At 42.7% G+C, this 115,961-nt stretch overlaps 7 protein-coding genes and 1 long non-coding RNA gene across 13 annotated transcripts; 6 read left to right on the forward strand and 2 right to left on the reverse strand.

The window, feature by feature from the left end:
- The first annotated feature begins 19,192 nt into the window (after positions 1–19,192).
- On the forward strand, positions 19,193–26,808 carry syf2 (SYF2 pre-mRNA-splicing factor). Its single transcript, XM_030117451.1, has 7 exons — positions 19,193–19,256; positions 19,559–19,657; positions 19,935–20,060; positions 20,429–20,546; positions 23,763–23,853; positions 24,429–24,527; positions 26,419–26,808. The coding sequence occupies exons 1-7, from the start codon at positions 19,197–19,199 to the stop codon at positions 26,582–26,584; spliced, it is 759 nt and encodes a 252-aa protein (XP_029973311.1). The 5' UTR covers positions 19,193–19,196; the 3' UTR covers positions 26,585–26,808.
- Positions 26,809–29,430: 2,622 nt separating this feature from the next.
- Positions 29,431–32,775, reverse strand: rsrp1 (arginine/serine-rich protein 1). Its single transcript, XM_030117579.1, has 5 exons — positions 32,565–32,775; positions 31,386–31,959; positions 31,104–31,282; positions 29,863–29,940; positions 29,431–29,777 (listed from the first exon to the last, which is right to left on the reverse strand). Exons 2-5 carry the CDS (start codon positions 31,939–31,941, stop codon positions 29,625–29,627), a joined length of 966 nt encoding a protein of 321 aa, XP_029973439.1. The 5' UTR covers positions 31,942–31,959; positions 32,565–32,775; the 3' UTR covers positions 29,431–29,624.
- Positions 32,776–33,562: 787 nt separating this feature from the next.
- Positions 33,563–35,238, forward strand: mgst3b (microsomal glutathione S-transferase 3b). The gene is made up of 4 exons (XM_030117587.1): positions 33,563–33,791; positions 33,869–33,991; positions 34,225–34,297; positions 34,920–35,238. Exons 1-4 carry the CDS (start codon positions 33,666–33,668, stop codon positions 35,018–35,020), a joined length of 423 nt encoding a protein of 140 aa, XP_029973447.1. The 5' UTR covers positions 33,563–33,665; the 3' UTR covers positions 35,021–35,238.
- Positions 35,239–36,087: 849 nt separating this feature from the next.
- tmem50a (transmembrane protein 50A) lies at positions 36,088–39,734 on the forward strand. 2 transcript variants are annotated; one of them, XM_030117585.1, is made up of 7 exons: positions 36,094–36,177; positions 36,657–36,762; positions 36,922–37,034; positions 37,552–37,619; positions 38,535–38,627; positions 38,844–38,904; positions 39,002–39,734. In XM_030117585.1, the coding sequence occupies exons 2-7, from the start codon at positions 36,661–36,663 to the stop codon at positions 39,045–39,047; spliced, it is 483 nt and encodes a 160-aa protein (XP_029973445.1). In that variant the 5' UTR covers positions 36,094–36,177; positions 36,657–36,660; the 3' UTR covers positions 39,048–39,734. The 2 variants fall into 2 exon arrangements, with proteins under 2 accessions (XP_029973446.1, XP_029973445.1); XM_030117586.1 differs by lacking the exon at positions 39,002–39,734 and having other exon boundaries at positions 36,088–36,177; positions 36,659–36,762; positions 38,844–38,908.
- Positions 39,623–43,120, reverse strand: rhd (Rh blood group, D antigen). Its single transcript, XM_030117578.1, has 10 exons — positions 42,898–43,120; positions 42,482–42,668; positions 41,759–41,909; positions 41,488–41,635; positions 41,225–41,391; positions 40,932–41,069; positions 40,719–40,846; positions 40,557–40,636; positions 40,308–40,381; positions 39,623–39,964 (listed from the first exon to the last, which is right to left on the reverse strand). Exons 1-10 carry the CDS (start codon positions 43,046–43,048, stop codon positions 39,938–39,940), a joined length of 1,251 nt encoding a protein of 416 aa, XP_029973438.1. The 5' UTR covers positions 43,049–43,120; the 3' UTR covers positions 39,623–39,937.
- Positions 43,121–43,917: 797 nt separating this feature from the next.
- maco1b (macoilin 1b) lies at positions 43,918–56,900 on the forward strand. Of its 2 annotated transcripts, none has more exons than XM_030117576.1 (11): positions 43,918–44,192; positions 45,294–45,435; positions 47,060–47,186; positions 48,522–48,645; positions 49,309–49,487; positions 50,123–50,681; positions 52,439–52,597; positions 52,796–52,978; positions 53,110–53,230; positions 54,391–54,565; positions 54,640–56,900. In XM_030117576.1, the coding sequence occupies exons 1-11, from the start codon at positions 44,113–44,115 to the stop codon at positions 54,840–54,842; spliced, it is 2,052 nt and encodes a 683-aa protein (XP_029973436.1). In that variant the 5' UTR covers positions 43,918–44,112; the 3' UTR covers positions 54,843–56,900. The 2 variants fall into 2 exon arrangements, with proteins under 2 accessions (XP_029973436.1, XP_029973437.1); XM_030117577.1 differs by having other exon boundaries at positions 50,126–50,681.
- Positions 56,901–61,943: 5,043 nt separating this feature from the next.
- ldlrap1b (low density lipoprotein receptor adaptor protein 1b) lies at positions 61,944–99,374 on the forward strand. 4 transcript variants are annotated; one of them, XM_030117583.1, is made up of 10 exons: positions 61,944–62,244; positions 78,346–78,488; positions 80,018–80,130; positions 83,500–83,614; positions 84,845–84,917; positions 90,519–90,614; positions 93,525–93,619; positions 94,042–94,076; positions 97,394–97,425; positions 98,031–99,374. In XM_030117583.1, exons 1-10 carry the CDS (start codon positions 62,160–62,162, stop codon positions 98,075–98,077), a joined length of 834 nt encoding a protein of 277 aa, XP_029973443.1. In that variant the 5' UTR covers positions 61,944–62,159; the 3' UTR covers positions 98,078–99,374. The 4 variants fall into 4 exon arrangements, with proteins under 4 accessions (XP_029973443.1, XP_029973442.1, XP_029973441.1 ...); XM_030117582.1 differs by having other exon boundaries at positions 61,949–62,244; positions 93,525–93,658; XM_030117581.1 differs by lacking the exon at positions 97,394–97,425 and having other exon boundaries at positions 61,949–62,244.
- A 2,263-nt stretch (positions 99,375–101,637) lies between these two features.
- LOC115406896 (uncharacterized) lies at positions 101,638–105,267 on the forward strand. The gene is made up of 7 exons (XR_003933577.1): positions 101,638–101,679; positions 102,624–102,769; positions 102,932–103,051; positions 103,177–103,204; positions 104,009–104,047; positions 104,168–104,291; positions 104,383–105,267. It is a non-coding gene; the product is annotated as an uncharacterized LOC115406896 (long non-coding RNA).
- The last annotated feature ends 10,694 nt before the right edge of the window (positions 105,268–115,961 follow it).

The following is a 115,961-nucleotide window of genomic DNA, read 5'->3' on the forward strand; positions in this document are numbered from 1 at the left end:
GTGCCGTTCCAGGCATCGGTACCGCTACACAACTGCACCAATTTTCGGTACTTTTGTGTGTATTTGTGGTAACAAACGTTAATTTGCTAATGAAGGCTAGCGTGCTACTGAATGCTAGCATGCTAACGGTGCCGAATGCAGGAGTTGTAGCCGTAGATCTGAGGCTGTTGAAAATACACTTGAGAAGAATCTTGTGCTCAACCAGGCGCTTCCTAGGATTAGAAGTATTCCTGCTGAAGAGATCGTAATCTGCATCGCATTTGAAACATGCTAAATTGTGCCTGTTTGTTGACATGCTAGCTATTGACGTCATTATGCTCCAGTGCATGCAATGCTGTGTTAAGGTCTGGCATGGAAAACTACCTACTCTTCTAGTCCCCCACACTCACAAAGATGCTTTCGGGTACCAAAATGTGGTACCGTTACTATACGGTGCCTTGAACTGACTTGGCTTTGATTTTCAGGTCCAGCTGGCACTACTATAACCATTTCTTTTTGGTTCTGGCCTGTTGTAATGCAAAATGGAGGCTTCAGCATAAGATTACCAAACTTTCTCAGCCTTATTTCCACGAAGAATCGAAAAGCATGTCATTTATTCAGTCCAGTAGTGATTTTAGCAGACATAACATGTTATCTATTAATTGCATTGCTTCTAAACTGAGATAAGTGTTGCTTCTTTCTGCATCATATTCAGAAGTTCGATTTCACCTTCTCACCTGATTCTGAGCAACAATATTCCTAGAAAGCTGTGTCATGACTTGTCACCAATTATTAGATAAAACTGTAATTCGCTGGAGGACAAGCTCTTTGACTGAACTTATAAATATAACTGCACTGATCTATAAACCTCATTCAGCCTGGCCTATTGATAGACTGAACTCGCTCCGCAACTAATTTCACAAATCATGAGCAGATTACGAAATCCTATTCTCAGAGAATGAATGACATAGACTACATTTTAAAAAATGTGTTATCCAATTTGTCATTATTTAGTACTGAGGCATTATGAAATAGTTACGTTATTACATAATTTAAATGAGAATTTATTACTGCTCTTTTAAGTAGTAAATCACAATTTCATATTTCTTTCTTCTGGTGAAATCCTGAAAAATTACAATAACTTCTTCAGTTGTTTTAAGGAAAGCTGAAAGCATGACTTTCCAAGAATTATTATTTTGCAGTAGGGGTGATAAAGCATTTTATGTAATTTTTCTGTTCTGGTTCATGAGAATTCATAATAACGCAGCACCCAGAAACCAAATCATAACCCCTGTTAGCTGCATCCGTGCGCTGCACCAATCTGCATCAAAACACAGTCACTGAGGCAGCAGCACAGCTCTGAGCTCCCCGGGCCTCCAGCCATCTCGTTACACCAATAAATACAGCAAAATAGCATTAGCAATAACTTCAACTATATGACCAGGCTCTAATATGATAGAATTAGTATCAGTGTTTTAAGGTTTGGCCATTTAGGTGAAATTCTAAGCCGGGCAGGGAGTAATTTGGACACAGGGAAAATTGATTTTGACCATCAGCACTTTCTCATTTTCAAACAGCGCCTGCGGCTAACTGGGTTAGCCTGTTAAGCACATTACACAGGTAGCTTCTCCTTTCCTCCCCAATGATTATGTGTCCGCCTTGAGCAATTGATATTTCTTGCAAATAAGAAAATTATCATATTCCATGACTGGAAAGAGAAATTAGGACTCGTTTTTATGGAGTGCAGTCTCTGGATGGAGAGAGGGAGGCCCGGGAACATTTTTCCTTTCTCTCTTTTTTTTTTAAGTTTTTAAGGGTGGGGTGTGTGTATCAAATGTCCTAAGCTATATTGGAATCGGGGCCCTGTCAGGCCTCATCAATAAAAATATACAGTGATAGACTGTAAGTGGTGGAGGGGGCACGGGGGGGAGGTGGGGGGACGTGGAGCGGTGCCGAGCGACTGCCTTTGACTGTGCGCTGAGGCAGAAAAACCTGGGAACATATACAGTCGGGTGTGTCTTAAGAAAGCTGTAATTTTACAGCCAAACTGTAGATTGGCTTCATAAATCATAACTCAAACAAAGTGTCTCTGGAATTCTTATTTTTACACTGTGTGGCTGGTTTCCTTCTTTTCATCTGTTCTCATGTTCGTCCCTTAGATCACACATTAATCCTAAAACGACCAGATTGGCTTTTTCTTTGCCGTTCTCCCTCGATCCTGACCCGTCTTATCACTCGCAGTACGCGGAGAAGGTCACTGATGATCAGGAGACAGCAACACTTTCGCTCCCGGGCAGTCAGGCACCAAAGAGACCATGACACATGGGGCTGCTGGCAATGAGGTGTGTGCTGTGATGTGGCTGCATATCCCGCCACCGGGGCCTTCCTGTGCGCTGCTCCCGCCCTGTGGCCCGAGAGGCCGTCTGCAGACTGGAGCTGGAGCCCACGGCGGTCTAAGTGGAACCACATGGGGGAACTTGATAGTGGCGCTTGGCCAAAGGAGAAATTAACCTGGGCAGTGCAGCAAGCGGCTCCTCACTTTGAGATGAACGGCACTGCCGGGTCTGACCCTCAGCGTGCGCGTTCAGCAGAAATAAGGTGCCATTTCACCACTTTGGGTTCTTAACACGGGGGCTGTGGTAAGCAAAGCCATCCTAACTATCCCAGCATTAAAACAGATTCACCCTTTCACACACATTTACACCCAATAACATGCACGTGCTTGTGAAATCCCACAGGAAAAACTTGCCAACCCCTCAAACAGAGGCTTCGTCCTGTAATAAACTCTTTTGTTTTCACACTATGTAGCGAGAATGCTAACCACTGAACCACTCTTCCACTCTAAATTTAAATTCTATGTTATCTATATCTGTTATCCTTGAAGTAGAGCCACAAGCTCTGCAGTGGATAAAGCAAACATGGAGGACGGAGAGATGAATGCCATGAGTTTATTGCATATTATGTCTTTAACTTCCAGTTCAAGGGTGTCAAACATACAGCTCCGGGGCCAAAACTGTCCCGCGTAATGACATGCTGAGTCAAAAAAAATTACAAAGTACACAATAACTGCATGTTATTATTCAGAGTAATTTCCTTTTTCTAAATTTAGACTCTTTGACTGTGACGCTGTTTTTGTAAGATCAAAAGACATGACTTCACATGACTTCATGAGACGATACGGGGAGGTTTATTGACTAAAAAGCGCTGAATTATTAAAAAAGACAGCATCAAAACGCAAAGGCTTTCTGTTTGAGGATGACGCTACGCTATGCGATACGTCACATGCGTACATCCGTTCACAGGTTTACCTGAGCGGACACACACTCTCCCTCACCTCGTCCATCCTACACCCTGTTTGGGGTTTCTGCGGCCGCGGTGCCCTCAAGAGCGGCCGGCCGATAAGGAGCATTTACCGGAGGGCCGTTCTGCATGCGAACAACACCGAACACACTAATGGGAGGGAGACAAAGCCACAGGCCACAGACATCCAGTAAACAGTAAACCGACCACAGTGCTCCCTCCTCCATTTGGCCGCTCAGGTGAACTGACAGGAGCTGGGACTTCCTCAAGTCTTCTGTGTGTTTTACCACTTGCTTGGTGGCCAGGGCGAAGTGAGCAACTGCACGGAAAAGGTGCGAGCTACTGGTGAATAACAGCCTCGTCGTCTTTTTTTTTTTTTTCCTTTGAACCGAGAAGCGGTTTTAGTTACTGGGTCGGTTAGTAAAAGTAATCAGTCTCTTTGAGTCTCTTCGTGCTATCTAGTGCGCTCGGCAGCCATGTGCTTCCAGTTAAGTCGGCGCTCAGCCCCGAGCAGAGGTTAAGTGAAACTACCTGCTCCTCTGTGTCTGGCGATTATTTGCTTTGTCCGCGGCGCTGCCAGATCATAAAACACTTGCGTCCACTTTCCGTCAAACCCTCAGAGTCCCCGAGGTTCATTACTGTTGCGCCTGGACGTGTGGCGGTACGAGCCCGCCTTTTTAATGTCACGGCGCGACAGGCGGCAGAGGGCTCCATGAACGATATTTCAACAGCAAACTATTATGTTCTGTCCAAAAAGATTTTCTTCTCCCTCCCTGCTTCATTTACACAATATTGATGGTCTTCGGTCTGGAAGTGATACAGTAAATAATGAAAAATTAGGTTTCTGCTCGCAAATGGGATGAGACATGAAAGCGGGCTGGAGTGCTGGCTCTGGTTTCCTGTCTGAACGGCTGTTAATTAATGGAGCAGACGAAGGCCATAATTCTTGGCCGACCCGGGGGCTGCCGCGGTGCCAGGCAGTTCAGCGATCACAGTCAAACACACACGCTGCCGCTCTGATGCCTGCATTGTTCGAGTGCAGCGCAGCCTTTGTTCAGCCTGAATCTATGTGTATTAGTTGTCAGAGAAACTCAACCCAATCCCTCTTATTTTATTTTTTTCTTCCCCCCCCCCCCACGCACTTGTAAAAATGGGACGATAGTGAATCTGAAGCGGTGCAGTTGTAACAGAGATCAAGCCTTTTTCACCCCCTATCAGTATGGGAAGCCGCTCCGTTGTAAATGATTTCCAAAACCGCAGGTGATTTGTCTCTGTCTCTCCCCTTGACTTCATTTGCAGGATTGGAAGATCAAAAGGACCTGCGTGCTCCTCCAAGATGAGCCCTGAGCGCTTGAACTCCAAGCGCGGTCATTAAATACAGTAGTATGGATGTCTCTGCCCTGGGTGCCAGCTGAAAACGCTCCGCTCTAAAGTTCGGCTTCTCTTCAGCAGACGCCACTCACGGGGAATCGCTGGTGCCTCCTGTAGACTGTGATTAAAGTAAACGAACGAAACGAGATACGAGGAAATTGAAGTGATTAGTTTTAGAGCAGGGAACGACCAAGCCAATAAAGCGATTGCATTCAGCTGTAAACGAGCGCGAGCAGACAGGAAGGCTGCACAAGCAACACAGCAGAGTAAGACAAAGATTACATTGATTATGTATTCAGACGTATGGATTTCTCTATGAAATATGGCTGGCTTTCAAACACGCTTGAATTTCAGGCGTGTACTCGAAAAATCAACTGAACAATGTCTGGTTTCGATCACCGTCTTACACCAACATGTCTGTCATGCAACAGCTTAATTCCTACCAGAACACTGCATCAACACGGAGTTCACCCTGGATGTTTGTGGAAGGTGCACATTATAAATTGTTTGCTTTTCAGGTCAACAGATACAAACTTTGTAGATATTTAGAGCTTACCTTTCAGACAGGCGTTTTGTTTGCTCACAGTTGCACATGTGGCAGTTGCTGGATGCAAACATTAGGATTCATTTGTAGCTGGAGCCACGTGGTGAATGTGTCAGCTTGGCTTTAAAGCTTCTCATTCTGCAAACAGTTTAATTGGAAGAGCAAAACTGGGTAACACTTTACTTGAAGCCCCCCTGCATAACACATTAGAAATACATTCATAAAGTATTATAATGCCATTATAACATGTGTAGCTATAGTTATAAACATTCATAGATGATCACAATGCCAGGACCTAACCCTAACCCTAACCCTAACCCTAACCCTAACCCTAACCCTAACCTTAATCCTATGCTGTATACTGCTGTATAGTGAGTTATAAAGCATTGTGATCATGTATTAGTGTTTATAACTACTTATAATGTGTTATAAAGAGGGGCTTCAAGTAAAGTGTTACCCAAAACTGTGATTGGAAGCAAAATGCATGGATGTAAATGTTAAAAAGCAGTTGTTTGAAAAGTATTACGAGTCTTAAAAAGCCAGCATACGTAGCACCACAGTGCAAACACACAACCAAAGATTTTGAACCCCAAGGAACTGCCCTGTGGAACAGCACTTCCAGTGAGGACAGGACAGTTAAGACCCTAAATGAGGAGAAGAAATCAAACCCAAAACCTCCTAACGATGCGTGTCGTCCTCTTTCCGTTCCCCGTCCGTCCAGAACCAGTGAGTGGCGGCTGGTTTGTCCCAGCTTCACCACTTCACTGTCGGGTTCTGCGCTGAGAACCCGCAGCCCACGGCCCGGATAATGAGATGCTACAGAGACAACAAAGGCATCTGCCTCTGCTCTGAGTCACATAGCGGGAATGTATGTGAAATTCCCAACCACAAATACAGTATGCGGAATCAGCGTTTGGACAGTGATGCCGTCGACTGGCAAATTACAGGCGTGGGTCACAATGTGAAAGAAGAGATAGATTTCAGTGACTACATATAGAGCTGTGATTCCAGATATGAAGTCCCTATTTAGGTTCATTCATTGAAAAGCATGTTCTAAATATTGACAGTGAAATTCAAGAAATGTCAGTCTGGTCGTCACCCAGGTGGGGGTCTTCATCCAGCAGCTTCTTTTCAGGGCTCCATGCCTCACGGAAAAAAATGGTTGCTGAACTGGGGAGAGACCCTGTATTTATATGGTCAGTAAATCTCCATAGTTTAGCATGATTGCCGTGTAGCCGTCCGTTGTGGCTCTGTGGAACAATGAGTTGGACTTCTGATTGAACGCTCATGGGTTCATGTCCCACCAGAGTTATGGTGGCTGTGGTGGTTGGCTCAGACTTCCATGTCCCGCTGTGTGTGAGTGTGTGTGTGTGTCCTTGCCAAAAGCATTGAACCCAAAATTCAAGAGGTCAAGCACCTTGCATGACGGCTGTCCCCATTATTGTGAATGGGTGAACTGAGACTTCTGATGCACTGAAAATGTGCTTTATATGTGAAGTCCATGAAATTCGGGACTTTGATCTGGTGAATCTCAAATGTGCAAAAGTCATAAAAATGCAAGGAAACGCTCAGTAGATTTTGATCCTAACTGTTGCATTCTGTCTTTCTGTCACCAACCAGCTGCAAGAGACCAGAAGTTGCAAAACATCGCTTCAGTTGAAAGCTGTGTGTCATTTTCAAGAGAAAAAAAACTGAAACACACCCTCAAAGATTGACTGAGCTGCTCATGAATCGCCTCGGTAATATTCTGGAACACAGCGGAGCCTCATTAACACTCTCTGCTCCGCTTGAATGATGTGTGCAAATATTAACCACATATGAATTAAAAACATCCAGCCAAGTCACCATTCCTCACTCCGCCGCCAGCTCGCGTCGTCACCGCCCTCCGCTGCCTCCCCTGCCGTTTCATCCGGCTCCAGCGTCCAAACCCCCACCCCTCAGTGCCCCTCTTTCATCCCCCCGCCAAGAAGAAACACAGGCCCTAAACACAGCGCCGAGCGGGCCGGGCCGGGCTGGCAGGGCGCCCCCGCCTGTGTTTCCACGTTCCCTCATGCCCTGCTCGCCGCCTCACAGCATGACAGGAAAGAAAACGAGGAGTGCAACGCTTTGTTTTTTTTTTTTTATATGACAGTAGCAACGCGATCAAGGGGTGAAGCGAAATATTTAAACATCCAGCTGCATCAGGATGGCGTGGAAGCCGTGGCCGGTTGCCAAAGCTGGAAGCTCCAGGTCTTCCTAGTAGGGCACAAATTGTCACATGTGCCGGTGGCCAAACCCAAACCGCCGTGACCGAGGGTGGAAGTGACATCATCCTGCACGGCTTGGCAGGCGAGGCATGATGGCGTTATAATAGCGATGGCGTCGCGCTGGAGGGACCGGCCAAGAGTCGGTTAACCGCCGAGGAAGAGACATGGGGGTGCAGTGAATGACATGAAAGGAAAAGTACTTGTTTTTCAGGTGGAGGAAACAGGATAGACACTGAATGAAAAAAAAGAAAAACCACCACAAAAATAGATCGACAAAACTTTGGAAATATGATGGGGATTTTCTTCTAATTACCAGAGTTTTATTGCATTTACACATTTGTGTAATGAGGCTTGTGAAGAACAAAAAAAAATCAGCCAGTGGAACAACTGCTGAAAATGAATATCCAGATATTTGAAGGTGAAGTCACATAAAGGATGTGAAAAATAAACTGTTATAGTGCAAAATTTGAATGTTGAGTTAATTTTTGCTGTGTAGTTTTGAATTAATTGAAATATGTAGATTAATTGGTGTTCGAATAATATTTCAAGCTCTTATGTGAAGACTTGATTATAAAAACATCTGCTGGTAAAAAAAATATTTTTGGGAAAAAGGTATTTCAGGCTGAATATTGTTTCTATGAAGACATGAATTTTATTTGAAAACTTATTTGAAACACATGGATTTAAACAATTTGTGGGTAAAATTTTGAAATACTTTTAATAAGATACAGGTTTTCTGAACCCCTCAGGTGTTTTATAAACAATCTTCAGCCTGTTTCTCACACGCATCTCCAGCCTCACTGACTTGGCTCCATGTATCCTCGCTCTCATGCTCTGGTTCCACCTGCTCCTCCCACACGTGCGGCATTTGAAAGCCTGCGATCGATAATGTCAACAACAACACCCAGCAGCGTTAGCCGGCCCCTGGTGCCCTCACCGAGCTCCGTCCTGAGTGTTGAAAAGTTGCACACCTGCAGGATAAACGATGTTCTCAGTCCAGCACAGCCGGACAGCAGCCTCATCGGATGGCACCGTTTCACAGCCGTCCCCGGCTCTGCTCTCCGGGCGCTCAAACGGATGATACTCCCGCAGCATCCCGAATGTGTGTTTATAAACAAGACTCAATATTATTGTGATGTCTGAGCTGAATTCGATAGTTCCCTCCTCTGTCAGTCGCGCTTCCGCTGCAACACGATCCGAAATTACATTCAGCGGCAACGGGAGACGGACGCGGCTCGTTCTGGCCTGCTCTGCCCTCTCTAACTTCATCACCAGGGGCTCAGCGGGGGCCGGCGAGGGGCCTGGGGAGTCTGCAAACACCCTGGTCCATTACTCAGAGCGAGCGTCTAACCTGGAGTTAGAGTGTCTTGGCTATCTCCATCAGAGTCGCAGCCTTCCCTCTGAGACTTTTGGCTGTAATGGACTCTGCTAAACACATTCTCTCTGTGTATTACCTTTAGCATCGGCCCCTATCTGGTTTCTATACGGTCTGTTTACGCACAGCTCAGCCTTGTGCTGCCTAATGCTTCCTTTTTTCTTCTTTTTTTTTTTTTTTTTGACCTATCTGCATTCCTGAGTTTTTGTTTGCTCTCGGTCGACCACGGTCCTTTTGCATGTACAAGATTTGCAAAGGGGACCTCCAGTCTAGAATTTGCTCTGGATATTTTTCCACAGCCTCTCTCTCCTCCTCCTCCTCCTCCTCCTCCTCCTCCTCCCAGGAGGGTCAGATTATAGCCTGCATTAAGGGAAACACCTCATTCATTCACACACGCAGCCCCGCATCACTGGACATCGTCTGGCTCAGACAGTTCATTGACGCTGGAATATCTGTCATTGTTTTCTCTCTCCTGTCCACAGCTACCACGTGCGCATCTGGATTTAATGACCGCGAGTCGCCCACAGACCCCGTCGATAAGCAGATCCAGCGAGCGGTGCCAATACCACACTGGAAATTTTTACACTTTCAAAATTGCATCTCCTCAGCCCGTTAAAACGGCGGCAATTGCTTCTGTCATTAATTGTGTTTGGTTGTCACGCTTTGGTTGCGTGCCACGGTTCTGTCCCACTCTCTTTATTTTCATGCTTTTGCCTCCCATTCACAGCTTTATTTCAGACTATATTTAATAATCCTGTGACCTCGGCTCCTCCGGTTCCCGCTGACAGTCACCACTGAGTGTAGTTACATTACAAACTCACATTATTGTAATGATGTGTTTTTGGTGTCATTTCTCTAATATGTACAATTTACAACCTTTAAAATCATGCATCGCTTTTCCACATTTCTAGTTGTTTTTTTTTGTTTTGTTTATATTTTCCTGACATGTAACATACAGAATACTTGATCATATCTAATCTGTACATGCAATCATTGAAGGGGGTCTGCTGTTTGCTGTTTGGGAGGGATTCCATTTGGTTTCTGCAGCCTCCAGAATTTATGGCCGCATATTTTTCAGAGCGTGTTTGGTCGTCCCGCCTCATTCTTTGTGGTGTATGGCCTTCCACAGGTTGTTTGCACTCTAAAAAAAATGGTTGGTAAATCTACAGTAGTACACTCTGCTTCAGTATTTACTGTAAAATTGCTCAGTAGCCAAAAGATTATAGTGTAAAATTAACACTCACAACTTTGATACTATAAAAATAATATATTATAAACCACCATACTTATTTGGAAAATCACTGCAGCATAAATTGTCAGGATTAGCAGCGCCTGTTTATCTGGTTAACCTTCAGCAGAGATTCTCTAATACAATAAACAGTTTGTGCCTTGTGGCATTTTGACAAATGTCCCGACTTGTGGTCCCTGAAAGTAGCATGAAGTAACATTTGTCATCGTGATGAGAGGAAAGATTTTGTTTCCTTCTCTAATAAAAACACTTTAGCAGAAAGAGGAGGACAGAGAGCAGGAGGGGGGAAATCCCCGCCGTGGTTTGCACATCCTGACATCACCTCATCATCACAAAAGGTTTCTCCGTATGATCGTCTGGGTAAGACAATGAGCCTGGTGTCAAATTACAGGTACTGGCATGTACATCAGCAGATGCCACTCCGCCGAAAAAAGACTTCCTGGAACTTCAGTGGAAAATGTTTTTAAAGCAGTATGAGGAAACGCAGACGATGCAATAGCAGCATCAGACAGACTGGACGGGCGAATTGGATATCAATCTGCATGAAATAAATAAATTTGCATAAAAATCTTTTGAAATGGAGTCCAAGAAAATGAAAATAATACTTCTAAATAACATAACAGCATAAACAAAATATTGGTATTTATTTATAGATTTTTTTTTTTTTTTTAATAGAAAGTTCCTTTACCGACTGCCATGTCTCGATATATTTAAGCTTTTTTTCTGTACTTCAGGTTGAGGGAAAACAACCCCTGAAGTTCTAATCATGCTAGATGTTTGTTGAAGATGGTTAAATGCTTGGCTAACTTCCTGTCTCCATTATTTTTCACAGTTAATCTTAAAGAGAAGAAAAGAAGCGAGTACCTTCAGAGACACAAAATATGACCTTTTAGTACCATTTTAAGAGCCGAACCCTGCATAATAGCAGATTTTGTTCCATTAATTTGAATGGTTTTTCTACCACCCACAACTATCGCTGATAAGTTTCTCTATAACTTGTATAACGCGTTTTTCTAAAAATATGAAGCATCTCGCTTTGGACACACAACTCGCACACTGTTCCCAGGGGAAAACATTCTTCACCTTGAAAATGACTAAATTTAAATTTTCTGCTGGACAAAATAAGTTTGTTCTCCAGTATAAAAGATCCCTTGAAAGTGCCAAATACTTCAGAGAACGTCCAAATGAAAGGACTCATTTATCAGTCAGTGTAGCTCACAGTGGCGGTGTTGTTGTTGACACTAGTTTTAGCGATCTGGCCCTGCTTGTTCATCATCAGATTTGGAATTAGATCATCGGCGTCTTGAACCTCAAGATGAAAGAAGCCACTGCAGCTCTTTGTTTCTTCCCCCCCCCCCCCCCCCCCCCCCCCTTGTACTTAAACAGATTGTTAGTTCTCAGAGAAAACCAAATTAAGCTGAGATGTGTTTCTCTGGTTGTTGTTTTTTTTTTTTTTTTTGTTTCTTTGTGTGCGGGTGTTTGTGCGGCCGCATGCGATCTGACACGTGCGTGTGCGTCTGTGTGAAGTTATTTGATCTGGCTTGTGATTTTGCGTGTCACACCGGGGACAGACAGGGGAGACTGTCTCCCCCTCGCAGCTGCATGTCCAGAGGCTGTCGGCCGGCCAGCGCTTATCGGCGGCGCTCCACAACAGAGTATTGTTTCGGCGCAAGTGAGAACTCCACTCTTTTATCAAGGTCACTGGGTAAAGACGATGGGAACGCAGAAGCGGAAACCCATGATGCTTCTGGACGGCCCTCAAGGGAAGACACTTGCGTTGAACTTGCGTGCGGGTACGGCTTGTGAATGGATGCTTCACAGCAGGAATGGAGCCCGCCGCTTCAGTCCGGGGTGAGAACTCAAGCTGCAGCGGTGATTCCAGCTGTGGGAAAACAGGGACACAATGGCCCGAGTGAGAAGAAGCCTCGGTTTCTTCTTTGCTTGATGTTACCACTCAGACTCAAAATGAATGCCACTTCTTGTGAAACATCAGGGAAATGGCGCCCTCATGTGGACAGAGGCAGTTTTTCCACAGCAGAAGGAAAATGTTCTCATTCTACTGATTGCCATCACTTTGGTAATAATCTCCTCACCCCCGTGAACATCTCACAAACACTGATAGTCCCACTTGGCCCCACTTACTGGAATCACTCTAACTTTTTTTTAATTTTTTTTTTTATTACCGTCCTCTGATTTTATAATGTTGTTGCACTTTAATTTTGATCAGTAATTATGATCATAAAGTTTGCGGATCAGTCTGAGTTCCTTTGGATGACAGCATAGGAGACATCTGCGCGCCCACAATGTGCGGGCCGCGGAGCTGCTCTCCCTGTGGTCGCTGCTAGTGGAAAACCCATAATGGGCTTTAATTGGGACTTTAATTGTGTGTGGTGGAGCAAAAGCATCCACTACAAAACTGGTGGTATTTGAGTGCATACATGCAGCTTTTGTGTAAGTATATGTGCTTCTCACCAGATCCTCTTCCACTCTCGGCCTCAGAGACAGAACAGCTACGGCGGCGTGTCCAATCCTTCTGCATTTTGACCTACCTATTATTAGCATCCTCTTGCCTGCAGGGGAGGAAGGTAATTGGTGCGTCGAGCTCAGTGAAGGCGCTCATACACTGTCATTTGTGCTGACACAAAGATGCATTCGGTGAGAAAGATTTTCCAAACACTCTGCTCCAAACGGCTCCTGATTCGCTCCATTCACATGTTGCCCCTCGGTTGTATGTCTAATGGTGCCCAAAGCCGTGCTGTCAATGGGATCCATTTGACTGCGGTGTATGGCTCGTCATAATGTGCTGGAGGAATGTCTCGGCTGTAAATTTGCTTGACGACATATGACCTTGTGTGAAATAGCAGACTCTCTCTTACTAAATGTGTGGAAGTGTACAAATATACCCATTGAAACAAATAGTTCCATATTCGAAAATAATAAAAACAAGTGGAAGAAATCACATTTCTTGCAACATACAGTAAGAAAATGGAATAGAGATTTATTATAGTTTTTTCGAAAAGGAAATCTGATCATCACTCTAAATTTTGATAATCTCCACGGTAAAAATTTTCAATCTCTCACAGTCAAAAAGTTAAAGCTATATTTGTTAATGTGCCACTGTGCTGTGACAGACTGGCGTCCTGGAATCCCGTTTGTCCACAGTCAGCTGGGATCTGCTTCAGCCCCACATGACCCAGATGTGGCAGATATGTTGATAATTTCACAAAACATGGCGGTTGTTGGGGGTAATCCGTGGCCCTCGCTGAAATACCCTGGGGTGAGGTCGGAGGTGGGTGGGGGCATTGCTTGGTCTGCTCCGTCACATCAGTCTGGGGACCTTCACTGGTCTCGGGGTCGTCTCCCATGCAAATCTATCCACTTTGAACGCTCACGTGAGGAAATTGCAACTATTTGAATCGCTGGTACTGCAGAAGTGTGAGGTTCATCACTATTTGGAGGCAAACTCTGAGCACCAGTAGAAAACCCTGAAAAGCCTGTACGGGATTTGTTCAACTGCTTCTCAACAAGCTGCAGCGCTTCGGGGAGATTGTCCTTCAATAACAGAGATAAATTTGAGGTTTTGGGCACATCAGCACTTGGTTCATCGAAAGCAAAAGAACCTCTCACAGATCGGAACGCCACGCTTTCTGTAAAGCATACAGGAAGGAGAGCTTTGTTCGGGCCCTTTTGCTCTGCGCTGGGTAGAGAATTGTTTATGCATGGCACAATCAGATCTCCAGGGCTCCAACAGTGTCATGAATCATGTGCTCAGTGCTGCGTCTTTGGTCTCTTTTTACAGGATAATGAACAAAACACATAAAAGTGATCCTTCTCAAAACTTGGTGGAAAAAGTGTGAACAGCCCGGACAAAGCGCCCTTCACCTTTCCTTGGTGGAGTTGTTTCTGCGCATGCATTCTCTTTCGATATCTAGAATATTGGGTTGTGCTGAAAAAAAAAAAATCTGTTTTCTATGAAATGTCAATAAATCATGATGGATAGTAACTACATGGCGCACTTCCCAGAAAGCGGTGGGTTCTTCGTTTTGTGGGAGAACACAAACAAATGAGTCGACGCAAAGCTGCAGAAAGTGTTTGTAGTTCACGCTGGCGACGCCGAAGAACAACCCAAGATCTTATCTTCATGTTTTATGGTACATTGACAAGGCTGCTGTCCAGCCTACTGCACTGGGAGGTAGGGAGGGGGAGGGGGAGGTGGGCTGCGGAGCGGGGCGGCGGGAACATGTGCGAAACACCCGGCGAAACAAAACCTCGCAGGATGAAAAGAGATGAGCTGCGGCTGTCATGAGCACGCTGGCACCAGCGAGAACCTTTGGCTGGGGCGGAAAATGAGGCGCCATCTTGTGATCCATTCATGTGTGCGGCGCCTTGACGCATGCCCCCCCCCCCCCCCCACCGCCGCCCGCTGCCAGAGCAAGGCAGGAGCTCTGCGGTTCCAGTCCGGTGACAGCGGCCTGTAGTCAGGGTGGCGACGCTTCAGGAGCAGCTCCTCGCTCTGGAGGAGCATGTTTGTGTTGGCCCTGAATTAATAACTTTTCATTTAGTGCGGAAATGACAGGAATAGTAATTAAGGAAATGGAATGATTTTATTGGCCATGATGTTTATATTAAGTTCCAGATGTGAAGCAGCTGCCCGCTCAGCGAGAGGCCCTGCCCCCCCATGAGCTATCTGGAAGAACTCTTATTAAGAGCGAGATACCGGTGCCAGTCAAACGTCCGTCTGTGTACAGAAAAACATATAGCATCTCCTTCACAGCGGGTCGCAAGCTGGAATAAAATCATGTCTGTTTTGATTAACTGGAGGCCGTCATGAAGCACCACGAGCTCCGCTCTGTGTGTATAAAATGTTCCCCCAAAGTGCAATTTCTTCTCAGATATAGTGTTACTCTATTTCAGGCCTGATTTGCCTGACTGGAAAAGTTAATATTAAGGAGTGGCTGTTCAGCATAACTGGGTGGCCCGTGTGAGATCCACGTCGCGCTGCGCTGAACTTCAGGATCCTTTAAAACAGCAGTGACAGCGTTGCGCTGCCTGTCAAACACTCCGCTTGCCGAAAATCCTTTTCCTTTTTCCAGACCTCGCTGTGCCCGCAGTGAGGCAGGCTAATGACTGATTCACTCACCGAGTTCAGCCAAAGTTACATAAATTAGTCCGAGCGCACACGTTGTTTTTGGTCTGTTTAAGTTAATCAGTCATTATTCAAGTCTGATGTTTTTAAATTGCACATGCTGCTGTGTGTGCGGTTTCGTTTCAAGCAGGCATAAAGCCTATTCCAGTAAGAAATGGATTTAAGAAACAATTAGAGAGGAGAGGTAGCAACAAAATAACAGAGATAAACAGCAGCAAACAGCTCCTATAAAGATAAGATCATCTTTATTTAGAAATGTATGACAGTTACAGGCTAATGGAATATTTATTCGCAGTCATCTTTCATGATGCTATCAGAAGATTTGAGTTTGATTAACGAGGTATCACGAGTTACCACCAGGAGATATAATTTAAAAAAAAACCCTAACCATTAATCCAAAGAAGAGAGAGAGCTGCTTCGTTGCATACAAAGATGTGTATTTCCTTTAAATGTGTCACTACTTAAACTGAAAAATAGATAAGCTTTCCAAAACTTTAAATCAGTTTTTTTTGTTGAGATATTGTTGCTACAACAAATAAATATTCCACAGGACTCACATGTTTTTACAGTTTTTGGGGGTTTTTTTTGCATGCTGGGTCAGATTAGGTGAAGAGTAATTCCCCTTGAGTGCCATTTCTCTGACTGTCAACCTCAAAACACAAATAAGTGTGTTTTATGACTTACAGAGTAATATCGTGACAAAAATTACACATTTTTCTGTTTGATTTATTTTGGTAAAAAAAAGAAAGATACAAGTGTAGATTGTAGAATGTGGCAAATTTTATTTTCAGAGGGGATTTCTCAGTCTATTGCAGGATTTTGGAGAATAGTTCAATTGTAGCTTGAAGCATTTTGCATTTAAATGATTTACTCTTTCGAAAACTGTTGGAGAAATTGGTAGTTAAAGGAGTCGAGGCTTAACATGCTTCAATTTTCAACAAGGTTGTTATTCTGTTTTTTTTTTTTCTTTCTTTTTTTTTTTAAATATAGTACAACAGTAAGTTTGATTGTCGAAGTCAACCTCAACTGAATCCGAGGTGACGACCACACGCGTGTACATGCAGGAATAACAGCATCATACTGTTCGTCTCCTTCAAGTCCCGGTGCCTTCAGGAGACGAACAGAAGCAGACACAGAATCACGCCTTTGTCTGAGTAGCAGCCACGTACATGGGAAAAAGCTTGGTATAGGATGAGAGTGAGAATGTGGACATGGTCGTGTAATTTACCTCCATGGGAATCTGCACAGTATTTGGGTGCAACGCCAGTGTCACGTTGCAATATTTTTCCTGCTGCATTTCTATGTTGTAAATCACAGAGAGAGAGAGATGTAGCAAGACAAGGGCCCTGCAATGTCTGACATGGTCAGAAAATGATCCCTGGCCATCTTTGGTCCTAAAACTTTGAGAACAACTAGTGAATCGTCTCAATGTATGAAAAAACAACCGTTCATCTTTCTCTGTGAAAAAAGCAAAAAAAAAAAAAAAAAAATCACACAGTGTATTTCCGCCTTAGGTTGCTCCCTTTAGCTCTTGCTACAAAATGATTTGTCGATTTCTTTCCATGACCGATGCTAATAAAGTACAACATGTTGAAAGTTCCAGCGGAGTGAGTGAACGCACCCCGAGGGGAGCCAAGCTAACGTTTGCAAATACCGTGAATGATTTGCGGATGACATCAACAAAGAGACTGAAGAAAGATAACCCGCCCATGAGACCTATTGTAAGCTCTCACGCTTGTTTTGTAGTCGAGTTAAAGTCATCAATTCAGCCATTCATCCGTCTTCTATACCCGCTTTATCAAAGCAGCCCTCACGTGGGCTGGAGCCTGGTAAAAGTCATATACACCGACAGTAAATTGTTTTCTTCGGTTGTTTTTGCGACTGCTCTGCATGCTGCCGTTAGAAATTTGAATTGAACACAGAAGAAAATGTGCTGCTTTCTTGCGCTAACTGCTCTCTTTCTCTCTCTTACTCATTTGAGGGTCATTCATTTTGAAGATGTTTTCGCTTTTGCATGGCAGTAGTGCGGCCCTGCCCCACTACTGTGGCCAACGATGTTTTGTTCTGTTGTGATGGGCTCCCATCTGGTTTCCAGTGAAAATGCATCACTCCATTAACATTGCCTGTGATCTGGAGGATGCTTTAATCTAGGACTATAAACTCCACTTAATTACATCCTCCAAAAGAGCTCTATTAGTATAATGCAATCAAACAGGGAGCACATCCATTTTGGCAAGTCAAACATGCTCAAATGGCTCCTGAAAGCGTTTACTCCGGTCTTCTGATCAGATCATAGAATCATATTTGGAGGTTCAGTGTTCCAGAGCCTTGGACGATACTCCTGTTTTGTGGGTTTAAAAGAATAAAATGCATTTATAAAACATATGAGACTCTGTTTCCCTGCAGCATAAACTACCATAACAATTGAGTTCGGGAGGGTCCAAGCAGACTCTGTGTGGCACGCTGAAGACTTTATGCATGACCTTTTATGCATCTCGCTTCATGGCCTCCAGTCATATTCATAACCACTGTCTCTGTGTGCGATAGCCGTTTCCATTAGTTTAGCAGTACTTTTCAATCACTTTAAACCTCAAAAGGAAGCAAGAGGGCCTGGTTTAAAATCAAGCACAAAGACACGACTGTAAAGTAGGCAGGACGTCTGGCAATTACTTTACCATGATGCTGTGATAAATGACCTAATGCTAACATGCGCATGAGTGATGAAACTCTGCTGCAAATAATTAATAGTTTTTGTGGTGATAAAACAAATTGTGTTTGCGTTCAAGACCAGTAATTTGACTCTGATGACACAAACTTCAGTGGGAGGTCGATTCATCGTTTTAGAATGAGATGAGGAGCACCTAAAAACACAGTAAGTTAAGAAATCAAAACAAAGCCTCCAGCGTTACGAATCAGGAAGCTTTCAGAAATGCACAGATGAATTTACAATTGCTTTTTTTCTTTGTTTCTTACTGGGCAGACTGTGATTATTATTCAGCTTTGCTGAACCTGGGGTCTGACTATTGACTAACTTTCAGTTATATTGCCTGACTGATAAATGTCTTTGTATATGTATCCCTGTGATTGGATTTTTGTGTGTGTGTGTGTGTGTGTGTGTGTGTGTGTGTGTGTGTGTGTGTGTGTGTGTGTGTGTGTGTGTGTGTGTGTGTGTGTGTGTGTGTTGTCTTTGTAGAAAGATTTAACATTGCTAAAATGAAGCAAGAGTGCTTTTTTGTGTGTAAGTAAACCAAATTTGCATATACTCAGAAGTGCACAAAATATCACATGGGTTCGATATTCTTAGCAAGGTTACTAAAAAAAGATTGACATAAAAATATCTTTTCATGCTTGTGTTGGTGCCAGTAAAACTCCTTTTTTAACTGTTTTAATGCTTAAGCAACTAATGTTTTAAGGTTCAGTATGGAATATGGAAATTTGCATCATTTCAGCAGCAAGAGAAGCAAAAGAAAACAATATGAACTCCAAATAAAAGTGTGACTTGCAATAGCACTCTTTCACACACTTAGGGTGATGGAGCTCTCCAGTGCAATCAGGGTGTCTTCTATGGGGTGGGAGGCATAGATAAAGGTAAACAGTTTTGGTGTCATGTATCAATGCTTCATGATTGCTTTAGTCCAACCAAGAGAAGTTCATGTTGAACCTAAATAAATAAATAAATAAATAAATAAATAAACAAATAAATAAATAAAAATCCCAATACACGTGGATGTTTTGGATTTTAAAAAATCGTCTCATTCACACCTCCTGCACCCTATAATAAAGCTCAGTAGAAAACTTCATAAAACTTCATGCATTGCCTGTGGTAACATCCAGCTTGTGACTGTAATCATTTTTAGACCCTTCATTGTAACATTGATGTAGATTAAAACAAATGTATATATGGCATCATGTAACTTATTATTATTATTATTATTATTATTATTATTATTATTATTATTACTACACGGTCTTCGTTCGGTGACGTTATGACGTCGTCACGTCCGGTATTACTCTTCCTCGGAACAACAATGGCGTCTGTGAGCGAGGTATGTGTTTTCAAGTGTTTTAATGACAAATGACTGTTATTTTTAGAATGTTACTTCTTCCAGTCGGTATATATGATCTTTTTTTAAAGTGTCGGTATGTTTTTGGTTCGTATTTTGTATATCTCTGCCCAGCTCATACTTGTTTACATCCTCGTGAGATGCTGCCAAGCTAACCTGTTAGCCTGTGTGCTAACAGACGTTTTTTGCTTGCTGGTGCGTCTTTTCGGGATTCTTTTTCATCACACGCTACTTTGAAGACAAAGCACTGATTCGTAGACGGTCATGATTGTATTCATTTGCAGGAGCCCGCTGCGGTCACTGAGGACGAACCAGCGGAGTCTCTCGCCTCCCAGAAGAGAGAAGCGAGACTACGGAAATTTAGAGAGCTTCATTTCAAACGGGTGAGCAACAGTTTAAGATAGTTCAGGATATAGTTAACATGTGTATTAGAAACCTCAATAGTTTGGCAGCACTTGGTGAGTTTGACTGACAAATCACTGTGATTGAAATAATCCACCCAAGGAATAATTTTAGTTAATGAGGCGTTGCTCTGGTAGCTAGAAACACCAAAGTTTGTGCACACAGAGACAACCTCAGTCAGTAAGTCCTCCCTGGTAGACTGCTTTGAGTGTTTCTAAATGTAAACTTATATTCATCTTATGTTGTTTATCCCTGCAGAATGAAGCTCGTAAGCTGAACCACCAGGAGGTTGTTGAGGAGGACAAGAGGCTGAAACTGCCCACTAACTGGGAGGCTAAGAAAGCCCGACTGGAGTGGGAGCTCGCAGAAAGTGAAAAGAAAAAGGTAGAGTTAATAGTCATATCATCTTGCTTACGGTATATTTTTTGTCATTCCCGTCCCATGTGTATTTGTCATAATGTGACTGAACACCACATCATGGAAATAAGATGGATAAATGTGGAAAAAGGAATTGCCCAAGGGGATTCACCAAGTGCAGACCAAGAGTTTAATTTCAAATGTTAAGCTTTAAATATTTTTAGAATCATATCTTTTACTAAATGTCAGTGTATCCGCAAGGGATTTTCATAGATACTATCTTCATATCAAGGTACATCTGGTTCTTCTGTTGGAGTTGTAGTCACAAGTGACTGAAATTTCTGGTCATTCTGTCCTACTCTGTGCTCACTTTAACTGGACTATGCTGATTGTAGGAATGTGCTGCCCGAGGAGAGGACTATAACAGAGTGAAGCTCCTGGAAATCACGGCTGATGATGCGGAGAGATGGGAGAGAAAGAAGAAGAAGAAGAATCCAGACACGGGATTTGCAGGTTGGTCATTTCCCCAAACAAACCTGAAATGTGTTAGGATCATTCGGGTGTTCCCTACAAAGTGTTTGTTTACGGTAAGTGAGATGTGACAGTGTGCAGAGCCAAACACAAACATTGGAACTGCTGTGGATGTCAGAAAAATGTAAATTAGATGAGAGATTCGGCGTCTCTCAAACAACATTTGACCAGCAACTGAGCATATCTTTCAGTTAACCACTCACCTCACGCCCCATTTATAAGACAGGGCATGGGATACATGCTAAAAGTGTACATATGCCCAAAAGCCAAAAATGGTGTGCTGCTGGGTTTACCTCATATACTGCCCTCGACATGCCCACTTTCTATGATATATGGTCAACGCAAAGTAATTAATTTACCAGCTGATCAATGGACTTTCACACTCAATCATAGCAGAGAAGAGGTGGAAAATCTGACAGAGAGTGAGAGTGAAACTGAAACGCATGTGGGTTAGATGGAGGCAGGAAAAGGATATTCGTTGGTGACAGTGGAGTCAGCAGCCTGTGGTCACCTGATGTGTTGTGTTCTCAGAAGCGGTAGAAGATGAGGATGTGACGGGTGTCCTGCCAGTTTCCTCTGGAGAAAGTATATATTATAGAAATATTATAGGAACAAAATGTGGATTGCTATGATCAGGATTATATTGGTAAAGATGTACATGTGACATTTCTAACTATCTTCAGGTGATGTACTAATGTGGGTTATTCTGCTGATATTTCTGATGAAATAGGTTTAGTTACTCATATGAAAGACTTGAAATGTGTTGTAATATATTGCAAAATATACAAATAATTACCAATTTAAGGATGTTGTTATATATTGGAAAATATAAATATTAATTCTCATATGTGGGAATATATTGCATGATATTTTCGAACATACTGCTATATATTTTTGTTTCATAAGAGTAGTGAGCTGATCGCTGAACATAACACTTTTTTCACAATAAAAAGAAGGAAAATACATTGTCAGATAGCTCCATTAATTCAACTGGGGAGCATGTAATGTACAGAATATCCCAAAAGCATTTATCCAGGTAGAGCAGCATTCCTGCAGCAGGGAAACACTTCGAAACTTCCACGACTCCGGCATGCTGCGTTCTGACACGACGCCTCTCCGCAGCAGTGTGTCCAGAGGCCTCAGAACATGCATGGATTATTTTGGTGTGGTCAATAAATTCTGTGGAGCTGCCATTCGAACAGTTCATTCCACATTGCCAAGCTAATAGAAATTGTAAGATGACTTCAATATTAAGTAACATTTTCTGTAAACTCAACTTGAATAGACATCTGAAACATACACTACTGTAATAAGTCTCAAAATGGTGCTGAACAGGAACTTTTGTGAAAAGAAAACGCAATAAACAGTTTTGGTTCCAGTCAGTCATGTAAATAGAGACACGGAGACCAGAAGCATGTCTCACTTTGTTGTTTGCAGAGGATATGTGATGAAAATGTCTATTTTTACAAAAATGACTACAGTCTCAACATGAAGCCAGTTTTAAGGGGGGGGGGGGGGAAAGTGTTTTAAAAACTGACAGCATGGCTTTGAGGCCATGGTAGCATAGCAGCATTCAACAAAGACATTAGTTTTAAAAAATAACGCTTTCTTTAAATTTTTTTTACAATTTGTTGGTGGTGTGGAGGACTCGATTAGAACTACTTGCGTGCTGGTTTTGGCCCATGGGCCTTATGTTGGATACCCTTGCTCTCGGTTTGAGTGGTTTGTTTTTAGTTATTGAGCCAGGTATTGCTTGTCATTTCTCAGTGTCTGAATCAGCCGTTCCTTTTGATAGATTGTAAACTCTTGAGCAGCCAGCGTGATTCACTGCACCGTCTTGAAACTGACTGGGGCCGCTTGTTTATCCTGTGATAATAAACAGTATTTTATTCAATTAACTAAGCTGTTTTCTGAGTTTCAAGCTAATTTTCATGTCACTCACTACGGTTAGATAATCAATAATAAGGCCAGGTCTTGTTTACTGTTGAGTTAAAAAAAAAAAAAAAAAAAATCAAAGAGAAACATGTTTTTATGACCTTTTGACATTTATCGTGATCTAAAATGATCAGCTGGTGTTTATCTGATTGACTTTGAACTCCTTTAGCTTCAGTCACATAGTGAGAGTGAAAATCTAACCGTTTTTGTTTTCCTCCTGTCACGCCAATGTTTATTCATTTAGTGCAGTAATTCAATACTGTTTGCACTTGAGTAAAGTGGGGCACCATGATAATAAATAGCCTTTTGTTTTTCGTGTAGCATGTGATAAAAAAAAAAAAAGTTTCTCTTTATCGCATCCTGAAAGATTAGCACTGAAAGATATTTATACTTGTCTTCATTTTACATTCACAGCCATACTGTGTCAGGTGTTCATAATTGTGACAAGGCTTCAAACGCTCAAGGCTGAGGCCGGTTTCCACTTCTTAATTCAAGTTCACTTTCAATAAGTTTATTTATCCCTCACGAGTAATTTCTTTGTAGCTTCCAGTTCAATACACAGAATCCTCACAAACAACCTCCAGTCAGTGCAGTTAAGAGAATAAGATGTTAAAATGTCAGGGGACATATTCAAAGCATTAAAATTTTTAATAAATTGACTGTTTAATAGGAAATCATGAGGGAATAAATGGGCAAAAATAAAAAAGGAATAGTTAAGACATAAAAGTGAATTCAAGTTTGTGTCCTGGCTCAGTGCTGCTAAAGGAGCTCAATTTAAAAACTAAAGTTATTGATGATCATTCCTGAACAGGATCAGGAAGGTTCTTTTACTGGACTTTGAAAATACCTTTAAATAGTGATACTCACGACATGCTGGATGCTAATTGTACCAAACTACTCCCAGTTAAATCTGCTGGGAGGGAAAAAAAAAAAAAAAAAACGACTTGCTGTCTCTCCTGAATATGGCTGCCAGCTGTTGCATGAAAATCTCTGCTGAATTTAAACCTCAGGAGAGAAAATTATCACCAGAGGGGCTTCAGGAGGAGGAAGAGGAGAGCGCTGCCTCTTCATCCCTCTTTAACCAGCAGCAGGTTGTGTTGTTGAGCCTCGTGCCTGCTTGCTGTTTGTTCCACTAATTATAACTCCTGTTCTTTTCCCCTCACACACACACACACACACACACACACACACACACACACACACACACACACACACACACACACACACACACACACTCGCACACACACTCACAATGGACTACAGGCTATGCTGAGGCCCAGTTCCGGCAGTACCAGAGACTCACCAAGCAAATCAGACCAGACCTGGAAGGTTATGAGAAACTGAGAGAGGAGAGGTAAGTAGCCAGCATCTTAAGCTTTACTGTAAGTTTATTTTTCAATGCTTAATCCGAATAGATCGACGGCTGAGACCCTAAAAATGTCCTGGAGCGTTGAAAACATTTTGTGCCGAACCCTTCAGTCTGCAATGAAAACTTTGCGTGTGGACTCGTCTACGGTTACACTTAAAGCCGTATCTGTGAAATTTCTAGTCAAGTAAAATGGATTGGAACCGTTAGCTTTGCATTACCGGCCCAGACGTCACTCATCACATGTGCACAAAGCATTTCCTATACATTTCTTTCATGTGCGCCTTGATTTGCCCTCGGGTACAGTAGACGCGCGGCCCATAAATAGCAGGAAGACTTTAAAACTTAAATGCAGCGTTTACATGCCAGGCTTAAAGAAGACTTTGGCGCTCGCACATGCTGGACCATGAAGGATGCACTGTCACGATTTGCCCTGAAACCACATCATCTCTCAGCGGGATGTTCATAATCACAATGATGGAATAGAAAAGCCAGTTAAAGTATGAAAAAATGCTGATTATCTGCGGTTGTGCATCCCTAATGCGTTGGCTCTTGCTCCACAGCGGCGAGGACTTCTACCCCACATCCAACAGTCTGATTCACGGCACCCACGTCCCTACAAAGGAGGGTATTGACCGCATGGTGGAGGACGTTGAGAAACAGTAAGTCCCACTCAGCCCTGCTTAAAGGAGGAGCTGTATCCTCCCCTGACCTTTTAAATAAATTCATGTAAGCCTCAGTCCAACCATTAATGGGGCTCTATCCAGCTCCCAACCAGGTCTTAATAGCTGTGCGCAAATTTGTAAGGAAGTTAAGTTACATTATTTTTTTCAATGCGTTTTGCCCATTATTAGTATGTGAAAGATTTTTTCCAAACAGCTTTTCTTTGCTGTGATCTCTTGTCTGCTGGTTCGGATGACTGAAGTGTGAAGTCAGTCCAGCCGCTACAGTGTGGCACCTCCTCCTCCTCCTCCTCTCACTGCTCACACACTGCTGTGGCGTGGCATCCCGTTTTTCATCCAGCCAAAGCGGCTGTGTTGGTCACTCCGACACGAACAAACTGATCCCACAAGTCTTGTTGGGGTTGAGCTCAGCAGTGCTGGCAGCCCACGAACACCACAGTCTCAATACAGCAGTCCACGAAAAAGAAAAGCTGTTGGACGTGATTTAGCACGTAACCCACATACTCAACTCTGGATTCCAGCTGATTCTTCAACAATACTCATCCTGCTCCATTTGTGACATTGAATGTTTGTAATTTGACACCAGCCTCAATTGTGTAGCTGGCTGTTTAAGGAAGGACAGCTGGTCGCTATGTTTAGAGAAGGAGAAACTACATCAGAATTGTTGTCAGTGCAGAGACCTGTAATCTGCAATCAGAAGGTTGCAGGTTCAATCCCTCCATCTCCTTCAGCAACACGTTAAACCCCAGTTGGGTTTGAGCACTTTGCATGGAAGTCATGTGATCAACAGTGTAAATAAAGCGCAGTGACATGCATTTACCACATGACAGTTTCCTGCTGTTATATTCCTCTGATCATCTTCCGATATAAAATAGACACATTGAGAAATAAGTTCATAAGGAGCTGAGCGCTCTCATTGGTCTAAAACGGGACGATATATGCAGTTAAACATTTTCTTTTTCTCTTTTGTTGATGTTAAACATAAAGGTCCAACACTGTTCCATTAAATATGTCGTGGAAATGACATAAAAAGTAACACATCTCCTCTAAGCGCCAGACTGCAAAGATCAGCTCCTGCGCTGACTGCTGTTCTTCTGCCAGTAACGAACCATAAGAAGCTCTCGGTCGGCCAATGCTGGAAAACCCCGAGGAAATAATGAGGACAATATAAGACACTGGTTTTCATATGTAAAAGGATTTTCAGGAGGATTTCATCCACATACGACCTTCTCCACGTTAAAGCCCGCCCGGTTCTTCACACTGGTGAGGCTCAGCCTCAGTGATTGTGATTACCTTGGACAATCCACCAAACACAAAATGGATTTTTCCCATAGATTGTGGCTTCACTCAGACATTTTTAAACCTCTGGCACAGCAGTGTGGATATGGCTGTTGGACAATTTCAGTGTGCGAACCAGAGCCTTCCTGTCCTCAAGAACTAAACTCCTCGAGTTGTCCAGCTCATTTTCAACTCAAAGAGTCTTAAAGTTTTGTCTTTGCTGCAGAAGTATCTTTCACCTTTGATTAGCCTGTTCTTCCCCTGAGCCGGTCTGTTTTCTGAGGCCTGTGTCAGAGATGCAACTGTGGGGCATTAGGCAAGGACTCAGTTGCCAGGGAATGACGCACAACAATGCTTTGAAGACACACTGAATCAAGACTGGGAGCTCACAAATTGACAGTATTTTCCTTTGAGTTTCTATGAGTGTGTGTGTGTGTGTGCTGGGTTTTCCATTGCCACTCTCTTTGCCAAATTTAGACGCATACCCCCAAATTATTGCCTGCAGCCAATTATTGTTATTGGATATGCCATGGAGAGTGGCCATACTGGTTTATGAAATCCTCCCTAAGCTGCTTTTATTTGCGATTGTCAGGATCGAGAAGCGGGCCAAGTACAGCCGACGCAGGGCGTACAACGACGACGCCGACATCGACTACATTAACGAGAGGAACGCCAAGTTCAACAAGAAGGCGGAGCGTTTCTACGGCAAATACACGGCAGAGATCAAACAGAACTTGGAGAGGGGCACAGCCGTGTAGCGAGTCCCTGCGGTCCGCTGCTTGTGTTGTGTATTTTATTTACAAGCCCAGATAAAGACGTGCATCGTAACCCAGCTTTTCTGATCATTTATTCATCACGCTGAGATATTTTTGTGCTGATGTCAAATCCTGTTACTTGTTAAGATTTGGTGTTTCTATGTACAGCATTTAGAAAATGAAACAACTGTTATTCTTCATTTTGAAATAAACCACTTTCAATTATATAGTTGTCTTCCACACTTGTGGGTTTTTTGCTCGGTTTTTTTTCTGTGTGGTCTCATGACGGGGCCGTCTCGAGCATGAGAATGAAGCGCCACTAACTAGCATCAAGAAGCTCGCGGGCGTGTTTCAGCAGAAGACATGAGCCAGACGAATGTTTGGAGCTTAGGTGCACAAAGAGATAAGTACCAACAATTGACTAATTCAATTTATTGATTTATCATCTGCATCTTGGCGCTGAGCAGCCTGGGGCCGCGACATGAGCAGGGAAACCTTGTGACTGCTGGAGAGGAGACATGCAAACAGGTTCCCATGCACGCCTGGCGTCCCAACCCCTGATGGCTTGACTGCTCCCTCTGCAGGACTCTGGCTCACATTGTATTTGCATGACTAGAATCTTTTGAAACATTCAAAAACTAAATTTATGGGATGTCCTCGGACAGAAGTTTTTATTGAGAGCTTTGATATCCGACCCTGCTTTTGGATCTGTGAGGGGAGTGGATTAAGTCTTCAGGTTTATGATTGGGATATTCTGGGCCTCCTATCTAATGGGCCTGAGGGTGTTGGCTGGCGATGTGCAAGCAACAACACCGCATGAAAATCAGTGTAGTGCCACACAGAGTTTGACACCCTTGACTGTTGCACGGCCAAGTGCCGGTTTAAGAGTTCCCCGCGAAGCAAAGGATGAAGGGATTGATTTTAATCTCCTCAAACATGAAGGAAGACCTGCTTTGTGTGCGAATCGACGCAGCAGATCTGTAACGCACACTCCCTGTCGTGTCATGTATTTGCATGCGAGATCTCCCGTCAGGTAATTAATAAGAATTACGGCTCATTGTGCAGCAGGAGACACAGAGTCTGGCAGGAAGACATTTGAAACTATTGAGTTTAGCTTTTCTTTTTCTTTTATTTCAACACAGTGACATGTAACAGTCTGACAGGAGTGTCACTATTTGAATTGGATTCCAAGGTGCATTCAAGTTTAGAGGAAGTTATTGAAATATCAAGTTCACACTTGACGTCAGAAAATAATTCCTTCTAGCATAAAATCAAATTGAATTTCTAATCATTATTTTAAGCCTTTCTCAAAGGACAGATGGTGTTAACTGCATCACTGATTGCTTTAAGCGTGAGGTGACAGTTGTCATTTTGTTTTAGTTTCCTTTGTAGTTGAATCACAAAAACAAATCAATGATGCAGGAAGAGATTAGAAGAACCCAGTCTTGATAACCGGTGATGTGCAGATGAAGGTTACTACTGACACCGTGCGGCCGTAGAGGGTACTGCTATGCTCATGAGCCAAAAGTACCAGCTTTCACTTCATCTGTTGGATGGGAACACATCAGCCTTTCCTCCATCATTTATCTGTGGCCGCCCTGTCTGCTTCACTTCCTCTGATTATTTCTTGTAGGTACTGACCGCCTCGGAGCAGGAAAATCCCTGCAGAGCTGCAGTTCTGGAAATGTTCTCAGCCATTCGTACTGCCACCTCACTGTTTTAAGCCCTGTCAGACTCACTCACATCTGTTGGCTTGCCCATTTTCCTTTTTCCAGCACATCATCTGAGAACAAAATGTTCACTCGCAGCCAAATATATCCCACCCACTAAACAGGTGTCACAAGGAAGAGATCACTGTTACTGGACTATAAAGGTAAATATCAAGGAGCTACTGACATTAAATTTTAACCAGACGGTAACAATCTACATATGCACAGAAATGAGATTGCAAAGCAATCCTGCTCCTTGTCTATGCAAATTGATGTCAGCTGGTTTGGTTCTGACAAATGGAAATATTAGAAACATCTCATGAAGGGTAAAAGCAATGAGCTTCACAGCTTTATTGTTGTAAAACATACTGGTGGCATTGGTTCCAGAGACATTTCCATTTCCCAATGTTCCAGTGAGCACTTAGGGCCGTAATCAGGAAGTGGAAAGAACATTTTACTCAAAACCCAGCCTCAACCAGGTGGTCTTTCCTGACAGAGTGAAAAGACTCAAGAGCCAAAGAGCACCTGAGGAGAGCCTCACAACAAGGCCAAGACATCTGAAGGATGAATGAGAAAATATAGCAAAATAATCCCAATTTTAGCTTATACAATTATCCCAAAGCACACTACTTAGTTCCAGAGAAGCTGCTAAACTCAAAACACCTGAGACTCAAACTGTAAATATTTAAAGTTACATCTGAGCAACCAGTTTCTCATAAGAGCAAGCTGAAACTGCCAAGGAAGGCATTAATAACCCTCTGTCCTTTGAAAAGCTATTCATGTGTGAATTCCTTTAATTCCACCTACTAAAAATGTCACGTACAACACACCGAATACAATAATATGGAAAATATTTGACATGCTCTGTGGCCCAGGACATATCCTGATTTGGTCACCATGATGGACATTCTGGAGCTAGACAGCTCCCTCATATCAGCATTAAAGCCATCTGCTTCATCTGTTTATTTCTCCATGTCCCACAGCCATAATCTGTGAAAACTATTTGCTAGGTCGTGTATATGCGAGACAGTTCAAGTCCGGTTCATTTGTGCATTTCAGATTTGTAAGTTATCTTGTACACCTGCTTTACTTCATAATTATTCTCTGTGCAGATAGTTATGAAACCAAAGAACAGAAGAATCAGATTTGGATGAAAAATCTTTATTCGGTCTTCACATTGCACAATACAGAAAAAGGGAAAGAAAGGATCCCACCTGAACGATTCCTTCACCTCTTCCCACTAACATCTGGAAAAAAAGTTGACCATGAAAGAACACGTTGCGGTATTTACAACACATTTACAGTATGTACATTGTCCATTTTACTCAGCCACTTCACTGTGACTTGGCGTGTTTGCGAGCCCTGCCGTTTCGGCCTTGTCTGACCGGGATCCAGTGGCCGTAGGGCTTCCTGCTCTCATAGCTGTCCACTCTGGGAGTTACCTTCGCACAAGATGGAGCTGCCGCTGTGGGCTTTGCAACAGAATTCTGAAACGACAACGATTCACAAATGAATTCAACTTTAAACAAAACTCTTGAAACAAATTGTTTGGCTGTAAATGATGATACTTACATTAATGCTGAAAGAGATGATCTTCCTTTTTGGGGACAAGGACGAAGTGGACATGTTATCAGGCTCTTCCTCATCGCTCTATTTGAAAAAGACAAGAACATTGAGGCGCATTAGTCATGAGTGTCAGACTATTGGATGAGTTGGCTTTAACATTTCCTCAAGTTCATATAAATGAATAACAAAAAAAATAATTCTAGTATTATAGACTCTACTGCAAGTATGATAGTCATTATCTTCCAACTGCAGCTTTCATGCATTTCCCCCAAACCCTCTAATTCTTCAAGAAAAGGGCCCAAAACATTAAAACAAAAAAACAAAGTATCAAAAGTAAAGAAAAGATGTCTTCTCTGTCTACAGTGGCAGAATGATGGCGACGCAGGTTTCCCAGCCCCTCAGCACACGCTTCGTTTACCAACTTATCTTTGGCATACGGAGAGGAGTTCTTCATCTGTTTTTAGTTCTCTTGACAGGAATAGTCACTATAACGCAGTCCACACGCCTGCGCTCCATCAGCGAGTGGAAGACTCTGCTAAATAACAACGACCCATTTCAACTGCAAGCATAAATACAGTGGTATTGTCACAATCCTACTTCCTATCAATGTGAAGTTATTAATACAGCATCTGGATGTATGGTGGACAAGTGGGAGAGCTATGTGTGTCATTAGCATCGGTGTGGGCATTGTGTCTTTAATGTGAGATATTCTGCAGCTGTGTTGCTTGGTGCACCTCTAATCCATGAATGAAACATTGTGAACAGTTCAAGAGTACTCTTGTTAACCTTTCACGCAAACACTTATTGTCGTCACCCAAGTCACATGACAGCCCTTTTTTCCCCAGGTGCCGATGAGTGAAGGAGACCACTGTCATGTTATCTATGAAGACAGGAATAAATACAGAGAATGTGTGTTCCCTTCAAGGGTGCAAAGGTTAACACAAGACACAGGAAAATCAACACAACACAGGCCTTCAGAAAATCAGTGCATAATGAGTTTGGTTAAATATTTTCAACATCTAGAACATTAAACAAGACTTTACTGAATTTAAAAGGTCCTACGTGATCAAATAAGAGTGCAGATGTTCTGCACATTTTGACTGAGGAGTTCCATGACTACACGTAAAAATGCTTTCTGCTGTGTTTGAACTCATTTACGTGACGGAAGGATTACTTGTAGTCTCCGTCCTATGTTTCGGAGGGTGCAATGTTCAACGTGAAGCTCATTTTCACAGTTAGACACCCACCTGTGAAGCAATCTTTTCAGGGGTTGGTCTCACCCTCACCACTGGTTCTGGTGACAATCGTGTTGCTTCTGTCAATTCCTCTACGAGGATCGGTTTCACACTCTCAGGAAGCGCCAACTTCTCCACTCCAAGGATCTTCTCGGCATTGTTCTTGGCAGCCATCAGGAGTGCCTTTTTATCTGGGGAGGGGGAGAAGGAAAAAAAAAAAAGTTAATTTCACTGATTCAACAATTTCAATGCTTCTGCTAATCAATACAGATTAAGTAAATTTAGGACACTTACCATGCACACTCAGTCTGACAGATGGTTCAGAAGATCTTGATCTTGAACGGCTCCTGCGGGACACTCTGTATCTATACTGGCTTTCGTGTCTCCTACTCCAGCGGCTGGAAGACCTGGAGCGGGATCTGTTGCGTCTGTATGAGTACCTGTCATAGGAAGGGGAACGGCTATAAGATCTGGAGCGTGCCCTGTAGCGGGGTGGTGAGGGGCGGCGATGACGGCCACGGCCATATCTGCGATGGTTGTCACATCGACAGCGAGAGGATGGTCTGTAGCAGCGAGGGTAAGAGCGTGATCTGGAACGGCGGGAGGATGAGCGGCTTGAGGATGAGGATCTGTTTCGTCGCCTGTCGCGCACACGTCCCCTGTAAACACTGGAGCCTGATGAACGTCGACTGCCTCTGCTGGTGCTCCTGCTACTACTGCTGCTGCTGCTTCTTGACCGGGAGCGGGAGCAGCGCGATGTAGGACTCTTTTGATCGAAGATCACATTGAGGCCATCGCTCTGACGAGCGTGTGCCATGTCTGAATGGAGGCGTGCTTCTTTGGCCATCATTCTTTTTACTGCCACTGGCTGAAAGAAGGGAGAAAAAAAAAGGTTGAGTAAGCAAAATAGTGTCTCAGGAAAATGAAATATTTACAGAAACCTTCTGAAAACGTGGGTGAATGCACTACAGTGACCTTAATTTGTAATTTGTAAAACAGCTGTATTGTAATAGAATACAAGATAAAACTTTCACTCACGTAGTGCAATGTGATTACAATTAAACTGTCCTAATACCTTTACAAAAAAATCTTACTATTGAGATTCGTCACGGGAGTTTACCTTCAGCCAAACAAGAGACATTATGTACCAACCACCAAGTGGTGGTTGCATAACTTGTTTTTTCTTTTTTTTATGCTGCCCCCTATCGAGCAGCGCTGCGTTGCGTAACTGTACCGACCGACTGGAGAGTTCTGGAAATTTCCAGTGTGACGCAAGCTAAACGTGGAGCTAGCGCTAGCTAACGCCCGATATATCACTACACTGAAAAATACAGCGTACAAATTAAACTTATATCTGTAATAAAAGTTGTATATGGCACCATTCCCCACATACAACAATCAAGTAAATGTTAGTATCTGCAAATAATACTGTCTTAACGAAACAAAGGTTATGCTAACTGGGGCGTCACTTACCGTCCGAAGCTTGAATCCTTGTTTCGATACAGTCGAAGAAAACTGAACTAAAGAGTCGAGAAAGCGACTCGAGAATGTATCACTGTCCTTTATTCAACAAATACGAGTATGGAAAACACTCTACTTAGTTGGTTTGTAGCCAAAAGCATTCGATAGGGGGTCTCTGCGGTAATGCTGGTCGTCGTGTCGTCGTCTGCGGAATGAGGTGGAGCTCGAGCGGCGGCTGTTATAAATGGCCGGTGGAAACTTCCAGTCATGTTGCGTTCGCGGCCGCTCGGATGTTTTGAACGAATAACTGTGACTCGAAACTCGCCCTAAAGGAACGATTGTTATTGTTTTTTGTTTTGTTTTTTTGTTTTTTATCAATCTCATCATGCAAGATGGTGTATTCTTACAAATGTCCTCTGCTTGTGAAATTAGTGCAAATAATGTGTGCAAAACAAAACGCAGTATATCACTTTCCTGAAAAAAAAAAGCTTTTGAAATATGAGTCAAAATGTATATAATACACTTCAGCAATGTGCATCCTGCAGCAGATCGATGGGGACTGAGAGTCCAACTTGGACTGACTTCCAAAAAAATGATCAAAAATAACATTACACCAGATATCACGCTTCAAAATTTGGACAAAGTAGAAATTAAAAAAAAAAATCATTTTTATTTCTTCTCCTTTCTTTTTCTACCTGAGTTGATTATTCTCTTTGTAAAGCAGGTGCATATGGTTTCCTTTATTCATTACTGCCAATATTAATATCAGGCTTAATATATTCCTTTGCTACACACCAAGGCTTCAAGAGGCCAAGACCAAGTAATGACCAAGAAGACCTTAGAAAGATTGCTCATGAGTACTACCGTACGATACTGTACTAATTTATATCCTGATCAAAAAGGCGTTGTTCAGAGTAAAACAAACAAACAAACAAACAAAGTAGCAAAAAAGGTGGTATGCCCCTTTAAGAAAAGACACGTGATCTCGCGATATTTCTCGTGGACTTCGCTCTGTTTACTTCGTGATTTCCTGCGTCTCGCTCGACTCTGTCCCACTGTCTTGTGCACAACTGCGTGCTCTGCAAAGCCTCGAGATCAGCGTGAAACCTGAAGATGACCGTGCTCAACTTGCTTCCGTCCGAGTTCGGATATGTCATCTTGACGTACCTGTACAGCTGGATCATGCTGGCCTACTTAGCCATGAAGGTTGGCGGGGCCCGGAAGAAGTTCGACGTTAAGGTGTGCGACCATCAACATTCCTGAAGTGGGTTTGTGTGTTTGGGTTGTTTATGTAATATTGGGTCTTCATTTTGCAGTATCCCACCATGTACAGCGACAAGGAGCAAGTGTTCAACTGCATCCAGAGAGCGCACCAGAACACCCTGGAGGTGTATACTCAGTGGCTGCTCTTCCAGACCATCGCAGGTCTTGTCTACCCGGTAAACAGCACCCCAAATTACTCCCAGTCATTTTTACATGTGTTTTTGAAAATACTGCATTTGTTGCCACACATCTTCAATATGGGAGGAGAAAACACACATCATGATCTTTGCCATGGATTCTCCCGATAAGATCAAAACATGGTGTCACTGTGATCAAGCAGATTTTTATCAGTGTCTTTCATGGATTTTCCCAACCCGTGTATAATCTGTGGGTGTGTTTTCTTTGCCAGTTATCTGCATCAGTGCTGGGAGTTATTTGGGTGACCAGCAGGTTTTCATATGCCTGGGGCTACTACACTGGAGGTGAGATTTGTACATGTGTATGGATCTTGCTGCAGCCTTATCAACAAGTAACCTGCAATACATTGATTTCAAAAATGCATACATTGACTGCTGATGTTCACATATTACAAATACAATGTCATGACTCCTAATACAAGTATGTGATTTTTTTTCTGTTGTTGTTATATTCACTTATGATCATTGACTTTGGTTCTTAATTCACCCATATTCAAATAATCTACTACACCGTCATTGTTAACCCACCATTGTATTTTGAATTGAATTACTGATACCACACTAGTACCCATGCGTGCAATTGAGTAATATAAAAGTGAGCGCACAAAGCTTTATTTGTAAACTTCCTCTATATACTGATAACTCAACTGAAGTGTCAAGGGCACAGTTCAGACACCATGAGATAGTGACTGAGCTTTGGTATCACTCTTCCCCTAGTTTTGTGGTTTATGTAATGATTACCAAACAAAAACTATGAGGTCAAATTATAAATGTAAATTTTAAGTATGCTCCTCAACACAAATTAACTGCCTTGAAATGTGTAATTTAGAAATATATATTTTTATCAATCATAAGTTATACAGTACTTTTTGTTGACTATCTGCATTTTTTGTTTGTTTTATTTCAGATCCGTCAAAGAGAATGAAGGGGGCCTATGGCTACATTGGATATCTCGGAGTCATCGCACTGTCCATTTCTGTTGCTTTGCAGTTGCTTGGAGTTTTTTAAGATGTTTATCATCTTGTGTGTGCCCATGTGACTGGAGAGTTCACATACATAGCATGACTGGCATGGCATTGTTGAATGTAACCCTGAATAATCTATCAATGCTAAATTCTAACAGTACTGTTATGCCTATTTTTATAGACCACTAACTTCATATTCATATATTTTTGTGATTGTGCACTCACTGTAATCCACAATAAAGTAGATGCTGCACCATGCTGAATTCTTTCTTGATCAATTATTTTCAGGGGTTTTAAGCCTTTGCAGACCCCATCATGTGATGAGCACATGATATATCAGGAGCAAATCTCCCATTTCTTCAACCAGAAAGCAAATCACAACTCAGACACTAGAACACATTCAATAAAGTATTTGTCCTTTTTTAATGTTTCCATAAGAAAGTCAAAACAATATATATCTTTGTCGCTGATCTTTGAATAAACCTAACATTAATGGGAGGAATTCACAAAATAGAAAAAGAATGGGGAATTTATCCTGTGTATTTTCTCTATGTTTATGTACTTTTGCAATGAAAATCCATTTTTGGGTTCGATGATTAGTGATCAGATAATACGTTGATATAAGGATCTGAGTGCAATGCAGTGCAAGAACAATGTGGCCTTCACGTACATCACGGAAATCGCTGCAAGACGTCGCTTGTGTCTGAAATTCAGCATTTTGAAAAATACTTTAAAAAAGGTGAAAGGTGACATGAAAAATACTCGAGTAAAGGTGAAAGTCATCAGATTCAGTGGATATGTTAAAATGAAATACCAATCTTATGCACTGAATAAAATTGAGAGAACGTGTTCTCCGCATTTAATATAAACCCTCTAGCTTGAACGTCTCTCAAATAATCTTTCCCCGAGAGGTGTCGATCAAAGGTTTGACAGTTACTTATGAGGTTAGCAACATTTAAAATACTTCACGTGTGCTGTAACTTCAATAAAGTGAAAGAGGGAGAGAGAGAGAGAGAGAGAGAGAGAGAGAGAAATAAAGAAAATGAAAAACATATTAACGCAGAACACGTGAACGCAGCACTATCAGAGGTTCTGGCTTCAAAAGGGTGTGGACCAACTGCGCATGCGCGTGAAGGAGCTCTGTCGGAAGCAAAGTCGGGTTTAACCGAAGGGTCCACATCAAAAAAACAGAATCAAAAGGTATGAATTCCTCTGAAAATGACATTACAAACACGATACGAGGACGGGATGCGTGTGCGTATTTCTTGTCAACCCTGTCCTCCGTGTGCTGGTAGTATTTCCAGCAACTTCGTAGCAAAGACGAAATCTTCAAGGAAATGTTCGCGATGAACAAAAGAATGCGACGACACGCTAGTGCTGTTTTATTTGTGAAAACACACACAGTTTCCACGACTTCTACCGACATGCGATCACTGGGTTGTTGTAGAGCAGATACGCCTGGACTGTCTCTTATTAGGAGTGTAAATGTGGACTTAGAGAAATGTTGCCGCTGAGTGTGTGAGCCAGGATATACAGCATCATCCACGACTGCGCACAAACACATGCATTGTTTCCCATTTTGCCACTTCACTGGGAAATGACTTGTGTATATAATGAACGCTTCTGTGTGAAGTATTTTGGATCTCACGCCGCTGATTCTGACGCTTCTTCTTTTTCCCAGTCATGTCAGGGTTTCTGGACGGGATCCGCTGTGGAGAGTGTGAGTGCAATGTGGACTGGGGAGAGAGAAGAAACGCCATCGCTTCTGTAGCTGCGGGAGTTCTGGTAGGTTTCCCCACTGATCCCCACAACATAGGTTTCCCTTTTCACCTGTAAATCTTCTGGTTTCAGCTTCTTATGGGTAAATGGGTGGACGTCATACCCCCAGATGTCAGTAAATGGCCTCTGACCTCCTGAGACTAACTTTGGATCATGTCTTTGCAGTTCTTCACTGGTTGGTGGATCATCATTGACGCGGCAGTAAAATACCCCGATGAAGGGCAGTTTCATCATGCCTATCACACCTGTGGTGTCATAGCCACACTGGCCTTTCTCATGTAAGTGTATGTCAGAGTAGCTATAACACCATCTGTTCTCCGCCTTGCCTCATTGGGGCACAAAGGTCATGTCCTCATTGTCCTGGAGAAGTTGTCATGTGACCTAAGTGTCATGCAATAGGAGGGTGACGTTTGTGGATGTCATGGATTTTATTGGATTGATCACTATCTGCTTTGATGTATAAATGTGAATAAATCTTGTGGCTGGAAGCTTTCTATTTGGTGCTACTTTATCTTTTCTATACAATCTTACAAGTAGAAAGATGACTTGAGTGTGGCAGTGGAAAGGTTTGTAATAATTGTAACTGTAATGAACGCACAAATATCATCATGCATGCACAAATGGAGATGCACCGGCATGCACAACTCATTTTACTACTTAATATCCTCAAACATTTTCTTTTGCAATACAGTTGAGGCTCTTCACATTCCTCCATGATTTGCACAGTTGTTTATAGACGTAGGTAGATTAGGGAATGTGTGTTGTAATCGTGGCTAAGTTTCTATTATCTTCTAGGATAAATGCTGTTTCAAATGGCCAAGTGCGAGGAGACAGCTACAGCGAAGGCTGCATGGGACAGACTGGTGCGTACGATAAGATTTGACAACCTTCTCTTCACTCACAGCTTTCTTCTCCTTGAACTTTTGCTCTTTTTTTTTTTAGCATAAGGACTGTGTATTGAAGCTTGTTTCCAGTAATGTGATGGCAGTGCTCCAAAGCCAAACAACCCTACCTCTTTTCTCAAAGCAATGACAGGAAGTGATCTGGTGTTTGTCTTTGTAATGTGAAGCAGGTCAGAGTTACTCCTTATTCTCTGGGTTGAGTTACCTCCCCTCATGAAACTGAAATCACACTAACTCAGATTTGGAACATAATTTTCATAAATGTATTTTTTTTTTGGAGGGGGGAGGCTGGCGTTGTTGTTGTTTTTTTGCCCTTCTAAATTCATAATACTTGATGAATCTCCCCTTTGTAAAGTGTACCTCTGATTTTGAGGTAGCCTTAGATGATGAGAAAAGTCAGCTCTTATGTCGACACACTTGTTGATACACTTCTGACTTGCTGTTCTTCTGCTTTAGCTCGATAACTAATTCCTTTAAAATACTGAGTGAAAATCCTGAGTGTGATTCTTTTGACATGCTGTCTTCAATTTTAAGATAGTTTCTGATTTTGAAAGGCTTACACCATAATCCATAATGTTTTTGAAAGTGAAAGATATCGGCTTATTTTTACAAGAGATAATTTTACAATATTGAGTTAATACTCTCACAAGGAAATTCATTATTTTTCAGATGGGTTTTCACTTTATGGGGTAAATTGGCTTCCGTGGTTTCTTCATTACTCTAAATATAATACATTCGTCTCACCTGCTTGTCAGTTTTTCTACCATCGTTTCAAACTGATTTTCCTCAATGCAATTAGAATCTGGCACACATATAGTGAAGAAGCCCTCTGTCACATGAACCACCAACCCGCCCTCCTCTTATCTCCTCCTGCAGGCGCCCGGGTCTGGCTCTTCATCGGCTTCATGCTGGCTTTTGGCTCCCTCATCGCCTCCATGTGGATTCTGTTTGGGGGATTCGTAGTGCCTCGTAAGTCCTGTTTATCTGCTTAGCACAGCGCAACATGCACGGCGCTGCTCAACAGTCACTCGTGGGGTGTGACACTGTGTACGACCGAGCGACTCGGACATGTTTTCACTGTTGAATGGACTCAAAGGCTGAATATGCATGTTTTGTTACTCCACAAAGAGAAAAATGTACTTTTCTCAAACTTTGTAACCCTTGTCATCCTGTTGTCCCCTGCAGAGAAACCAGTTGTGTACCCCGGCATTGCAATCTTCTTCCAAAATGCGTTCATTTTCTTCGGGTAAGTTCGTGTTTCTCAAAACCTTTTTATTCCGTCACATCCGGATGACTCGGCGAATTTAAGCATTTCATTTCTTCTGTCTGTGTTTCTGTTTCAGGGGTCTGGTCTTCAAGTTCGGGCGTACAGAGGACCTCTGGCAGTAACAGACTTTTTTTTTTTTTTTGGTCCGCTCTTATGCATTCTGCTTTCTATACTGTACAAGACTATTTTCTTCAGTGGTTATTCACTTTATATGAACTTTTTTAGCTTTCCAATTAACATGTTTAATTTATCTAGTTTGCTGTATAATAGCTAAATCATAACGAAGCACAAATTTTCATAAAGTTCTTGAGAGTTTCACTATTTTCAAGTGTGGCACATTTTTAAGATGTGCCTGTTCGCCATCAGACTGTGCAGCCATGTTGTAGACGTCGTTTAAAAAGCGAGTATAACGGAGACGTGTTTTTCTTTGGGAGCTTTGCGAACCCCGAGCTGTTTTCATTTTCTCTGGGTGGCATCCTTGAATTTGGTGTTGAAGGTGTGAAAGAACAGAAATGGTTTGGGTTATTGTGGTACAAAGAGTCAGACCAAGTTTTCATAACGGTGCGCACATTGCGTGTTTACTGAATGTGATCATATGGCACTGTTTGTTATTACTTTAATGACACGATAAGATGACTGAACCTTTTCATTAACCACATTCATCGTTGAATATTAATTGGCTGACATTGCTCGCTTGTCACCGGACCTTCGACGACTATCGGGTGTTGTTTTACTACTGGAAATTTGTATTTGAGTGTAACAAGTGTTCATTTGCTTCTGTAACCACCAAACAGCAGGGCAGTTTCTGGAAAAAAAAACCATGGCAACATTAAATATATAATGAAAATACTCAGCAGTCAATGAGTCTTTATTTAATTTTCCACATTTAGGACTTGGCTTATTAATTTATTTGCTCACATAAACCATCTGAAAGCAGTTATTTTGAATTGTAGCAGATTTTACATGCAGGTTCCTCCGGGATCAGACGCGGTTGGGTTACTTCTCCATCTTCTTACTTATACACCGCAAGATTGGGAAACTGCAAAATACGGAACACCGCTGTGAATTTGCTTATATCAGCCATCATGTTGTGACCTTTTTGACGTGTACTGACTGAACTGAGCCGTGCTTTCAGGTATCGTCAGACCACATCAGCCTACTCAGATCCCTAATATTTTTCTGTTTAAGTGCATCAATCACATTGAGAGCCGTAGCTATGAGGCATTGTTTTTAGTGTGGTGCTGTTATACCTCCCACTTGGCTTGTTGGAACTGATTCATAGCTGGCCACGCATTCACCCAATTAGATTGTGGTGGTCAAAAGTCATGGTGTTTTTTTTTTTTTTTTTGAGAATTATAGAGAACTCCTCGATGTTAGTTTACCTCCCAGAAAGATTGATCGTCAAAGCATTTCCTGTTCTGAGGCGGTCTCCAGATCTTCAGGTTGATTAGAGTTCCTGAAAACATGAAATTACTGATCAGAATTTGGTAGATCATTGAAAATACTGTACTTATATAGAAAAGACATTTCTCTGGTTGAGTAAACTTGAATTTATTTAAATAAATACAGCTCTCTGATGTAGTATTGAGAATTTGTCTACTTCCATGATCAAGCCAAGCTGTATGACGTACCTGTGAGGAATCCTGTGGACACGCTGACAGTGATTGTAACCAGGAGAGTGCAAATGTGAAACACAGCGAACCGGATCGCCCTGCAAAAGAAAGAACCAATTATACAGGTTGTCAAGCCTTTCCTGTGCCTTAATAGATGCTATTTGATGGCGGCACTTTTACGTTGTGTGGTCGTCAGAGTCTTTGATCTGCAGGAAGAGATGTGCGAGCCATCCCAGCAGGCCGGGGAGTCCGTGCGTGCTTAAAATAGCACAAGTGTCATGGCACTGAAATGCAAGCAGCATGTGGATCTGGAAAATGAGAGGTGATTGAGAGTTTAGTAACTGTGCAGGTTATCTAACAGAGGGGCTGAAATGTTCATGCAGTGGCGGCAACCTTAAGATACTGGAATCCAATGGTTGATGCGACGGCAGCAGAGAAACCGATTATCATGGCTTCCCAGGGCTGCTGAATTACCGACATGGAAACCCCCACAGCTACACCGCCAGCCAGACCACAGGACTGTATAAGGATCTGAAAGATGGTGAGAAGACACACAATCAACACGAGATCTGCTCAATAATCTGAGTTCTGTGTTCCAAAAATCAAAATACCACCCTTGCATTACACCTTAAAGTTACAATGTGCCAAAAAGATATTGCGGTCACACATCAGGTGTCAGATCATACTGGGTTTAGTTTTCCCTTGGGATTGGAGAGCACCGACACAGCAGCCGCAGTCACAGCACTAACGGCCAGGGCCAGGTAGGTACCACACACAGCAACGGACTTCCTCCCAGGACTCTCCGCCAGGACTGAGTTAAAAGAGGGCCAAAACATCCACAGGAACAGGGTCCCTGGATACACAGGTAACAGATGGAGGAATGTCGAGGTTGAATGTCTCAATATTTATGTAATAACAAACATCTGAAATCACACAGTCTGCTATTCACCCAGCATGGAGAATAATCCTGATTTGCGATCAAACTTCTCTTTTTCAAAGCGCTGCTCCGAGCCTTTCCTGTAATTGATCCATGTTAGCATGAGGCCGAAGAAGGTGCCGAAGACGTGGAGCAGCATGATGCTGCTCAGAGGTTGTATCTACAGAGAGGAAGCGTAAAGATCGACAAATTACGAGCAGTAACAAGGCAGCATTGAGTATAAAGTGAATAAACTTGGTTTACAGGGCTGATGTTGACGTGGAACATAAGGTTAGCTGCTTACATTTAGGAGAGTCTGGAGGAGCCATTTATTCAGAATGAAGGCTGTCACCTCCAACAGGGCGATCAGGATCAGCTGGACAGGGTTGGTCTTCCCCAGCACAGTTCCGATGGAAATGAGAGCAGAAGCTGTGCACATCTCAGCCTCAACCAAGCTGTATCAATCAGTTATAAAGAGACAGACGTCTTTCAGCTTCACTCACGGCTGGTGGAAACCTTTCCTTAAATCTTTGAGTTTTTTAGAGATGACCATGGACAAATTCAAGTGAGGAGTAAGAATTATAGAGATGAATTAAAAATGCGGAATGAGCTTGATTGTATGATCATGAAAGCTGGAGTATGACCATTGCAGATTGCACAGTCAAAGTGAGCTTGACATTGAAATTGAAATTTCATCTTGTTTGCCATCCTAGGGTGTAAACACCACACCCAAAAAAAAAAACAAATAAAAAAAATAGAGAATTTAGACAAAACATATCACCCAAAATAGAATAAAAATAATAAAGAAGAGAAAACTGGCAAGAAAAAAAGTGCAACAAGATTTTGAAATAAAAGTTATAAAACTGGAATGTGCCAATATAACCCTCAAATGTGCAATGTACAACAAGGTGAAGCCCTATGGACTGCAACAGCATTCACGGCATTATTGATGAGTGGAAATTACCAACAATGTCTGATCTGAATGCTTTTCCCCCTGACAAGTGTGAAATAAAACGCGACTGCATACCTTTTCAAGTTTATTCTGATCTTTCCTGAGTAGTGCCAGGACTCGATGCCGTTGAGGATGACAGCCCACTGTGTGGCCATGGCAGCCACAAGGAGGTTGAAGCCAGAGCCACTATAGCCATGTCTCACAAGAAAAGTGCATAGAAAGCCAAAACCAAGAATCACCATAACATTCACATCCTGGAACTCTGCAAAAAGAGAAAAGGCACAGGAAAAAAGATCCAATTCAAACCACTCCACTAGCTTTCGTCAGAACACAGTTACTATTTACACATCAATGCAAACTTCTACATTCATGTTTACTCATTTAGCTTAATAGGAAGCGCACATCGAATTGATTTAACCGAACTTTTCACATCACTTTTCATATCAGTAAATATATTTGAAGTCTTTCCCAAAGTCTCACCAGCAGCTTACCTGGATAGAAGTCTCTGAATTTTTTCCCAACTACTTGTACATTGCTATCAGTTTCAGTGTATAAAGCATAAATGACAATAAAACCTGTCTGCAGAAAAAGCAACGGAGGAGCCAGACGGGAGCGTAAACTCGGTGCGTATTTTGGAGCCATTGGAGATGTTTGCTGCGCACTCTGCGCACTGGCGCACAGTTGCCACTGCGCCCTGTGAATGGGCGCAACCCCTCCAAACCATGACGGTTGCGTTTAATCAGCTCCTGGGCGGACAAGTGTCTGCCACTGCCAGACACTACTGGAGATTGTGTTGATTATGAAAACAAACATTTCAATGCAAATTGGGGTGATTTCAATGGTAATATTGTGTACAGTTGTGTATATAATACGAGCTTTTACAAAGAAGAAAGAAAAATAAATAAATGTGAGTCATTTCTGAAAAAGGAATTAGTTCAATAAGGCCCACAGAGCATAATGAATACTAAATTCAAGGTAATCATATTCTATGCAAAGAAAAAAATGCATGCATGTCTATTGAGTCAAACACGAACATGCGCGTGTACGTCGTGCACTAATTTTAACAAAACATAGACGGCATTCCGTGCCTTTGGGCAAGTTTTCTATACACAAAGGCCCCGATATAAATAACCCCCGTGTGCTGGAATGGGTGTTTTTGTATCGGGCACAAAGCGAATTTTGTCCCAAAGACTGCATATTTTCTTCTCATAATAAACCAAAGGGGGAAAAAAAAACCCCTCTAAGAAAAATACCCGCCTCTGCTATCAGCTGATTGGTCAACGCCCAATGCCCGATTTGTCCACAAAGATCTGATTGGCTGAGCGGTGACATGTTCCAAACAGACCTGCTCCGCTGTCTTCTCGAGTGGAGGCGTGAACCAGAGGGCCACACTGCTCTGTGATTGGTTCATTTACGTGTCAGTCAGAAGGAGAGGCTGCCGCGGTTAGATTGATTGGACGTAACTGCCTTTTGACAACCAAACGTACGTAAACTCCAGCGCGGTGTGAGCTTATTGAGCCTGCGCTAAGAGAAAAAGAGGAGGTTCCCGAATAGACTCCTTTATTTATTTCTTTGTTTCTAGTCGGGGGGAAATGATAACAGCGACATAAACCGCAGGCAGTTCATTTATTATCTTTGTCCGGATACACTGGAAAACTGGATAAGATTACAGTGGGTGCTCGAAGGCCAAAGCCAAGGGGAGGAGGATGAAGCGGCGCAATGCGGACTGCAGCAAACTCCGACGGCCGTTAAAACGGAACCGAATCACCGAGGGTATATACGGCAGGTAACTTCTATGGAGCCCGACGGTGGGGTCTTCTTCGCGGCACGGGAGCAGAAACGTCAGCGCTTCGACAGCCGCAGATGTCCCTCACATTGTTCCAGTTAACCTAGCTGCTAGTGGTAGCTCAGTGTGTGCTAGCTGTATGTTTTCGTTGTACACTAGCAAGTAACGCTAGCCGATAAGCTAACTGTAGCGCTAGGCCCCAGAACAGCGGCTTTTGGACACTTAATGATAATATGCCATTTATGACAGCACTGCCGGTCCACTCACGTTGTTTTGATTACGAATTAAATGGACTCGACCATGTCTCAGTTGTCATCTGACTGCTTGTGTCAAACTTAGCCGCTCCCCTGTTAGCAAAGGTAACTCAGGTCATTTGTATAGCAACTTATTGCCAACATCATCACATGAGACTCAATAATACTACAGCTGTGTTCACTGCCTTAATGTTTACAGTAAGGTTCTCTTCACAACTTGACAGTCAGGGGCAGCTGGATGACTTCTGGAGTAACACTTTAACTTCTTTGATCGTACTTCTGGCAAGTCGCACCTCTGTCAGCCTTATTTTCATATCAGACAAGAGTAACTGTAAAGGCCACTGGTTACACACGTGACACCAAGGGCTGGGGATGTGGGGCAGTCGCTGAATTATTGAACAGGTGCCCCTCTATCGCCAAACAGCCATGCTTTGAGATCAGACAAGACCCCCCACTAACTCACTTTCTGAGTCTCAGTGCTCCTTCTTGAAAGCAAACCAGCTATGGTCAAATATATCCATCCCATGAAACAACCAAAAAGATCATACATTTTGCTTTTCAGAGATTTTAGAGCTCTTCAGACATCTCATTGTGTAGTGTATTATATAAGGGGCTCAGACAAAGTGTTTTTTCAGTGCATACACCTTATCAGTCAAACTCATCTGTAGACTTCTAGTACTACTTCAGGAGACTTTCTCCACACTTATTCTCAGTAAATAGGAATACATCATGCAATGTAATCACACAGTGGTCCTTGCCAATACATTGAAAACACACTCTTAGGGATGTTTGTGTATTTGTGTTGAAGAGAATCCTGTTAATACATTTTTCCCCTTATTTTTTTCAGTACCTTCCTTTATCTGAAGTTTCTTGTGGTGTGGGCATTGGTGCTATTGGCAGACTTTGTACTTGAGTTCAGGTTTGAATACCTCTGGCCGTTCTGGCTCTTCATCCGGAGTGTGTACGACTCCTTTAGATACCAGGGGCTGGTGAGTACTTACAGTTTTATTATACTTTATCATTCTTGCTTAAGGGTGACAACAGAGTGAAACCAGTTTTTTGAGAAACTGAACAGAAAAATGTACTCAGAAGTCACACAGCACCACTACATTTTACCTGTACAGAGGCATGGTGTGCAGCAGCAGGTTGATTGTTTTTTAAACCTGTAGACTTTGGGTCGATTATAATCAAGGTCATAACAAGGTATTAACATTAGCAATCCTTTTCTCAGAAACTTTAGGGCTGACATTCACATTGTGGTGAAATTTCCAGACACACTACTTATAATCTGCATAACCTTTGATCTGTAGATCACTAATACAATAACTGCTATTATCTCCAACTAATATAAATATGTTGCATTCATAGCTTGCTGTTCCTCATTTCCAATATCCGATTGAGATAACGAATGCAGGTCCTTAGTACACATTATTTGCTTGTATAGGACAGCATTACTTAAACATATAGAAATGACGAGAACACAGTTCTACATGTAAAATGCTTGCCATGTTCATGTATGTGTAAAAAGAAATCTATTTTAGATATTTGTGAAAATGTCAACCCTTTCAAATGTATGTAGTTTAAAATCATAAAATATAAAATCAAATGAAAATTGTGAATATTTAACAAGTTCGCACTATTGAAATGTCAAAAGTTTATTTGAGTTGTACACAGTGAAACAAAAGTGCCTGTCACTTTATCGAACCTGTTTTATCTCTCAGAATAATTTGATTTTGAAAAATCAAGCAGTTGTTTCAGCTATTTTGAAAAGTATTAATTTTATAATATGTCAGCATTGATGAGAAGATGTGATCGCGCTTCACGTAATTCATCCCAGTGTTCACATGTTTAGTGTGTGAGCAGATTTTGGTGTGGATATTCAATGGAGTTAGTGTCAGCCTTGATGTTTGAATCGTTGATTCAAAACTGACAAGGGAGTAGAAACTTCATGAGAACCTGGGAGGCGAAGCAGAGCTTATGGACAGGAGTAGCTTCTATAAATATCTCTTGACTGAGAGTGCTGCAGCAGGTGTGCAATGGCCAACAAATTTCACATTAGAGACACACTGCTATCCTTGAGAAATGCTGAGAATGTTAGTTCACATTAAGTTTTTTGACTCAAGCACCAGGCCAAGTTGCATATTATTGTGATCGTGCTTCCTTTGATCACAGTACTCATCTGATGCCCACATTTCAGATTTGATGAAGCCTACAGCTCATTAGTATGCTTGTCTTCACCATTGCTTTATTATCATTTCATTATTGGTGCTTTACAGCTCATTCTTCAATGTAGTGTGTAGGTGTGTGTCAGCGTGTGAGTCGCTCAGAGAAATGAGGAACAGAGTCATGTATTCATATGTTTTTCAAGGTATTATTTTTCATTAGGGAACTGTGGAGTTTATTTAGTCCTTGAAATTAAAACAACTTCTCTGTGAACTTGTTTCAGACAGTTTAAACTGGCTTGTCGCATGACATATTTGTTCTTGGGGTCTGGGTTAATTTTTACAAGGTGCTACACAAAGCATGTCATTTATTATCAGAAAGGCAAACATCCACCTGCTTCTCTCTGGGCCCCTCACAGTGTATCATAACCACCTTTCCTCTTTTCCACAGGCTTTTTCAGTATTCTTTGTGTGTGTGGCGTTTACCTCGGACATCATTTGCCTCCTCTTCATCCCAGTGCAATGGTTATTCTTTGCTGCCAGTACCTATGTGTGGGTGCAGTATGTTTGGCACACAGGTAAGGCCATCCTTTGTTTTGTAATTTTTGATATTTCGTACTTCAAATGTTTTTTGTTTTTTTTTCCACCCTATACATTTGCTGGTATGAATGGTAGCAAACCTTAATGCTGCATATGGCTAGCTGGTGTCCTGTTGAATATCCTTATTTTTTCTTAATAGGTTAAGTATCACAGAGGTATATTTTGTAGTGAAAACACAAAATAATGGAACAATCCCACCGACTGAATCACCTAGCCAGAAATAAAATTGCAATGAAAACCATTTCTTTAATTTTTCCATGGGTCTTCCTGCTTGTTTGATCAAATGTTTCACTAAACGAACCACAAAGTAATGCAACAATATTCAAAGACCAAGTAGGAGTTGCAAGTGGAAAATTGACAGACAGTTTACTGTGTTCTCTAATGTAGCATTAAGTTTCAGCTTAATGTTGAAATTACAAATTTATTTTCTGAAAAGAAATTAACTTGGTCAGATTTGTGAAAACCTGTTAATTACTTGTAGAAATGTAATAATGCATTTGTACATTTTACAGTAATACAATTTGGAGTTGTAGCCATTTGAAAATTATTATGCTATCATTTTACTATCCCCGTCCGGTTATGACACCCTCGAATCAAAACATTTTTTTTGCTGTTGAAGATGTCACCAATTCACAGAACAACTTCCACTTTGTGCTTCAGGGAAAAGCAGGTGTTAAAAGAGTTGTGCCGAGCTCATGCACATTGTGTTGTCTTATTTACAAATAGTTGGCTTGTTTCTTAGAAATTTGCATGATGTGTGTAAGTGAGCCGCGCTGTCCGGATTAGTTGTCAGTCTGATTTAGCGGCATCCCCCGGTGTTGACCAAAGGCCAGGTGTCAGATTGAAATCCTAGTGCCCCGTTGGGGGAGGGAGAACCGGAGTGCCCCCCATTTGCTTTCAGAGCTCTCCCAACTTTACTCAGCAGCAACATTCAGAACCAGAGGGTGTCACAGGAGTATTAATATCTCCTACCGCTCTGCATCCTGGTGGTGAATGTCTGAGCCGTTTACAGCCATGAGACAATAGCTAGTGCACCCCCCCACTGCCCCCGCCCCCATCCCCATCCCCGTGTGTTCAGTGTCTCAAGTTTGTGTAGGAAAAGGGTTTACCCTACCTGACCTGGTGTGAGTTTAAGAAAAGTTAGAATACCTGTTTTGTTTAATAAAACCACACAATTAAACATAATGGTGGATTTTTTTTTTCCGTTTGCACTCAAACCAGAACAGTATTGGATAAAATTCTGGATTTTCCCTATGATGCCGAGTTAACATCTTCATCATGTGGTGCTTCTATGTTCTTCTTTGTTTTTTCAGAGAGAGGGGTCTGTCTACCCACCGTATCTCTGTGGATACTCTTTGTATACATAGAGGCAGCCATCAGATTCAAAGACCTAAAGAACTTCCACGTGGACTTGTGTCGTCCTTTTGCAGCACACTGGTGAGCAGCGTCTCTATGAACCAGGAGCCGTGACACAATTTGTCTCAGAGTTTGGTGCACAGGTGCCATATTTCCTTTTAACATCTAATCCTAAATGTTCACACGATTTATTCTTCCCCAATTCACCAAGTCAGTCACATCACTGCTTAAATTGTACTTTTCTTGGGTTTTCGTTCCATTGGCATTGTGGAGTAAAAGAAATGCACAACATTCAAATGCTCACAGTTGCATCCTCTGGCCTCCGGCCTTTTGTCTTTGACATGTTATCCATCCACCTGTCGTCTAAACCTCTTCAGGATAGCAATCCCAGCTAACTATGGAGGCGTACAGAGAACACACTGGACAGGTCACCAGTCAGTCAGAGCAAACACAGAGACAGTGACACACAGGACAGTGTTTGAGTTCATGACCTTCTGATGCTGATGTGAGAGCGTGAACCACGGTCCCATGTTGCGACTTGGTATTCCCATCATGATTAAAATGAATCCAGACATCACAGTGTCTCTAAGAGGCTGTGATCCAGTTTGAAGACAAATGTGGCAACTTGAATAACAAATGATAAATTATTGAGAGCTTAAGTGCATTTTGACAGAATGTTCCTTCGTTTGAATCGGTGCCGATCAGTGAACTGATGAATGCACATTTTCCGTCTGCATTTTGTAGCATCGGGTACCCCGTGGTCACGTTGGGCTTCGGCTTCAAGAGCTACGTGAGTTATAAAATGCGCCTCCGGAAGCAGAAGGAGGTGCAGAAGGAGAACGAGTTTTACATGCAGCTTCTACAGCAGGCTCTGCCTCCAGAACAACAGATGCTTCAGAGGCAAGAGCGAGAAGCAGAAGAAGGTAGGACTCGAGCCCACAGCACTCTTTATACACTCAGGGAACGGCATTATCAGCCTCTTATAGAACACAGCATTGGAGTCAAACTGCACACCCAAACACACACAGCTTTTTGTTTGTCTTAAATTTTCTGGAATTGATGAATTTGTGTCTAAATATTGTTAATCTTTGCAAGATATTTGATTTATTGCAGGGTAATTTTCTTAAAAACCAAACTATTTATTCATCACAGCCAGCCTGTCGTCAACAACACGATCGCTTGTTTTGAGTCTTTGTCAAACAAGCCATCATGACGCCCACATGCTCGTGCCTTTCCATTTCCATACAAACCATGTGGTTGAAGGTGCACTTGCCAAGCAGCTTAAGCAAACACTATAAGCACAATGATCACCAGAGGCTCTAGTCTTTGGATTTGATTAGGCAAAGCGGTATTTGTTTAGATACTAGCCACCCAGTAAGAATGACAAGGTTTACTTGATCTGCAGCATTGTGTACAGTTATATTAATAATCTTTTTTAATAGAATTCAGACTTACGTCACGTTGCTGATATCAGATGTAAAGGCACCACGTTATATCTAACTTCGAATGCTGTCATTTATTTCATGCTTGACTCTAATCTGATTGCTCATTTGTGCAGCAGCAGCTAAAGGAATATCTGACGTGGACGCACCTCCAGTTTCACAGAATGGCGGCCCAGCCAATAAAAAGACATCGGCGCCACTGCCGGAGCTAGAGTATAGAGAAAAAGGGAAAGAGAGCCGAGGTGGCGGGGACAGTAAAAAGCAACACAACAGCAACAGCATTCTGCCATCATCGGTGGACTCTAAACTCCAGGAGATGGAGTACATGGAGAACCATATGAACAACAAGAGACTGACCACAGAGCTGGGCAGCACAGAGAACCTGTTGCTCAAAGAGGACAACAATTCCTCCTGCTCCTCCTCATCTTCCTCATCCTCCAAAAATTACAAAAACGCAAGCAGCAACGCTGCCATGCTCAACTCCTCACCCCGCGGCCACAGCACCACGAACGGCAGCGTGCCGTCCTCCACGTCCTCGTCCTCCTCTGCCACGGGGAAGAACGAGAAGAAGCACAAGCTCTCGGTGGGGAAGGGGACGTCCGGCGGCTCCCACAGGGATCCCACGGACAACTGCATCCCCAACAACCAGCTGAGCAAACCTGAAGCACTTGTTAGGTAAGAACCACACGTTCAGGCACAATAAGATTGCTTCTGCACAGCGCATTTCTTAAAAAGAGCTCCAGTTGCAATGTTTTCACATATCGAGCAGTGTGATCCATAGGACAACTGATCATGTGTTTATGAGAACTAACTGACTGACTCATTCAATGCTCCTAACAGAATCACTGGCTAACATTCACCTGGCATCAAGGAAAAGTAGAGGAATTAACTTTTAATAGTTTTATTTATCAAACAGCAGGCTAGCAGTAATGAAGAGCTCATTAAAAACGAGTTGAAGGTCTTTTAGGTGATGGTGTGTGTAGAGGGTCCTCACATATTTGTTTTCCTTTCCAGGAAATTGCTCAGCTTTCTCTTTTTAATTGCATTAGTGCATGTGTTGCACAGTTACCTAAAACACAACCTTTTTTTAGTGAACTCACGGGCTTTGGATTGCGCCCATACAGTAATCTGGACAGATCAGAAGTTAACCAAGATTTATCAGCGATCTTTTATTCTACATTGTTTTATATGATGCAAAGAGATCAAACCTTGGCCCACAAAATGCCAGTATGACATTTAATGATAGTAGGTCACTGAGATTTTGGATTTGTGCTATTTAGCTGTGTCAATAGCACAGTTAACACTTGTAGCATTAGTAACACTGAAAAGAGGAGCCTGCATGGAGACATGGATGAGAATGACTTTTCAGGACACTTGAGATCAGATGGACAATTGGCTTGTCAACAACAGATTGAAAGAGTCACATTCTGCCTTAATCGCATAAGACACAGGGTACAAGCAGTTCTAATAAAAATCGCCAGTCAGAAAACTTTGATAATGATTCAGCTCCGGTAAAGGCTCTGCTGATGAGGGAGGTATGTTACTGGTTGACGAGAGTGTCCTGTTGTAGAAGAAGCAGCCAGGTAAGTCGTGAGTGAGAGTTGAAGCAGCATCCAGCCTCGGTTATGTAAACCATACTCACAAAACGAGTCCTTTTCACACACCATCCTGTGAACTTTGAGGATACACTGAAGCGTCTCTCATGCATTTCGTTTGTAAATTGCCAGGATATTTTGTTCATGCAAAACTCGGCAGCACTGCCGAGGTTTAATAGGTCATATTTAAAGCAGATCTGTATCAAATTGATCACGATTCAGTCCAGCTGATCCAGTTTGCTCTGGAACATTTGATGCAACATTAAAGTTTGGACAGGATTCAACCAGCCTCTCAATACCAGCATACTGATTTTTAAATCCTTTCATCTCTCACTTCTCAGTTGAAATTGTTCTTCCAAGAGGAGTCGACAACATTTTGGGTTTTGCGTTTCATGCTGCAAAACAATTTAAGACTATTTTCCTGCCTCTAGTTTGTTTGTTACACATCTTTAAAAACAAAAACAGATTTACCCAGCTTGGATAACCAACCGGTCTGTCAATTTCTGTGTAGATCTCTATCTAGATTTATTCACAATCTATTTGAACGTCTTTTTCCGATTTGCATCTGGATCTGGATCTGTGCCTCTGTTTACTTTTGAAATTTAAAGTGACTTTTGCTTCTGCATCCTCAGTAGTCTGTTACAGCTTCTGTTTGTCTCCACAGTTTGATGAATATCATGTGAAAAAGTAGAATTATGTCTGTTTTGTTAAAGTTCGCCCATCCTGGTTCAGCCAGACTGTGAGGATGGACGTGTTCTTCACCACCTGATCATGTTGCCGTGTTCCAGGCGCACAGCGTGTTGATTTGCTCTCTTTTCACATTCCCATGTGGGCTAGATTGGAGCAGGATGTTAAGAAGCTCAAGGCGGACCTGCAGGCCAGCAGGCAGGTGGAGCAGGACCTGCGCAGCCAGATCGGCTCGCTGGGCAGCTCCGAGCGCTCCCTGCGCACCGAGCTGGGCCAGCTGCGCCAGGAGAACGAGCTGCTGCAGAACAAGTGAGTGGTGCTGGTGGACAGCGCTCCGCTGACGGATCGCTACTACCCAGAGATATTGAATTACGTTATTTTCATGTTGTGAATTATGAATGAAATGTAATTTGTTTTGAAGAATGCTCAGCATAGAGTTTAACTAATGAGATACTAAGTTATGTGTGTTTGCTTATGTACTACTTTGTGTGTTTGTGTGTACGCCAGGCTCCATAATGCCGTGCAGGCGAAGCAAAAGGACAAACAGGCAGCGGGTCAGCTGGAGAAGAGGCTGAAAGCAGAACAGGAGGCCCGAGCGACTGCCGAGAAGCAGCTTGCAGACGAAAAGAAGCGAAAGAAGTTAGAGGAGGCGACAGCAGCCAGAGCAGTAGCAATAGCAGCAGCTTCCAGGTAGGGGCGCCTCTCACCACTGACATTAAAGTCATCGTTATGTTCATTTATTCCCAGCTTTTTGTCTTTTGTGAGTGAGGCTTGTATATGCCGGCCATTCACTTGTCTCTTTTGTTTTTTTTTTTTTCCAGAGGGGAGTGCACAGACACGCTGCGGCGGCGCATCACTGAATTAGAAACAGAATGCAAGAAATTAACAATGGACATCAAGCTCAAAGAGGATCAGATCCGAGAGCTTGAACTAAAAGTGCAGGTAGGACTTCTTTTATTCCATTTCTCTCGGGGTAGTTGTATTACTTTGTGTTGTCAGTTTTTGTGCATTGATGCAAAAACTGCTTTAAACATAAATTGGTTTTGTTTTGGGAGAATTTTCTATTTTATGTATTGTGGTCAACAGAAGTTGATCAAATTAAAGTATTGAATTATTAAAGAGAAAACAAGGCTTTAATTTTCCCTCCTGTGAGGTTAATAAAACCACAGTTGTCGTCTACAACCTGTTAGGCTGCTTTCATTATTTAGAATTTCTTTCCAAACTTCTGCCAATGTTCCCACTTACAAGCATCATTGTGAAAGTACGGTATTACTTTCTGAAATTCTTTGTGTTCATTGAATGATGGTTGCTTTTTATTTTTCTATAACCATTTTAAAGCAGACGACTAAACTCAACAGAATTAACTAAACTGAGTCCCGAACAGCAGCTATTATGTAGCGTCGTTTTTATATTGACACTCAGAAAAATTATTTCAGTTGTTGCCATTTCATTGAATCCAAACGTGTTTATACTTTTCAGAATGTGAGTCTGAAAAGAAGGTATTCTCCTGTGATCTTTAATATTTAGTCCTTGTATGTTGATTTCAGGGTCTCTGAGGTGAGACGTCATACACACATATGTAACCACAGTGTAAATATAACTTAAATAAGAAGACGTTTTGAAGGATGCTGTTGTTCAGATTGGTTTTGTGATTGTATAGATAAGGAGACACGTTTAAATAACACAAATTATGTCACATGTAAGAAACTTAAGTCGCTGTGCTTCTCATGTCGCCCAGCAGGGTAACAGTTAACCGTGTTGTTTTGTGGCTTTTGTGTTGCGGTCTTTGCTTTTCCTGTTAGAGCTACATCAGTCACCTTTAATAACAACACTGTTGCTGCTGTTAGGCCCTGAACCTTTCCCCCAGCTTTGAACTTTCATATTTCATTGGCTCAAGTGCTCTGCAAATTATACGATTGCACAAAGTCCTCAAATTCCACCATGCTTGTCATGTTTTGGTTGAGTCTTTTTTGCATTCCAAGCTTCATGTTAGAATCCAGGTCAAGTTTACATAGTGTATTTTAACATGTAGTGATCATTTGCTTCTTTCTTACAAATTATTCGCCCTTTCAGACTGACTCTGATCTCTTCTCCACCTTTAGGAGCTTCATAAATATAAGGAAAATGAAAAAGACACAGAGGTCCTGATGTCCGCGCTGTCAGCCATGCAAGACAAGACCCAGCATCTGGAGAACAGCCTGAGCGCAGAGACCAGGATCAAACTGGACCTGTTCTCCGCTCTGGGCGACGCCAAGAGACAGCTGGAGATCGCACAAGGTGTGTGCGCGTGTTCCTGCAGCTCCTCCACGTGCCGCGCTGTCCAGCACTCACACGCCAACTTCTCTCCTCAGGTCAGATTCTGCAGAAGGACCAGGAGATCAAAGATCTAAAGCAGAAGATAGCAGAGGTGATGGCGGTCATGCCCAGCATCTCCTACACAGCCGACACCAGCAGCATGACCCCCGTGGCCCCCCACTACTCCTCGAAGTTCATGGACACCAATTCCTCCGGCCTGGACCCCAACGCCTCCGTTTACCAGCCACTCAAGAAGTGAAGGCATCGACCCCGTTCTCCCCTCTCTCTCTCTCTCTCTGTCTCTCTCTGTCTCTCTCTCTCTCTCTCTGTCTTTCTCTCTCTCTCTCGCCTTTCATTCATCCTCCCAACATTCTTTGGTTCATGCAGGCCCACCACGATGCAGCTGAACACCATGGTTTCTTTCTTGGATTTTATTTTAAGTTTTTTTTTTTTTTCTCCTTGCCAGGTCAGAAGGATGTTGTATTGTGTGACTGTATTTGTTGTAGTGAAAAGACAAAAAAAAAAAAAAAGAAAACAAAACAAAAAAAAACTTAAAGCGGACATCTCATGTCAACTAGGAAGCCCGCCCCTCCCGCCCGCCCCTCCCAGTTTTTTCTCTCTTCTCTTCAGTGTCTAGTGAAACCTCACAGAATCGGGTATGTACGTTCATCTCAAGGGTGTTGATCTCCCTTTTCCCCTTCACCACTGCGAACGCCTGCAACCAGTCACCCCCTCCTCAGCGCTGAGGAGGAGCTGCTGCATTTCTTTCTCTTTAAGATCGGCTATTTTCCAACTGGAATACCGGATTCCCAATTTGTTTTGACAGATTGTCAAACTCCCAGAGTAGCATGGCACCATCATGTTTGATTTGTTTTTAATCCACGCTGGAACAGCTGATTGACCTGCTTTTAGTGCGTTCCCAACAACCGTCTGTGTTCACAATTTCCACAAAATGGAAGTGTGGAGTAGAAGTGGTGGGAGGCAGCTCAGAGCGTCAATATGAACAAGCGGAGGCAGTCAGAAACGTGAAGCGCCGACGACGACAGTTCACTTTCGCCCCGCGGCCCAAACCTGATTGTTGTAGAAGCTCGTTGATTCCGGCGGTGCTGCGAACGAAACTTCCCAGCTGCACTCTTTAATCTCTCACTCATGATCTCAGTGCCTTGAGTTTAGGACAGAATTTAAACATGAGATTCCACCTGATCCCCCTGAATTAGTTGAAGAGATCGGAGGCACATCCGCACCACTGACTGTATTTGTTCTGGTGGATTTTTTTTTTTTTTTCTGGTTTCTTCTGGACTTACTTTCAGAAAGCTGATGGTGGTGTGCGCTCAAGGTCAGCCTTGACACGATCTCCAAATCCCCGATGCATTAGACAGCAACCACGCCCGAACTTTTAATTTGTCCGTGCTGACGAAGCGGTCACTAAGTTCACAGCTCATCTCTGCTGAAGCTGCCCAAATCCTTCACACCGGCCCCTCCTCTTTTTAAATTACTTCGTTTCCAGACTAAAGTTGCACTGTAGGGGAAAAAAACACATGTTGTTTAAAAGGGAAAAAAAGAACTGCAAAAGATGGAATGTGCAATGTAAATGAAGGCTTTGTAAAATGCCAACTTTAATGTTGCAGTTTAAAAAAGAAAAAGGAAAAAAAATTAAGGATTCCTCCACCTCAGTTTGTGTGCCAAGACTGGAACGCCCGTTTCATTCCGGGGACGTGATCAACGAATGTACCGCCAATACATTAGCCGACATGTCCGTGGAGAGGCCAGCGAAGTGTCCCCTCGCGGGAGAGTCTGTTGAGCAGGTCGCCTGTCTGTAGTAGACTGTAGTTTCTAAGTAATGGAGTAGAAAGTCAAATCTCTTTTCGTGAATGTTTCAGTATTTGCACAGTCGGGCAAAATGGCTGTTTTTCTCTCGCTTTTCTTTTTTTTTTTAAATCGGTTCTCCTTCCTCCTCCTTCTTGCTCTTAATGTTATTTTTTTTCTGCAAGGAGAAACTTTGCTTGAGTCTGATGTGGATTCATCATCATCTGTTGTGCGTGCGTGGTTTTCCCCCCCACTAAACAGAGAAGCTTTTTTTTGTTTTGTTTTTTTTGTTTTTCTCGCTCAGATTGCTGTCATTGGCTTCTTGACAATGTTGTAAAAAATTTACAGTTTAATCAGTTGGTCAGTCAGCCGATTGTTGGAAGTGTAGAGAAGTGTTTGGTTTTGTTTTCTATGCCCACAGTCACTGTTCTGTTCCCCCACCCCCCAGTCTGACCTTGGCTGCGTTCTCGCTCTGTGAGGTTTACAAGGAATAAACTTTTTTTTTCTTGCACCCTGACGTTTCCTCTGCGTCTTCCTACTCACATAACCACATTTTCTACTGTTGTCTTCTATATTTAGACATTTTACGTTGATCAACTTAAAGATAAAGAACCTCGCACTCTGCAGGCATCAGCTGTTTTCTCTGCTATCTGATGTCTTTCTGTTGCATGTTCTTCCTGAGCGTGCATAGTTGTTTTTTTTTTCTCTCTCTCTCCTTGTACTCGCGAGTTCAGTTCCTGAACTAAGAAGGCCAAAACATGTCAGGTAGAAATATTTAAGAATGTCAGTGAATTCTCAAATTTTGAAAATATACTTACAGTCGTCCATCATGCTGCAGTTATTGCTGCATATAGATTTTTTTGTGGAATTTATGATACAAAATTGAGGTCACATCTGTATCTCGATGTGACCCTCAGTGTCCTCTTTAAAAAGTCAAGATAATGACTTCTTCTGAGACATTTTCCTGCTGCAGCATATAAAGCACATAACACATGAAAGCTCTCCAAATAGGAATATTGTTACACTATTGTGAGTTGAAACAAATCCTAATTAAAAATATTATGTTAGGCATTGCACCAGAAATGAAGCAGAGATAGCAATATAAAAATTATATCTTCAGTTTCTATTGAAAATAATTCCAAAGTAAATTTGTAATATTGACTGACTTTGTTACTCTTCTTCCTTATAATTTATTCCAAAATATCAAAATAGTTAACCTTCTCTCAAGTGAAAATAACATTCTTGGAAGAACGTCAAAGTGTATCACCTTGCTTCTACCAGTAGGAGGCAGTGTCTGAACATCTCAACACTGAACTCTGTCAGGAACTGGAATTCTGTTTTTCACGAGCTATGAACCCATCCCCATGAATATTTTATTCATGATCAGTCCAAACAGTTAACCAAAGCAACATTTATCCCTTGGTATCTTTCATATTAGCTCTGAGAAATCCTCCAGGTTCTCTCGTGTTTTCTGCATTTGAAACCGAGACATGGACCCTCTCAGTCTGCGCTGACCTCCAGGCCTGAGGTCTCACTCTGTGATGAGCACCTCCAGAACATTCCCATCAGACTGATCATCCCTCTTGTGCCAGTTGGACTGTTTCTGTTGAGGAGATTAAGAACAAAAAGAGAAAGAAACTCCCTCTACCAACGATATTGAATCCTGCTGAATGAAAGCAGCCCTGTGCGCAGCGCCGTGTCACACACTGGACCTCCACAAACACGCCTGATTAACCTGTGCAGAGAGACAAATGTAGGGGGAAAGGCTCCTCTCTCGTTTTCTCCGCCTTAATCGGCGCCTAGGTTAGGCATAAATTTGTTTCACTCTCCATCCTGGGTATTATATTTCTCTCCCGGTTCCAATTTGGCTGCCTGCTTCTTGGCAGAGTGAAGCTTGTGGAATTAGCAGATTATAATAGGTCGTTTCCAGCAGTGTTTTTTTGGCAGGGGTTGACTCACGGAGCCAGCAGACCATCCAGTTGTTTGAGGAGGAAATCATGGAGGAATTCCAGGTGGTCTTCTGCTGATTCTCCTCTCTCTCCGTGTTCCACATGACAGCCAGAGTTACTCGAGATGGTGTTTTCGAACTAAATGGGGCTTTCAGCTCTGGATCATGTGCAGGCTTCTGGAATCCCTGCCACTTCCTACAGATCAGATGATCCCAAACTGCCAGACTGTGAAACTCGGATTTCACAAGTACTTTTTGAGTAATTTTCACTAAGAAATTAACTTATTTATACAATGGTAACAAAGTGTTATTATTTGTTATCTGGTTAAAACCAGTCCTCTTCTTTGTTCACCAATAGTCTATTGATTTTTGGAGGGAATAGAGTCGGGCCTTTAGGCTGCCAGTTGCCCATCTCTGTCTTAAATCCCCTGCAAGTGCAGCGTTCGTGGTGTTGCTTTTAGGTTCTGCTTCTCAAGTCGAAGAAATGTGTATTTAATTGATTTGGATCACAGTAACTATTGCCTTCCTGTACAGAAATGCCTCCTGAGTGTGTTTCCCATGCTGCAGGAACGCCCCGCACGCTTCAGTAACTGTCGGGTTTTTACATGAGAGTGCACTCTCTTGTCTCACCCCTCTTCCTTCTGACGCATGGCTATAGGTGCCAGCAGTGCAGCAGTGATTTAAAACCAGTGCCATGCCACAGAGGGATCGTTTGGTTCCCGGTGACTCACTTCTGATCCAGTGATAATTCTCCCTTGGATTTGTTTTTTTTTTTTTTTTCCTGAGCGGAGAAAAGCCAGTATGCTGTCAGTGCAAACTGAGCTGAGATTGAAGATAACGCCGGTGTTGCCTAATATGTCCCCGGGGATGTATGAGCCAGTCCCACTTGTCATTTTCGCTGAAAGCCGGAACGACCAGAGTTTTCACAAGCCGTTCACCTGAGGCGCGTGATCAAAGACTGATGTAAACTCTGTAAAACTCGGCACAGACTCAGAGTTTATCACCTGAAATCTCTGACCAGAGAATCCAGTGCAATAACCTGTCAAATCGCAAAAAAAAAAGTAATGAATTATTGAATTATTACAATATTCATCTTTTGGGCTATAAAAATTTAATCTAAAGCTTAAATACAGTATGAGCTGAAATTAAAGAAGTAGTCTTTTGGCTCAATTTGGCTTCAGCAACACTAAATGAATGTTTATTGTGTTTCTCTTGCATTATCTGAAAAGTCTCAAATTATTGGATTCATTCTCTGAGGTCATAATTTATATTTATTGACTCTTCAGCTTATCAACCGTTTTTTCCTCTAAACTCCAGACTTCCAAACTTTGCCAGGGGTGGCTTTTAATTCTGAACAATGACTCACTGATACAATACATCTTTTTCTAAGAAACAACCCCTCCATCCTTCCTGGCCTGCAGCTGTTTGCTTGAATCTGGAGCGAAGGTTACAAGAAGTGTGCAGGAAGTGCCTCACACTGCATATGATCAACGCAGTCAAGGAACTTTGGTGGAGACAGACCCTAACCCTAACCCTTTGATTGACTTTCAAACTATAAAATGATATTTTCATTGTTTGCTGGGATCAAGAGATCATAACTTACTTTACTAGTTATACGTATGTTTCTAAACTGAATCTGTTTCTGTATAGCCCGTGACTGATATGACTGGAACTCATTCAAGCATACCGTACATCAGGGCTACTCAACCCTGGTCCTCGTGGGCCGCAATCCAGCATGTTTTAGATGTTTCCCTCTTCCAACACAGCTGATTCAAATGATCAGGATCGTTATCTGCCTGATCATTTGAATCAGCTGTGTTGGAAGAGGGAAACATCTAAAACATGCTGGATTGTGGCCCACGAGGACCAGGGTTGAGTAGCCCTGCCGTACATGGTCATTTACATTCATTTCCGTCTCAGTGACAATAAAATGAAAATGTCATGCAGGGCTAAAGCATACCCTTAACCACCAGATTCAGGGGGAGGCCTATCCCAAGCTTTGAAAATATCCCAACTCCCTCCCAGCTCCTTTTCAAAAAAGAAGCTTCACAGTTACACTTATCTGAATCCCTTCAACCTCAAGCAGAGACGACATTAATTTGGCATTCCAATCACAGTTAGAACCAATAAATGTTATTCTAATATGAAAGAAAAACAGCTGAAATCCATGTTTTCCCCCTGTGGATTGTTTAATTACAGATAAGGAATTGCATTTTTCATGCATCAGCAGACTGCTGCTTCAGCTCGACTTTCTTCCAAACTACAAACAGTCAACTGATGACGGTCACAAAAAAACACGATGAAAAACTTGTTCTGAACATTAAGATTGTGTTTTTCCCCAAATGATTCCTTCAATCTGATCTCTCAACCATAAAGAATCCAACCAAATTGACAAACAGTAACCACATAACACCAAGCAATATATTCTCCTCGCCGAGGGTCTGATTAGGTAGAGCATGGAGGATTTTTTGTTACTGATATTTTGAGGCAGAGTTGCATTGTCCACGGATCAGTTCTGCTTTGTCGCTGCTGTTTTTCTGAAAGCACTGTGATATCAGGTAACAGACGTTCTGACAACGAGGAGCATTCTGATGTGACATTTACTTGGACCCTGGCCAGAGCACAAACATAACACCAACGCCTCTAATCCGATTTTTCAATTCAAAATAGAGCCAATCTGATCAGATAGAAGTGTTTATATTATGAAATTTAATCAGACTGGCTTTTAATCGGATTACTTACGGTCTAACTACCTTGACTCAGAGGATTTCAGAGCACACATTTTTTGTAAAGATATTTCAGGTTGTAATAATAGAATGGTTGTCTGTTCTTTGTTATTGGTTGTTGGTTGCTGGGCCTGTCTTTGCAGCGTTTTCATGTTCTCCCTGTGTATGCATTGGTTTTCTCTGAATAGATCCGTTTTCTCTCACTCCCAATTGATGACTCTGAATTGCCAGTGTGGGCTCACACGGGTCTCTTTTGTGATCTCTCCAAGGTGTACCCTGACTCCAATTCAGTGACCCTCAACTGCAACAAGTGGAGATGAATGGATGGATTGCATAGGTTTTGTAAAAGGGCACCGGACGTGAGTTTTTATTTCTAGGGTGTACTCATACATTTCTGTTTTAAAGGAAAAGCACTTGTGAGTTGTCATTATTTTTAGGAAATCTTTTAATAGCTCTGGACCAGTTCATATGAAACCAGGACATATGTGACACCCTTGTCTGCTGTCATAGTAGTAGGCAGCATCAAATCACTGACAGCACGTGTCCAGTAGACGATCTGATTGACATCCACACGCAGAGGTGAGCGGTCGATCGTTCAACAGTAGGAGGCGTTTGTTGCGTGTCAAGTGAAGAGCTGACGGTCAGGAATACAACGCACGGTGACTCAATTAAACACGGTGGCTTTAAAGGCAGGTCGTGATGAGGCTACCAAACCACACGGCACAGGCGGAGGGGAGCGAATCCGTGCTGTGAGCGCGTAGTGAGAGGTAGAGCGACGGCACCGCCCGCCCGGGATGTCAGCGCGGCTACCGCCGCTGCTGCTGCTGCTGCTGCTGCTGCAACAAGCACCTCGCGCGGCGCCTCGCTACACGAGCGGGCGTCACGAGTATTATCCGCTTCATTTACATATATAACACCGCCCAGGGGGACGAACATGATAATCCAGCCTCGGTCGAAAAGCTGCCGTGCGGAGGGGAGGAAAAAAACCACCGAAAAAAGTTTAAACGTGAGAGGGCTGCTTTAAAAGCGAGCGAAGTGTTTCGACAGAGAGGAAGCGGCGCTCATCGGGCTCTTTGCCCCACTTTCGGATTACGATATGGACGCTTTGAAATCCGCTGGAAGGGCAATTATACGCAGCCCCAGTATCGCCAAACAGTCCTGGGGTTCGGGAAGACACAAAAGTAAGTACACGGTCGCTCAAAATATCGTTACTGCGTGCAGACGTTAGCGAGATAATTTGGCTTGAGCACGGCTAACTAAACGAGCTAGTCTCCGCGAGTCGCTGCCATTACCAGCAGCACTTTACAAGTGGCTCCGCGGACGCCGGCGGCTGGTCGGCTGCTGGAGTCAGAATAGCTGACAGGGAGGGAGGGAGGGCGTTTGAAACATTCGGCCACCTGAATTGTAGCAGGCATGTCAAGTAAATGCTTTGCTGTCCCTGTGAAGTTGATCCACAAACTGGCAGCGGCTCGTAAACTGACTCCAGTTGAAGCCTTTCGGGAGAAACAAGTTCAGTCCTCAAACCGGTTCCGCACAGGATTCCTCCCTTCGTGTTGGTTTCCTGCGAAGACGTGTCGGTGCCGACAAAAGTTTTTTTTTGGAGGAGTCCCCGCACATCAGCGGCTCTGAGAGAAGCTGCACCCCGGCAGAGTGTGCACCTGAGGTCAGCCACGGGAGCGGAGAAGGCACCGGTGTTACGCGGAGTTCTGCATGACTGCTCACAGTCTCACCCCTCCTCCGCTTCAGCGTCTCCGGTTGAGCGCCTGTAGTTAAAATACGAGACTTAAATGGCAGCCCATTAACTCTAACATACCCAATTAGAGTGCGCCATTGACTTTAGACTGTTTTTAGTCTTAAAAAAAGAGATGGAGGAATTGTCAGGAGTCGTGCAGAAGTCTGCATACAACACCTGGGAGACGAGCGGTCGTCTTCCAGACAAGGCTGCACGAGCCTAGCAACGTTCTGTTGCTAGGCGATACACTGTGTGAAACAAAAAGAGAGGGAGGCTGTATTTAAGGAGTGGTTGCGGATTCTTTAAATCTCTCAGCGGCGTCCAACCCTTGCTTGAATGAAGGGTTTCACCAACACAGCCAGATCGTTAGGTTTTGCTTGGACGTGATTGCTCTTCATCATCCTCCCAATGTCCTCTCTCATATGACTGATTATGACTACTCCGCTGTCACGTGCAGGCAAGGCTTCCTAATGTTTTATGTTTGCTTACACAAAGAAGAGGAGGGGTGTCCCTTGCTCTTGTGCATTTCTGATGTTTTTTTTTCTCTCTCCCAGTAGACAATAGGGCTGCTGGCAGTGCGTTGATACACGTGCCAGACAGTGCAATCGATGCTTTGTTTTGGTCCCCTCCTCTCTGGTGCACAATCAGCAGGGTCCCTCCACAACCTGACCAGGGGATGGTCACAGCCCCCCCCCCCCCCCCCCCCCCCCCCCCCCCCAATCAATCAACTGCTGCCACTGATGTTGAGCTTCACTGATGGCTCCATATTAGTGGCAGAAGTCACATTCCCCCTTTATCCGTCTGAGCAGAGAGAAGGAACGTTCTGTCAGTCATGTTGCATATGGTATAGTTTCTCCATTTGCATTGTTTATCACAGGTTCCTGTTTTTTTTCTTTCCCACATGTGACTTCCTTTTCTTTTTTCAAATCTTAACGTAATTTCAGGCTTAACTAGAGTTCACTGTCATGAGTGAAAAGGAACTTGTCTGATCTTGTTGCTTGTGTTGGCTTCTGCTTCAAACTGGACCCTATATTTTTCACAAGGTAAAAAGAAATTCATACTCATTACTTGAAAAGGGTACCTTCTCCCTTGCATTATATCAGTGTTAAGCCTTTCCAGGGTTTGACTGTTCCATAATTAGAGGTAAAGTTTTGCCACAAGTCTGTAGTAAGATTGTCTCCCCTGCCTGTGTGTGTGGGCTTGCCTTGTCAAAGCAGCCTATTCACTCCTTTGGCATCACTCAGCACTGCATTCCTTCTCCCCTGTGTCAGCATTGGATTGTAACAGGTTCCATTATTGTTTTAATAAAACTGCTGTGTCTTTTCTCATGATCCCCATGTGTCAATATTTGGAGTAGGATGGCCCTGGCACCTTTCAGCATGGTTTTGAACACACTGAATTGACAAGATGCCTTTTTGCTTTGCCCTCTCATTACATCAACATACTTCTCATTTTTAAATGGAGAAGTGCAGGATGCAGCATTAACTGTCTTTTTAGGTCAAGGAAGTTGTGTTTTTTTTCCCTCCCCAATTTGAAAAGAGTAGGAGGCAGAAAATCCCTGTCTGCATTGAAGAGAGACAGCTCCCTCCCACGTGCTTGGTCAAGAAGCTGTCTTCAGTGGGGTTGTCAATATTGAAGCAGCTAGCTATCAGAAGGACTGTTCAGTGGACCCGCTGTTTGATCCACATTTAGTTTAATGCTGACTTGTTGGTTATGTTTGTTTTTTTTTTTAGTGCAGTTTAGCAGTGTCACCTCATTGTGTTGCGTTGTTCCGGTTGGAGCCGGGCCTTTCTGTGCAGACTTTGCATGTCATCTGGTTTCTTCCCACATTCAAAAAAAAAAATAAACATACATTTGAGTTTCATTGATGAACCTGAACTGATTGTAGATGTCAATGAGAACTTGTTACATGTTAAATATTAAAGTTGCCATTAAGTAGAATTCAGCATCTCAGCTGCCTTATCTGCTCTGACCACCACAGCGCCTCTGGGGTGGGCAGTGCAGTCCGTGTCCCCTGCACAAAGTCAGCTGGAAGGCTGTAATGGAGATTGCTTCCTGTAGGGATCCTTTATGGAGTTGTAAAGTCCTTGCTGATTTACAGCACTGTTAGATCTTCTATATCTTTAAGCTGCTTCTCTGTTGCACAGTCAGTGAGCAGTGTCATGTGTGGACTGAGCTGTGCAATCATGCTTTGTCACCGTTTCTCCTGAAGGGCAATTTTAAAACCCTGTGGAGAAATGGATGTTTAGTTTGGCTCCAGCTGACTGGGCTGGAATGATACGATCACTTCAAACATGGTAATTGTTGTTTTTGTGTTGGCCCACATGAGCGTCTAGTCACAGCAAAATGCATTGGTAAAGAAAGGGTTGATCCTTCGGTATCTTTTAGACCAGGGTGCATATTATATTTTGTTATCTATTCCCATGTGTTCTTGAGTAAACGCTGTTTTTGTGCTAGCTACAAGTTCAGGTCAGAAGGCATTATGCAGCTTTAAAAAGAGGGGGAAAAAACATCTAGGATATAAATGAAATGCAAAAATAAAGTTCCTGCTGGGATTCTCTTTTTAATTAATGGTGTTTTCAATAAATAGGCAGTAGATGTTATTTGCCCCAGTTTTTCAAAGTGGAGACTACTTTTTAAAAAGGAAAAGAGGCCTTTCTATGAAGCTGAGAAGACGGTCAGTGCCTAACCAGTTTGCTTTCCTGGTAAGAAATAATTGATGTAATCTCCTTCAGCCATATGTCTAGACATATGGTCATTGTGGTAGTCCACAGTTCATTTGTCACAAAGGCGGCTCGCTGACTAAATAAACACCACTTGTAAGAGGGAGACCTGTAAATACTAATTACACACCGTATATTTAGATAGTGATCTCTGAATAGAGGCAGTCAGACTCTTGGTTTGAGTGTTCCCAGGAATGACTTCTCTTTCCTTTAGTTTGCTCAAGCAATACAAGGCAGTGGGCCGAACTGTTCCGGCAGGAATGATGCATGGTTGTGCGTCTGGTTTAACCCTCCCTGCTGTAACTTGCCTGTCTAGTTGCGGTTGTGCTTGACCAGCAGGCAGAAATGTTGAAATATGTTGCCCTTGCCACCCTGTTCGGTACTATTGAGCATGTCAACCTAATGCAGGAGAAAAGATATGGTACTAGTGTAACATTTAAGTGTCTGAAAAGCTGTGTGTTCTGTAATGGTTGTTTATTTCTTTATTAGTTTTTTTTAATATCTAATCTGGTTAAATAAATATACAATGATGCTCTGTCAAAAGAAACAGGCTTTTTATTAACCTTGAGCAATTACATATAAGCCTCCAGGATTTGGCATGCTTGCCTCAGGATCTGCTTCCTTTATGGTATGTAGAATATTTGAACGCTACTATAAAGCACACAGAACTTTGCACCCATTTATTAGCCTTAAAGGTGGGTCCCAGGATTTTGACAGCTCAGCCATCCAACCACAGCCACAGTTCATAACTCTGTCACATATTTGCATATTTCGTTTGGATAATTGTACAGCCATAAATTAAAATCAATTAGGCCTGAAAATAGTTATGAGGATTAAACACCCCACCCACTCTAGTGCATTCCTGCAAGATTTTGTCAACTGGTTAAATGAGGCAAGCATTCCAGTCTTACAGGCAATATGTGGCAACAGAGCTTCAAAGAAAACCCAGGTTTATTTATTCATATTTCCCACTCCCGCCATCCTATGGTACCGTCTTTGTGTTTCTGTCCTAGTGAGTCATTTCAGTACCGAGTAGAATTCTGGCCTCGAGCGAGGTCCGTGGTCTTTCATTTTAATTGGGTCCGGAAAAGGCGTCCTCTCTGCTGCTGAAAGTCTGGGATCACTGTGTCGGTATGCCTCACTTCCTGCTGAATTCAGGTGGCGTGTCATTCTCGTCATAATAGAAAATCTATTCAGTCCATGCATCTGCAGCATTTCTCAACCAAAAAGGAAATGATTCACAGTTAAAAAGCTGAAGTTGGACAGGATTTGTAATTCCTGTTCAGATTTCATCGTCTTAATTATTCGTGGCGTGTTTTTTGGACTATTTGTGACTCTCATTAGTTGCGTTAAAATCCAGTTGCTGTTGTTTAGTGTAGCTGAGGGCAGGGTGCTTTAGGGATCAGTTTCATAACCCAGATTGTTGTTGAGAGTACATTCTGACCTCAGCTGGTCATCAGCTGTAATCCCTCACTGGCATGACCACTCGCTCCTCTCCCCTCTCTCGTCACTTTCCTTCTTTGAGTGGATTTAGCCAACGCTGACAGACACATGTCTCAATGTCAGGACTTAACTTATAAGACATTCAGCCTGAACAAATCCTTTCCGCTTCCCAAGTGAAATTGTTTTGGATGGTTTATAAATGAAATGTGGACAGCTTCATCCTCTGTGTCTTTGGAAATGCTGAAACATTGATATTTGAGAATATCTAATGCCCGTTTGTCGAGGAGACAGAAGCATGCTGGTGCCCAAGGAGTTAAAAAAAGATGTCACAGGCTGATGGGTGAAGGGATCGCTCCCGACTGTTCATTTCACCCCCTTTGTATTGATTTGTCCTTTTAGTGAACTTCAATCTACATTATGTCTGAGTGGACACAGGCGTCTAATGCTTTTATTTGTATACTACGTCACACAGAGAGACTTTGACCCGGCTTTCCAATAATATGTAAAACATTTTTCACAGAAGCTGATGTCAAGAGGGGGCTGTGACTGTAGTCCGGGATCAGTCTTTGTACCAGGCAGGAACAGGCAGTGACAATTGTCCCCTGTGGACTAACACACTTTTTCCCTTTCAGCTGAAGCTCAGTCTTTCTCTGTTTAACAATGCTCTGTCTCAGCCTTTCCCCATAATAGCTTTTGTTAGGAATTAGTGATGATTGTGCTCAACTCCCAACTTGCGCTGAAATCACCAGAGTGAACAAAACAGACACTCTACATATAACATGGTTGCATCTGCAGTCCTGCAATAGAAATGCAGAAGTTCACTTTTTGGAGGCAAAGCTGGAAATTGTGTGGATGTCTCTGAACAAACTTTGCGCCCTGTGAAGCCCTTCAGGCATCTTCCCTCATCTGAGTCTGCAGTTTCTAAATGAGCTCCCGGTGTCCTGATTGGAATCTAATAATGCTGGAATATGTCCTTTTATTTTTGGACTTGTTGTGAGGTGAGTGGAAGTCACATCACCATATTCAAGGGTCAGATGAGGCCTTGAATAACTGAGGACACATAGCCACAGCTGACAGATTGCAGCTGGGAAATATTGATCGTTTTTTTTTTTTTTTTTTTAGGTCCTCTTCTTGTTTTCAGAGGATGTTTAAATTTGTTTGATGCCTGTGTTGTGTGTAAAACAGCCCTTAGCTATAGCATGTACAGAGTTCACTTATGTGGTGTGTTTTCACCGACTCGGCAGTAAAAAAAAAAAAAAAAAAAGCAGTCCTATACTAAACATTTTTAGCCATGTTCGCCCTTTCACACACCATGTTAATTGATGCCATGCAGTTTGTGGTTTTTGCATCGACCACAAGTACCCCACCAACATTGGGATTGGAAAAGGAGCTGCTCCACCCAAACTGAGTAATCACGGTTATCTAATAGTATGTTGCTCAAATCACTGCATTGCAGGACATGTTTTGTTCTTCACGATGAGCACACGAGATTTGGTTTATCTGGAGACAATAACATGTACTACGAAAAATCTTTCTGCGTTACTTCTGAAACACAGAAAATATAAATAAAATATGAATAATATGTATCAATCAACTCCCTACAGATTATTTCTTCAAAATATTGTATAGACGATCCTCTCATATCAGTGTTTTTGTTCTTTGTATTCTTGGATGAACGGCACTGACAATGAAAGGCACGAAGACAGAATACAGCTCTACAATGGTTGATTTAGTCTTTAGAGTTGTTGACAAAAAGATAAATGAGGAATTACATCAACTTGAAAAAGCTAAGTTGTTGGGCTACTATCTGTGCTGGAATTTGAGAGGGATTGGCCTGTTTCTTGAAATTCTACTTTGTGTAGATAACCGACGTTGGGTTAAACATTTCGTCCAGTGTGTCTGCACGCAGAGTTGGTAGCGTTACCTTTGACTGAACACAGAGCTCTTCGAGGTCCACCTGAAAAAGATACGTCAATACGTCTTTTCCCAATATCCCTTGCTGACGCATATCTCCAGCCAAAGCAGGAGTGGAGTGCGACCTTATTATTTGCCAGATTTCTGTGCTTGTTCCCTTGCGGTTGAGCAGATGTGTATTAAACCAACAGAAACCCGGGTTGAGATTTTCTCATTTCCGTATCCTCAACGGGAGGGAAAAAAAAGTATGCAGGTGGGCAGGAGTGTGTCCAGCAAAAACAATGAGTTATTCATGGTTTTGAGAACCGGAGCACTCGGATAAACGCACTGGGATTTCTTTCTCTTTCTCCTGTGAAGAGTTCTCAGTGCTCCGAAGCTGCTCTCAAATCCTGATAAAGGGAGAAAGGAACTCTTGATGCAGCAGACTCCACTTGTGGAACCAACTGGAGCTGTGAAGTGCTGTCGACACTTTGACTGTTGACCCCAAAACTTTTCGTCTGTGTTGAACCAGCATGTGTTGGACTGCCACGGCCATCCTTTCTCTGTCTCTAGAATCCAGAAGAACGATGGATTCAATTGACTGTTTAATGGCTGCTACCAGCATACTTGTAGCTTTACTGGCATCCGATACTTCAAGGGTGCCCAGAGCTTCTCAGCTTGCAAGCTGTTTCAAAAAAGTACCACTTCCTAAATGATCCATCCTCTCTATAAAGTAAACAAGTTTAATTACTTATTCAAAGAGATTTACTGAGTTTGTAGCTAGTTTATAGTGTCCTGTTACCTCATGACAAAGTACAACAGATGCAACTGTTAGGTTACTGCATCAAGATTGAATCTCCTAAATGTAGGATTTACAAGAATGTGGTAACAGCTGTGCTTTTTCTGAACTCAAAATACGGAAAATGTCAGTCTTACAAGACAAGAAGTTTATGATAGTTTTTTGCCCTTCCCCCGAATCTTGGATCTTTGTCTTTTCCTGCCGTGAATCATTGTGTAAACTTGCAGAAAGGCTGACTCACCAAACAAGTGACACTTTGCTCTGTTTTGCCACCTCTGAATTGGTTTCAGTTTGATAGAACTGAGTAGCAAACTGTGAGGACGCGTGAGTATTTTAATCCTATTTATCTTCTTTATCCTCTCAACAGTTGTCCAATCATATCCTGTGTTTATGGGAGTGTTTCCATTCATTTACAAGCAGAGAAATACTGTTAATGTTGGCTGGGAGTGAGCGCGATTGCAGTGATAAAGCTCTGGGCTGTCAGGATGGCCCTGGTGATTTGTGTTTTTGTGCCTGTATCTCCCAGCACCAGAGCGTTAACTACATTATTTAGCCTGCACTGGCTGCATAGTGGAGTGCTCCTGCTGTTTCCACGGTGATTAAACTGTTGCATCTCCCTAATTGTCCATTACTTTTGTCGAGCAGAGGGTGTGTGTGTTTGTGTGGATTTATGGTGGGAATTTTTGACTTGTGGCCATCATTTGCATATTTTATCTGGCATTTGACTGCATGTCACTGTTATTTCTTTCTTTGTGTTCAGCAGTTCAGTTTGCTATTTCTGCCTGTCTTTCTTTTCTGCACGGTCCTTCCGTCCCCCCTCCACCCCCCTTCTGTCTGTCTGTTCTCTTCCCATCTCAAAGAAGAGACGAGGCCAGGAAGAGCGGATATTCTTTCCTAATTACGGTCTCTGGTAATGGCTGGTGACTTTGACGGCGATACTGATCCTCTCTGACCCTCCCCGTCCAAACCGCCTGCTTCATTTCCTATTTGTTGAATTGACCGAAGCACCCACCATCACCATTTTTGAAACACTGCACGGGCTCAGTACACAAATCCCTTTGATTATAATTCCACGAGACCTCTGCACTGTCTTGCCTCTTAAAATCTCTGGTTGCATCAAAAGACCCCAACTCTGTCTGTAGCATTAGCTTCATTAAAACTTCATGAAGGTCCGGCTTATGCATAAACTGAAAAGACTGGATCTGAACGTAGAAGCTCTGACATCTCCAGTAAATCCTCCTCTACTACACTCTTGCATAATGAGATGTTGCATCTTGGCCTGACAGTCGGAGCTCACTGACAGCGGAAAGCCTGTCCGTCTAGATTTGAGTTCACAGCTTCATCCCTGCAGGTGCAGTGAGCTGTCCAACTTTACTGTCAGTAGTAGACGGCGGTACCTGCAGTAAAAAAATATTGCCTTCTGTTGCTTTCCTTATCGGGTTGATTCTTGGAAATAGCTGGTCCTTAATAATTCTTTTCATACTGAAGAAGTTTCTTTAAAGCGCAGAGCAGAGTGCTTTCCATGAACAGTGACAAAACTGCAATTCTGTGAACGGTTTCACTTTTCAAAAACCAGAAATGTGCGGTCAACACGATCGGGCGTTCTTGTGCAATAGAAACTGCCACCAGAGACGGCCTGTGTGCTGAAATGTAATTGCTCTAATGACCTGTTATCAGAGCCGTTTAGAAGAATGCTTGATCCTGAAATTTTGACCTTTCTGCACTGTTACACCTGTCTGCCTTTCAGATTCATCCCAGGTTTGATTTAGAAATTTTAAGCTTGTGGCTTCAGCCCAAGGGTGAGAGCAGTGTAAGGAAGTGCTGGATGTTTTTTTTTTTTTTTTTTTTTTTTTTTTTTCCCCTGGTATCCTGTCTTCTCCTGCTTTGCCAGTGGGATGTTGAGACTTGCCTGCAGCAGACAGAGTGGACTTCACAGCTGGCTGTGTGAGCAGACTGCAGCGAGTGTCTCCCTCGGAGCACAATGTACCGCTGCATGACTTTCTCCAACAAAACCGCATGTTGTGGATACAGATAGCTGGAAGCTTAATGGAAATTTGTTCTTTTTCTGAAGGCCGAGGGGGAAAATGTCATTCTTTTCTCTTGGCACTGGTCTGGTATTTCTCGCAGATTGTTCTTGTCGCTTCATTTCAGAAAAAAACCTTTTTTTCTTTCTTTCTGCTATTGTGTTCAACGGCCAATGAAATTTCAAATGGTTGTAGTTGCAGCAGAAAATGCATTCCACCTACTTTCAATTTTTCCTCTGCACTTGAGTTTTTCATGAAACATTAAATGTGCTGTCCAGAAGAAATGTGGTTCTTTTTCTTGTCATCTTCTGAATATGCTGTTTCATTGAGTTATACTACAAATTATGAATCACATAATTTGGCCTTAATAACCTCCTTTTTTCCAGATTTTTATAATGGTTTGTGAGATACTTCGTTAACTCCTAGTTATGAATGTTGCCTTTCTCTAAATGTAATTTAAAATAGCTCAAAAATCAAGGAACATTTACAAAAAGTTAACTGCTTTGTCTCTGACTTTGCTGCCAGTAGGAACTGATGTGCATGTAATGTAGGGGAAAAAAAGTAAACTTTGTCAAAATTGGGTCCAAGAACAGGAAAAACAGAAGTAGACATCCAAAAGCAATTAATATAAACTAGTTTCATGTTTTTTAATGCAATGCTCAAAAACATTGCATGTGCTGACGCTTCTGCACAAGTATTTAGTGTTCAAATAGTTGAATTTTAATAAATAATTTAATGTTCATTTTGCTTATTCATCCATCATCAGCAAGAGAGCAGTCTGCAGTTCTCTAATTAAAAATAGATATTTAAATGGATCATCATGTGGACTTAACTTCAGTCCACAACAAGTAGCTGTCTTTTATTCAAATACCAAGACCGCTTCTTCTTCTTTTCTCTTGTTTTAATGTTCGATAAGCTTATGCACTTTGTCACATAAGACTGTTTTGAATGATTTTGATGGAAATTTTCATTACTTTTGTAGAGTGGAGTAAAATGTTATTTTGTTATTCTGTGTTTGCTGTATTGACCAAAAGCATTTTGCTTCAGCGTAGGTGTTTGTAACAGAGGGCAAGTCAAGCAGTACAACCCTTTAAACTGTATCACGCAGCCCCAGAATCGTAACTTTCTTTAATCGGCTAGAGCCTCAAATTGATTACTGGATTCGGAGCACTTCTAAAACTTGGGTGACCTACACATAACCGTGCACCTGAAAGCCTCTTCTGATAAAGCCATTTCTCCTATGCTGAACTTGCTGCTCACCCTGTCTTAAATGAGACCAAAACCTGGTTTAACTACTAAATATTGCATTTTTCTCCACCTGTGAACGAAGTGCTGATCAAAAATCAACTCGGACCTTCTTCATATCTCGCATCAAAACCCGTGAAAATCCTGCTTCCTACACATCTCCACACATGAATGAACAAGAGTCGTGACTAGAAAAAGCCTACAGTCTTTGATTAAATACTTTTTCGGTCCCTTCAGTTTGAATGTTTTACATTTTCACAAATGCCATAAATCAGAAAGGAGTATTTCTGATCTTACATTCTTCCATTATACAGATTTCTTTCCTCTTGCTTATAGTTATGTATCGCTATGGTTAGTTTTTATGTGATAACTGGTGCTTAGTGTCTACAAAGAAGCTATTAAAAAAACAAACAAAAAAAAACAAGGTGCAGACGTGCAAAGCATGATCCAGAACAGGTCCAAACCTACCACCCGGGTTTATTGTCTGCACCATCCTTTTGAAGATTACCGACTAATCAAACCTTGTGACTTCGGAAGCAGCTGTTCCTCTCGATGCCTTTTTCCCACCAATCCAAACCCTTCCACTGAGCGACCGTCATCACGCTCTGCGGCTCGCTCTCCCCGGCTTATTTACAGGCAAGTGTCGCCCAGGCGAGCAGCTTCCACTGACCATCCGCAGCGCCGGCGTAGCCAAGAAGCCTTTGAAGTTTGCTCTAATCAGCAGCACAGCTGCAGCTAGCTGCCGCAGAGGGGGCCGCTCGCTGCCGGTGGTTATAGTAGGTGGGGGAGGTTGGTTGTGTGAATGCAAATGTGACCAATTTGAAAATGGATTATTATTGGGTACAAAGCGGCACTCTGGGTTTTATGCACCAATCTAAAAATAGCCGTGGTTCATGAGTTGCTCATGAACTGTCCACGTGAATTCTTTTTTTTGGTTAGGAAAGCAGTTGTTTTATTGCTCTCTCAGCAGCTTGGACAAATGCAGAAAGTGTCGATTCTCCTGTGATCTTTCTCCTCTGGTCCCACAATACCATCCTCCATTCCTCTAGGGATGGGGTGTTCCCACATCTCTTCTGATGGTCCCCAGAGACGGCCCACATGCAGTCATTAGTATGGACCAGATCGAGCAGCCTGCTTCGGCGGCTGGCGTTCTGTGACTAATACCTCCTCAAAGCCTCGTGTCACTCAGTGTCTTTCAAAGCAAATCTGACAGTTTGCTGACAGCTCTGCTCTGCTGAATTTGAACAGTGTTTCCTTCTGTAAACATTGGGAACCTCTGGACCGAAGGTTCACTGCTGCATTTGCAAATGCAGGTAAACAGTATATGCTGGGGGTTTCATGTGAGCCAAGGTTGAGTCTGCTCGGTTCCCATCATATTTGTGTAAGTGGATTCGCCTTGTAATGGACATTTATATTCCACCTGGGCCACTTGGCAAGTCGATTCAGGTCACGATCAGCTTGTGATTCCTCCCCACAGATTGTATTACAGTAGAGGTGTTACTTATCCAGGCACTAATGTAACTGCAGGATCAGCAGCAGAGGACGGCCCGATACGTTCCCCAGAGCTCAGAGACCTTGACCTGACTCTGGGTGTTCACTGTCAGGACTCACCCATTACTTAAGTATAGCTTTGACTGGAGCTGTATTTAGACCATTAAAAACCATTCTCTGTAACCGCTGGCAGTTGGCTTAGTTTGGCTGAAGAAGAGAGGATTATTATAGGTTTTCCTTTGCTGCCATTTCCAGATGGATTGTGTTCCCCTAATGATATGGTTTCTCAAACTGAATAATAGTGTTCACATGAAAAGCTGTGGACATTGATAGTCTTGTGTAGCGCTCTGTGACAGGAAAGACAGAATTGATTTAAGGAGCACTTTTTTTTTTCACTGTTCATTGTTAAACTGTTTCTTAATGAAATACTTATTTTACATGCTGCCTATCCACATTCAACCCCAAGCCATTAAAACAGCTGATGACTGTTTAATTTGCACCCATTAAGCACTAAATGAATTTACTCAATTAAAGCTGTAACCACTAACATGAGAAAAAAAAAAAAAAAAACATGTAGCAGCTCCTGCGTCCCCATTGAAATTAAAACTGCCCAAGCTATAATGGGGTCAATAAATGAAGGTACATGTAATAAAACAGTTAAACTAATTGATATTCAGATGATTTCCTCAACATTTAATCTGTTTATTGATGTAGGGCTGTGAGTCATAAATCAAAGGCATCATGCTGTTGTGTATTCTCTCAATCCAATCTTCAAACCCCCATAAAATGAATCTTTCAATCTGTGACAAATGCATAGATGTAACATGTGCATTCAGCATCAGAAGTGCACGCATGTGTGTGTGTTCTGTACTTGATTAGCAAGTCAGACTGACGGGGATGTATAAAGCACCTTTGGCACAACTGGTTGCTGAAAATGTTTGCAAAATTTGGAACATGCAATCTCTACGTCACTGTTTACCAGAAGTCATATTCCAGAATCTTAAGAAACCCACTTCCCTTTCGACTTTATTTCATGTGAAATCTTAGTAGATCTTTTCTTTAACCTTATATATCTTTTTAAAAAAGAATGAAACAAATAAAATCAATCAATCAATATCTGCAGCACGGTAAAGAAAATAAAGGCCAAAAAGATCAAAGCCAAGGTCACTTTGACCTTTAGGAAAAGTATGATCTATGAACTGATTCAGCTTAATAAAATTAGGCATCCATGTTTGCTCATTAAGCCTTATTTATACCCTATATGCAAGCAGTATGCCAAGGCGCACCTTCAACAGCGTCTGTTTAAAACACGATCGGAAGTCCGCAGACCACAGCGGCTGTGATTGGTCTGCTCTGCTGCATCATGGGAGATGTTTTAAACTCATGTGATCCAGATGATCATGAGGTGATGTGCACTTTATTGGGGAATCGTTGTTAAAGTCGACACCGAGCACGGGCAGGCAAAATATCGTGGTCGCAGTTTCATGCACAACGCTTTGTACACTTCAGATAATGTGGCCGACACTCTGCTGGAAGCTAGCTTGTGGTTCGCCGCTACGGTCTGCTGGCTTTCACCCGAGGCTCAAATTCGCAGCATCAAACCAATCAACCAATCTTTGTGCCAAACTGCTCATTATGAGCAGAAAATAAACACCACTGCTTTCATGCGGTTTTGCAGTCAATCCATCTCCGCCTCTGGCGTTATGGCAGTGAACTATGGGAAATGTGAAAACTGAGATGTTGGGAGAAATACAGATGGACTTTTAAAATATGATGTGCAAGTTGTTCAACACAAATATGCGAGCGCACTGCAGTCACTGTGTGCTGATGTCGGCAGAATTCAGGCAGGAGCGCAGATGATTCCTCCTCAGCCGTGAAATCTTAATCAGAGATATAGACAATTCATTAAATTATGTCTGAGGGCATTTAAACAAAAGTCAACAGACGACAGGAAACTTTTTACATCGAACTTGTGTTGGTGCGCACTGTGGTGCGATAACTTTTTCGCTACACTCGCACTACATCACAAAACAAGTGTAGCAGCACTTGGACCGCCGCTTCAGATTTTCTAAAAAACCAAAACAAAAACTAGCAAATATTACATTTTCATATAGGAGAAAACATTCCTGACATTCAGTTAAGAGTCAGTTTCTCATGGATCCTGTGGACCGTGGTATAAAACGGAGTTGCAGAGTTTGGCTTCATTGGGTGGAAGCTCATCTGTCTTCTGAAATCCGACACAGTTATTGAAGCTAATGAAAGATTGAGACGGCTCAGAGCTGATACTGTTTATGCAGGGCCTCACATCGGCTAATAACACGGTAGCAGTAACAACAGGCTCTGATTTCCATCACCTTTAACATCACGGATGTGGTGAGGAGACCGCACAGGAGGATGGATGGTATTATCACTGGTAGAAATTTTTTAATGGGTTTTTTGAGGAGGTAAATTAATTCCCTCTGCCCCTCACTTAGTCACACCACACACACATACACACAGACACACACGTCCATAAAGCTTTTATGAGGTTCAAGGAGAAGTTGGCATGTTTATTATGAGAGCAAATGGCTCAATAGTAACAAAGCAGCAGTGTGAATTTCCACATTCACCGGCCTTACTCTGGCTGTGCTGTGCTGTGCGTGTTTTGTTAAAACTACTCGAGTTTGAAGGCGTCTGAATGGTGAACTTGGGCACGCATGATTCAGTGATTTGTTGTGACTCAGACGGACACTGTTATCTTCTCGCAGACGCACATTGAAGAGCACGGGACTGCATTGACCAGTCTTTTATGAATGATCTAAGCCGTAGTAGCTTACATTCACGTTAGACATGAGTTGTGGAACAGAAACCAGGGGTCCAGTTTCTTTCCTGTTGAAACCTATTTTATAATCGTTTATCTACACATCCCTACAGAGGTCGTTACTTTTGCTTGAACAGTATTTGTCATTGGTTTGTGTTGGCTATGTAATAGTGATAAATGAGAACAAGGTATGCGGTTAAAGTGTGTATTATTAACACACTATTTCTATTAGGGATTTTTTCCACTGATGTTAAAAAAAAAAAAAAAAAAAAAAAACCACTGTCCTATGCAAAGTCATCTGCTTTTACACTGTCCAATTCAAATGAACTGAAGATTAGTGTTCCGAGTCCTGTCTGAGTCTCTACCCATAAAACCATGGGATTAACTGGATCAAGCGCACAGGTTTTTTTCTAAATTATGTTTTCAGACTGTAGAAGGAATCTTGAGTATCCGAAAATTTGTAACTTCAGGGAAACCTGCAAAGTTCACACAGATGGGGGGGGGGGGCCTTTTAGTCATATCAATCAAAACACAATAGGAAACATTTCTGGACCTTTTGTGTGACTTTGGAAAAATTAAATCAGTTTGTGTAAACAAGTCAGACACGCAGATATGGTTATGTTTGTTTTGGGTGTGCTGTTGTCGTTGCTGGGTAATTTCAGCTTTCAGCATAAGTTAAGAATCTCTCTCTAATGTGCAGTGAAAAGTGTATTTATGAGGCTCTACAGCCTACAAACGGCAGTGTTTTAAAGGGAATCCTAACAGGGTATGGTGAGATGATCAGCGGTGCTGATCCCTGAAGGGAACAGCTGAAAGATGAACAAGAATCTGTATTTTTCAAAAACGAGAGTGCTTAACTTTGTGATTTAAATGGGAAGGTAAAACATGACTCAGTGTAGAGCACATTTCTGTGTGCAGGGAGCATTAGGAAAAAAAACACGAGCTTGTTCCACACACACCCTTAATGAGGGCAGAGTTTGGCTGCTGTCATAGCGAATGTAACCGAGTCTGACGTCCCAGCAGTGGACTGAAGGGAATAAAGCACTGTCCTGACATGTCTGACGCAGGATTTTGAGGCCTACCTTACAGTACTAACAGCAGGGTCGGTGTGTGTGTGTGTCTCTCCTATCAGAGCTTCCGGAGAACTGGACAGACACGAGAGAGACCCTGCTGGAGGGCATGGTGTTCCAGCTCAAGTACCTGGGGGTCACGATGGTGGAGCAGCCCAAAGGAGAAGAGCTGTCTGCGGCAGCTGTCAAGAGGATAGTGGCTACGGTAAGCAAGAACACACGCTAATTGAAGTCGCTTTAAAGTGGGGCACCCGAAATCTGTTTTTAATACACCTCTATTCCAAAAAAAAAAAAAAAAACTATTCCCAGAAAATGAGTTTCCCTCAAGCATAAATAACAATTTCTCCACACCATCACCTCTGCCTCTTCAGAATCATCCGGTAGTTTCCACCTTTTTTTTTATGATCAGACTGACACCTCAGTGAAAAGTGAGCGGCTGGCTGCCTGCTGCCTTCCCCGAGGCCCCAGGTGACATTTAGAGGAGGATGCAATTAGCGTGGACAGTGTTGCTAAGTGTATGGCTGAGCCAGCTTTATCATGGCAGAAAAGGCTTAATGCTATTGGATCTGGCAGCTCAGTGGATAATGAAGTTAGCTGTGGCAGAATGGTGGGACTCGCGATACGGTGATGTAGGGCGAGGGAGGCCCAGGCTGATTTGGGCTAATCTGTAGACTGCCTTTGGTGTCCTTCTGAAAGGGGAAAGCTGGGCTGAAGCAGAATGGGATTTTCTTTTGAAGGTCCGTTTTTTTCTGTGTAGACTTGGTAAATTGAGATTGAGAGTCATCTACGTTTATCAGTCCGTGAGAACAAAGACTTTGAATTTGACGGTCAGTTTTTCTCCTGAGACAATTGCTTCAGTGTTTTTGGTCTTGCCTGAAAATCTGTGGTCTTATGTCAGACAGAGAGGAATGCGCCAACTGTTGTCACAGTGGTTTGACGTCAGATAACCTGAGATTAAAAGTGCCAGAAATTCCAGTCTGCAGTGTCAGTGCTGCGGCAGTGGAGCTTCTACCAATAGAAATGTAGCAGAAAATGACGTGACGGTCAAAATGACTCTGGCTCTACGGCAAAGCAGAAGTTTGCAGCTTCCTCATGAGTTGATAACACATCCACATTATACTTTCAGACTGAGCTAATTCCCAGAGATACATGGTAGTAGAACAACAGTATAAAGATTGCTTTACTTATTTCCTGAAAGCACTTGGATGATGTACAGCATTAATGTACATGTATGAGAAAATATATTTGTTTGGGAAAGTGTCAGGATCTGTCTGTAGCTAAATCAAGGTCAAAAGGTTAATTTTGAAGAATCCCACACCATTGCCAGTTGGTGCTACGCCCTCCCAAAACAGAACAGGGCCAGACATTTGAAACTGAAAAAAACAAGTTCTGAAAGTGAAAAGCAGTTTTGAACTTGCAAACTAAATTTGAATGTGACAAAATAAGAGCTTAATGTGAAAGACATTAAACCTACAAGTGAAAAAGATAATGTATATGAGAGTGAGTAGTTAGAAGGTATTCTTCGACTGGCTCTCAGATTAAGCCAGTCAACAGGGAATCAGGCTTTGCAACACGACTATTCTTAGTCCACATCTTTCACTGGCATCAGTGGATTTTCATTGCCGGGTTTGTATGAATTGTTGAATGTTGTTTCTTCTGTTCTCACACACCCTCTTTTCTCTTTGTGGCCTCCACCCCTCTTTTTTTTCCTGCCCTTCTTCCTTCTCTCCTCAGGCCAAAGCCAGTGGAAAGAAGCTCCAGAAGGTCACATTAACAGTGTCCCCTCGTGGAATCATCCTTTACGACAGTGCCTCAAACCAGCTGATAGAAAATATCTCAATATACAGGTGAGTTTTCCTCCTCTTAACATTTCCCAGCCTGACTGGGAAACAGTTTTACTCTCAGCTTATTGTTGTCACTCAGAAGTAAGTCATGCGTCTCATTTGTCACTGAAGACTCGCGGTGGAGTTCCAGTTTGTGTGCATGTGTGAGAGGAAGGGAGGGAGGATAGTCAGTCTATCAGCTGCACGTCTCATCAATCTCAGCTCTCTGAGGAGCACTTCAACATCTGTATGTCTGAGCTTTTACCTCAGGTGTCATTGACTGACTGACTGACACACACACTCTCACACACACACCACAGGCTTGTCTTCGGTAAATGCCGACAGATCTCACATGCCTGCCACAGCCTGCTCCCTCAAAGCCGCCTCGCCTCCATTGGCCTGGAGCTTATGAGCTGAGCCTGAATCACTTTCCGAAAATTCCACATTTATGACTCTTCATATCAAGTAGAGATGGGATTTTCCATCATTTCCTTCCTCCAAGCATGACCGAGCCTGTGTTGAATAATTTCCTCTAAAAGCTGGCAGATTCGGAACAAAGTTTCAATTATTGACACTTTCTCAAGTTATACTCAGATTCTGAGCGATAAGATGAGTCTGCTGACCGGTTTATCTGTTTTCCTGTCACCTCGGGCTGCTCAGTTATTTCAGGGGAAGGTTCAGCCCTCCTACCTTTGCAATATTACTTCACCTGTCCTGAAACAACTGCTCCCACCCCATGATTTTAATTTCTCCAGGGAATCCAGTTTATCTATATTAAAAATCTCGTCACTGCACCTTTGGGCTGTTCTGTCTTTGAGAAACCTCACAGTAATTCTTCTTTTTTCTTTTTAATCTGAAAATTGGTCAGAAAAAAGGATCTCATCTTATATTTTGGGTCTAATATTCAGCTTCCCTCTCTAGAAGGACACCAAAACAACACGGGGGCTGGAGAAACAGTGCTACAAACAATTAGTAGACACCTGACTGAGTTAGTTAAACATGAGATTCTCACAGCGAGCGGCCAGCTGCAGGTGCTTGTGACTCAAATGCTTTGGATGGCTGTGAGGCTGACGTACGAGGAGGGGCGGGCAGGATCGAAGCACGAGAGCCAAACCAGTGAGGCTGGACGTCTGTGCAAGGAGAAACCGTGGACTGCATAGAAAACTCTATGTAAAGAGGAAAGGCAGCAAAGTTACACTCTTCAGCTTTTATGGTATTTAAAAATCATCAACGGATTTCTAATTAAGATTTAGTCTGCAAAAACATTTTTCACATTTGAGCCTTGAAAAAGGGCGAAGTCGTTTTATAGTCGGCATCAGATCAAAATGGTGCGTCATTTAACCTTCATTATGTGTTTTTTTTCTGAGCAGCAGTGTGAAAAATGCTAAAACGGTGTTGACAGGAAATATAACATTGCCCTGGTTTCATTGCATTCTGCTCTGGTCCCCCTCTTGAACCCTGCGTTCATGCCTCCACCTAACAGGTGCTTGGTCTATTATGTTATTCTTTCTAATGCAATATCAGCTAAACTCCACATGTTACATCTTACTCAGGTTAAATTTTAATGGCTTAATGTTGCATTCCTGTGCATTCTATTGCTCAGGAAATCCCAGATTTAATATACAGTATTTTATTACTTTCCTGGCCTCCCATACATATTTTGTGAGTCTAGGAATGCATTAATCTCAATTGCTTCACTGCTTGGGGAAGCATGCAGCCACAGTTTCTGAAATTTGTTGTTGTGTTGGCAAACTTTTTTTTCTTTTCATAAATTGGCAGCATTAAAACGATGTGGAAGGCCCAAATAGAAGCTCCTGTTTGCATGGTATACATTAATGTGTACACAGTAGTCTCCGGTTTACTTGTTTACTGGAGGAATATTAAAATCCTCACGACTCTCTGGCTTTTCCTCTGGTTTGATTAAACTTGAATGTTTACTCTAAGGACATCGGAGACAGAAGGTTTTTCTTGATAATGCACCACTTCTGTCTCTGTAGGCTACGTGCCATAGCAACCGCTGCTCTGATGATAGAAAAATTCAAATCAATCAAAAGGGCAAACCACAAGAAGCTAATTTCCTGTTGCTTCTTGAACAATAACCAGCACTTGTGTTTTCACTTCACACGGTATCTTCTCACATCTTTGCTCCTACGCTTTCCTTGAACTTCAGCATGACTCAGCTTTACGTTTCAGCTCCAGTGACTTTTGTGTCTTCTCTGTGCAAAAAATACCCAAACCTCTGCGTTTTCACTGTGCATCCGTCACCGGTTAAATGTTGCACTCATTACAAATGCTCTCATTTACGGAAGTAAATAGTCTGAGGAGCAATGAGAACGCCGACGGTGTGAGATGAGTACAGCTGCGACCTCAGGATGACGCGGAGACGTAACGCAGCTGCTTGTGTCTTGTAACCTTTTGGGGTGCCGACGTCTGCGGAGAAGATGAACAGCCTAAAAATGGATCCACGTGAAATTCCCTCAACAGCCGCCCAAAAATAGTCCTGTAAATGTCAGTTGTTTTGATCTGACCCCGGCCGTGATCCTTCTCCTCGCCAAAGTTTTGGTCCCTCACTTGTAATTGTGTGTTTACTCTTTCCACACCCCGTCGGTAAACTGAGAGTGTGACCATCCCTTCTTTAAAGTGTGGAGTGTTGATCTGTGAAGGAGAAGAGGAGGACAGACGGCTCTCATTCATTACAGACTTCCTTGGTCCTTCTGGGTGTCCCTCCTCGACCGGCCAATGTGCTTATTGCTTTGTTTATTAGAGTAATGGCATCATGGCCAAATGGTGTAAGGAGCTATTTGTGCAGCATTATGGCCCAATTTAAAAACCTTTTCGTGCACCTGATGCTGACGAGGAAGACTCATATCTCTGTCACACGCAAGACAAAGGAATCTCACGTCAGCACGACCTTCTACCCTCCAAAACGCCAGACACAATCCCCTCTGCCTGAGCGAGTCCTGCCGCGTGCTTTACGGGCAGGACTCATCTAAAAAGGCTGCAATTTAAACCCATGTGTGTCTCAGGCAGACGCAGTGCGGTAATCAAAAAGGAACTGCCTTTAGCCAAACGGCACAGATGTCCCCTGCACACGTGTTCTGTTCAAACGCACGACATTGTTCATCTGTGTACCTGCACACAGCTGGCGTGTGTGTCTGGTCATGTGCACAGGGCTGAGATTGTGAGCACAGCTGGCCTCAAGGAAGGATTTTTTTTTTTTTTCCTCCCAGCAACAGTTTGAGAAATGCTAGATTGAACAGTTTAAATCAGATTGCTGCACTAGCTTAAAAGCTTAGTGCAGATAAAGTTTCCCAGTGGCTCTCACTTGCTCTGTGATGATTCCATAAAGAGTGTTTTATTATCTGTACGGATGACCATTTGTGTGTGTTTCAGAATATCATATTGCACTGCGGACAAGATGCACGATAAAGTGTTTGCCTACATTGTCCAGAGCCAACATAATGAGACTTTAGAGTGTCACGCCTTCCTCTGCTCCAAGAGAAAAATGGTGAGTAAATGGCTTGTGTAATGATGTTTCTCTGAGAACCCCACTGTGCATGAGTGGGCTGTTTATACACACAGCGATCCCATAAACTATTCATCTCTTAAACGCTCTCTTGCTCCTGTTAAGAGTTTAATGCCAACTGGATCCAAATAACCCGAAACGTTATTTACTGCCTTTTCCATTCCTCATTTTCTAATTGAAGGCAGGACACAGCAATGTCTGTGTTTCTCAAAAAAAAAAAAAAAAGGTCTCTGCAAGCTGGAACAAGAAGTTACAGGAACAGTGTTTATAGATGTAATATCAAGTGACTCTGTCGGCTCAAGCTACGAGACGACTGTTAGACATGAGCTGAATGCTGAATGGTCGCGGTGCTTCCCGACTACTGGGACAGTACAGTTTTACAAGTAGATCATGCAAGCAAATGAAATATTTGCAGTAAACTGGGTTTTATTTTTTACCTTGATTTGTTCACTCTGTCTGGTTGATTGATTTGCAGTGCATTTCACTACGAGCTAGTCTGGTTGTGGTCTAATTAGTCACACAGACAAAAAAAAAAGTTTTTGTTATAAAATCTCGCAGAGCGCTGTCCCTGGGTACAGTCAGGCCACGATATGTCCAACAAGACGTAGTTGAGGGTCGTCACCTAAAGCAGTGCAGCAGGAAATGGCATTGAGAGAATTGTAAACATACAATATACTGGGAGAGGCGAAGCATGTTGCACTCTTTAAAGGAAAGAAGAGGGACTGGATAAAGGGGACTTGTCTCTGAAAGTATACTATTCCTTTAATCACTTGTCACTTGGAAAGAGTCAATATGTTTCAGAGCCCTGAGAACCAAGACGCAGGCCCAAAGTGAAGTCAGGAGACAGAAATGAGTGAGCGCATGAAGGGTGCGGAGACTGTCATTGCTCTCTTGGCATTCTCTGCATCCCTGGAGGTTTTGCTGAAGGAGTGAGCCACTCCCTCCTCTTCCTTCCCCTCACTAATTTAGTTGTGGTCAAGAGGCCACATATCCTCCCAGTTACGTAAACAACTCGACATGAGATCCACGGGTTTCCTCTTCCTTTCCCTTCAAGCGTCTATAGAGTAAAGGTCTTCTTGTTTTCGGAGGTCAGTTCCTGTTTGTGTCACAGTCATCGACCTCCTGCTAGTTTCCTTCCTGATGAAGAGGTGCCCGTGAGTGTTCTTCATCCCTCTCTCCCGCTCATCTTTCCCCCTCTCTTCACGCCAACAGGCTCAGGCGGTAACCCTAACAGTGGCTCAGGCCTTCAGAGTGGCGTTTGAATTCTGGCAGGCTGCCAAGGAAGGTAAGCACTACAACCAGAGTCCTATTTCCTCCACATCGCAGATATTTCTCTACTCTTACTTTACACACTCTTCGTCCTCCTTGTTACAGTGTGTTTTCCTCCCATCTCTCCAGTATAACATTGATTTCCCCGTCTACTTGATCTTGGCCTTGACACGCTCTGCAGAGGTCATATGAAATACTAGAGACGCGTTTGCTGCTCCTCCCAGCCACTGCCTCACACACATAAAGGAATGTCCTCCTTAATTCCCCCTCGGTAGTTAAATCATCACCGAGACAGCCGGGAGACCTGTTTCAGCTTAGCAACGCCTCTTCATTACAGACAGCTCGGTCATAGTTAAAGACTCATCTGTGTGTTGACATACGGAGGGATGAGGAGGAAGAAAGAGCAGCCTGAGGCAGAGGTGGGACGGATGGAGTCAGACTTGGGTCGCCTTTGCAGTGATCTTCAGACTTACCTTTCTCTGTCTTGTTGTGCTTAATTGTAGCTTAACTGTACTTCATATTTTTAGCCTAATTCTTTGCAAAGACATTGTTACAGTGCAGAAAAAGAAAACACAGCTAGAGTAGTGAGGATATCTTCTGGGGATTTGTTGATGGATTTGTTTTAATCATTCATCCAGAAAGGATTGAAAACAATCATTTTGATTTAGGGATTTTTTTTTTTATTGCATTTTGGTAACTTGCTGTTCTGTTTTTTCCATTTTCATCATCATGCACCAGAAATCTAAGCTGACTTTGATTCAAATTTCTTTAGACTCATCAGTTAAATCATGGCAGGACTTCGTCCTGCTCAGTCTTCGGCTTCAATTTAAAAACCTCCACTGATCCAGCCAGTCTCATAACTGCAGGTTGACTGCTGTAAAGCTCTTCTGCTCGGCATGAAAACACCCTCTGACCTCCGACAGGTGACCTACGACACCCCCATCCCCGATCTTTGGGACTCTTTAAAGTACCAGCACAGTGAGAAAGCACAAAGCAGGAGTGGTCACATAATGGCTGCAAGGAAGAACATGATGGTGCTCTGCAATTGAATATTATGTGGGCTGCTCTTTCTTCAACAGGTAGTTCAATGCCAAGAGCCCAGTCCTGGAGTGATGTGCTTGTATTTATCCACCGAGCTGCTGTACTTTCAGCGACCTCCAGACCTTGAAAACCTTTTTTCTCCCAAGCCTGATGAAAAGACAAACTGTTCTTGAGAAACTTTAAACTAAATCTTCTTTTCTGATGAGGAAAAATGAGGAAATGATCTTCGTTGACAGTGAATCATTAGCTGATGTCAACATTTTCAAAGCTTCACTTGTGCATTGTTTTTGGAGGAAATTCACATCATTGCTTGTCAGATAAATCATAAGAGCCAAAATATGTTTCATATTTTCATTATTTGGTGCGTCATGGTCTTTGAATGCGAAACTAACTCCCAATCTGCTCCCACACCCACAAAAAAAGAAAAATCTCTGGGTTTTGTTAGAAATCTGTCTGGTTTTTCGCCAGTTTTCTTTTGTAACAGAAATCCTGCTGCAGGTCTATAACTGCACCGCAGCGAATTGCAATCTCTCTGCTGATTTAGGGTATTCACAGGAACTGTAGTTCGGCTGACGTGTGTGTGGTGGGGGACAGCCAGGTCCAACATACAGCACTATGTGGCGCTCGCTGTGTCGTCGGCTTGCCTGTTCACTCTGAAACCCTCCAGCCCCCGTTGCACCTCCGATAGTACCTCAAAAGCTGACGCGGAGGCGTATCAGAGGAATAGCAAGGTGTTCTGCTGTTTTATCTCTGTACCGTCACACAGGCGGCCGGGCAGCAGAAAGACGCCAAGCGTCTGCACCTGCGGCTCTTCTCGCACCGAGCAGGGTTACTGTTGCATCAACACATCGTCAGCAGGGCAAAGCTAACCTGTCGCACAGCGGTCTGAGACCCAGCTCCTCCATCGGCGAGCCTCAGTCCAATCCTCAGGGCTTCCCATTGATGGGAGGAACCGCACTGGAGGTTCAAAAAGCAACATTGCGTTGAAGTCTTGTGGTTGTTGTGATCAAACATGCAAACTGCAATGCAGAATAAGATCAGAAAGCTCCATGATTAAAACGTGTTTTTAATTATGGCAGACGTCATCATTTAAATGGGTGAATTTGACCCGAAAATAAAGCATTATCATTGAAGTCCAGTTTACGCTTCAGAGTCATTTCCGCGGTGTTTGGGGTGTCACTGTCCCGCTTGTTTTTAGATCACCGTGTTGTCAAGCGCTCACTTTTCTGTGGGGATTTCTGAGCAAATAACATGAAAACTGCACCGATTTGTGCATCAGTGATTTTGAGGACTCGCAGTCTGACAACTGAGGTGAAAAGGGCTTTGCTGCCAAAACTCAATGAATTCTGCCTGAGCCCAAGAGGACTCAAGGCTGCCACAATGATCATTGCCACCATCATAGCCTTCAGTCAAGTTTCTGCGGTCTTTGTGCTTTTTGACAGACATTTCTGCCACACTGCTGCTTCAGATTTACAACATCCGCTACGAAAAGACAAGATGTAAAAATGCTGGAAGTAACGACCGTTTCTCCCGGAATTTCACTGTCTCCTTTTTGTTCTCTTTTCTGCAAGAATAGTTCTGTCTTCATCCTCCATGAATATGTGAGCATTTTTAATGGGGGGGAGCACTGAGGAGATAAGAAACGCGCCCATTCAGGCACAGCCGTGGACACAGCAGGCAATCAAAGTGCTGCGTAAGGACGCCGTCGCACGCGGGCAGCTCGTTCTTTCGTACGGCTCAGCAGAACATGCATGTGATTTACTGCATGTATGACTCCAGTGGAAATGAGCGATTCTCGCCACATAATACCTGCTTGTGCCACAGCGCCGCCCGGCACCTCCGCACTCGAGCTCCGTTCGTTGCAGGTGTTCTGTTGAATTTTCATGTGTTGCTGTTGTTCACCTGCCACCTTGAATCACACAGAGACACACACGCAAGCACACACACTCCCCAGTGCATGTTGTTTCCTCATCCTCAACCCACCGCTTGCTCCTGCTTACTGTATGGAGTGGTGAAGAGGAAAGTAACCAAAGGGGGGGATGGGGGATGAAGAGATAGCGGGCAAGAAGGCATGAAAGGCGGGGCAGGGATGGCGGGGGTGTGTGTGTGTGAGAGAGAGAGAGAGAGAAAGGAAAATGATTGTGTGCGTGTGTCAGTGGGAGCTCAGCCCCCTCTGACAGATTCAGTGTCGGTGCCATTGATCCTGTCTCATGTGAAGGCACACTTATTTATTCAGTCCTTTAGAGACACACACTGGCACACTGTATGAAAACTGCTCCCGCCTCTTTTCCTCCTGCCACATTCCCACCCATCCCTCCTCTTCTCTCTGTTTTGCTTTGGAACGTTTGCATGTAGGCACATTTCCATTCTGGGATTATATATATATATATATTTTTTTTTTTTTTTTCCTGCACGATATCAAGGCCCTGCACTCTTTACCCACGCCTCTTCATTAGTTTTTAATATTCAACTTAGAAATGCAGGGAGAAAACAAAGTGCAGACATCCTTCGGATTTCACTCTCATTTCTCGGTGCACACTACCCATCTCTCCTCCCATCTCTCGCCAGTCTTTGGAGTGGGCGTCGTGTCCCGTTTTAATTTAATGAGCTGTTTTCCCCTCTCTCTGGAAGAGGGTGACGGAGGGTAAAAGGAAGGTGCTCCTTTTTTTTTTTTTTTTTTTTTTTAGAAAAAAAGAAATGAGTGGTGGTGTTCTCTTGTGGCACAGAAGAAGAAAGGAATCCTTTCGAGTCTGTTTCATTAAAGTTACAGGAGCCAGGAGGATCATGGCAGGAAGTGTGTGGGGGGTGGTATCCACTGTAGGTCTGGCTGCTTTATTTGTGATGTTCAAACTCTCCTCTGCCACCAACAGTGGCTCTCCACAGTGCTCCACACATCGCTGACCCACATTTTTCACTGCATTACGGCTCCCATGTCTCCATATACATCTGCGTTTATGGAATAATCACTGGATGCCACAGCGAGCTGTGAACTGCCTTGTCCGTAAGTCAGCGGAGTGCTTAGTGAGAGCTTGATACTGTTTTCACACTGAAGGCTCCCCACTGGAAGGGTCCACAAGGAGAAAACAGGTGCCCGGGGGATTTCTGTAACACTGCCATTGCTAAGCTACCCAGGCTCGGGGGAAATGGGATTTTTTTTTTTTCCAAACCAAGGATGGTGATGAAATATAGCAGTCTCCTTGCTATGGGAGCATCAGAAAAGCACATTTCTTTTCCAGCGACGGCACTGAAAGCCGGAGTAACAGTGGGTCAACCTCATGACCCCTCAGGGAGTTGTTGCAGGAACACAGAACGTCTTGTGTTTTTCTCTGTGAATTCCTGATGTGTGTTCCTCTGACAGTATGTCAAGGCTGAGGACGAGATTTAACTGAGGTGGAACATGGTGTTTTATGTACGTTGATGTACATCTCCCAACTGCTCTTAAGGCTCTGTAGGGCAGTTATTCAATTACTATGAAATTGGAAAACGTAACCTCATTATTGTCGGTCACAAAACTTTAGTGGCTCTTTAATGTCAGGCAGAATCTAAAGATGTCATTTGTAGTTTAAAAATCCCTGAAGCTCTCTTCAAGGTTCTGCATTCCTTTTCTCATATTTGATACTGTACAGAGTATTAATGTTATATTGTGTCATTTGCAAAAATATAGGCAAAATGTGACTTTTTGAATGCATCTTTACAGCATTTCTATAGGATTTCTCTAATTGTTTGAGGCGTTCAGTATTAGAACTTTTTTTTTTTTTCGTACGGGTTGCTTTCCCCTCATCCTCCCACTGGTGATCTCCAGGTCGCTGTTCACCTGATGCTTGACCGGCTCAGTTCAGTGTTGCAGATTTCACCCAACATCTTCTTATTTTTGAGGCCCACATACTGCTGTAACGCAAAACTCTGCAGAAGCTGAATATTTCACCAAGAAAATAGAACAAGACCAATTTTCCCAAATCACCTCCAGGTAACTGTCAGGACTACAAGAGAAATCTAGTGCGCGACGATTATTAAATTAGTCCTTCTCTAAATGAGAAGCTTCACTGCTGAGCTTCATGCTCGGTGCACTTCTCAAAGCTGCACTCAAAAGCCTAATAGATACAGATTGTGCCGCTTTTCTGCTCGTCTGAATTTAACGGAGCTCTTTTGTGCACAAAGTCTAATGAAAGCTGTTTTCAGTTGCACCTGCTGACCTGCTCTTTGAGCAAAAGCGTCACGGCAGGAGAGAGCAGAGCCTCCGACCCGGCCGATCCAGATGCCGTGCCTCCTCTGAAGTGTTAAAATCTCTGCGGCCCCTCCGTGCGCCCTCCGCTGTAGGCTGTCGCTGGCATATGGCCTAAGTAATGGCCTTAACCTTATCTGCCAATGCTCTTCCGCTAATTTGTTTACACACGCCGTGTACTCGGTTAGTGAAACAGTGAAGTGTCACATGTCTGGCTGGAACAGAAATAAAGTTTGTTTTGCTTTGCTTGGCAGGGGCACTGACCCCGCGGCTACTGTGTCCTGACTGAGATGTTGCTCGTCTTCACTCACTGTTCTTTTTTTTTCTTTTTTTTTTTTTTTTGCTCATGTGCAGAGAAAGAGAAGCGAGCGAAGTCGGGCTCGGACGGGGAAGGAGCCAGCAACTCCCAGTCGGACAGCTCGGCCAGCCTGGGCAGCCTGAAGGGAGGAGGTGAGTCACGTCGCCCATCATCTCGTCTCTTCCCGTGTCCCTCTCCGCGGCAGCGTTCGTAGCCTCGGGGGAGGGAAGAATCCTCAGCCACTTGTCAAGTCTGACCTATATTGAGGCTACAGGTCAGCTGACAGCAGTCTCAGCTGTCTTTTGTTTTTATGTCTCACTAACATCACTGCGGCGTGGAAGAGATTATATTAGTTTTCATGGTAATGGCCGTCTTTTTAATGTGAAAACATTCGAGCTTCCGAGCAGCTTCGCGAGTTCATTAAAATAAATCTTTGTTCTGTAATTCCCATGACATTTTAAGATAACAGAGAGTTGTTATCATACCGTGAACAAACAGTCTGCAGTGTTCTGTCCAAATGTGGAAGCACAATCACATCCTTGTTTGTGTTGAGAAGGCGGCCTGCGTTTTCTGTGACCCCATTGTTCAGTCAGATTCTCCATTTCAGACGGGGTTCATGCCTTCTTAACACGTTGTTGACGTCCACACAGCCTAAAGGCATTTTCAGCTCCACGTGTCGTCCAAGGAGGAATTAAATGAGGAGCATTTTGTTGTCAGAGGCACAAAAACTCAGCTCATGCTCAAAACGCTTTCATTTCGTGTCTGTGCTTTCTTTTTTCCTGTCAGGCTGTGTTTGTATTTTTTTTTTTTTTTCTGATGCATTTGGAAGCAGAGATTTCAGTGAAAACACGTGAAAGCAGCAGCTTACTCCCGGACTCCTCCCACCGCCCTGCTCAGCCAAATGGCCTTCAGCCTCAGAGAGATCGCTCGCTAAATCTGTTCTGACACTTTCGTTTTTGGGTCTGTGGCTGTGAATGTGTAGCCTTTCACGGCGGACATGGCTTTAAGGATGATCCCCCTCCTGTCAGAAGACTCCACAAAGCGGGGCTTGGATCCGCCGAGGCTTGCCTTACGGTTTTTTTTTTTTTTTTTTTGGACCCACTTTATCCCGCTGACCATTTGGTGGGTCATTTAGCCGCCACTGAACTGGATCTCTGTAAGGCAAATTGGCGTAATTGCACAGCGGAGTGAAATATGGTACTCTGGAAGCTTCTGAGTGCCTTTTTGAAAGGGGCCAAGCGACCCTCTTCTGCCAGAGGTTTTCCACCGCTGACCCAAAAGCTGTGATTGGGGGGACGGGAGAGCTTTAGAGCCATCCGAAGGTTACATTTATGCACCCTGCTCCCTGGCCGATCAGATGACATGCCTCTGTGTCAGAGAGGCTCTGGGGATCAGTGGTTGTTGTCTGAGGTGAGTCAGCTTTATTCATGAGACATGATACCTTCAGCTCTTTCCCGGCGCTCGGCCCTCTGAGCGCGACTCCAAAATAGAAACGCCACTTCCCCCGTTAACCTAATTGTGTGGGGAAGTCTGGCCACGCTTTGTTTTACTGAGCTTAATGAAGCCCTGAACAAACAGTCACTTAGCCGGTGAGTGTTTTTAGAGCTGATCGTTTAATTTGTTGTTCTACAACAATAAAAATGACTAAATTAAAAAGTACATTTTTAAATATTGCCGGTTTCTCCTCTGAGTCAGAGTATCAGTTCGCACTGATTCACAGCAGCATTGAGATTTTCTAAGAAGCACTTTAATGACCAGAAAACTTGATAATGTCAGTCTACTTACTGGCTGCTCATGTTTAATGTGGCATGTTTTCACTTCAAGTTCCCTGAGACAGTGAGAAGGTCACACCGCTCTGACTGAGGTTTCTTAAACCGATCTGAGACACAGCGAGTGCTCTTCATGTGAATACTGTCTTTATGAACTGGGTTGACTTGTCTGTAACCTAGTAGTCCTAAAATAAAACCACCTTGTGCCGCGTCGACACCTTGACTCCTCTTCTTTAGCTCTGTCTCAAAAAATTCCTCAGCAGTGGGCTCCACCGTTACCTGTCTGCTCTGTGATAATAAATGTGTTAACAGTCCGTCTTCAGTCGCTCCTGCTCCTCCAGCTGCAGCATCATCCCTCTCTGAGCTCCCATGCTGGCCCTCACAACCTCTCATTAGAATCGTTTCAGCATGATTCACTTTAAATTGATCTAATAAAACCCGGCAGTACAGACACTAATTATGATGTGTTCGAACATGGCAGCAGTCAAAGATTCACACAAAAGACCTAAAAGTCAGTTACTGTATAATCATTAGCCGTTAGCCTTTGGCTGGATCCACTTGCTCTTAGAGGAAGAGCAGTCGGCAGCGTTTCTATCAGTCGCCCAGTCGTGCAACTCTGGTCTCCCAGTTGTGGAATTTTTGGTCCAGATAAAAATAGCAAAACATTTCCTGAAGCTCAGAGTGGCATCGCTTCTCTTTTCCCCCCTTGAGTCCCACAATATTGTCCTTCTCGAGAGCAGAACAGTCTGAAAGCCACTGAGCCAGTGTTGACAGAGATGAGAGACTGAATGAAAATGTTATTGCATGCTGAGTCGGATGAATGTGAGTTTGTGTTTTGAGGGATATGAACTGTCAGAAAGACCACTTGAGGACAGCGGAGTTCTGCAACATTAGCCGAGCCGTGCCGGTGTTAAAAGAGTCTTTGGGGGTTTTACTGCTCTCCGAGAGCACCATTAGCCCGATGACTAGAAATTAGCGTCGCCACACATTATTGACATGCATTAATCATCAGGCAGGGTCATTACAGGCCGGTCCCTTTACAGATCAGTGGTGTCTCTGGAGTTAGGTGTGCGAGTCGGGAAAATTGCTCCGTACTCACTTATCGCAGAATGACGATCTGCAGACGGCTGAACTGATGACACGCAATAAGGCTTAATGATGAAAAGATAGTGTTGTTTCAGGGGTTCTTGGCATTTATGTTCTAATGTTCTCATGTAACGGTGAACGAATGTTGTTATTCTGCCTTTTTTTTGTTAAAAGGCATTCTGGTGTTTGTCTTCCTTTCACGTTTAGAAGTCGCCACGGGGAAACTCCTGGATTTGGCCGAGGGAGCCAACGCGGCGCTGGTCCACTCAGGAACAAAGCAGACTGAATCGGATCCCTTTACGGTGCATAATGGCGCTGCAGAGAACAACAATACTGTATGGGTAAGAGGAGAGGCGGGCTGATCAGTCAGCTTCAGGTGTTTACTCTTGATAAGATGGGAAGAGGAGAACGCCATGGAGGAAATGCCGATGACTTGTCCCCCTGATGGACTGCACCTGTTGTATTCAGAGAGGTGGAGTCCACAGCTCTGCTGCTGCTATGCTAAGGTAGACAATGGCCCATTGAGCACAGCTGGCCTTATCGAATGGCCACATAGCCGGAGAGGGTGTGGGGCTGCAAAGAGCTCGGCGTTATGACCAAACGCCACAGAGCAGAGGCAGGGCAGGGTGCAGCTGTATGTAAAGGTGACATTAGTGTCTTATCTCTTGAATCGGCCGTGCTCATTTATCTCTGACCGCAAAACTAACAATGTGTGTTCTTGCAGGAGTTGGAAGACGGCTTGGACGAGGCTTTCTCAAGGTGAGGACAAATGTGAATTTGTGTTTTTACGGGAAAAACTCTACAACAGCCCCAGTTTTTGTGTCTTTTTAAGAAAAGCTTCAGCTCAGCCTCTCTGTGCTCGCCTCCGCCCAGCACACACGCCCCCCCCGCTGTCAGGGGACTGAGTTTACAGACCCCCGACACTGGCGACGCCCGCCTCAAGTCCCGCTGCTCATGTAGGCTCCGTTTACCGTCATCTCAGGCCCACACGCTGATTCCGTCCGAGGTCAGGAAGCCTGTGATTACAAATGACTGCTGCTGGGACGACACGCTGCTCGGGATTTATCTCTCAAACTTTTGCGGCGCGATCGCAGCGGTAGAATAAATGTGTCAGGAGAAAGATTCAGTACATACATGAGGTCTGAGAGTTCAGCGTCTGTGCTGATTGGAAATCCTTAATGTCTCCTTGTGTCATCGCCAGACTAATCAGAATGTAGCAGGAGTCCGCCATGATAAATGTTTTAGTTCAGCGTGTGTCGCCGCCGCCGCATTCGGCGGTGGCCTCACGTCAGAATGCACAGCGCCAAATATTTACCACTATTTGTTTTAAGCTGCCATAAAAACTCATTCAGACCTTTTATGGCTGTATTTATTCCCTCTCGGTTCAGCTTTTCATTTCCTCTAATTCTACAGCGGACCTCTTATTCTCTCTCGCTCTCGTTTAGCTGAGTGCGAATGGGCTCCACAGTCTCTATAATCAAGCGCCAAGAGGCCGTTTTAGCCCTGTTATCAGATGATTATTTGTCTGTGCACACTGTAATTACGGCCCAACGCCGTTAGTCTCCCTCTCTGTGATTAATGAGGACGCTCCCAGGCTGAGCGGCGAGGCGGCCGCCTGTAGCGTTCAGCAGACGAAGGGAATTCAGGACCTGGGGGCCTGCCGGACGTCTGTATCTGTCCGGGGGAATCGAGGGGCCGATGATGTGCTCAGAGCAGAGGAGAAACTCGGACACGCCTTGTGAGAGGAGGAACTGGTATCTCAGTAAATATTTTTGTTGGTTTTGTCTTCAGCGCGTCGTGTTCAGCTCTATGTGCGAGTGCAAATAAGATTAATGCCAGATTAGCGTGCGGTTTCAATTCTGGACTTTTCTGAGGAACGAGCAGCGAACACGGCAGCTCTTCATGGAACGATTGAGAAACCAGTGCCTCTCTGACTCATGATGTATATTTAAAATGATCCTGCATCCGTAAACAGTTGACAGGCACCAGAGACACGTTTCACTGTAAACATGTGGGACATCATAGAGAGATCACACGACAACTTTGTTAAAAATAGACTGAGGCCGTCTGCTCCTACTCTGATGTTTTATTTAGAGGGACATGATTGGTTTTGTGTCTTCACTTAACACTCCAGAGAGAAAGTAAAATATTTATCTCCAGCTTAACTGTCAGAGATGTTTTTTGCTGCTATTGCAGAGTCTTTACTGCCATCTGCTGGCTGTGCTGTGTTAGTTTGGTCATCATGCTCGTCAATGAGTTTGGAATAGGTCATAACACTTAAAGCTTTCTGCAAAATGTAAAGGCAGAAAAAGTACTCCCGTTTTTGACATATTGTTCCAAGTGGGATTAAATAAATAAAAAAAAAATGCAATATATTTTAGGGAGTGTTCACACTGGTTTGTACTGGATCACTGCTGTTGTACGTGTTTTATAACATAACCAAATGCAAGGCATTGCATGTCTACTATGAATATTTTTTTACCAACTAGGAACTGATGAAAAATGTATAAATGTGTCAAAACGTAGGCAGAACCTCTTCACTTTTTTTTTTTAATGCACATTAATTCGGATCTGCTGCAAAGAGCCTAGAAGGCTGTCACTTCCTGCCTTATGTCTGTCTGCAAGCCCCTGCTTCACGCCGTGGTGTGATTCAACTAATGTTCAATTAAGATAGGAACCGTTTATTTAGATGTCTACTGAAACCCTACAATTATTAATGACTCAGTCCATTTTTTTTTCTGAACCGTGCGCCAGAATTTATTTGGCGGCTTTCACACTCCATTTACTGGATAACACTGACACAGAAAGGGCGCCAGGGTTCATTTTGATTGGATCAAACCCATCAAGTAAAAACTACTCCTCATAAATTAATTTCTAAGCCTAAAAAAATATAAAGAAAGTTAAACTGTCACCTGTTTTCAGTTTCTAATTATTTTGGAGAATGTAATGTTGTGGACATCTCTGCTAAGAATATTTGTATGTTTTGAGTCAAAGCAAGCAGTTCTTCCAAATGAATAGAAAAAAAAAAAATTGGGAACTGTGATTATTCAGTTCATAATGAATAAATGTTAACTCTTGATCTGACTGTCAACTCATTTTACATTCAAGGCTGTCATCTGAAGGAAAAGTCTGAAATTATTCAAATACATGAAGGATAACTTATTCATGCAGCGTGAAGGGTCATGCGAGTACGACAGTGAATAATTTAGAATGTCCAAAATTAGTTTCAGTAGTTACATCAGTTTCCCAAACAAAATGTGTTTTAAACTCAAATTGAATTGATTGTAATAAATAAATAAAAAAAAAACTTCCAGCATGCAACACTTAAGTAATGCAGTGGTTTTAATGTAAACAGGAAAATGCATGCACACTACTGACACAGTCACAGTTTTTCTGCAAATGTATAAACAGAGCAACAGTATTAACAGTGGAGGATTCCAGACTGTTTGTGCCGCTCGTTTTGGATTTAACTTTCCTTTCTCTTCAAAGTGTACATTTACGACACCACTGTCTGATCACATACAGACACATTTCCTGACACAGAGCAGATACTGAGACAGCGTTTAAGATGAAGAAAGAGAAACAGTAGCTCATGAATTAAAAACTGTTTATCATCAATGAATAATTCTTACTGAGCAAAATTCAAATCAGTTTATTTCTTGGCCCTCAGTAGCTCATTTTCCCTGTGGCCCTTTGTGGAGGATGAGCTACCCTCTGGTTCACATTGAACTGTGTGCACAGCGCCCACCGGTGGCCGGACATGAACACTACAGCATTCCTGGTGTTGGTGCTCCTGACTGTTTTCTAAACGCTGCTGTTTGAACATAAAACCTGTCAAAGCCAGTTCCAGTCGATGGTTGCCGTGGAAACAGGACCTCACACACCAGGGATGTTGGACACTTGCCATACATGTAATAGTTGTGGAAATGAAACAGCGGGGTGTGGGAAACTCTTAGGAATACTTTTTAGTCTTCCTGCGAGAAACTTGTGGGAAGTTTGACTTTTTGATGAGGGAGGTGAGAAGAGCTGCGAGTTGCATTGTTGCCTGACTTGTGAACTCTCCTTTGAACCCTCAGCCGCAGTCTGGATAGCTTTGAATCCTACTCAGGTAACAACGTCATTCACTGGATGTTGTGACGTCCATCTCATTACCCCCCTAGTCAACCCACTATTGCAGCCCGCTCATCTGTCTGGATATCAGTGTTCAACCACACGCAGTAATGAAGACACGTGGTTCCACGTCATGTCTGGATCACACACACCATTAACATAGCTCAGCAGCTTTTTATAGCTCATCTTCTTTAAGGTCACATAGTTTAGACGGTCTCTTCACTGCCATTTCTTTTTAACATCCATAAGAAAACTCTCTGTGCCACAGAACCTGCTGTTTCCTCCACCGTGTCCACGTCGCCATCGTGTCTGTCTGTTTTTAGGGCCTATACCTTTGGGAGATGTTGCTCTGAGTGAACGTGCTGTGTGCGCGCACGTAGTTCTGAGACAGGGCGGTTTAATTTCAAACAGTCATGTTTAAATCATTCCGAATTCATTTTATTTAATTCACAATCTTGTCACGGTATATAGAACATCCATTAAGTCCATAAAGTTTGTATACGTCATTGTTCATTGTCATACATGTTAATATTGACTCACATGGCACAGGTTAAAAATTTTGATTAAAAAATGTTGTTTTTTTCCCCTGTTCTCTCCCTCCAGACTCGCTGAGTCTCGCACTAACCCCCAGGTCCTGGACATTGGGGTAAACCCTCAGGACTTCAACACTGACGAGTGCCTGTCCCCAGGCAAATGGGACCAAGAGGAGACGGACTTCGCTGCACAAAGAGACACTTTTGGGTTCTAACGTGAAGCCTCAGCCAAGAAGGGACAACCAGGACATGATGATGATGATGATGATGAAGAGGGGCTGGAGGCATCAGTGGAGGGTTCCCCGCCTTCTTCCTGCTGCCCGGCCCTCTGACCGGCTCTGCCTCGTGGCTCTCGGATGCCCAGACGTCCACACGACCAGAGGAGGACAGCAGGAGCAGGCTGCTCACCCAACAGGCCAAAGCAATACAAACCAATTGATCCCTTTTTCTATGGAAACCATGCAGTCACTTCGTGTTTGTTACAGTGTGTTACTTCTTTCTTTGTGTCTGTTTACCCATTCACTGTTGGTGATCTCTGTGGTTGTGCTTGTGTACATTGCGTTAAAATACGTTTGTGTGGATGTACAGTATATAAATGTAGAGGGATGTGAGCTGAACTCTTCGTTCTGAGGTCAAAATTCGATAAGGGTGCTGATCTTTTTTTTTTTTTTTTTTTTGGGCTATGGAGAGATGTGACTGGATCAGAGGGAAACTGATGCACCGGTTCTCCTCCGGGGGGAAAAGTTACTACCTAAGAGCTTCAAGACTTCAAGCCTTTTGCGAGGCAACAAAAGCTTTAACGTGTGTATGTGCGTGTCGGTCAAAGGAGTGTTTGTGTACACAACAATGGATGACGACAAAGTGACAATCTTTTTTTTTTTCTCTCCTTCAAATGCAAAAATCTATTTTTGCACTCAGCATTCATTCATATTTAAAAGCACACATTTCATATAAGGGAATTTCATGTCGACCAGCCTCAAACTCTTCCGGCCTGGATGCAGTGTCTCTGTTGATTTGTGCCCCCAAAAAACAGTTTCCCTGTTAATTTTGATGCACTGATGACAAAGATTTGCCAGCAAAGAACTGGATGAAACGACATCTTTTAAAGAAACCTCATCGTAGCTGCAGTGGAGAAGCAAGAACGTTTAACTTTATCATCACAGGTTTTCTGTTTTTTGTCCCTGAAACTCATTAACTATTTGACCCACTTATGCGAACAAACCGGGGCACAAGAGGACAGAGGCGCTGTACCGGCACTCTACCACTATATGTTAAATTATGTACCACTGACTCCTAGTTTACCTTTTTTCCAGGGATGGATCCCAGTGTTATTTTTGGCATTTGTTTATATATATGAGTTAATTTAATTCATTAATTTACATCAATTTCAATAAAAATATATATAATTTGTGAATGCTGTGCTTTTTTTTTCTTTTTTAAAGAAATCTTGCAATATTCTTTATTCCATTAAGTCAAAGGTCATTTTACCAGCTGCCTGAATCCTTGATGCTCTGCTTCAGCCTTGAGAAGTTATGAAATTGTTCTCCCTTCACTCACAGAACTCAGGAAAATCATCCTTCTGGCAGGACGGACTAAGCTCAAGTCAATCACAAGTCCTCTCTCGTTTGAGAGGCTGGGAGGGTGTGACCGTCCATCAGAGGGTCAACACACACACGGACTCCTCCAGCCAGTTCAGACCTTATGACGTTTATTTTTAGAAAGGTGCAGGCCAGTCATCTGCCGTGACTTTTCTCTCTAGTGGAGCTCATACTCTCTTCTTTCTCGACTTTCAACATTCCACAGAATAGTTGCTTCTTAACATGCTGGGAGGCCAAACCATTCATTTTTCTGCTGGTGGCTCATCGTACACCAGGAGGCAGCATCTATCTTGTAAACTCTACCTCTCTGCCTTTTTTCTCCTGTAGTCACTGTGAAGTCAGCAGATTATTACAAATGTCCCCTGAAGCATTGGCGGTACAGAATGTCTCTAAACTATGTGTTTACGTTCCATTGTTCTCCTGTAGTCACTGTGAACTCGGCAGATTATTCCTAAATTCCCCCGAAGCATTGGTGGTACAGAATGTTCAACTGTTACTCAAGTGTCTCAGCATTTGAAGGAGCCTTGATTTGTACTGACGTGTTGTCATAAGTTATTGGAGGACTCTTTTTTTAGACATTACAGATCAGATGAAATATAAATACAACTTTATATATTCCACTTCTGAGGTGCTGTTTAGAATTTCTTATGCACAAAACAAATTCAGCACTTTGCTGAATTTTTTTGCATTAAAGTCAAGGATGCAGTGTGATGCTAAAAAAGTAAATGCTTCGTTTGCCTCCTGTTTTCAAGACCTGTGTAAATCAGAAATCAATTTTGACAATTATATTTTCATAGCTTCATGAAAAATATTAATTTTCCTGACCTTAGTCAGGTCACATTGCAGGAATGCAAGGCAGCTGTTAAGGAATCCCATGATTCCCATCTGAATTTTATCTCACCTTTTGGCCTTTGATCAGCCCTCTGTTGTTAGATATGATCCAGTACTCAATCAAAATGGGATCTTTGTCTTAAGATGTTGATTTGGCTTTAATCGCACTGCTTTTTAAAAAAGGAAAGGACCCAGTTGAAAGCTCTCCGGTTTTAAAATAAACTGACAGAAATCAACTTTGTTACCTGTAAATCAGGGGATGAACAATTCTCCCTTCCTTTTTTCTATTCCAGTTGTTAAAAACTTTGTCTATCTGGGGACAGATATCTTTTCTTCCATTAGAACAATAATTAAAAACAATTTCTGTAGCACACTTGACAAAGACTGAGAGAGGTGGTCTAATCTGCCAAACTCACTCCATGGCTGGATTTCTATCATTAAAATAGCTGGTTGCTCCTCTGTGTAGAACCCTTACTGTCCTCTGTCTAATAATGACAGATTATTGATCGGTGGCCAATGTATCCATTTTCCTGTTTGGGAGAAAAACAACATTCCTACACTTGGTGATATCTTTGGAGAAGAGGGACATTCAGGACATTTTCTGTAAAAATGGCATTCCAGGCTCCTCCTTTTTCTTTTATCTGCAACTCAGAACAACTTTAGAAGACAATATTGTCCCATTGCAAAGTCCTCTCGGCTTCCATCCACTCCAAAAATTGTTCTTCTCCAGTGGATTTGTCTCCAAACTTTACTGCCTTCTGTTGCTGTATTACAGACCTCTGGCATTAGACCAGATATAGAGGATTTAAACCCCATTTTGGACTGGGATACTCATTCTCAATTACCTATATCTGGACTGGCTTTAAAACGTGACAAGAAAAGAGGCTTCTGTCCAGACTGACAGCTGAATGGGTCATGTTCTGTAATGTTGCTTTGCACTTCTCGACCACCATACACCGGTCTACTGACGCCTTTCTCTTAAAAACAATGGCAGTAAAAACTGCACATTCCACTTACTTACTTTAGGTTAAATACACGTATTTACTCATAGAAAATATTCCAAATAAAACTTATTGCTCAGCGATTCCTGCATACCGGTTATTATTTCATCATATGGCGAAGAAACAATCACTGAAATGTTACATCAGCAGGGGGATGAACAAGGAAGAGGAGGAGGAGGAGGTGGAGGTGGAGGGGGGTGGGGCTGGTTTATGAGTTGCGTGATTTCCCGGGAAGCATTTGAGTTCAGCATGGCTGCTGTGCGGGCGTGCGTGTTGCTCTTCTTCATACGTGAGTACTGTTCTGCGTTTCTATTCTATCTTATTTATCTGAAGTCTGCAGGACGTAATGGGAAATAGAAAGGGATGCACGCGGTGTTATTATTAAGACTCGGAAGTTCGGGATCATAGTTTTTGTTGCTTCGCCTCGTATGAAACTCTCACACGGAACACTTCGTGAATGAACAGGAGCTGAATGAGTCACTTCCGAAGGCTTTTAGAAAGTTGACAGGAATGTACGCACTGAGTCAATCTCTTTTGGAAAATCATATGATACACACACACACACACACACACACACACACACACACACACACACACACACAAACACCGCACACGTGGTGAAGCGCACTCGCCGGGGATGACGTGATCAGAATGACGTCATTATTTAATTTTAATCATCGTTTTAGCTTATTTCTGTGTTACTTGAGTATGTTTGGAGCTCTTTTCGTGTTATATTAGTTGCGCAAACACCTGTCGGACCGGTGAACTCTCACTCTCTACTATAAGGACAACTTTCGAGGGGATTTCCAAATAGGAAAGTCCCTTTGAACTGCACTCCACTCCCTTCTGCACAGTTATGACAGACAAACTTCACTTATCTGACACGATTCACAGAATTGTGATTTAATTTTTCTTTATTTCTTAAAGATTAGCTCAGTTTCCATGTTTATCTCAAAGGCTGTGATTTTAAACGTCCCGGTGTGGTTTTATGTCACGTGGTCTGTCACACCTGTAGTCCAAGAAGAGATTTTACACCATGATTTACATTATTACTCAGGGTTAAACACACAGTTATCTAGTCCAAATAACTTTTTAATCCTATGTAATTACTGTGGTTTTATAAGTATGGAAATCAGATATCAATTAAAAGACAAAGCAACCTTTATTGCGTTGTAACATTTGAAATCAAGAGTTTCCTCCATGATGCGTCTAACTCAGTTTCTTTGTTCACAGTTTCCCAGGTGAAGCCATGCCTCGCCAAGGAACTGAAGTGCTCCACCTTTTTGAGGGGAAGTACCACAGTGTACTTGATCCAGATAGGTGATCAAGATTTGCAGACTGATGCTGACGACTGCGAGTTATCCTGGCATAACGCAAGCGTAAGTTAACATCCAAGAACAAAAGACATTCCCAATCTGGAGTGATGAAGGGTGACAGTCTGGTTAATTTGTATTATTTTACTGTTTCTCATGTGAATTAGTCTATTTTAACTTTTCCCAGATGCCATTTGAGTGACTGACCTCTGCATATGTTGATTTCAGAATATCGTCATCGCAAACCACCAATCAAAGGGAGAGTCTGTGGTGAGCTGCAGTGTCAGAAATCTCACTATTCAGGGATGCATTTCCATCATCTCCTGGCATCACAACTGCATCTCTGAGGTATTACTCTTTACACACATGCAAACTTGTAATGTTTAATGCACAGTTATTAAGAAAACCAGAAAAAGGCTATTAGACATACGTGAACCTTTAAAACAGCCTGCACTGTTGTTGTGTGTCCACAGGGAGTTGATTTCACTGCAAACTGCAACGGTGAGTGTCATTTCCTGTCACCCTCCATCTATTCGGTGGTCTTTTTCACACTTCTTTCCTATGAATATCTCTATTCAAGTACTTATAAATAAAGCTACTGTTGGAAATTTTTAAGAAAAAATATTTGGAGTTACTTGTTATCTGCTGCTATTTGCCAATTGGTTTGATTTCCTGTTAAAATATCTACTTATGTTTACTTTTCTAAAATTTTGTGAGAAAGTATCACCTTAGATTCAGAAAGTTTTCACTGACTGATGAAACATTGTAGTTAAATAAAATAACAGTGAACTCAGTGTTTGTAATTTGCTGTTAGCAATTATTATATTCATGATAACTAAGTGGTGTTTTGGGGTACTTTTGATTTACTTCCACGTTTGGAACTTTACTCATATTAAGTTTACGTTTCACCATGTAACGTGGGCCACTACTTTTAAATCATGAGTACACCCACCATTTCAATTAATATTTGATGTTTTTCATATATGAATGCCATTATAACCACTTTTATCTAAAGCATAGATAACAATATAAATCAGATTTAAACAAACTTCAGTTGAAACAACCACTTTCTCAGATAAAACATCCATCCTTATTGTTTTAACTGCGGACATTCCTGCTTTCATTCTACATTTATTGACTACAGAATAATGTTCTTATAAAATCTTACCAGAAATTTTCTCTGTATGTATATTTCACAGTTTGTACTTTTTTCATTGTATTTGAGTACATTTTGAGTAATGTAGCTGAACACTCTTCACGTCTCTGGTGAAATGTGAGTTACTGAACTCGTGTTTGTTTTCACAGCCTCCTGTGATCAGCCCTCTGACCTCCAAGCAGTCACGAGTAAGAACGAGTTCAACCTCTTTGACACACGATGGGTCCAAACTTTGGAAGCGTCACACAACTATTGAAGTTGAAATCCAGTCTATTGGTTGTCTGACTCTCCAGAATCTCTTCTTTCAGAAATTCCCGCCAAGACTACTCAGTCTGAAGATGCAAACCACGCAATCATCCTCGGCACTGTCCTGCCCATCATCTTCTTCATCCTCGCTGGGATTTTATACCGATTCAGACAAAGCATTTTCAGGTATTTTCTTCGTTGAGTTTTATCAAAATGTAAAAACATCACACACAATTTATAGCTTCCATTCTCTAAACAATCCTCTCTCGCCTCATAGAAGAAGATCCTGTGGCCAGATTGGATCGTTTTACTCTCCTCCTCCGGTCAACACCAACACAGACACGCTTGAGGTCTAAGGGTCTGCAGTGCTGGGGTCCGGGGGGCAAATGGGTCTATTGTCCCGGGTCCAGGGAAGTGACGGAGGGTGTGGAGACACATCTATGATATCTCATCCTGGGCCCAAGAAAAACTGTCAGCTCCATGGTTTCCTTGGCGCTTATTTACTTGTAACATGCTTTCATTCATGAAATTATGGCTGGGATGTTTCTACTGCAAGGAAAACTGTGTTTGCTTTGGTTTTTTTTTTTTTCTCAAATGTATTCTGCACGATGAATTCAGCGGAATTGTGTTCTAGATAGTTTATTATCACCAATGCCTGTGTGAAAGTATTGTATTACAGAATAAAATACATGTATTGATACCTATATAAAAGTATATGCCAACAGGAGTACTTAAAGGACGTGTAGTAATACTGCGAACCAACACACCGAAAGCGTGAACCATAGCTGTGGAAGCTGTGATTACATATGACCTATAAGTGACCTGCTGTATTACAGCCTAATATAATAACATATAGAATTATAACTCTATTATAAATAACTTGATGTGAAATCATATTTTTAATTACCTTAAGTCAGTGTATATACGTATATCTAAATACATTTGTGTTTTTATCTGTTCTTTTTGTTTATCTTTTGGGTTGTGGGATTTCAGTGGTCTGATATGAGTGTATATATGGATAATAATGAGATTTATTAACTGATTGCCTGCCTTATGAAATTACAACTTTACAATCATGCAAATCATGTGTATTTTTTATCAGCTGCTTGTTTAATCTCTGTATTACTACTGTTCCTTTCTAATCAGCATTAAAATGATTGTACTTGAAGATCAGAGTTGTTTGTTATGTGGGGCTGGTGAGGGAGGGCATCTATTATCTGGTGATTTGTCTGAGCCAATAAGGTGGTGGCAGCAAGTTCAACAACAGGAAATGAGTCACAGAGAGCATGTCAAGAAGTTATCAGCATATGGAGAAAAAAAAACACCAAGAAACAGACTATGTGCTGAGTACCATGATCCTGATTACCATTGTAGAGGAAAAGTGAAATTAAGAGTTATGGATGTGGTCTGCAGATGGTGTAGATGCCCACCATGGTGTGTGTGTGTGTGTGTGTGCGCGCGCGCGCGTGTGTGTGTGTGCGCATTTTTCTATACTTGTGGGGACCAAATGTCCCCACAAGGATAGGAAAACCTGGCACGATGTGCCTTGTGGGGACCTTTTTCCGGTCCTAGTGAGGAGAAACGGTGTTTTCTTGACCATGTTGTTGTTACTGAAAAAAGTAAAAGTGCAAAAACATTTCTTTAGGGTTAGGCATTGTTGTGGTTTGGGTTAGGGTTAGGATAAGGGTCAGGGTAAGGGGCTAGTAAATGCATTATGTCAATAAGTGTCCTCACAAGGATAGAAATACAAACCTCTGTGTGTGTGTGTGTGTGTGTGTGTGTGTGTGTGTGTGTGTGTGTGTGTGTGTGTGTGTGTACTTGTACAGCTATATGTTGTGAGGACCTTTTGTGAGGACATTGGGTTTTTAACCTTACAAGTGAGGACAATTGTTGGAAAGTGAGGACATTTTTGCCGGTCCTCACTATTTGACACACCTTTTTTGGCCTTTTTGAGGGTTAAGACTTCATTTTTAGTTTAGGGTTACAATTAGTTTTAGGTTAGGTTTAGGGTATAGGTTAGGGTTAGGCATTCAGTTTTGATGGTTAGGGTTAGGGTAAGGGGCTAGGAAATACATTATGTCAATGAATGTCCTCACAACATATAGCTGTACAAACATGTGTGTGTGTGTATATGTGTGTGTGTGTGTGTGTGTGTGTGTGTGTTTGAAAGAGACTTTCTTCTTGTCCAATTTGTGGAGTGTCTGTCTTTATAGCTTCATGAATGTGAATACACAACACTTCGACTGCATTTATATTTGTGTGTATTTTTTATGTGCGTAAGAGTAAACCTAGGAGTGGACTTTCTCTTTCCCAACAGCCGTCACTATGGTGCTGATGATGATGTCATTCTGTGTCGTCAGGTCACCTGATGATGAAAGGGAGCAAATACAATGTGGTTCGATGAGGGTGAGCCAATAAACATCTAAGACAACGTGTCACGAGAAGGAATCACCCAAACGTGATTATGCAATGCTGGGGATTCCCAAGAGGGCTGGGCACTATCTCTGTAACTGCTTCATGCTGATTGTTCCTGCTTAAAGTGGACTCGATTGAAAAGATCAGATCAGTTGTTTTAGTTGAGAGTTTTATTACCCAATGTTGTGTGCATATCATTCATAATCCAAAAACATTTTTCACATATATAATCTCCACACAAACACTCACATTACTTCAGTTAAGTACATTTTTATGGTAGACTAGTGTGTAGTTTTACTCTGAATTTACATCTGTTCTGGCCATTAAAAGAAAATCCCCCCACTCCCATTCATAATCTGTAATCTATTTAAATGACATTACAGTTTTCTTGTCTGAGAACATCGATGTTTATCATCTCAGTAAATTGACCCAAATTGCCACTCCAGACAATTGATTTAAACTTGATTCGATAGTAACAGACCCTCCTAATAGTTTTGAAGATTGGAACTTAAGTATCTGTTCTTAACAACAGCTATTTCACTTGCAGTGTAAACAGTAGCTGTTGAAGAGAGAGGCATTTCCGCCTGTGATCATTACTTATCTCACCAACACAGATTTTACTCCAGCTTTATCCAGGGTGCTTTGATTTAATCTGTTTTGTGTTTGTTTGTCTTTGCTCTTCCTCAGGAAAGATTAAGTACTGAGAAGACGATCAAACTTGACTATCCAGAGCAAGTAAAAGTCATAACAAGGTTTCCTTGTAGGTGAAACCGCAGGTCAGGTGAACCAAGTCTTAAATCCAGAAGGACTTTGCCATTGTGAGACTTTGTTGACCTTATTCTAAACGGCCTTTGTTTTGACTGTTTGAACAAGAATTAAAAAAGAATCCAAATTTAACAGAAGAGAAAAACAAACTGTGAGTCATGAAAATTGTTCAAGGAGATTGATTTCTTAGGAACTACTTTTGTACTGTGATAAATGAAGGTGAAATTAAACTATGGTCTTCGCTGTAGGTTGTATTTTTAGCGCTCAGATTTCACAAACAAGAGGTTGTGACTTTTTCTTCTATCAACAAACTGAAATGCAATGTCAATTCCAACACCTTTCGAGTAGAACCTCAGCTTTCCCTGATGGGGTCCAACCAGACCAGACCAGGCAAGGGGAATCCAGAGACATGGTCAACAACAGGCTGTCAGGAATGCTGGGTTCACATCTAACAACAATTCAGGAAGCAGTATGTTGCAACTGCATGAGTCAGACAATCATCTGAAACAAGAGGAGAGTAAAAGTAATTCAGAGCCCAGCAAAACATGACACAAGAGTCAGAATTAATCACAAACACACACACACTCGGAAACCTGGATGACAGCTCCCTCCCTGACAAAGTGTTATTAATTTCACCTGTCAGGAGTTATAATGTGAACACTGATCTGTGTTTGACTTACAGACACATGAATGTCTTCTCTCTCCAACAGCATTATCAAAACTGTTCTATGAAGGGTGAACTCAGACAACTGGATGTCTTTGCTGTGTGACAATGCTGCTATCTGCTGGCGGTGATGAGGCTTTCAGACCAAATATTATTTGGGAACAAATTGAAAAAAGTAAATAAATAAATGTTTAAAGATGTCAGAAAAACTATGAAAAGGGCCTCAAGCATCTTTTTTTTTCTGCCTAATGAAGCCTGCCAGTTTTGTGCTTGAGGACAAGATACAAAGAAAGCATAGACTCTTCCACAGACTTATGATCTGTCCCCTTTTATTTACACTGATGGATGCGCCTAAAACAATGTGTCCTCCTTCCTAAAGATGGACACCAGCCAAGACTAGCTTTAAACTCAGAATAAGGGATTTTAAGCTCTTTGGAGACTTTCACTTTCTTTCGATGTTTTCTTTTGTTTTTAAAATCAGTTTCTTCAACCAGGGCAAAACTGTACATTCACAGACACAGCTATTGTTATGCAGTGCACGATGGAGCATGCTTGATTTTCTGCACACACAGAACAGTTAATGTAATTTGCTCTTATAGCAGCTGCTCACTTTGAGCCAATGTGTAACCATGAAGGCAAACATAATTTATATGAGTGTGCAACGCACTCCTAAGTTTGGCAATTCTTAGAAACAAGGACAAACTGTGAGTAGTAGAGTAACAATGCAACTTGGTTGTGAATGCAACAGTAAAATTTATGTCTCCAGTAAAAAAAACTGAAAGAAATACAAAAAACAACTTGGATACTTTGGTTCATTTGGTAAAAAACTTGTTCCCATCTGTCATCTGCAGACATTATTCATTTTTACCTATACTAGTACATATATGCATTTAAATGTTTCACCCATTTTGCAGCTTGACATTATTATAAGTCTCAGATAGATTGGTCACCATCCCCTTAAAATTGACCTAGTAACTCATAACTGCATAGGTAGGAACTTAATCTGACCTACATTTGAACTTGTTTTCTGTAGATGAACACTGTATTGTTCCAGTTTTTCAGCGCAGCTTTACGTATTACTTTTGAAAGACAAGATGAAGAAGAGAATATATCTCTAAATACTGAGAATACAATCTCATTTTTTCAAACACTTTTAACCCCCAAAAAGAAACAAACAAACCACTTTTGGCAGAACAGAGGAAATAAGAAAATAACAAATTATGTCCTTTTAGGGTTTCCGTACAATCATTTTTTTAAATTATTTTAAAATTTTTATTTAAAAATGAAAACGCATATCTAATTGTGATGTTAAAAGAGCGACAAAAAATTTACAGTTATAAACATCCATTCTGTTTGTAAATTATAACATTACTGATAAATTAGTGCTCCACGCCCGTCGGCGCGTTTGTTCTCTGCGTGCGCGTTCTCGTGTCGAGCACCTGTACGTCGGATAGCAGTACGGCGGACCCTCCAAAATCAGTAAGTTTATTTCGACACTTATTTCTAATTCATCACCCTTATTATTCGACGTATGTTCCAGGAATGGGAGCGTCTATCTTACATCTTACCATATAATCAATGACGTCAAATTAGTTCGTCAAGACGAAAGTCATGCTACATGCTAACAGGAGATTCCCGCTTAGGATTTGAATTACTTGGAAGTTTTCGAGCCAAAGCTAACTGAATTGGTAAATGATCACCGATCGTTAAATTGGTTCTAAATTTGCGGTCATGCAAACCAGGGCCTCGGAATGGGATTATTTTTGGATTAAAAACACAATAATATGAACAACCATTCTAGATGTGCAGCAGATTGCATTTCAAAAAATGCAAATGCACTTCTGTTCGAAGAGTCCAGCCTAAAAAACAAACACAAGTCTTACTGTCTTTCCTATTTCTTGCTCTGGGAGAAATGTTCAGCAGGTTTTTGATATGCTCACTTAAAGAAATATCTTAAATCAAAAGTGACTTCATGTAAGCATATTAACACCAAATTTGCAGTAAACAAAGATTCTGATGTTTGAAAGAAGCCTTTGAAATGTTCACGTAATCCTAACGAGCCACAATACACCAAAAGAGATTTTGAAATCAGATATGCTGGAAAACATATCAGAGCAAAGATTAAAAATTTGTCATTTTTGTAAAATCTAGACCCTGTTAGACTGTTCTAAAGATATCTGTCTTACTGCTGGAGTCCTGGGAAATAACTCCAGAAGCACCCTGCAGCCCATATGTACAATATAGAAATAAACAATGAGGACAATCTAACACTTTGATATTTATGGGATTAGTGAAAGCTAAGACAAATTATGTACATAACTAGAAATAAGATCAATCAAACACATTAATAGAAAGAGAAGGTGTAAATAATCTGAGAGAAACTATATAAAAGTTAGTGCTTAAACCACAGTATGTAATCAAGAAGACATTTCTGTATCAGACAGTTGTTTTCAATTTCAAGATCAGTACTAAAAACAGTACAATTAACATTACAAAATATTAGCTGAAAAGATGAATTTCCACAGGTAAAGACATGACAGAAGTAATTTGATGAACTTTAATCTGTCTTTTGCCTTTTCATGCTGTCTTTTATCATATCATATCATTAATGTTTTCATATTTCCTGTGACATTTCAGTGGAACATGATTTAAGTTGTGCCGACATTGACTGGAAAAGGTTTGATCCTTACATTGAATAAAAACATCTCTGGATATGAAATCTCAGAGGAATTAGTGCTTTGTTAACGCAAACAAGCTGTAAAAGAGAGGTAACAAGGTCAAGAGTCAAAAGCTGATTTACTTTTCAGGGAGAACGTTGTGCTGGAGTCTTGTTTCCTGTAAGCTTGAAGATCTTGATGAAAGTTCCTCTTCATATCATAGGTTTTTGACAGATTTTTATTTTTTTCCCTCAATACACACTCTCTGAAATACTGAAGTTTTTTGCTTTCAGGTTTGCTGATCAATGTTCATTAATGGAAACTTTTGTTTTATCCCTGACAGAGATGGATAACACCTGCTCCAGAAAAATGCTGAATCGAAACAGATTTAGACCACATTTAATAAACTCAAGAGTAATTAGTAGTAGCCCACAACCTGTCCTTAATCACCTCGAGAAAAAATCTCAATTATTGGGTTTAAAGGTGAAGTTTATTAACAGTTCTGCATCGCCACATCAATCCCAAAATGCCAGCGGTGAAACCAAGGGGAGTGTGATGTCTCGGCTTGAATTGGCTGATGGAGACACTGAGCACCTCCCCGACAATCAGCTTTTCATTCGATACGTGGACGAGGGTTACATCACTCTGTCTCCGGCCAACTTCAGCCCCATCCCCAGGTCAGGTCAGGGCGAGCTGCTGGCAGATGAATGTTATTCTGAGAGTCCGGCGGAGCCGCCACGGCCTCAGGAAGAAGTGAAATGCGAACAGCGGTTCTCCTTCGCGGAAGACGACGTGTGCGCGGCTCAGGGCGGGCTGCCGTCCCAGGATCTGAACGCCGGCGTGTGTCTGGAGGAAGACGTCGAGGGAGCGTGGGACATCGGTCACCCCATATTTGAATCATCGGCGTGTCACAGCTTCGTGAATTTGGACGCCGTCCCTGAGAAGAGTGGACTGCAGTCTCAGGGGGTCCAAAAACGTGTCACAGAGCTTAGTCAGAGAAGTCTGCCCACCGATAGTGTCCTCAGCACGAGCTGGGAATCGACAATCCTGCCTCCTGTACAGGTATGCTGCTTCAGAGATGTGTTCTGCACAACGAAGCCTTAAAATCAGAATTAATGATGAAGTGAGGTCATTTTACACTGATGTTTTTTTTGTTTGTCTGTTTGAGGTCAAGTCCAAAGTGGTCATCCCTGGCCGGGTCTCCTCTCCGCTCGCTGTGGAGCTTAGTCGGACAGGTCTGGCCACTGATAGTGTCCACAGCACGAGCTGGGAATCTACAATCCTACCTCCCGTACAGGTATGCTGCTTCAGAGATGTGTTCTCTCTCACTGGTCTGGGACTGCACTGACTGCCTTAAAATCAGAAGAAATGGTAAAGTGAGGTCATTTTACACAGATTTGTTTTTTTTTTTTTTGTTTGTTTGTTAATTTGAGGTCAAGTCCAAAGTGGTCATCCCTGGCCGGGTCTCCTCTCCGCTTGCCGTGGAAGGCAGAAGTCTGAGGTACTGTAATGACCACGTTCACCTGCAGGTGGAGCACTGGGACCATGCCTGAGAGGACGGAGCAGTTTCAGGGGCTGAATCATGTGGCGTTTGCTCTCATTTGGAGCCCTTGTGTGGCTCCGTAGTGTAAAAATGTGTTTAAATACTCGTCGTATTGTTTTCACAGGTCTGTCACCTTCAACGAGCCTTACTGGAAGCACAAAAAAGATCAGTATGTCAACTTAGTGAGCAGACACTTCATGTTAGAGAACCCAAAGACGGGCTACGGTAGGAGACGGAGAGCCTCTGACTCTGCTGCTGTAATCAGTGATTATAGGAGTAGATTCATGTTTTAACAGCGTTTTGAGGATGTTGAGGTCTCGTTTTTTTTTTCCCCAAGATGCCATGTCGGACCTGGTGAGCCTGATGAGCCACGTGACCAAGCAGTCGGCCGGCTCCCGCAGCGACGGCTGGAAGCATCCGTCAGACTTCACCCGACGGTAGGAAGGTCTCGTGGGACCAAGCCGCCCCGAGCTTACTCCCGCTGACGCGTCTCTCTTATCGCCCCTTCCAGAAACTACCAGACGCGGTTTGGAAACGACGAAGCGACGATGAGCCTCCAAGAGTGGCAGGACAAGAACGGCAGAACCTTCAAACGCTTTTCCAATTTCCCCAAAATCTTCAGGAGTCCATGTCTTTGAATCAGCTCTTCTCAGTCATCCGTCATCAACTGGCAACGTTATAACAGTGACCTTCACGCACCATTTCAGTGTCGAGTCTTTTTCCAACTCTATTAGGTGATGTGATTTTATTTGTTTTGTTTGTGTTTTTTTCTGTCATTTTTGAATGTTTGTTTAGTTTTAATTATGCATGCGGTTTTTATTGTGCACTTTTGGAACGGGGGGGGTTGGAAAATAAGCACTGAAATGCTGTTCGCTTCATGGTACGTTGTACGTTTTATATTCTCTCTCTTTTTTTGTGTGTGTGTGTCTCTCACGGCGAAGTATTGAGAGGACTCCTTGGAGGAGGCGTTGGGTGTGAGTTGACCGTTGACCGCCCTCGCCTCCTCGTTAAACCCCGAAACGCCGTGCGGGAAAGTTTACGCGTTGTGTTCTCCCTGCGCTTGTCAGCTTCGTTCCGAGTTCCGCACAGGTGCGGGCGCGCCGAGCCCGAATACATGAAACCCATCAGCACAGGGCTCCTCCGCTGAATAATTCAAGCCGTTAAAGTAATTCTGTCTGTACAAATAGCGGAGCAGCTCGCCCCTGCCCGACCATCCAGGAGGAAGCGACGGCCCCGAGACTCCCGCTCCTCACCTCCAGACAATGTTTGACCTCCTGATCTGACTCGAGAGCAAGCCAATGGCTCCAGCGTCGATGTTTTCTGTTGTACAGTAGAAAACACGATGCGTCCCGAGTTTTTCCCCACTGGATTTTGTACTTTTCTGTAACCACTGGTTTTGATAAATTGATGTGTTAATTAACAGGTCTACGAGATTTTAATTTCCGTTTCACTGCGCACACACAATCTGCTTCCTGTCATGTTAAACCTGCTTATAAAAAAAAATTAAATCATTAAAATTCCTTTCAGAAATTGGATTTCTACTGAAATTAGTAGTTTCAAATTGCTTTTCAAACTAGTTGAATTCTTTCTCTACATTCAAATGTGCTTTTCTGAGATGGTCCTTTCAAAACTGCCATAAATGGATGTAAATGATAAAAATCCAAATCAAATGGTTTGGATATCCTGTCAGCATATTTGTTCAAGCAGAAAAGTGGATAATTTGGTGAAAATCCACAGTAAGTTACACACTTGGAAAATGTACACAGAAATATAGCAGAACAGGTATTGATTTTAGTTGTCTGTAATTTGTTGTTGTCCAACCCCGGGAAGGCGGAATCATTTTTTAATCGGCGCAACGAGGCAGTGATTTTCTACTTTTTCACTTTTCCTGGTAAAATCAACCACCTGAAACTTATTGATCGCGCTGTGGTCGTTCTCCCCGCGCCTGATTTGTTTTGAGTTCACTCTCGATTGTCTTCAGTGTTTGAGGTTGACGGACAAAAGGCCACAATAAGTGATTTTTACCTTTTACTGCGGGGTGAGCGAGGTGTGTGTGTGTGTGTTTGTGTTGTGAGAGGGTTCCACTTATGAGTTATTGATCGGAGAAGTCCGAGGCCTCCAGCTGGAGGTGGACCGGCTGGTGTTGGAGCCCCTCCTGCAGTTCGGCGGCGGACCGTCGAAACAGACACGGAGGAAGGCGAACGACTGCTTTTGCATCGACGCAAAGCCAAACAACCACAATGTAAGGCCAGACCCCAGTTAAGCTCGCCTGTGATTCGTCGGGTTTGCTCTGCGAGCCTCATTGATCTCTGAGTCATTGGGAATTCGTGCACGTTTTCCTGCACGGGATGCTGACTCGACAGGAATAAAAAAGCATGTTATTGTGTGAATTTTCTGGAGGTTTCTCTCTCTCTCTCTCTCTCTCCAGCGCCTTGGTAACACTGAATTCTGTGTGTCTTTTGCTATGAGGGAGGGAAATTCTGACAGCTGAAGCTCGGTAAAGTTTGAGCTTCACATGTATTATTCAGCAAAGAAAAAGCCTTTCTTCTTGGATTTTGTAAAACCGCTTTTTCTTGAAAATATGTCGCTCCACCACTACTTCTTTGCTCCCACTGAGAGTACTTGGGGCTACCTAATTTCTGAAATTCACGATTTTGCACTTGGTCATTGAGGGAAATCACCGGTGGGATCGTGGACCCTCGCATTGGAAAAATCTAGATTGCAGTCTTCATGATTAAATTGAAGAGGAAATATTGGAACTGGTGGGGTTTTAAAGCATGTTGTGTGAGCAGGGGGGGCTGTCCTCTCAGCTGAACAAGTACTATAAAAAAAAAGACTATTTTGGAAAATGGTAGATATCTTTTATTTCATTGAAGCATACACAAGAAAGCATACACCATGATCTTCAGAATCAAAGTTGTGTAACCTTGTGCATAATAGTTAAACCATGCTAGCCCTCATTAAGCAATGACTGCTGTACACTCCGAACGATGAGTATGAACAATATATAGCACTAAGAAAGCAGGAAGTTTTTTTCTAAACCATGCTTTGTTGTAGAGCTCATTCGTATACAGTTCTCGGATCCCATGATTAAATATGTCAGACCGCTCCGTGTTAGCACAATGCTGCAATCCCAGGCAAGACTGAATACAAAATACACATTGTGTACACTCGATTTGAAAAACTCTTTACCGACCTGGTTATAAAACTGCCTCACTGCAACCGAATATAATGTTCAGGCATCATGTTGTACATACAATAACACAAGGAGAGAGAGAAAAAAAAAAAGTCACGCTGAAGCAGAGTCCTCGGCGTGTTGTTAATAAGCGGTTTGATACCAAAGGGCTCAAGTGGAATGTTGAGTTCTTACAGTCGTTACCATTTGTCGAGAACGATTAAGGGAAAAAAGAAAGACTTTTTTATGAGATCTCTGAAGAGTATGGAGCCTCTCACCAGAAGCCTGGACCCAAAATAGCTTCTAGAGCAGAAACAGTCAATGTGTGGCTGCACTGCACCAGGTATCCCACTTCAGACTCTAATTAGACCCTCGCATATCTTCTTATTGTGTTGAACGTGGCGATTTCTCTTCCCCTCCTCAAACTCAGCTCTCTCAAACACGTTGCTCGGATGTGGAGGAGCTCAACCCTTCAAATGAATAGGCTGACATTTCTGAAAATCCACTAAATGGCTTCCTTTGCCATTAGAGTTGAATGAGGAGACCGATATCGATCTTCACAGAACCGCAGATAGGGGGATGATGGGAATTTTCAAAAATGTCAAAACCGGGACCTGCTACGAAGGTGCATGCACAC

The sequence above is a fragment of the Salarias fasciatus genome, chromosome 19 (genome assembly GCF_902148845.1).
Source record: "Salarias fasciatus chromosome 19, fSalaFa1.1, whole genome shotgun sequence".
Lineage (NCBI taxonomy): Eukaryota > Metazoa > Chordata > Actinopteri > Blenniiformes > Blenniidae > Salarias > Salarias fasciatus.

Excerpts from the sequence above, each read along its gene's own strand:
- syf2 (XM_030117451.1), top strand. The coding sequence starts at position 19,197 with ATGACGTCGTCACGTCCGGTATTACTCTTCCTCGGAACAACAATGGCG. Across the intron at positions 19,257-19,558 it reads CAATGGCGTCTGTGAGCGAG|GAGCCCGCTGCGGTCACTGA; the intron begins GTATGTGTTTTC and ends ATTCATTTGCAG. Across the intron at positions 23,854-24,428 it reads GAGAAACTGAGAGAGGAGAG|CGGCGAGGACTTCTACCCCA; the intron begins GTAAGTAGCCAG and ends CTTGCTCCACAG.
- rsrp1 (XM_030117579.1), bottom strand. The coding sequence starts at position 31,941 with ATGATGGCCAAAGAAGCACGCCTCCATTCAGACATGGCACACGCTCGT. Across the intron at positions 29,941-31,103 it reads CTGAAAAGATTGCTTCACAG|AGCGATGAGGAAGAGCCTGA; the intron begins GTGGGTGTCTAA and ends TTTTTCAAATAG. Across the intron at positions 29,778-29,862 it reads TCATCTCTTTCAGCATTAAT|AATTCTGTTGCAAAGCCCAC; the intron begins GTAAGTATCATC and ends TTGTCGTTTCAG.
- mgst3b (XM_030117587.1), top strand. The coding sequence starts at position 33,666 with ATGACCGTGCTCAACTTGCTTCCGTCCGAGTTCGGATATGTCATCTTG. Across the intron at positions 33,792-33,868 it reads GGAAGAAGTTCGACGTTAAG|TATCCCACCATGTACAGCGA; the intron begins GTGTGCGACCAT and ends TTCATTTTGCAG. Across the intron at positions 34,298-34,919 it reads CTGGGGCTACTACACTGGAG|ATCCGTCAAAGAGAATGAAG; the intron begins GTGAGATTTGTA and ends GTTTTATTTCAG.
- tmem50a (XM_030117585.1), top strand. The coding sequence starts at position 36,661 with ATGTCAGGGTTTCTGGACGGGATCCGCTGTGGAGAGTGTGAGTGCAAT. Across the intron at positions 36,763-36,921 it reads CTGTAGCTGCGGGAGTTCTG|TTCTTCACTGGTTGGTGGAT; the intron begins GTAGGTTTCCCC and ends ATGTCTTTGCAG. Across the intron at positions 38,905-39,001 it reads AATGCGTTCATTTTCTTCGG|GGGTCTGGTCTTCAAGTTCG; the intron begins GTAAGTTCGTGT and ends TTTCTGTTTCAG.
- rhd (XM_030117578.1), bottom strand. The coding sequence starts at position 43,048 with ATGGCTCCAAAATACGCACCGAGTTTACGCTCCCGTCTGGCTCCTCCG. Across the intron at positions 40,847-40,931 it reads TTGGATTCCAGTATCTTAAG|ATCCACATGCTGCTTGCATT; the intron begins GTTGCCGCCACT and ends CTCATTTTCCAG. Across the intron at positions 39,965-40,307 it reads ACGATCAATCTTTCTGGGAG|TTTCCCAATCTTGCGGTGTA; the intron begins GTAAACTAACAT and ends CGTATTTTGCAG.
- maco1b (XM_030117576.1), top strand. The coding sequence starts at position 44,113 with ATGAAGCGGCGCAATGCGGACTGCAGCAAACTCCGACGGCCGTTAAAA. Across the intron at positions 45,436-47,059 it reads CCTTTAGATACCAGGGGCTG|GCTTTTTCAGTATTCTTTGT; the intron begins GTGAGTACTTAC and ends TCTTTTCCACAG. Across the intron at positions 53,231-54,390 it reads AGCTTGAACTAAAAGTGCAG|GAGCTTCATAAATATAAGGA; the intron begins GTAGGACTTCTT and ends CTCCACCTTTAG.
- ldlrap1b (XM_030117580.1), top strand. The coding sequence starts at position 62,160 with ATGGACGCTTTGAAATCCGCTGGAAGGGCAATTATACGCAGCCCCAGT. Across the intron at positions 78,489-80,017 it reads TCAAGAGGATAGTGGCTACG|GCCAAAGCCAGTGGAAAGAA; the intron begins GTAAGCAAGAAC and ends TTCTCTCCTCAG. Across the intron at positions 84,918-90,518 it reads CTGGCAGGCTGCCAAGGAAG|AGAAAGAGAAGCGAGCGAAG; the intron begins GTAAGCACTACA and ends GCTCATGTGCAG.